A 144,179-nucleotide genomic window follows, 5' to 3' on the forward strand; every position below is an offset into this window, starting at 1 on the left:
CACCTTGTGCAGTGGAAGAGATACCGAATTTAGCCCCACAGCGACAATCCCGAGAGGAGAAAACCCCAATTTTGTCCGTTCCTTCTACGTCGACCCACATGGAGGATCAGAATGAAATGGACGTATGCCGAGATTTCAGGCGTCAGAAGCGCACTGGATCTCCATTAAAATCTCCTTGCCCAAACACAAAACCCAAAAAGGGCAGCGAAAATGCCAGTGCACTTTTTAAGGAGAGTATTTTAGAAGCTGCCGTTGCTGAAGTGTTTCGCTCGTCAACAAAGATACCTTGAAAGTACTACAGTGGAATTGTAGGTCTTTGATTTCTGCTTCTACTGACTTACTTTGCCTAATAATTTAGTTATATCTGGATATGATCTTATTACAAGAAACCTGGCTTAACCCCGTTAACAATTATCATTAAAACAATTTTAGAGCATTTCGGTTTGACCGTCCATCACTAGGAGGTGGTCTAATTATACTAGTCTCGAAAAAATTTTGCCGCACAGCGAGCATAGCTTTTCAGCTTATGTCCACAGACTGTGAATTTTTGGCAATAGACCTCTGTCTGCCAGAGCACCACCCTTTTTCACTTATAAACGCATATTTTCCAACGGGTTTGCATAATACTCATCAATTAGATACTGCCTTAGCTAATTGCAAGAATGATTTCCTTCTGACTGGTGATTTCAACTCACATCATGTTTCATGGGGATTTCGAACAGATCCTTCTGGTACTCTTCTGTGGGATTGGATGATTAATAAAAATCTTACCTGCCTAAATGATAGACAGCCTACATTTATTCGCGGACGGACACGATCGGTATTATATCTCACGTTTTGCAGCTCAAGTGTTTCAATAAAGTCTTGGAAAACAATTGATTTCTCTTCAAACAGTAACCATCTTCCTGTATACTTTGAAATTTCATGTGGTGTGAAATCTATGGAAAGGGCAGAGAAAACATTGATCAATTACAAAAAATTTAAAGACTGCTTGCGTTCCAACATTAGGGCAGTGTCCAGTGGTCAAAATGAAGACCTCAGCGGAAATCTCTGTTCTGCTTTAAAAATCTCCAAGAACACTTCAGAGTTTGTAATTGCTTCGTCGTCATCGAAAAGTGCCCAACCTTGTAGATGGTGGAATGATGAGTGCACACGAGATTATAGAAGAAGAAAAGCTGCATGGAAAACACATATATGTAAACAGAGTCCAAAAAATTGGAAGGATTATCAGTTCAATGCGGCAACATTTAAACGCACTGTATCGCGAGCGAAAGAGCAATATGACCAAGAACATTTTGAATACCTGTCTAAATCAAATAACAAACGTGCTTTATTCAACTTCCTTCGTGGTAGGAAGAAGAACCCTATACCAGGAAACGTTGACTCAGTAGTTTACACCTCACAGGAACTACAGGAATCATTGAATCAATTGGCTAAAGAATTAGAAAACAGGTTCTCAACGCATCTTCCTAATTCGGCTTACACAACAACTATCTATGACTACACAGAAATATCGACTTCCGAATAAAATCAGGCCATGGAAAGATTGCCCAATGCAGCACCAGGCCCCGATGAAATAACAAATACAATGCTAAAAATACTTCGCAGGGAATATCCGAATGATCTGTTAAGTCTCGTCAATTATTCTCTTAGAAGAGCATGGATCCCTTCTGAATGGAAGATTGCGAAAATTATACCATTGCTTAAGAAATAATGGGCAGGCTATAATTTAGACAACATACGACCGATAGCCTTAACATCTAATGTAGTAAAACTTATTGAAAGGGTACTTCACGGTCGTATAATTAGGTTTATTAACGAGAAACAACTGTTGAGTTCTTCGCAAATTGGCTTTAGATCTTGATATTCCATATGGCATGCACATGTAGATCTGGAAAGTCGTATTCATATTGCCCGTCACAAAAAGCACTTTGCGGCTTTAGTAACGCTAGACATATGTAAAGCATATGATAGTGTAGAGTATTCTATCTTGACTAATCAGTTATGGAGTCATGGACTTCCACCTTATATAGTAGCATGGGTGACGGAATTTTTAAGTAGAAGAGAATTATATTGTTATCAAGGTGGTTTCTCTTCCTGTAAGCACAAGCAAACCCGAGGTGTACCTCAGGGGTCAGTACTTTCCCCGGTTTTATTCAACATATTGCTTAGTACCATCCCCGTTCATCCAGATGTGAAAACCTATGTTTATGCCGATGACATTGCTTTTTTTGCTATGGCACATGACTTCCACTGTCTCTACACTATCTTGCAAGCATATCTTAATAAAATAGAACATTGGCTGGATGGATTGATGTTGAACCTGAATGCCGGTAAATGTGCTATTCTCGTTTTTCCAATCAAAGATCCCGTGCACATATCTAATAATTACAAGCTTCAAGATATCCCACAAGTACAATCATTGAAATATCTTGGAGTTATGTATAATGAACATCTAAATTGGCGCCCTCACATTGAATACATCGCGACAAAAGCAGTATGCGCGATGGGCGTATTGTGGAGGTTGAGCAATTGTAGATCAGGTATGAGAAGAAAGGCACTTTTGATTATATATAAAATGTATGTTCGACCAGTGTTGGAGTTTGGCTGCATTTTTTTTTCTGGTGCGCCAGCCTACAAACTTCGGCCGCTCGTTCTGTTGAAAAGAGAGGCTTTACGGCTCTGCTTAGGACTTCCAAAGTATACTGCAAATCAGTGTTATACCTTGAAGCACGAATACCAACCTTATTATGTCGCTTTAACATTCTTACTGTGCAGACCTTTTTACGACTATATGAAGCACCGTTTAACCCTGAACAAATTATTTTTATTTCCAATCCTGATCTATTCTTCTCCGTGCATTGGCCCAGATTTACCAAACCACGAATAGTATTTGTTCAATCGTTACTTGAGCCCCTAAATGTACACGTTCGTGATCTGATTCCTTTAACTGAGCAACGAAATTTTCCAGAAATTGTTTACCATGATATCTTCCCAACTCACGCTAAGCTATTACCTACAGGCATTTTAAATGGTTTATTGCAGAACCATTTAAGTACTCTGCCAACAAATGTCATTATAGACACGGACGCATCTCAATCACATGAAAAATCAGGCGTTGGAATATATTGCCCCGTACTTGATTGGTCATTTTCACTTCGCTTACCGGACTTTCTTCCTGTCTTTCTGGCTGAATTCATGGCAATAATGTTAGCTTTGCGAAAGGTAAATATTTCCATTCCAGTCGTAGCAGTCATAACTGATTCATTATCAGTCTGCTCTTCTCTGTCCGCATCTGGTCACTCACCTATAGTGAAACTTTTTAAATCGTTGATCCCCTGTCATCTCCGAAGTATTCATTTAATCTGGACACCAGGGCACAAAGGTTTGTTGTTAAACAAAATAGCTGATTCTCTTGCGAAGGCATCCCTTTCGACACCAATTATTCCTATTTTCCCTCATACAGTATACATTACGGTGGCGCGATTTCGCACACTTAAAATCAGGCAAAATTTATCTGACCCTGCACTGACGGCTTCTCCAGAGTACAAACACTTGTTATTTCCCTGGCGCAGTGAACTGACTAATTCAAGGATGATGGAAGTTGTCATCACAAAATTTCGTTGCCGCGTTACCTCCCTCAATTTTTACTTGCGTAGATCAGGCATATTGAATTCCCCTATGTGCATTTACTGTAATCAAGAGGAAACGATCAGTCATTTTTTATTACATTGTCGCCGTTTCGATTTATTCAGGCAAAGCATACTAACACCACCTCTTCAAAGACTGGGCTTGCAACTATCACAACCTGATCTTCTTTCATTTGGAGCCTCTACACTGGGTTTCAGCCACAGGGATGTTTTATTCGCCGTTCAAGAATACGTCACTGCGACTAAACGATTTTCTTGCTAAATTGCTGTCTCACTATTTTCCTTCTTTTTTTTTTCTGCAAACTTGATACCGGTATTTCAAATCAAAATTAAGTTACAAAAAAAATTGGTAGGAATGACGCAATGCTGAAAGTTTAGGGCAAATTCACCTTATAATCGGCCAATCCCCTTCTTTGGGTACGAGCCATTTGCACAGGGAAACAACAACAACAACAAAGAAGGCTGGTCATAATGGTAACAGCCTTCTTGGGACTTCTCATGGTCTGAAATAACCGTAGCAGCACTCTGCTGCTAAAAAAAAAGACAAGCGACAATAGGTTGTCACAAGACAATGATGTAAGTGGAGAGACAGTGAATTGCATTAACATAATCGAGCTTTTTTTTTTGCGAATAGGATCATATTTCGCCGTTTAGGTACGTTTAAAAGGTAAAAAGCCCTGAACGTCCGGTCGCCTATAGCGATGGCTTACTACTACCAAGACATGTGTACAACATGTGTACAAATATGTCATGCGGATCAGTCTTCGTAGATTTCTACCATATAGCCATACCCAAAATGAAGTTTGTAACCCTCTAATGCCTGAATTATGATACTTGCAATGAAAATAAAAATTGTTTTTTAGCTTTAGAGCGCACGCTATAAATGATTCCAAAATAAATTATCTGAATTGCACCTTTATTGCACACGTGTTTGCATGCCGCCAATTCTTCGCATGCCACAGAATCGAGGGCCTTTCAGTGAAAACGTACTGCAAAACTACGCAGCATGTTTTGTGCAACGTTTTGAGCGTGTATATAATAAATAAACAAAAGTATTGAAGATATAGCTTACATCAGCCAGTCGAGAAAGAAGTCAACGCTTTTCCACGTGCTTCGAACTCTCTGCCATTAGCTACAAAACGATTGGCTCTGACATAAAATATATTTTACAAAATAGCACTAAATTTTTCACACCGAAAACTACGTTCTCCGTGAGTACTTGACAGTCAGCAATCAAATTTTTATGTCTTGTAATCTTTTAATTATTTTGATGTTACTATGTTTGCTCTTGGTTATAGTTTTTGTTTTTTTGTGTGTAGCCCACTCCCTTATGCAAGAGCATGTGCGATTGAGAGTAAAATAAGTACAAATACAAAATACAAAATAAAGGCGCAACGCATTCCGTGACTTACTTGCTCAAAGTTTTTCAGCCGACCTCAGACAATAAAGGGTTAATGCTAGTTTGTAAAGTATATGGCTCCTCCATGTTGTTCATGCTTTTCAAGAAGTAAAACAAGTTGACGTTGGGAAACGACGCTGTTTCTGCGGAACATGGAGACATTCAGTCCATGCCCTTATCATATATACGAAGGCCCTGCCAACCACCCCTCCCAAACACGAACCTCTATCGCTTTAACTTGGCAGTTTTAGCAGCATGTTTTTCAGGTGCGACTTTGCCTGAGAGGCAACAAAAATAGATAAAAATCTGCCGTGCCGTTTCTCGCTTCACAACTTCATGAATAGATAAAAACCTTATGTACAGGGTGTGTCACTAGAGAGAAGGTTTTGATAAGGGGTCTTGTATCCATAAAAACTGCAGCTGATATACCTAGTGTGTGTATATATCTTTACACTTCGCTCACTCTCTCTCAACCATAAAAGCCCCGCCGTGGTGGGTATAGTGCATAGGGTACACGCTTGCTGATCCGAAGGTCGCGGGATCGAATCCCGGCTGCGGCGCCTGCATTTTCGATGGAGGTGGCAATGCTATAGGTCCGTGTGCTTGGATTTGGGTGTACGTTAAAGAGCAGGTGGTCGAAATTTCCGAAGTGCTCTACAATATGGCGTCCCTCATAATCAAATGGTGGTTTTGGTACGTTAATCCCCCCGTACCAACCAAATCAAATCCTATCCATAAAAATGTAGAAGGAAAAAGAGGTAAAAAAGATGAAAAATAAATAATAAAGGTAGTTCAGTAGCCCTTCCCTACCAATAAAAAGAGAGCAAGCTGAGCTTGGCATGTGTGTGCCTGGCCAACAGCTTTATTTTTCCTCACTTTCTTTCTATACAATTGCGCGAAGCTCTCTCCTAACGTTTTGCTCTCCTCTCTGGCGGAAATTTCGCATTCGACCAACTGCTTAGGGGCACCAAACTTCAGTAGCTACAGGCAACAATGATTTTCGTATCCAGGCAGCAATGGCATTAACGAACGTGAAATCACCACTGACTTCGATAAAAAGTTAGACGGACATGAATATCAGAAATGGCAGGTCGCCGACAAGCTAACGTTTCAGAGAGTATCTGTTACTCGAAATAGGCGCATAGAAATATACGATGCACGGTTCGTTCAAAGCACACTGTAATTGAGCGAACATCCGCTCCAATTTAGACCTAATAAAAAAAGTTGTCGCGTATCAGTGCGCCTCACTACAAATGTCGTCGAAATACGGTAGTCTTCTGTCGGCATTCTTCCGTGCATAGCATAGCATTTTGAGCGCAGCCTAAGAAACACTGGTTTCTTTAGAACTGCGTATCTATGTTCTGGGTAGAAGGCTTTCCTACCGCAGCACTGATTGATTACATGCACATCAAATTGAAATGAGGCAACACAAACAAACTATTTGAAGCTACATCAACACGCATGCTGAATTTCAAGGTTGTTTTCACTCATCACCAGAAACTTTTTAAAACAAAATTATTGCCAACTGCGCATGCGTAGCCCGTACACTAGACAAATGACAGTGAGCTACGTTACCTTCAAGGGAAGATACTTCTGCGCGATGTACATAATGTCATAGGCGCAAATCTCTTTTGGAGATGCGCGCCTTTCTAAGTATGTAGACATTCGACATTTCCTGCTCGCTGACATGACCACTCTGCGGAATTTAATACATGCTGACCCTGAAGCACGCTCAGCCCTGGCGACAAGCACGTAGCCAATAATTTTTTTTTGGTAGGGAGGGGGGCACCACTTTGATTTCGGGAGGGGCACCCCCTTATAATGGCCATTTTTTGTTCTCTATGCCATGACAAAAAACAATTTTTTTTGGGTGGGGGGGAATGGCAGGTTCATTTTGTGCCACCTCCTGGCTGCGGCCCTCTCGGGTGACATGCTGTAATAAATGTAAATGGGTGTAGAAGAGGTCGACCGACTCTTGGGAAGCTGTGTCGTGTAGTTGCTCATGGTCTTTTAATTTCTTTACCCCTGTTACACCTTATCCATAAGAGCGACCTAGATTCGCTATTTTGTTTCCATAAAGGTCACAATATCATTATTGAGTCCAAAGAACCATTCCATATACTTAGCGTTCATTGTTGCTGCGGGACCAATTTATAGTCTGTAACCGTACGAGAGAATATTATAACAATGCCACGCAGATTTTTTTTACATTTAGATGCGAGGTGTCTTAATTTCAAGCTCAATTAGTTGTGTGGTGTGAGCAGCCTTACAGCTCATGCACGCCCCTGCCCCTCTCTCCTCTCCTAATCTCACCACTCTCTAGCCTCGCAATGCCGATGCAGCTAGCGTATGCCATCCAACCCTCACTCCATCCACTGTCTCCTAAGGCATCCTTCCCAGCGGCGTTTACACCTTCACTGCGCATGCGAGTCCCCTTCCCCTCTCTCTTTGTGCTCCTCCTCGCCTCGCAACGCCTCCCCAGGCTGCGTAGTGAATTCTTGGCCTCCCCTCTCTCTCCTCAAATCGTTCCTCCTTGCGTCGTATACACCCTCATTGCGCATACGCGCCCCATCCCCTTACTCTCTCCTCACCTATGCTCCTCCCCTCTCTCACCTCGCAACGCCGACGCAGGCAGATTCTGCTAGCAAATTTCTTGATTTAAAAACTGCGGCTTATCTCTCTTTCGGTAAAATGCGAAACGGAAACGTGTCTTCAGAGAGGTTGTTGAGCGTTTATTGTGCGTTGTTTAGCCACAAGGTCGACGGAATGAATGCTGCAGCAACCAACTGTAGTCATGCGAAGAACGGCGAGCAGCAGCAGCTCAAAACTTTCAGCCTGCACCGTAAGCAGAAAGCCCACACAAAATGAGCATACAAAGAACAAGCGCGGACTAAAAAATGACAGCATATCCACGGGGTGAATGAAAGTTGTGGCAGCTTGGGTAGTGGGGCGAAGCTGGGTCCGCACGCCGCTCCCGCGTCGCTTCTGCCTCCCGTTCTCCTACGCCGAGATATTGTCGGCACCACCGCGCAGCTTCACGGCACGCTTCTGCCTCGCCCGCTCGCACATAAGGGTTCTGTCTTCGAGCACAAGCCACCGCCGCCTTGCATGCCGCCGCTCTAAAGCCTTGTCTATACGTTGACTTTCTGAACGTGCGCGCGTGCAAGAATGGCTTTGAGTTTACTCCAACCCGCGCTGTAGCGTACGGCGCCATCAACGAACACGCGATCGCCAACGTCTTGGTGTGACGTCATTCCTATATTTTCGCGCGCTCACACATCGGGGTTCTGTTTTCGAGTGCGAGCCGCCACGACCTTGCGTGTATCATACTTTTTATCGGCAAACCGTGAATCATCCGTTGGCCGCGTCCGTTCGTCGTCTGCCTGTCTCTCTGTCTGTTTGACGCACAGACGGACGTACGGACGGACCAACGTATGAATGAACGCACGGACGGACGCAAGAACAAATGGACAGATGCATGAGAGGACGCATGGACAGATGAATGTACGGCTGCAGTGATGAACGGTGAATGGACGGACGGATGCATGATGCATGAACGCACGGACAGATGCGTAGACGAACGCATGGACAGACTAATGAACGTACAGAATAACGCACGAGAAGACGGATGAACGGACGCACGGACACATGCAGGGACGGATGGACGCATGGACAGATGTAGGGACGGATGGACGGATGGATGGAAGCAAGAACGAACGAATGGATGGAAGCGTGGATGGACTGATGGACGCTTCGCAACACTAATCATCATTCGCTCCAGGGATATTCGTGATTCTTATAATTTATCATACTACAAGTAACGTTTTCTAGTATCGTACCATTTGCATTTTCTAGCGTATATGCATTTCGTTATATGTACAAGTACCGCTCTCTACAACCGGTTAAAGAACTAACGAGAGGTGGCTACGTACGAATATGACGGGACGCTCAGCCCACAACTTCATTGCTCGACCCTTACAGCGCGTTGCATAGGAAGTAAAAGCAACGCATGGGAGTGCTGCGACTCTGGACAGGCAGCGCCATTTTTGGTAGAAAAGTAGAAATCAGGGATGTACATCGCGCGTTTTCTCTTCCCGACAATGCACTGCCGCTCACCTACGTGCTCGTGCAGAGAGCGCTCGCTGCGTTTGAGTCACCTCACAATGAACCGCCGGCATTGCGGCTTCATAAAGATCTCTCATCTGGACAGGAACTTCCAAAAGCGAATCTAACAAAAGGACTAAAGCTCGTCAGTCAAGTTTATGATACGGAGCAGACGACGGAAGATGAGGACGCCCGAATCACTGCGAAATTCATTTCTCAAGTCCTCCGTGATAATACCGTGTACGACGTATGCCTCGAAGTAAGTCTCATTCTGCTGACATGAAACCGTGCACTCTATCGATGTGCTGTGTGGACGCTTGCGGAAACCATATAATTGTTGTTTTGATGTAACATCTAGCAGTAGCAGACGTGTAGTGTCATGTGCAAACGTTTGCGGCGTTCTACAAAATAAATAGAAAATAAAGTTGTACGGTCATGGCATAAAAATGTCCGAGAAGTTTCAGAGTCATGGCCTCCACGCCGATCATGACCAGCTGACGTCACTGCGAATCAGCAAGCTGAACTTGACAGCCAATTAAGTTGAAATGCTTGCCTCGTTTTTTTTTTAATTTTTTCCCGGCTCTTGTGTCATCCTTGCTTTATCTTTCGCCAACGTAGCTGTGTTCACCGGCTGTGACTTTCTGAAAAACTGATACAGCTTTACACGTGGAGAGCGTCTCTTGGTGTTGTCTGAATTGTTGTGGCAGCCCTGAACACAACATACTTCAGATCTCATGGACGCGTCCATGGGGCCGCTTCTTCTATCACGGAAAGACAGCTTCCCACAGCAAGCGTCTCGTTTGAGGGTGCCGAGCTGACGGCACGGCGCCTTAAAGTTCTCTGCACCGACTGCAGAACGCGTTGCGCGCGTGTCGCACGCACTCCCCTTTTGGCGAAACAGACTCACACGCCTGCGACATCTCCCCGCGTCTCTCAAGTTTTCTGGAGCTCGCAGCCAGGGTCAGGCGCGGCGTCGTCATCACTCCGAAAACTTGAGCTTCGGTTCCCTAGTATACACAAAAAAGGCACTCGAAACGATCGCACAAGTACACACAGGACAAGCACTGGCAACTGTCACAACTTTCACTTCTTTGTGCGTAAGTAGTACGCTTATTTTGTAATTGCAGCTGCGGTAGCTAGAGAAGTGACCTTGCTCTCTGGGATCGCGCAGGAAAGATCACGCCCCGTGGAGACAGCGCTCCACGAAACGCCAGAAGCGATAACCTCAAGAGCAGACCCAACGCCAGGGAGTCTTTATGTGCTCGCCGCGAGGCGGTGAGTATATGAAGGCAACCTATACAATCATCATCATCAACATCGTCATCATTATCACAATCATCGTCCTCGTTTATTTTCTCTTACAGGCCCCCTTTGGGGTAATACATAAGGGGGGGCCATAGAAAGTTAGCCAGGAGACTTGTCAGATCACAAATTTGAAACACATCTCAGTGAAATTGATTACCAGTTTATATGCAAAATAAAAAATTACGGCATATTCACGGGGTGAATGATGATGAATGGGCGAAGCTCCGGAGGGATTCATCGGTAAACTGTGAATCTTCCGTTTAATTCGCCCAGTCGATCATCATGTAAAGACGTGAGAAACGCTGTGTGTGTATATACACAAATCAACTTTTATTTGTTCTTAGACGATGGATGGCTTGCGATGTCCCTTCCCTCGCGCGCTCGCACATCGGGATTCTGTCTGCGAGCGCACGCTGCTGCCGCCTTGCGCTCTCTCCGCTGTGCAGCCTTATCCATCCGGCGACTCCGAGCGCGCGCCAACAGCGAACGGATTTTATTACAACGCTCCCCCTAGCGTACGTCGCCGCACTAAATCGAACGATTGCCTTCAACCAATGACACGCGCCATATGTGACATCATTCCTATTTTATAAGATCTCGCGTCTTTCATCAACTACAAGTACCGCTTTCTAGTTTATAACATCTTGCATCTTTTCATCATCAGCTACAAGTACCACCATCTAGTAAACACTACAAGAACTAAACGAGAGGTGGCTACATACAGGAGACGGTACCGCTATCTAGTGAACACTGCAAGAACTAAACAGGAGGTGGCTACATACAGGGGACGGTACCGCCATCTAGTGAACACTGCAAGAACTAAACTAGAGGTGGCTACATACAGGCTACAGGGGACGCACAGCCCACGCCCTAAGGAGCTTCGCCCCTAAAACATTTTAATTTAACGAGACATGCAGAATAGTGTAAGGTCGTATTGAATATTGCAGCGTGAGGTGATCAGTGGTCAACTGCTTAAATATGATGGGGTTATGCTCGGTGACAACACTATCTGGCAATGTATTCCACTCTGCAATGACGATCGGCGAAAAAGATTGATTGAAAGAAGATGTTGAACCATGCAACCACTGCATGCTGCAGGAGTTAAAAAGACGACGAGATGTGTGGTGTGGGGGGCTTAGGAGTTTACCACGAAGTTGAGGAAAGTGGTAATAGAGCCTATATGGAACAAGCGCATCCTTAAAATCTTACGTCGGAATGACAAGACTCGAGTCCCAGGGATGACTTTATGGCAGTGATGCTTTCATCACGGCTGTACCTAGAAGAGATGAATCTGGCCGCACGTTTCTGTATGGACCGCACGTTTCTGTATCTACGCCCCGCCGCGGTGGTCTAGTGGCTGAGGTACTCGGCTGCTGATCCGCATGGCGCGGGTTCGAATCCCAGATGCGGCGGCTGCATTTTCGATGGAGGCGGAGATGTTGTAGGCCCGTGTGCTCAGATTTGGGTGCATGTTAAACAACCCCAGGTGGCCTAAATTTCTGGAGCCCTCCACTAGTGCGTCTCTCATAATCATATGGTGGTTTTGGGACGTTACACCCCACATATCCATCAAATCAATTATCTATCTCTCTATCTGTCTATCTGTCTGTCTGTCTGTCTGTCTGTCTGTCTATCTATCTATCTATCTATCTATCTATCTATCTATCTATCTATCTATCTATCTATCTATCTATCTATCTATCTATCTATCTATCTATCTATCTATCTATCTATCTATCTATCTATCTATCTATCTATCTATCTACCTATCTATCTATCTATCTATCTATCTATCTATCTATCTATCTATCTATCTATCTATCTATCTATCTATCTATCTATCTATCTATCTATCTTGCCACCTACGACATTTAGCACAGAATGCGAAATGTGAAAGAATACGCTCAGAATGCGAAAAGCCATGTTTGGAATAGAGCCCGTGCGAGCTGCATCATAGCGCTCATCAGTTTTCTCAACAGCCGACGTTGTGTTCGTCGTTGCCATTGTGCAGTGTGTATTGCCAGCGGCCGGGGTATTGCTGTTGTCTAACTTACCGTTTCCCGGCCGCACGTTCAAACAAATAAACAATTTCATCTAGGACACGGCGACTGCTGCTTTAGTTAGTGTCACGACCGTGCGATAATATGAGTTAATAGTTCACAACTAATCGCTGCACGAACACAAGTCTTATTTGACGCGTTCATTTTTTATACAAAAAACACCTTTATTCCGAACAGGGAGTGGCAATCTGCTTGGCTAAAGGCTACAGGGGGTGGCAATCTGCTTGGTGAAGTGCAAACTGCACGTTTGTTCTTTCAGAAACGTCCACTATTTTACTAGGGCTTGACACAGACCATGTTGTGGCATATCTGTAAAAGAAAAGATGGATGAGAAAATTGATCTACTCGTTTCCTGCTTAAAACGATATCACGCGATTTACAGTACTGTGAATATTAGAATAAAGTAAAACCTGTGCATGTCTGATTAATATGACCGTTCTGAGAGATGCATGCTCTACCCATGCGATTGAAAGTTGAATTTCACGAAACTGTCAATAAAAGGTTCCGAAGGATCTACTTTTTTTTCTCTATGTACGCATTTATTCCGCATGTGTGAAGCAAACGCAGGGACATCTTTTCCTACGAAGTTTTTATGAGTGTAACGAAACGTTAGCTTACGCCTTTGAAGATATGTTGCTGTACTGCTGTGGCGTATATTTGTTCTACAGAAACTGTTGATTGCATGTAAGATAATGACACATGCACAGCCTCCCAAATCTTTAACCATCTTGCGTCCATGAAGCACGCTCAGCTGCGCCTGTCGTTTGCTGGGCTCTTTCTACTTGAGAACTCCACCTTCTTTTGTCTCGCTTCAGATGAACAGACAGCGTGAGCTGGCTAATAACTTCAGTCATGTTTCTTTTTTTTTAAAGACGTTGCAGTGAAAAACAGAGAAAATAATTTGAAGGGGCCCTGAAACACTTTTTTGAGTAATTATTGAAATAATTCACTGGAAAAGCGTATTGCCTCACAAATTCGAGACCGCAAATTTTTTTAGAATCCGTCCAGTACGAGCGGAGTTACAAAGATTTCTCACACGCTGCAAACGCATTCTCTCTTTTGCTGTTCCGACGAAAGCGCTGGAAGCTAAGCAGGGAGGGGTGGGCGAGGGCCAAACAAAAAATGTCACGCACGCCTTGTGACCTTAAATATTTTTTTTTCTTCGAAAACGCGACTTTTTTCTCAGTGTGATCGTGCGCGCACTCAAGGATAAGTGCCGGCCTCCCTCGGCGATCTCTGTTACGACCGAGCGCGCCATGTTCAAATCAGTCAATGGCTGAAAGATGGGCTCACTAAGAGTGGTAGACGAAGAAGGGGCTTAACAGCGCAAACCACAGGAGGGGATAGAAGAGACGAGTTCAGAGCGCTCAACCATCTCTTCTATCCCCTCCTGTCGTTTCCGCTGTTAAGCACTTTCTTCGTCTACCATGCAGCACCAACCAGCCCACTCAAGCACCTCGTTAAAGTTCACTAAGAGTGATTTTTAGGCTTAATAGTGATTTGTCGAGATATTAAAAAGCAGTTTTTAGCTGACTTTGATCATTTATTGTGAATTTCAGGCCAGGTGCTGCGTTATATTGTTCGGCTCGCTTGTTCTCGGGAGCCTCTACTACCGATCGGCAGCATTTTCTGACTATGCTCAAAAAGTGTTGCAGGGCCCCTTTAAAAATACGCACTCGTACACACTCACGATAAAAGCAGTAAATCTAACCATTAGTTGCAAAACCTTTTACATAGATGTGAAAGGTTTCGCTAAACATGGAAATATTTTTTGTATATATGTCTTTTCGAAAGCTTGCCACATGAATGGGTAATCAGGGGTGCACTCGGAGTTTTCACTTGCCCTAGAAGAGTAAAAACATTTCTCACCTTTTGTGGTTCAGTTTCAGAGCAGGGTGTCCCATCTATTGCAAAAGACGTGCGGTTCTGCATCTTCACATGGCTGTAAGTATCGTGTACCAAGCAGCGAAATACGCACTGCTCTAGGTCGGATTGAAGCTGTAACGAAAACAAAAATATCAATACGGAACTTTCCCCTCGTAGTATAGCCTTGAGTGCTTACGTTCTATCAAATAATACATCTCGAGCTCCAAATAATAAAATTCACTTATACCAAGTTCTCGATTACGGAAATAACTTCCATTTCCGTGCAGGCACACCCGTATGGTTCAATGTGGCCGTCACATCGAGTAACGAAACTATACCTTTTCCTTCAAATTAGTTTTTATTGAAAATGACTGAGCGAAATAGTGACCATTTACTTTTACCTTTGGCAAAATAATTTTGGTACGTGGGATTCAACGCTATCGCTTCAAAACATACGGGTTCCCTTAGGAAGGGTCTACCTTTATCTTGACGAGGATGTGCGCCCCGCCCTTTCACTTCCAATGAACGTGGTAGTCGTGTGCGTTCTGACGTACTGGATGGTGCTACAGCCCTAGGTCGGCACTTTGAGAGACCACTCACTCATACTCACTCACCACAATTTTTTCAGCCTTCACCCTCACTCACGTTCATACTCACGTCTACTCCCACTCATAGGCCCTCACTCACGTGCATACTCACGCGTACTCGCACTCATGAGTCGTCTCTCATAATCATATAGTTGTTTTGGGACGTTAAACCCTGCATATCAATCAATCGCACTCATGAGTACTCACTAACGTTCATACTCCCTGCTTGTCACACTCAGAGTACTTACTCACATTCATACTCACTCCTTCTCACACTCAAAGTACTCCCTCACGTTCATACTCACGCCTAATCACACTCATTCTTACTCACTCATGTTCATACTCATTCCTTCTCACACTTAAAGTACTCACTCACGTTCATACTCACTCCTTGTCTCACTCAGAGTACTCACTCACGTTCATACTCACTCCTACTCACACTCATGAGTACTCACTCACGTTCAAACTCACTTCTATTCGCACTGAAAGTACTCATTCACGTTCATACTCACTCTTACTCATACTCATGAGTACTCACTCACGTTCAAACTTACGCCAACTCACACTCTAGGCCCTCACTCACGTTCATACTCACGACGACTCACACTGATGAGTACTCACTAATTTCATACTCATGACTACTCACGCTTATGAGTACTCACTCACATTCACAGTCATGCCAGCTAGCACTCATAGGCCCTCACTCACGTTCATACTCATGACTACTCACACTAATGAGTACTCACTCATGTTCATACTCACGCCTACTCACAGTCACTCACGTTCATACTCACGCCTACTCGCAGTCACTCACGTTCATACTCACGCATACTCACACTCATTGTTCATGGCTCACGTTCATACTCACGACTACTCGCACTCTTAGAGAAACACAGACTGCTGGGCGAGTTGGTAATTCATATTAACTGAGGTGCGCGAAAAATTGAAGTACAAAAGGAAGACACCTCGAGACAGCGCGCCATGTCCAGGTGTCTCCGTTTTGTACTTCATTTCGTGCACCTCAATTAAGACTCAGAATCACTCACTCAATTTCATACTCACACCTTCTCAAGATCATAAGCCCTCACTCACCTCCGCACTCGCATAAGAATTAACCTTCATACTTACGCCTACCCATACTCAGGCGCACTCACCCACGTACTTTTACATTCACATACTCATCATCATCACAGCAGGGCAAAGGCCTCTCCCCTGTTCCGCCAGTCAACTTGGTCCTTTGCTGGCTGTTGCCACTTCATTTCCGCAAACTTCCTAATCTCATCTGCTCACCAAACTTTGTCTCCCCTTTTTCCGCTTTCCTTCTCTTGGAATCTACAAAATAACCGGCAGAAAACTAAAGTAATGAACAACAACCTCGAAAGAAAACAGCGCTTCGAGATAGGTGGCAGTGCACTTGAAGTTGGAAAAGGTATATATGTCTACTTAGGACAGGTAGTAGCTGCGGAGCCGAGCCACGAGACTGAAGTAACTAGAAGAATAAGAGTGTGGTGGAGAAGATTCGGCAAGCATTCTCAGCTCATGGCTGGTAGATTGTCACTATCTCCTCAAGACGAAGGTAAATAACAGCTGCATCTTGCTGGTACCTACCTACTGAGCAGAAACCTGGAGGCTTATAAAGAGGGGTCAGCTTAAATTGAGGACGACGCAGAGAGCGATAGAAAAGACAATAGTACTTGTAACCTTAAGAGTCAAGAAGAGAGCAGAGTGGATCAGTGAACAAACCGGGTTTAAGGATATTATAGTTGAAATCAAGAAGAAGAAATGGACATGGGCCGGGCATGTAGTGCGTAGGTAGGATAAAAGCTGGTCATTGAGCATAACTGACCGGATTTCCAGAGAAAGCACACGGGTTAGGGGGAGACAATAAGTTGGGTGGGCAGATGAGATTAGGAAGTTCGCGAGTACATAATGGCAGCAGCAAGGACAGGACCGAGTCGAGTGGTGAATCATGGGAGAGGCCATTGTCCTGCAGTGGACATTGTCAGGCCGATGATCAATAATAACATTGAGGTTGCGTTACGTGTACTCAGCTTACTCAAGAAACAATCGAGCTGAACAATTGTCGCTTTCTGTTAGGGTCGGTAGGCTCCACAAACAGGCAATTACTCAGCGCAATTACGACGCACCTGCACATTCATTTGTGTGCCATGACGCGTAGGAGACGCTGAGACATCGTTTAGAATGTCAGTAATGTGTTACAAGCACTCAAAACGCGCTTTCTTAGGCTACGACGCACGCGCGCGAAATACAGACGCTCTCGACAGTTTCAGTATACTACACGGCCGCCGCTATGATTACCCCACGCCAGAACCCAAGACGTTGCCATGCCATCCGGCTTGGCCGCTTCGTTCGCTCCACTGCCCCTAGCCCCTTCTGACTGCACTAGCCGGACAGGCGGGCGCCGGGGTCTCGCCGCCACGTCGGCGCCACGGCCACCCCGGCCGCCCGGCCACTGATAGGTGTTCTGTGGCCCGGCGCGACCGTCGAGACGGCGCTTCACCTCTCTGCCTCGCCTTCAGATGGAATGGGTTGCGTACGGCAGTTTTGCATTCGAGAAGTTGTGCGCATCTTCGTAGATGTTTTTCTTCCTCTGTAGGTTGCCCTCACGCGGAGACTTCGTTGACTCCGTGCCCACACTGACGATTGGTGGGGGCCTTATTTATGAATCTGCGGACGTGGTTAAGGTTCATTGGAAGTGTGAGTACGCAGGGTTATCGCGGACAGCCGAATGAAAAGGTAAATAACGAGTTGTGTTATGTGTGTTTTTGTACTAGCCCGCGTTATGTGAATGATAGAATAAATTATCAAGGGTGATTGGGCGCTTATTGCACATTGTATCTGCACTGTTGAAGGCATAATAAGCCGCCGAAAAGTGAAGCGAGGGTAGAGATTGAAACGGCGATGCGAACAGGGTCCGATTACGCTATCGCATACTATACTATTGACGGCGAAGCTCAACCGTCCTCTAAGCTTTCCTTTTTTTTCTTAATGGGGCACTGGGAAGGCGAAGTTTGCACACAGCTTCGCGCTTGAGAGGTCATGAGATCACTTAAGGTTTTCGTTCAAGGCAACCTTCACTTGAGGGACAACGCAGAGGTAGGAACTGCAAAATCGCTGCGCACAATGTGCGCAGCGCACACAATGTGCTTTCTCTCGTGGGCCATTTCAGCGTGTTTTTTTTTCTGTCACTTGCGCAGTGCATTTCTTTTTTTTGAACTGGCTCGCGCGGCGATTTTCGTAAAGGGCTTCTCAAGACCTTGTTGTTTTACATGTATTATCAGCGCGTTGCGTAGACTGAAGGCGCAAGAGGTAAGTGCAGCAAGAACGGTAGCTATAGAGACAGGCAGCTCAAAGGTATTCGCCTAGAAAATTCAAATTACAATAAAATAGACGGCTACTCTCAACTCGAGTTTTCCGCGGTCATCTCGCCTCCCCCCCCCCCCCCCCCCCATCTGAAGTGGGATGGCTCCCCCAGTTTCCAAACTAACTGTGAACACTTTTACGCACACGAAGCTTGCGTGCCATAGTGCCCGTTATTTCCAACGTATTGAGGACGCCGTTGCGATGGTTACAAATATTTATCACACTCATAGTAACTCACTCATGTTCCTACTCGTTGCTACTCACACTCACAGCAACTCACTCACCTTCGCAGTCAAGTCTACTCACACTCATGAGTACTCAGCCATGTTCGTACTTAGTCCTACTCACATTCATGAGCTCTCACTCACTCCTAATCACACTCATGAATACTCACTCACGTTCATACTAACGAATACTCACACTCACCAGTACTCACTCATGTTCAAACTCCTACTCTCATGAGTACTCACTCACGTTCATACTCTCTCCTTATCACACTCTGAGTACTCACTAACGTTCATAATCACTTTTACTCACACTCACAAGCTCTCACTCATTCCTGCTCACACTGATGAATACTCACTCACGTTCATACTCACGGATACTCACACTCATGAGTACTCACTCACGTTCATACTCACTCATACTCACACTCAAAGTACTCACTCACGTTCATACTCATTTTTACTCACACTCACAATACTCACTCACGTTCATACTCAATTCTACTCATGCTCAGAGTACTCACTCACATTCATACTCACTTATACTCACACTCAGGGTAGTCACTCACGTTCATACTCACACCTGTTCACACTCAGAATACTCATTCACGTACATACTCACTCCTACTCGCACTCATCAGCACCCACTCACGTTCATACACACTTCTACTCACACTGAAAGTACTCATTCACGTCCATACTCACTCTTACTAATACTCATGAGTACTCACTCACGTTCTACTCCCTCCTACTTATACTCATAAGTACTCACTCATACTCACACTCACCATGTTCAAATGAGTATGAATGAGTGTGAGTGAGTGTACTCATGAGTGAATATGCCGAGCTAAGGCCAGCCTACGGGCGGCAGCATTTCTTTTGTATATCAGGCTTTATTTGACAGGAAGCACTGATTGTGTTTTCAAAACATTGCCGCTCCGCCAGCACAATTTATCTATTTATCATCCGGGTTCCGTCTACCTGTCCTGCATTGCCGTGACATGGAGCCCTTCATATTCGAACATCTTTAGAAGGACGGAAAAATTCTGATCTCGGTTTCACAAAGTTCGCGATGTAACGGAACACGAACGTAGCCATCACTTCTTGAAATCAAATTTTACCTAGAAAACCATGAAGAATGCACAAGAGTTTCTTGTTCTTTTTTATTGTTGCTTGTAGCCAGCTAACACTAATGTGTTACCGGAAAATAAAACAAGCTACGCCAAATGGGCTCAGAAGACGGGGAGTACATCGCATAAAGGTCTGGCACAACCTACGTGGAGTGTCATTGTACGCATGCACTTTATATCAGGGTCTCTTCTCCCCATGCCATTAGGAGCATTTTTTTGGGCCTAAAAGTGGACTTTGTGGGGCTAAAAGCAATGGTGATTGCCCACAATGTAGTCGGTCGTTATTTATTTTTATTCGGTGGGTCATGAAGAAGAACAAGTCATCGCTTTCTTGGAAACACGATAAAGATTCTGCACTCGCACCTCGCGCACATGCCTGCACAGTCTACTAGCTCATGAAGCCTGTGGAACGCATTCGTAAGTGCGCACCCTTCTTTGACCACATATACAATACCAGAAGGATTTGAAGAAGGTACCGCCTACTAGGACGGAGTGGGTAGCCACCCCCCAAAAGACCCAGTCAAGTTCACTGTGTATCAACGCGGGTCCAAATGGTAGGTATACCTTCGTAGCTAGCCTCCTTCTCTCGTGCTATTTTTAAACCGTATAGGTAGCCCAGCTTTCTACGCCATTCACGAACTGTCACTCTCTACATTAAACCTTCCTGGTTTGTATGAGATTCAACATTCTGCCAATAAACTCTGTTAATGGGACGCCATCACCGGGCTAAAACCTAAGGTGGTGTTTTCGACAGCCAAGCAGCACGTAGTTCACATCCTCGTTGTCGTAGCCACAAAAGCATAGGTTGAAGATTGTGCATGGTGAACCCCAAATAAAAAAGGATTTATCTTAGCAGTTTCGACTCTCAGGCGACACAATTGTCAATATGTCTTGGTAGCTGAAAGTCTAATCGGCGCTGAAGATATGGGTCGACAACCTAAAATATCCAGTCCTTTACGCTCCCTGAAAACGAGGTGTATATGAGTACAATTTACGTTTCGCTGATGTAGAATTTGGTGTATGTCACATAGCTATTGTATATCTAATAGAGGCGGGTTTCAGTACAATGATCACCTGCATTTGCCAACACATCTGCCATTTGATTTCTCTTGATTCCACAGTCATTCAGAATCCAAAATGCAAAGTGATGGTCTTACTTTGGAGCTTCTGAAAAATCTTTTGAGAAAGCCTTCCATACATGCGGACATATTTTATCTCAATTGGAATTATTTACACGTGCAAGAGGAAATCCGAGATTACGATTTACCCGCTTGGTGTGGTTTACACCTCTCTCTTTTTTTGCATGTCTGTTTTCTCAAACCTGTGCCAGGTAGCCTGCCGGATATTACCATCGTCTTTATAATCTTAATAATATTATCTGGAGCTTTACGTCGCAAAACCACGAGATGATTTTGAGAGACGTCGTTAAGGAAGGCTCCAAAATTTCTGCCATCTGGTGTTCTTTATCATGCACTGACATTGCAAAGCTTCGCAAAGTATGCTGTACGATGGTATAAGCGTCGATGTTCTCATCGTGTATGCTTTTTCATGCATTTTACACTGGCTCCCCAAGCTACAACGCGGTAGCCTAAATGTACAATGCCCTAACTAAGCATGGTCTAACGGCTAGAATGAAATTAGCGATTTAGAGTCCTCGACGTAACTTTTCGGCCATGAAAAGCAAATTGCTACATTGTGAAAGAATAAAATTGACTGAGTAAAGACACTCTCAGTGGCCAATGTTACAACTCTCGCAGTGTCTTCGCCCATTGTGTACTTCAGTTGTGTAGGCCGAGACACTTTATTTTACGTTCTTTTTTGAAAGCCCCCCCATAACGTTTGTCTTCTCATTCACGCATGTAGTGCTAGCAGTGAGTGGTAATCATTTGCCAGTGTGGTGTAAAAACTCAAATTGTTGTCACACTTAAAAATAGCGATTGTATAAAGCAGCCATTTCTGTAATGTGTGATTGAACCGGTTAGCATTGAGGCCATTCACGTCTCTTCTTTTTTGTTATAACACTTCTCGTTCAGTTTGTATATTATAGCGTGCCAAGAATACATTCATTCGAACTATAGTTCATTTCAAACAATGGTATTTTTTGCAACTTTTTATCAAAAGTTTGGTACCACACACCGATAAAAAAGTCATTGATTCACCTTTAAATCATTTGAGAAGAATATAGAAGACGCACGTCTCACCTTTATATAAGTGGAGTTGGAGTATCTGGGTTCCCTGTAGTATTCCTTACAGAATGTTTGCCCATCTATAACATCCCCTGGAAGGTCTGCCGCCTTGTTTGGTAAAGAAATGACGTGGCATACGTCTTTTCGAAATAGACATTTTGAATATCGCCACCTGCAGAGTGATAGATATATAATGTGCAAATCTTTCCAAAAAAGGCAAAGAGAATAGCTGCTGACTGTGAAATTTTTTTTGCTGTTTCATTCATGGCGAAAATTCCATCGTGTTTAGCGGATAGTTTTGGCCCGACAATACTTCGGACTCAAGATGTGACAAGTATTGATGCGTATAGGTTTTGTCCTAACGACGCAAGGATATGTTGCAGTACGGTTGTATACTATGATTGATGTTTCACGTCAAATATAGATATTTTTCAAGAAATATTTGTATTTGCTTACAGTATGTGTGTCGAAGTCGATTGGTTCAAGCATCTAGCAATAAAACGAGTGAATCGATGTTCACTCCCCTGATTTCAATCACTTACTCATAATTATATTCTAACCCCAGAAGTAATTCTCATTTTCCAGTGTATAGCAGTGCTTGCAATGTTACGAACGCAGCTGGAAATGCTACCTGTGGCTCCAGGACAAACACAATCGTTCGGAAGCGTGGGCAGCTCTGTACGCGGTAGCCGCGTTTCAGAGGAGTCGAAATGCCACTAGCCTGTGTACCTAAACTTAGGTGCACGTCAGCGCACACCAGATGTTACGAGTGGACATAGTTCCATCCTCCACTATGAGCACCAGATGATTAAAGTTTTTTTGAGCTTTCCAGTTCGGCGTCCCTTATGATCACATAGTGGTTCGGAAAGTAAAATCTCAACAAATAACAACAACAACATTATTATTATTATTATTATTATTATTATTATTATTATTATTATTATTATTATTATTATTTGTACTCGTACGAATATTCACAATATGGTCAAGAGAGCCGCCCATCATGTGTTGTAGAATGATCTCCAATAATAAGAACTAGATTTGTGTGTGTTTCCGCAAAATATTTAAATAACGAATATTTTCCGATTAGCTTGAGTAATTCGTACGGGGGGAGAACACCAAAACAAACAAAGCTTTGGAGCAGCTAAAGAGTATTTTTCTTCTTTTAATTCCTGTAGTGATCCGCACACGGCCCAACCTTTTACGAGACTACTGATGCTATTTATGATGTTGATTGCCGCATGCTTCCTCTGAAAAGTGGAGATGTAGTGTGGCCGAAATTTAGAATCCGAGCTCGGCCGGGCCCGTTGACTGAGTCGAAGGCGCACCGAGACCGACGCTGGAAAACTGCGAGTCCGCCCCCCGCCCCCCCCCCCCCCGTCCTCCACCCACTTCTATTCAAAAATAAAGTCATGGGCCTGGTTCAGCTCCATGTTATGATGTTCGCTGCGGAGACAAGATGACGTTTTTAATAATGTGACATTCCACATTCACCATATCAAAGTTAAGCGTAAGAAAACTACAAATAACAGTCACTCTATGCAACGATTACATTTGAACGGGGCAGGAGCAGAGCCAAGCTTTGAAGCAGACCTGACTCGAGACAATATGTATCGATCATGAGTGCGGCCGAGGAAGTTGTGTAAAATTAAGCAGTCAAATGGTTCAAGTTTTGATGAAGTGTGGTGCTTCTACGTCAGATATCCCGATCGACTGAAGGTCCGTCGGGTGCACGAAGCTGGCAGCCGGAATCGCCAACATATCTTCCGTGAACAAAGCAAGCATACAATATGTAAACTGTTATTTCTTCTAGAACTTTAGTACCACATATTCAATGTACATATAATCACAAAGTTCACCTTGTCTGACTTCACTCTCTTCCTTGCGTTTAAGGAAGCGATGTCAAAAGAGAACACAAAAAAAAAAAACGGGTTGCGGTGGCTGCGGTGAAGGCGCTACGGAGTGGAAAACACTTCCAGCACGGCGTCTACATTTTAGACTTGACTCGGATTTGCATCTAGTATGACCCACCCGACTGAAAAACAATGTAACCCGAGCCCGCCCCGCGTCAGAGATGAGAGGACGTCAGCCCGCCTGAGCAGGACCCGCGGGCTGGGCCGGGCTCGATCTTTCGGGCAACCCGATGCCCGTTTCCACCTCTACTAAACTCTCCCCTTTTGCTCACGTTTTACTATGTCGAAGCTGTATTGTGTTGATCAGCTCTTGTCTTCACCTAGCAATAACTGAAGCTTCATGCCTAACAACAGATGCAAGTGTTGTATTTGCGTAAACTGTTCTTGCATGTATTGATTTAAACGCGGATTGTTGCACGGTATCGGTGCGCAGGCCATGTTGGGATAGTAGCTTGACTTGCTTCATTATATATTTAGCTGTATTTCTAGAGTTTGGTTGAAAATTGTTTGGTTTTTATGTCCCAATTTAAAAGAAGTGACAAACTCTGACGTTAATAGCGCTAGTGAACGCAGTATTTGAACCTAGAGTCATAAAATATTACCATAGCTCTATTCCCGGCAGTATAGCTTATATCAGTTTACCTTATTGTGGTATATTGTGACGACGAGGTTCTGGAAAACAAATATCCTCCAACGACGTACAATGAACTTTGCAAGAACTTTTATCTGAGGAGGGGAAAGTATCCGCAACCGCACAGTAAACTGAACCAGCCTCAGGCATTACCGCTCAGACTCCTGCAGGTCGGGGCATACCCAAGTCTTACACTCTTGCACAAAATTTACCCTGAAATTCAGACGTCAAACACTTGCGCGCCTTGCTCAGACTTTGCCAGCTTAGATCATATTCTCTGGCGGTGCCCTGCGTTACGGATTGAAAACGTTGCATCATCAAAGTGGTATGCTGCGCTACGCAGTATGAATTTAATGACGCAGCTATGGGCAGTCCAACGGGCCCACGACGTGGCGGACACGTTAGGCCTATCTGTCCCGACGTGGGAGTGGCCCGCTATGCGCTAGTTCGCCCCGATGGACCTAAATAGAGTTTTTCTATACCATACGATACCATTGTGGTATATTCATTTGGTCATACCTAACTGAATATTCTTTGGTGACACTTTGTGAATATCTGTTTCAAATAAAATGTTGCTTTCAAGAATTGTTTTGAAAATGATCTACTTTCTGTTCAAAAATTATTTTTACATTATTCATTTACTATTCATGTTTGATTCACTGTCATCACTATTGATTTATACTTCCTTTCGTTTCCGAACTTTACTATTCCCACATCCCTACTAAGGACTAACTCTTTTTCGTGTTCGTCGAAGTACTCATCGTGTCAATGTAAATCTCTTGCTCCTTATTTAGGTTCAGAAAATAGCCGTCAGATTTGGTATAAGCAACACGACACCTGAAGTTTTTCGGCAAAATTGACATATACAGTAGAATGCAGTAAGCACACCAATGGATCCCTTTGTTAAAAAAACAATTTTGCACATGGGCATGGGCATATGTCTAACAAGGAGGCGGAAGACGGCATGTTTTGTTTTGTCATTAAAAACATTTCTAATTGATGGTTGCTCGCCTAGCCTGGAACAACTGGTTTATTGTCAGGTCGATGAACATTACTGTTTTGTTTCGACTCTGTCACCTAAACAGAAAGCGCAAATGCTCCTTGTTTATGGGCTAACAACTGTGGTTCAGGTCATGTACATTATCTTGATTCGCAATAAAAAGCAACAGATTGCAATCAGTTTTCTTCTTTATGTGCAGTTTTTAACTATAAAAAAACAAAACATGTACTGTGAGTATTGCCGGGAAGCTTACGTCAAAAAGTCGGCGATGTCATTCTTGCTACAGTTGGAAAATGCACAGCTGTTATTCCCGTTCCTTCGGGGGCTGCTCATTATGTAACCCTCATCACTTGAGCAATTCTTTGCTGCGCCGTGACCGTCATGGTCAGCGTTCAACCTGTAAAAAAGCAATGTTAATATTTACCCAGCCAATCTTCAAGAAATAAGTGAGATGAGAATAACAGGTAAGCTTTATTCTATGAGCTCCGCACTTTATTAACTTCCCTCATCTCTGTTTCAAGAACATCACATGAAACTAATCGCTACTTACTTTACAACGTAGTGCTCGCTATTCAAGGTTTCGATGTTATCGGCGGGAATCGAGCATTGCGGTCCCTTCTGACTGCGCAATAAACAAGATAATTCATCAGCCGCCTCATGCCAAATACAGTTGTCCTCCTGTGTTCATTGAACGTATGTAGCATGAGGCTATACTGCAGCAGTTGGAACGGGGCAAACTCGAAAACAGTGAGCACCGAAGTCTGAAGGTTGCATTTTCTAGGCGAAGCAGTTCTCTTTCGTGCATGTGAGCAAGATAGTTACTCTCTGCCAGCATGTTTTATTCGCCTTGGAAGGAGAGGAGCCCGCCACTACTGCGTCTCTTATAATCATATGATGGCCTTGGGATGTTAAGCCCCACATATCAATCAATTGAAATACCCTTGCAAGGGCAACTTGAAAATATTTTATTTCAATGTAAAGAGTGCTACCAAAAAAGAAACATGAGGATGATGTATTCACTGCAAATAAGCTTGCAATAAAGGTGAAACTTCTCGCTCACCTAGCTCGGTGCTTCGCAATTCGCAACTCTATTACTAAAATGAGGAACATTTTTTTATAGTTTTCTAGCTGAAAACCACAATGGCATTATGAGGTATTTAATAGTGGAGGGCTCGGTAAACTTAGACCACCTCGAGTTTTTCACATGCACTTAGACCAAACAAGCTTGTGCACTAACACGCGCCTCTAGTATTTCGCTTCCATCAAGGTGCAATCGCTGCTATCGGGATCGAATCAATGGTGTTCGCGTACAATTGAGCACATTAACAACTATGCCAACACAGTCGCAGGAACTTTGCGTATTTACCTCGTTTAACATTTCTTGTAGTGTTTTATTTAAGCGAGCAGACGCAATTTAGCAAAGATCTATATAGTGTATTCCATATAACCGCAGCTGTCTCTGTCAGGTATATGTACAGCCTCAGCCACGTCTCTGTAGAGTACGTGAGCAGCCGGTTTCACCTCTGCGGAGCGAAACCTTGAGGCAGTATCGGGCTCTGACATGGTGCGCTTGACAACTAGGCCGCGCATGCTTCTGACACACCACTTCAGAGCCCGAAACTGCCTCAAGGTGTCGCCCCGCATAGCGAAAACTCGCAGACGTGTCCGTGGTTTTTTCCCGTGACTAGATAGTGTAATGATATGGGAGAGTGGTGCTTAGGCCTAATGTTTTGTGTAAACATTCACTGACAATTGCGATATTGATTACTGGCAATTTTGAATAGGTTGAGACGAACAATTTAGGAGATACGTGCATGCATGTACACTGCCAATATTTATGAATGGGAAGACGGGAGCGTGAGGTCTATTCTATATACGCCCTCCAGCGGCCGCGGGCAGCGCGCCGAAGTTGGAGCGAAAGCAACCACAGTCTCTTTTCGCATCATCTCGCGGTGAGCAAAACAAGCCCCCATTGATGATATGGAACTGCTGGCAAGATAACGCCCTCCTCCTCAAAGCAATTAGCAAGAGGCCGGTAGTCACCTTGAAAGGTGAAGGCGCTGCAAACTTGCTGTTGATTTCATATCAGCAATGAATGGTGGTTTCGCTACAGAGGGAAAAACCAATTGAAAAAAAAACATAAAAAGGGGTGCTAGTTCATAGTGTTGTTCCACCATGCAGTTGTTCAACCATGCATTAACAGACTGTGCATTATTAGTGTCATCCCGAAGCTATGACAACAATTGGATTTTTTAACAAGCAACAGAATTTATAATATATACACATTGTGACGGGGTGATGTCGGGGTAGATGTCTGAGTTGCCTCTCGCGCAAGCGCCTAATGAACAGGCGTCTTCTTCATCTTGGCCAAGTGCCACGCTTGCTCCTGTCGATGATGCACCGTAACATCACTCCCCTGCGGCGGAAGCGTGGTCACGGCGTTTAGTATGGCGGCGACGAACAAGGAGGGTGATACGGTTTCAGTCTGGAAACGTGTACAACGTCTGTCTGAAGTGAGGTTGTTGAAGAGGCATTGTTTAGGGGTGCGATCTCGTAGCTCACGTCACTAAGTTGTCGTAACACTTTGTAGAGGCCGTGGTAGTGTGATAATAGGTTCTCTGATAAGCCGACTTGGCGGTTTGGTGTTCAGAGAAGTACCAGAGACCCCGGCGAGAAGTGCACGCTTTGGTGGCGACTGTCATAGCGGTCTTTTTGGTGCGCTTGCGACAAGTGCAGCCGATCACGGGCAAGCTGACGGGCTGCATGGGCTCGAGAAACGACATCGCTGGCGTACTCAGTAGACAAGGGGGCAGGCGAAGGAAGGAGCGTGTCAAATGGTAATGCTGGATGTCAGCCAAATAGCAAATAAAACGGCGAATAACTAGCTGTGTCATGCCGTGAAGAATTATACGCGAATGTGACAAAGGGGAGTGCTTTGTCCCAGTCACGGTGATCTGGCGAAATGTACATTGACAGCATCTACGTCAGCGTTCGGTTCAGACGCTCGGTCAATCCATTTGTCTGTGGATGATAAGCGGTGGTAAGCTTGTGCTCAGTGGATCAGGCGCGGAGAATGTCATCCACAACACGTGAAAGAATGTACCTTCCTCGATCAGTAAGCAGCTGCCGCGGAGCGCCGTGATGAATAATGACTTCATACAAGAGAAAGTCAGCCACGTCAGTGGAACAGCTTGTTGGCAGTGCCTTAGTGATGGCAAAGCGTGTGGCGTAGTCTGTGGCGATTGCGACTCATTTATTTCTGCAGCTCATTTAGGTGGACGTAGGATTCCTAAATGGATACCTTTAGGTGGACGTAGGATTCCTGCAACTCATTTAGGCGACTGCAACTCATTTAGGTGGACGTAGGATACGGGCCCAACAGGTCAAGGCCAACACAGAAGAATGGTTCCGTCGGTATGTCGATGGGCTGTAGGAGGCCAGACGGTAGCACAGAGGGGTGCTTGCGGCGTTGGCAGTGGTCACAAGCAGTGACGTAGCGAATCACAGAACGATACAGTCCGGGCCAGAAAAAGCGACGTCGCACACGATCGTAGGTACGAGAGACGCTTAGGTGACCGGCTGTAGGTACGTCATGTAGTTGTTCGTGAACGCTGGTACGCAGGTGATGGGGAAGCACGAGTAGTAATTCCGGGCCATCAGCATTGAAGCTGCGACGGTACAGAATGTTGTCGTGCAGTTCGAACAGGCGAACGGAAGGCTCTGTCGGAGCAGAGGTCAGACGCTCGATGATGGAGAGTAACGACGGGTCACGTCGTTGTTCGGTGGAGATATCACCCAAAGCGTGGATGGAGAGAACGCAGGCGTCTGAATCAAGGCCTGTCAAGTCGGGCGTTTCAACCGGATAACGTGACAAACAGTCTGCGTCTGTGTGGAGGCGTCCCGACTTGTAGTGGACCACGAATGAGTATTCTTGCCAACGGAGCGCCCAGCGTGCAAGACGTCCAGATGGGTCCTTTAGCGATGACAGCCACCAAAGAGCGTGATGGTCCGTAACAACGGAAAAAGTTCGGCTATAAAAGTAAGGCCTGAATTTCGCCACGGCCCACACTAAAGCTAGACATTCACACTCAGTGATGGAGAACTTCCGTTCGGCAGGTGAAAGACGACGACTGGCATAAGCAATCACGCGGTCCTTCCCGTGCTGTCGTTGGCCAAGGACCGCTGTTTTTCCATGGCCACCTGCATCGGTCCGAAGCTCTGTAGGTGATGCTGGGTTGAAATGGGCCAGTATTGGTGGCGTAGTCAGCAGATGGATAAGAGCCGAAAAGGCGTCCGCTTGCTCTATACCCCATGCGAAGGGAACGTCCTTCTTTAAGAGATCAGTAAGCGGTTGAGCGATGTCGGCGAAGTTGCGGACAAATCGACGAAAATAGGAACATAGCCCTACAAAACTTCGGACGTCCTTGGTTGAGCGTAGTTCAGTAAATTGTTGTACTGCTCGCACCTTTTCGGGATCTGGTTGAACACCATCGGCACTGACAAGGTGGCCGAGTATGGTGATCTGGCGACGTCCGAAATGGCATTTTGCAGAATTGAGCTGGAGAGCAGCTCTTCTAAAAACATCCAGAACGGCTGACAGACGTGTTATATGGCTGTAAAAGGTAGGAGAAAAGACGATGACTTCGCCTAAGTAACATAAGCATATGGACCACTTATATCCTCGGAAAAGGGAGTCCATCATGCGCTCGAAAGTTGCCGGCGCATTACACAGTCTAAATGGCATGACTTTGAACTGGTAGAGGCCGTCGGGCGTAACGAAAGCGGTTTTTTCACGATTCATGGGGTCAACGGAAATTTGCCAATAGCTCGCCCGAAGGTCGATAGACGAAAAGTATTGGGCACCATGGAGGCAATCGAGGGCGTCATCAATCCGAGGCAAAGGGTAGACATCTTTGTGGGTCACTTTGCTTAAATGGAGATAGTCCACGCAAAAGCGCCAGCTGCCATCCTTCTTCTCAACGAGCACGACTGGGGAGGCCCAGGGGCTGGATGAGGGTTCCATTACGTCTTTAGTAATCATTTTATCCACTTCATTTTGAATTACTTGGCGTTCCTTGTGAGATACGCGATATGGACGCCGCCGTATAGGACTGGCATCACCAGTGTTGATCCGGTGAGTCACTGCAGTTGTCTGGCTGAGAGGGCGGTGGTCAAAGTCGAAAACGTCTCTATATGATGTTAGCAGACTACGGAGGCTGGCAGCTTGCACTGCAGTTAGGTCGGAAGCAATCATCTTGTTAATGTCATCTGCAGGCAGAGTACAATTGCGGCCAAGACAGGGGGATGTAGTATCGGTGTCCAAACCAGTAGCGTTGCAGCTGTCAAGTGGAGACAGGGTGGCCAAAGACATGTCTTGCGGAATAACTTGAGTCAAGAAACTCACGTTGAGTAGTCGTATAACCACTGTATTATTAGCGACGGCGACAACAGTGTGAGCAAGGGCGACGTCTCGGGCCATCAGTACGTCGACTATAAGAGTTACGAGGTAGTCACCATCGGGCGCATGACGTGAGAACGACAAAGTGACATATGTAGCAGCTTGCAGAGGCAAGCGAACGTGGTGACGAGAGCATAAACGGGGAAAATAGTCAGCTGGAAAATCGGCAAACTGCGGTAGTTCAAGCTGAAGAGCACTAGTGGCACAATCAATGAGCGCAGAATGACGTGACAGGAAGTCTAAACCAAGTATTAGGTCAAGAGGACACATTTCAATGACGGCAAACTGAACAAATGTAGGATGACCGGCAATGGACACACGGGCCGTGCACATCCCTTGAACATCAGGGGTCCTCCCATCAGCAACACGAAGTTTGTGGGAAGCGGCAGGCGTGAGCACTTTATGTAGGCGTCGGCGAAGGTTCGCGCTCATTACAGAAATGTGCGCTCCAGTATCTATAAGGGCAGAAACAGCCACACCGTCAATGGCAACGTCTAACAAATTTTGTCTCGTCGGAAGCGTCAAGAGAGGATTTGTGGAGGGAGTCGAAAATGCAGCGTCACCTCCGGGCGCTGCACCGTTTAGTTTTCCGGGTAGGCAGGAGCGGGGTTGAATGGATACGACGGCCTGCGAGTCTGCGATGAGCGAGACGACTGGCGACGTCCTGGAGGCGAACACGACTGATGACCATGCAATGACAGAGATCGGCTGTTGAACCTTCTGTAGTTGTTTTGCGGAGAAGGCTGCGTGGCAGACGCGAAGCGGGTATTGTCCTGTCCGTAGTGAGGTTGAGATTGTAGGCTTATGCCACAGGAGCGAAAGAGAGACACGCCTGAACGATAACCGATGCCAGCCCGAAACGTGAGCCGTGGATTCACGTGCCACGGCCTAGCACCTTCTTTATTTTCTTCTGTCGCCATCGCGCGCTCTCCGGTTTGCGCGCAGCCCGAACGAGGGTGGTACAGGGCCCCCAGTGTAGACTGTAAGTCGGAATGTGACATGCCGTTTGTGGTATTCCAACGGAAGATCAGTCGTAGATGAGAGGCTTTCTAGGGCGGTCTCCAGGTACGCCGGCTTGAGTCGGTCCAAGCTGACTGTCTCTTCACGGCCATTCTGAAGTAGAGTGGCAGTTTTGGGGGTGCGGCGAAGGACGCGGAATGGTCCGTCGTAGGCTGGTGTCAAAGGTGGTTTGACCGCGTCGTGGCGCACGAAAACACGTGTTGCAGTGGCCAGATCAGGGTGGGTGAATATGGTCTTGTGTTCGGAAGGTCTGGGCGGAGTGGGCTGGAGGTCTTGAACGCAGTCGAGGAGGCGTTGTAGGAATTGCTGTGGCTGGTCTGGTAGCTTTGTTGACGTGAAGAAGTCTCCCGGAAGCCGTAGAGAAGTGCCATACACCAGCTCTGCTGTTGAGCACTGCAGGTCTGCCCGGATGACAGCTCGTAAACCTAAGAGCACCAGTGGCAAGGCATCAACCCAGGTGGCTCTATTGAGGCGGGTAGTCAAGGCGGTCTTCAGTTGTCGGTGAAGGCGTTCCACCATGCCGTTGGCGCAGGGATGATAAGCCGTGGTACGGCAATGTCTGGCTCCGAGGATGCGATTAAGGCAAGTAAACAGCGAGGACTCAAACTGACGTCCACGGTCTGTGGTCACGGTGCCAGGACAGCCAAAACGGGATACCCACGTAGAAATGAAAACGCGGGCAACTGTCTCGGCTGTGATATCTTGAATTGGAACAGCCTCTGGCCAGCGTGTGAAGCGATTGACCATGGTCAATATATAACGGTACCCCTGAGACACTGGTAGAGGGCCCACAATGTCTAGATGAACATGGTCGAAACGACGGCCGGGTGGAAGGAAAGGTTGGGGCGGCGTCTTAGTATGACGGGAGACCTTGGTCATCTGGCAGGGCAGGCACATGCGCGTTCAAGCGCGCACATCACCGTTGATTCCGGGCCAGACATAGCGCTGGGTGAGAAGACGTTGAGTAGCCCGAATGCCAGGGTGACAGATGTCGTGTAAGGAGTGGAAAACGGTGCGTCGTAATGAAGCGGGAACGAAAGGGCGGGAAAGGTCAGCTGAGACATCGCACCACAAGCGCTCAGATGATAATGAATGAGGCACCAGGCGTAGTCGGAGAGAACGGGGGTTCTCCCGAAAAGCGGCAAGCTCTCTATCATTCTGCTGTGCCGAAAAGAATGAGGCCCAGTCGATGATTGGCGGTGGAGAGTCAACCGCGGCTATACGAGAAAGGGCATCTGCGGCGGTGTTGTCAGCTCCTTTCACGTGGCGGATGTCAGGCGTGAACTCCGATATATAAGCCAGATGGCGGAGTTCACGGGGCACGTACTTGGATGAGTTAGTGCGGAAAACATACGCCAGTGGCTTATGGTCAGTCAGCACGTAAAACGAGCATCCTTCCAGGAAATGCCGAAAGTGCTGTATTGCAGCGCAGATGGCTAGTAATTCCCAGCCAAAGACGCTGTAGCGGGTCTCAGCAGGAAGTAGCTTCCGAGAGTAAAACGACAAGGGTCTCCACTCGGATTTAATGCACTGCGGTAAGACGGCTCCGACGGCCACGCTGGATGCGTCCACCATCAACCGAGTAGGGGCGTTGCTGCGTGGATGAATGAGAAGCACGGCGTTAGCGACCGCTTGCTTAGCAGCAGCAAAGGCGGCCTGGGCCTCTGACGACCAAGGAATGGCGGAGGACGGGCCGGCGGTCGACCGAAGGAGGTCGGTGAGCAGTCGTAGCAGTTCGGCACAGTGTGGTATGAAGCGCCTGGAAAAATTCACAAGCCCCAGGAATTGGCGTAATCGGCACAGTGTTGTAGGCTGAGGATAATCCTGAATTGCTTTAACGTGGGACCGGAGAGGGCGTATTCCTTTGGATGATAAGTGATGGCCCAAGAACTCGAGCTCAGATGCGCCGAAAGTACACTTAGAGGCGTTCACAACGAGGCTGTACTGCTGAAGACGTTGGAACAGAGCGCGTAGATGGTGCTCATGATCTTCAGGTGTGCGGCTGGCGATGAGGACATCGTCAAGGTACGCAAACACAGTAGGAAGACCCCGTGTGACCTCAGAAATGAACCGCTGGAAAGTTTGAGCCGAATTGCGGAGTCCAAAAGGCATCCGCACGTATTCAAACAACCCAAAGGGCGTCGTGATGGCGGTCTTAGGTATGTCGGCGGGCTCGACAGGAGTCTGGTGGTACGCCTTAACAAGGTCCACTTTGCTGAAAATTGTGCAGCCGTCGAGGCGCGATGTAAAATCCTGGATGTGAGGTAGAGGATAGCTGTCGTGGACAGTCTTGGCGTTCAACGCTCGATAGTCCCCACAGGCACGCCAGTCACCAGGATCACGCTTTGGCGCCAAATGCAGCGGGGAAGCCCAAGCGCTTGACGACGGGCGGATAATGCCGAGCTGCAGCATGTGGTCAAACTCCCGTTTAGCAATAGCTAGGCGGTCTCCGAACAGGCGGCGTGGTCGAGCGGCTGCCGGTGGACCCCGGGTGACGACGTGGTGTGTCACCGTATGTTTAGGCGGCTGAGTGAGGTTGCACGGTTTAGTTAACTCCGGGAAACTCGCCAAGATTTTTTCGAACGGTGAGGAAGGTATCAGCATGCGGATGGCCATTGGAGCGATGTCGGACAGGACTCCCGAGATGGAGAGACGAGTCTTACCATCTATGAGGCGGCGCCGCCGCACGCTGACGTCCAAATCGAAGTATGAGAGGAAGTCCGAGCCGATGATCGGTTGAACCACGTCTGCGATGACGAAAACCCACCGGAAAATGCAGCGAAGGCCGAATTCGAGGGTGAGAGATCGGAGCCCATACGTTGCTATAGACGAGGCGTTGGCAGCACGAAGCACTTGCCCCTGTGACTTTGAACGATCAGCCTTAGTCGGGGGCACAACGCTAATTTCCGCGCCCGTATCTATAAGGAACCTGGCGCCCGATAGCTGGTCCGTGACCATAAAAAGGCGGCTGGGACGAGAAGGGAGATCACACGCCGCCGTCAGTGATCCCGGCAGGCGTTTCCCTGCCACGAACATGGGGGTGTACACTTCGTGGCTCGGTGTCGGAAACACTGGTGGTACCAGCAGAGGGGTGGAGGGCTGGGACTCCGAGCATCTCGTGTGCGTGGAAGAGCTCGACGACCAGAACGATAACCGATGCCAGCCCGGGACGTGAGCCGTGGCTTCACGTGCCACGGCCTAGCGCCTTCTTTATTTTCTTCTGTCGCCATCGCGCGCTCTCTGGTTTGCGCGCCGCCCGAACGAGGGCGCTACAAGATGAAGTCCGAGGTGGCGAGGACCAGCGGTAATTGCAGTAACGGATGACATGACCGATACGGTGGCAATGAAAACAAATTGGTCGATTGTCGACAGTTTTCCACGCAGCAGGATCGCGAGATCGGGCCGTAAACTGCTGCTCGTGATAGGACGCGGGTGGACGCCATGAAGCTCGCTACGGGTTGGGCAAAGCGCACACCGAGGGAATACCTATGCTGGCGAGTTCTTGGTGGACGATGGCTTGCACCTTGTTAGCAGTGAGAGGGGTCGTGTCACTTTCAGCGGTGTGAGCCGGAGCAGAGGCAATGGCTTCAAGTTCGCGCCGTACAATTCAGGTCACCTGATCCGATGAATCTAGAGGTGGTGACTGTGTTTTTGCACGGTCTTCGCAAGATGTAGTTGCAGCCATATTCGGAAGGCGGGTAAACACGCTGTTAATCCGCCGGCTCTTCGCTTGCTCAAAGCGCCGACATTCTTTTATAATGGCATCTACTGTAGAAAAATTTTTGCAGATGAGGAGGTTGAATGCGTCATCCGCAATCCCCTTAAGAATATGCCCGACCTTGTCAGCCTCCGGCATCTCGGCATTGGCTTTGCGACACAACGACAACACATCTTCTATATAGGAGACGTAAGACTCGGTCGAGGTCTGCGCCCGAAACGCGAGCATTTTGTTCGTGGCCATTTTTCTTCCAATCGGCTTTCCGAACAGGTCCAACATTTTCTCCCTGCACACTGCCCAACTCCCAAGTTCTGTTTCATGGTTCTCATACCATGATTTGGCGGTTCCCCTAGGATAGAATAACAGGTTTGCCAGCATAAGAGTCGGGCCCCATCAGTATCGAGTACTCACACGTTCGTACTCTGCCAGCGAATCTTCAACGTCAACTTCATCTGGATCGCCGGAACCGCTGAACGTGCCAGGATCCCGCGGGGGTTCGAGCACGAAGGTTGTGGTCGCAGAAGGAGATGTAGTTACCGCATCACCTCCGGCCGCAGGAACGCCAGGAGCAGATGCAGACGCCGTACTCTCCGTCATCGTTGTGAAATGACCCTTCAAACGTCGGCTGCTGCGAAGTTCCGTTGCGAGACGGTTACCCAGCACTTCCACCCAATGTGGTGCTGCCAATTCTCGGTGGACGCTATCCTGTAAGCCAAGACCTCGCCCCGTCACAATATTAACAATAACAGTTATATATCTCTCATTTTATTACACTATTTTACTAGTTAACTTCCCAGATACACTCGCTTTTCTCCAATTCCCGAATTCATCAAAAAATTATTTACCAAGTGTGGGATGCTAACATGCTCCCTGCGGGTGCTCCAGATCTAATATCCCTACTTTAACACTGACTTTATTCTCTCCCTTTTACATTCGTCAACATTTCGAAGATTGTGCGAAATATTTTGTAAACCTTCAATCAAGATTCTTGCTTTCCTTATGCGTAGATACGTAGCCCAGAAACCTCAGCATTTCCTACATATCATATATGCTTCTTCTTCACTACCCCCATAATACTGGAAAAATGTATAGTACAGTGTATACCGGTACACATCCGCATTCTGTTTAATCCGCGATAAAAACACGAGTATGGAATAAAAGGAAGACACATTAATATTCAATTACTGAGCAAATTCTAAAGGCTACTATGTTGCCAATTATTTCTTCCGTTCGTAAACACCATCTCAACACACAATACGTATCCTGTGTCGCAAGCGTTTTGAGCTCCTCAAGGTACTTACAAATGAGCGATTTCATGAGCCGATGTCTGGACACCAGAAAAAGTAACAGGCCGGTCCAAACCTAAGGCAGCATTGCCATTCCTGCATGCCTTGCCCTTATTTGCCATTCCTGTGAATTAAAACACAGCGTGATCATTAAAACTGAAAATGACCAGACGGATAATTTGTAGCTAGAAAAGATGTTTTTTTAATGATTAGCTTTAGCGATTTGTCTGCTAAGAAGATGAAGGAACCAGTTTTTTTAAAGAAGTAATCCCATGACGATAGGGAAAAGGGGGGAGGCTGAGGATGAGGTGCGATATGTGTTAATAAACAGGGAAACCGAGGCACATCCTACTCGGTGAGAATGGCACAAAGTGAACCAGTGCACGCGAGTGCGTCGCAGATTTATGCTACATGCACACATCAGCTAGCGGCGTGATCCTTGATGTACCTGTCCTTATCAAACTGCTCAGCGCAAAAAAATGTTACACAACGAACACAAGAGATGAGCACAGGTGCACACTTCTAAAACTGATTATATATATATATATATATATATATATATATATATATATATATATATATATATATATATATATATATATATATATATATATATATATATATATATATATATATATATATATATATATAATCAGTGCTAAGCACGAGACGCTCGGCCCGGACTGTCGCTGATTTCGCTAGCTAGGCCTACGCTCCTACCTGGTCTCGAATAACAGTTTTGACTGTCTCAGTTCTTTATTATATTTCGTGGAGTTTGCGGGGTCTCCTTGCAATCTTGGAGTTGCGAAGTCGGACTCTACCTGCTGTCATGACCACTGCATCTGCCACAAGCCCTCCTTCTATGGCTTCCCAGGCCATCGTGTGCTCCGGCGCTGTCCGTCAGCGGGATCCTCCCATATTCAGCGGCGCTGACGATCATTACGTCGACGACTGGCTGGCTACTTACGAACTTGTGAGTGTCTTGAACAAATGGGACGAAGCCACGTGACTGGCCACTGTCGGCATTTACCTCAGTGGCATTGCACACTTATGGCTTCGGAACCATATTACCGACGTTCTCACCTGGACAGCATTCAAGGCAAATTTCAGCGAAGTCTTCGGTCGTCCTTCTGTCCGCAAAATTCGTGAGGAGCAGCGTCTTCAGTCGAGATCTCAACTGCCTGGTGAGAACTTTACAAGTTACATAGAAGACGTCATTGACTTGTGCAAACGCGTCGATGTGAACATGACAAAGGTGGACCGCATCAAGCATATTTTAAAGGTATTGACGAGGACGCCGTCCAGATGCTCAGTTCAAAAAGCCCTGCTACTGTCACCCAAGTAACCGAGCTCTGCCAAAGCTATGATGAGCTCCGCCGGCAACGTCTGGTCACCCGCCGTGCTGTCCCACATCAGGAATCGATGTTCGGCTTAACTCCCTCGTATGACCCCGTCCTCCTCTCGAGGATCAAAGATTTTATATTCGAAGAAGTTGCCCGCCAACTCTCGCTCATCTCTGGCCTACCGGAGCGCAGTGCGCCGCTTAGCCCTACACTACGGACTATTATACGAGATCAAGTGTCTGAGGTCCTTCCTCCGCAGCTAGTGCCACCAGTCATACACCATTGACGTACGCCGAAGCAGCAGCACGACCACGACCACAAACGTTCCAAGCGTTGCCTCCACTGCCTGCTCCTGTTATGCCGCACAGCCGCCACAACCTCCAGTTCGCCGAGTCCCTAATCCAGGGCGCACTGCCGACAACCGACCGATCTGCTTTTCGTGTGGTCTATTAGGGCACGTCGCAGGTTTGTGCCACCACCACCCACTCAATTCACGTGAAAACCCACGTCCATATAAGAACGATTACACGTACACTCAGTACACTCCAGACCCCGAATTGTACGCTCCTCGATCAAGCCACCGACCAGCTCCTGATCGCCGATCTCTTTCTCCACGTCGACGCTCGTGCTCCCCATGTGCCGACACCCCCCTACAATCGACGCGGAAAACTAAATGACGCAGTTCCTGAGGCAAGAACTGCATCCTCGTCGCAAAGCACAAGCCCTCTTCGTTCGCCGCCGAATGTAATTAATGTCGTTCTTGAAGGCGTACCCGTACTTGCCCTTATTGATACTGGTGCCACAATTTTTGTCATCGCCGAAAAAGTTTGCCGTTCAATTCGAAAAGTGACAACGCCTCACTTGGGTTCATGTCTTCATACTGCCACTGCACAGCCTGTGCAGCCTCTGGCCGCGTGTACTGCCAGACTTGTAATTCAAAGAGTGCCCTACACAGTGCTGTTCGTAGTACTCCCACACTGTTCTCATGACATCATTTTAGGTTGGCATTTTCTCTCCCATCACCAAGCCGTCATTGATTGCGCCTGTGCTGAAGTCGCCTTTTGTCCCCTTGGTGAGGCGCTACCAGTGCACGATCGCCCTTCCTACGCGAAGTTGGTCATTAGTAACGACACCCAGATCCCTCCACGCGCTACTGTCTTCGCACCTGTGTCGTGTTCCGCCGTCATCGACGCTACCGCATTCTTCACGCCTTCCGCTGCTTTCGTTCATCGCCACTTATCACCACTCCCAACCGCTCTCCTTACTTTTCAAGCTGGTGCGACCAACGTGCCTGTAGAGAATCCGTTCCCATTCACGATTACGCTGCTTCGAGGGGAATGTGTCGGTTCGATAGAATCATTCGAAACCATCGCTACACTTGACGTTCCTGATGAATCATCGGAAGTCAGCGCCCTCTCCGGTAGTTCCGTGAATGACCCTTCCACTATTGACATTTTCAACCGTGTCATCGACGAAGGCCTAAACCCACAACAGGGGGGTGAGCTTTTGATCCTCCTTGACAATTTTCGGCCATCTTTTGACAGTCACAGCGCTACTTTAGGTTGAACATCAACCGTATGCCACCAGATCAACACAGGTAATCACCCAATACTACGGCAGTGACCATACCATGTTTCGCCGCCTGAACGCCGTGTCATCGATGAACAAGTAGATGACATGCTAAAGCGAGGCGTCGTTCAACTATCAAACAGTCCTTGGGCGTCGCCGGTTGTTTTAGTTAAAAAGAAGGATGGCAAGATACGCTTTTGCGTAGATTATCGTCGCCTAAACAAAATAACACGAAATGATGTTTATCCTTTGCCTCGAATTGAGGACGCCCTCGACTCTTTACAAGGCGCAGAGTTCTTTTTCTCTCTTGATCTACGCTCTGGGTACTGGCAAGTGCCCACGAATCTGGATGATAGGCCAACAACCGCCTTTGTTACACCGGATGGCTTATACGAATTTAACGTGATGCCATTCGGCCCATGCAATGCGCTGGCAACATTTGAGCGCATGATGGACACTATCCTACGAGGCCTCAAATGGAAGACGTGTTGGTGCTACTTAGACGATGTAGTGGTATTCTTGCCGATTTTCCCACGCACCTTCGTCGCTTGGTACAGGTTCTACGCTGCCTCTCTGTAGCAGGCCTCCAACTCAACTTGAAGAAGTGTCACTTTGGTGCGCGCAAGCTGACCATTCTCGGACACGTCGTGCTGAAGGATGGCGTTCTTTCAGACCCCGCTAAGCTACGTGCTGTTCGCGAGTTCCCGAGGCCCGCGTCTCTCAAGCAGCTGCGTAGTTTCATTGGACTTTGCTCATACTTACGCCGCTAAATCCGGGATTTCGCCTCGATCATGGTGCCTCTGACAGACCTACTTCAGGGAGACCGCAATCTATCTGCGTGGTCTCCAGCCTGCGACAGTGCCTTTGCGAAGCTCCGTGAACTGCTTACAACGCCACTCATACTGCGTCATTTCAATTCAAGCGCTCCCACAGAAATCCACACAGATGCTAGTGGTGTTGGTCTTGGCGCTGCACTCGCCCAACGAAAGCGTGGTTACCAAGAATATGTTGTTGCGTACGCGAGCCGCACTCTTACAAGAACAGAAGCAAATTATTCGGTAACTGAGAAAGAATGTCTAGAGATTATCTGGGCCATTACAAAATTTCGGCCTTATCTGTACGGCCGCCATTTCGATGTTGTTATCGACCACCACGCGCTCTGCTGGTTATCCTCCCTCAAAGATCCCTCAGGACGCTTGGCACGATGGGCTTTGCGGCTCCAAGAGTACGACATCCGTGTCATTTATCGCTCAGGCCAGAAGCACGCCGATGCCGACGCTCTTTCGCGTTGTCTCCATTGCGAGTGTCTCCATCCAAGACAATTTCCTTCCACTATCAGGACCCATCAACATAGCTGCGGAGCAGTGCAAAGATTCGTGGATTGCGTCTCTGATGGATTATCTATCTGAAACACTCGCCCACCCGCCATCTCAAGCGCTACACCGACAAGCCTCTCACTTCGCCGTCCGTGATGGCATACTTTATCGCCGCAACTACCACCCAGACGGTCGCAAATGGCTACTCGCCATACCCAGGCATCTCCATGCCAGCATATGTGCTGCTTTCCATGCCGATCCGGAGTGTTCGCACGCCGGTTTTTTTAAAACCTACGCCAGGGTACGTTTTCAGTTTTATTGGCGCGGCATGTACACATTCGTTCAAAAGTACATTCGATCTTGCACAAAGTGCCAATGCCGCAAGCATGATCTTAGCCGTCCTACTGCAGCAATGCAGCCGTTACCGTGCCTAGTGCGACCATTCGACCGGGTTGGAATAGACCTTTATGGTCCTCTACCATATACATTAGCTGGGAATCGCTGGATTATTGTAGCGATCGACCATCTCACGATATATGCAGAAACGGCCGCTCTACCAGCCGCGACGGCACGTGACGTTGCGCCTTTCCTGCTGCAACGTTTTTTTTGCGTCACGGCGCTCCACGTGAACTTTTGAGCGACCGAGGCCACGTCTTTCTCGCGCATGTTATTCAAAAACTTCTTGCAGAATGCCATGGGATTCACCGCTGTACTACCACATATCGCCCACAAACAAATGGCTTGACCGAGCGTTTCAACCGTACTCTTGGTGATATGCTTTCTATGTATGTAGCCTCCGACCACACCAACTGGTATCTTATCCTTCCCTACGTAACGTACGCTTAGAACACGGCACCTCAAGCGACGACAGGCTTTTCTCCCTTCTTTTTACTTTATGGTCGAGAACCACATCTCCAATCGACACCATTCTCCCCTACCAACCCGACTCATCCGAAGGCACACCAGTTTCCGAAGCTGCGCGGTATGCGGAAGAATGTCAGCAATTAGCTCCCACCCTTACAACACAAGAACAAGGGCTACAGAAATTTCGTCACGACGATGGGCGGTCCAACTACTATTTTTCGCCCAACTCTCTTGTTTGGCTGTAGGTTCCCTCGAGTGGTGCTCCTCGCATCTCTACAAAGTTTGTCAGCAGGTTCCATGGACCTTATCGCGTCATAGAACAAACTTCCGCTGTCAACTACCTCATCGAACCCCTCACGGCCACTGTGGACCTGCGTCGCCGAGGCCGCGTAATCGTACATGTGGATCGCCTCAAACCATATCACGAAGCACTTGTCCTCACGACACCTTTAAACACTTACTTGGCACCATCTTCAGCGAGGGTGAATGACGTAATGATGAATGTAGTGGGTCATGCAAATCTCGGCAAACACATTGTCAGTGCTAAGCACGAGACGCTCGTTCGGACTGTCGCTGATTTCGCTACCTAGGCCTACGCTCCTACCAGGTCTCGAATAACAGTTTTGACTGTCTCAGTTCTTTATTAATTATATATATATATATATATATATATATATTGTCATGTCGCTCCAGGGGGTGTCGACAAGGTTTATTGATGTCCGAGCAATAGGGCTTTAACCAAGCGCGTCGGTTGGGCTTGTTTGCCAGAGCGGGGGTCCACGCGCACTTCTTTCTTCTCTATGGTGTGAGCCTTCACCTTGGCATACGACCCACTACTAGATGTAAGTGGCAATATTCCTCCTCAACAAAAAAAAAGAAAGAGCATCGTCCCGATGCTGTAAAGTTATTGAAAAAAAACCAAAACAAAGTAGGTTAAACAATGAAAAAGGGCCCCAATAATCAAATGTTAGACGCGATAAGTTCACCAATGATGAGGCAATTGTCAGAGCACAAATAAAAAAAACACAGGAAAAGTGGTCTTTTAGGAACGCGCAAAATAGGGCTTCATGCGCACCACGTGAACTATGTCACAGGTCGGCTGTTTTCGTTGTGCCCATCGTGACGACGTAGCGTCCGGAATCACTTCATAGTTTACGTCACTCACGCGGCGTATTACTTTATACGGACCGAAGTATCTACTGAGCAACTTTTCGGAGAGGCCACGGCGTCGAACAGGGGTCCAAATCCAAACTTGGTCCCCCGGACTGTAAGATACGTCATTGTGACGCATATTGTAACGTCGTGCATCGGCCTGTTGCTGCTGACTAATGTGTAGCCGGGCGAGCTGGCGAGTTTCCTCGGCACGCTCTGCAAATTCTTCTGCGTCAGTTGTTAATCGATCAGCGCCTTCATAAATAAGCATCGCATCCAGCATCGTCTGAACTTCGCGGCCGTAGAGAAGGCGAAACGGTGTAAATCGGGTTGTTTCTTGAACGGCGGTGTTATAAGCGAACGTCACATAAGGCAAAATGCGATCCCAAGTTTTGTGTTGGACGTCGATGTACATGGAGATCATGTTTGTGAATGTCTTATTTAGTCGCTCGGTTAAGCCGTTGCTCTGCGGATGGTAAGCAGTCGTTGTTCGATGCCTAGTGTTACTTAGCCGAAAAACTTCATCAATAAGCTGTGCAGTGAACGCTGTTCCTCTGTCGGTTATTACTGTAGATGGAGCACCGTGGCGCAGAACAATTTGGCACATGAAGAACCGTGCTACCTCAGAAGCCGTGGCTCGTGGTATCGCCTGTGTCTCAGCATAGCGGGTCAAATAGTCACTTGCAACAATGACCCATTTGTTGCCGTCGGACGATAAAGGAAATGGGCCGAGAATGTCCATGCCGACTTGGTCAAATAGCTTGTGGGGTGGATCAATTGGCTGAAGTAATCCAGCCGGCTTGCTTGGTGGCGACTTTTGACGCTGGCATTCACGACAGCTTTTAACGTACTGCTTCACATTTGCCGAAAGTCCGGGCCAGTAGTACGCCTCACTTACTCTGGCGAGCGTTCGCGAGTAACCTAGATGACCAGATGTGGGCTCGTCATGGCACGCGGAGAGGACTTCGTCCCGCATGTCCTTCGGAACGACGAGGAGGTAAGCGTGGCTCGTAGAACGGGCGTTTTTTGTACAGGACATTACCTTGGAGGCAGAAAGACGTCATGACACGAAATAGATGGCGAGGTATAACGGCGCTATGACCCTCCAGATAGTCGATGAGCGGTCGAATCTCTTCATCCTCTCGCTGGCGTCTGCTCAAGTCAGATGAGCTAAGGGCGCCCAGGAAACCGTCATCGTCGTCTTCTTCTTGATTGACTTAGGGTATGGGTGCACGCGACAGCGTATCAGCGTCTTCATGCTTCCGTACAGACTTATATACGATGGTAACATCAAATTCCTGTAGACGCAAGCTCCATCGGCCCAGTCGTTCAGAGGAATCACGAATGTTTACCAACCAGCAGAAGGCATGGTGGTCCGTCACCACTTTAAATGGACGACCATAGAGGTACAGGCGAAACTTGGTGATCGCCCACACTACTGCGAGACACTCTTTCTCTGTGGTCGTGTAATTCACCTCGGTACGGGACAGTGAGCGGCTGGCATAGGCAAAGACTCGTTCTTTGCCGTGTTGATGATGGACGAGCACTGCGCCGAGGCCGATGTTACTGGCGTCAGTGTGCATCTCTGTGTCAGCATCATCGTCAAAATGCGCAAGAACAGGGGCTGACTGCATCCGCTGTCGTAGCTCGGCAAAAGCAGCTTGTTGTTCGGTAGCCCATACAAACGGTGTGTCGTCGCGTGTAAGGCGAGTCAAGGGTTCCACTATCTTCGAAAACCCTCTAATAAATAGTCTATAGTAGGCGCACAAGCTCAGAAAGCGCCGAACAGTCTTTTTGTATGTAGGATGCGGAAACGCGGCTACAGCGGCAAGTTTGTCGGGGTCGGGTCGGACTCCTTTCGCGTTGACTACATGGCCAAAGAATTTGAGTTCTTCATAACCAAAGTGACACTTCTGCGGTTTGAGTGTAAGATCTGCTGATTGAATAGCCTGTAGCACACTCCTGAGGCGGTCAAGAAGTTGCTGGAAGGTTTCAGAAAAAACGGCAACATCATCAAGGTATACGAGACAAGTTTGCCACTTCAGACCAGTAAGCACAGTGTCCATCATTCGCTGGAAGGTTGCGGGCGCTGAGCACAAACCAAAAGAAAGGACTCGAAATTCATTCAGGCCATCAGGGGTAACAAAGGCCGTTTTCTCGCGATCTAGCTCGTCAACCTCGATCTGCCAGTACCCGCTTTTTAAATCCAAAGAGGAAAAATAGTGGGCGCGGCGTAATCTGTTTAACGAGTCATCGATGCGTGGCAGCGGGTACAGGTCCTTTTTAGTCACGCTGTCCAGCTTCCGGTAATCGACGCAAAAACGTAGAGTTCCGTCTTTCTTCTTGACTAGGACGACCGGAGAGGACCACGCACTGTTGGAAGGCTCGATGATGCCGTCGTCAAGCATTTCTCGAACTTGCGTACGAATGGCTTCTCGTTCCTTCGCTGACACATGGTAAGGCTGTTGGTGTACTGGGTGGGCGTCGTCGTAAGTGTTGATTCTGTGCCTAGTGATCGAAGTCTGGCGCACTTTAAAGGAATCAGCTAAGCATGACTTGAATTCAAGCAAGAGTTTTCGCAGTGCTGTCTGGTTTTCTGTTGTGAGGTTAGAATTAATATCGATATTGTTTACAGACGTATCGGTGGCTTCCACTGCGTCCGACGAGAAGCAGATGGGAACGGTACCTAATTCATCTGCAAACGCTAACGAAGTGCCACGGAAAAGGTGTCGGTGTTCGTTGCTGAAATTTGTAACGTGCCGTTGAGATCTGCCATCACGTAGCTGTATAATACTTCTAGCCACAAAATTACCTTGAGTCAGCAGGTGTTCAAAATTACTTTCTGCAATCGCTTCACTATTTCGCAATCCACAGCATGTGACGTCGACAATAACACTGGCTCTTGGAGGAAGCGTTATACTTTCAGCAGAAACACGAAGAATGTCGGCACGTTGTTGGTCGTCCTGCTTGTCGATTGCTCGGTCGGCTGAGAAGGTGATGCGATTCTCTTGAAGGTTAATGACAGCTCCATACTCCTGCAGGAAGTCAACACCATGAATAACGTCGCGTGAACATTCACGGAGCACAAGGAAACTTGCTACAAAAGTATAACCGCAGACCCGAACTCTACTCGTGCAGGTTCCAAGCGGAGAGACGGTGTGGCCACCAGCCGTTCGAATCACAGAGCCATGCCAGGGCGTGATTACCTTCTTTAGTAGTCTGGTCATTTTCCCGCTTGGTATAGAATAGTCAGCCCCGGTATCAACTAAAGCACCTACTGCATAGCCGTCTATCAGCACCGGTATATCCAGAGAAAGCCGCACATATCGCTCAGTCGAATCCACACCCTTTACTGTTAGCGCTGATCGGAGGTCTTCAGCACGTCGACTGCCTGCGACCTCGTCTCCAAGGGTCGCTTGCGTTAGTTTTCCCGGCGGGGACTGGGGGACCGTGCGCCAGCATGGCGCTGTGGCGAAGATGAAAAGCGCCTCGGCGACGGTGAGCGTGGCTGCCGTCCAGAAGGCGGTGGCATGCGCTGTTGAGCCAGGTAATCCTCAATGTCCCGGGGTCGCTGGCCATACCGAGGAGGCGCTGAATATACTGAAAAGGCGCGCAGCCCGAGGCGCCGGTATGGACACTGGCGGTACAAATGGTCCGCTTCACTGCAGTGGAAGCACAAAGGTCGGCGATCAGGAGTGCGCCAAACATCAGATTTCCGAGGCGAAGCACGTCTGTCGTCAAGGTAGTGTGCTGGTTGTTCCGCAAGATGCACAGGGTTGGCGTAAACGAGGGGTGGGGGCGTGCGTGTGTTCTCGTAGTACCGTAGAGGCTGCGCCGACTGAAGTGAAACTGCAGGAGGTGCCTGAACAAACAGCGGGGAAGAGGAAGCTGGGCGCCTCAAGGCTTCCGCATAAGTCGCACGCTGGTAGTCAGCCGGGGCGGGTGTGGCGTCATCCAGACTCACAGGGTCATGCGGGGCATGATGCAGCTCGTCCTTGACGATACTTGCAATAGAACTCACCGTAGGTAGTGGTGGTGTGGCAGCCTTTTGCAGCTCCTCGTTTACTATAGAGCGGATAAGGTCGCACAGACACTCGGTGTTGTTCCCAAAAGTGGTGAGAACTTGAGCAGTGCTCACTTGCCGCTCATACAGGGTGGATCGATGCTGAAGCATCTTTTCCATCGTGACGGCTTCAGACAAAAACTCGGCGACCGTGCTTGGAGGGCTCCATACAAGGCCAGCGAAAAGCTGCTCCTTAACTCCCCGCATCAGGTGGCGCAACTTCTTTTCTTCTCATAAAAAACAGCGCCAATAACGAGAGACTAGAAAAAGAAGGAGACAGACAGCGGCACTGACCAACTCGCCCAAGCAACCACGTTAGCTACTTTCTTTTCTTCTGTCATACTTGGATCGGCCCGTCGGAACAGGCGCGTCATATCTTCCACATAAGTCGTGATAGTTTCGTTGGGCATCTGTATGCGGTCCTGGATCGCTCGCTCCGCTCGTTCGTGGCGATCAGCACTTCTGTAAGTGTCCAACAGCCGGCGGCGGAATTCGGGCCACGATGTCATCTGTTCCTCGTGGTTCATGTACCAGGTACGTGCTACATCCTCCAAATAGAAGTACACACGCCGTAGTTTGGCCGCGTCGTTCCAGTCATTCAAAGCAGCCACGCGTTCGAAGTCGACCAACCAGTCCTCGACGTCTTCGAGCTCGGTGCCATGAAACAGTGTCGGAACCTGTGGACTTTCGAGGGTGTACCGAGTCACCGGGGGGTTCCCCGTTCCTGTTAAAGTGGTTTGAACGGACGTGCTCATCATACTGGTGTGGTGAACTGTAGGGTCAGCTTCGGGTGGCAATCCCCTGATCCTGCGGCTTGTTCGATGAACGGGAGTGTGGACTCGAACTGGGCTTGTGGTGCCGCTTCCAGAAGGGGTCTGAAACATCCGTGAGGGGCTACCCCGCACCTCCACCAATTGTCACGTCGCTCCAGGGGGTGTCGACAAGGTTTTTTGATGTCCGAGCAACAGGGCTCTAACCAAGCGCGTCGGTTGGGCTTGTTTGCCAGAGCGGGGGTCCAGGCGCACTTCTTTCTTCTCTGTGGTGTGAGCCTTCACCTTGGCATACGACCCACTACTAGAAGTAGGTGGCAATATATATATATATATATATATATATATATATATATATATATATATATATAACAAAAAGTCTGGCTTTGCTTGCCGTATAGTTAGAGAAAAACAGATATATGCTTTTGAAAACCTGTTTATTGGTGGCATTTCGATCGAAGACCGATCTTCATCAGACAAAATTTACTTTGCTCCGATGCGCTTTTACGTCATCGCCCAGCCAAGCGAGAGAAAGAGAAAACGAGAGCGAGAGAAAAAAAATGAACACATAAACGAGTGGTCAAACAACTTACGATATACTGAAAATTGGTCCATACTGATAAGTGGTCTAACAACCACGTGTGCGTGCGCGTACTTCCACATACGCAAAGCAGGTGTATTTTGTGCAAAAAAAGAGAGAAAAAAATGCACACATAAAAGAGTGGTAAAAAAACCATGATATGGGGGACCAGCGCTGGATAGGTGGCGCGCCGAAATAGAGCACCAAGCGGAGTGTCGCGACACAACTCAGCTGCTCAAGCCCAGACGACCAGCCGCAGTATACCGTGAAAATGTGGCGGTTAGGACTAGTTGGTATGACATGATGGTAGATATAGAGCGAGAACAGAACGACGACAGCGAGACGAGCGCTCGTCTTCTTCTTGTCCCTTTGTCATTGTTCTGTTCTCGCGCTATATCTGCCGCAGTACACCACTCGGAGAGAACGCGCGTGCGCCGCTGCCGTGCTTCATTTTGGAACGAAGAACTCTAAAAGCCACTGTGAATTGATAATGCACTGTGGTTTAGAAAAATAATTTGATTCGAAGGCTACTCTCACATAAAAAGCACAAAAAAAACGGAGAGAAGCGCTGCATAGCGAACGGTGGCTATGCATATGATATCGAAGGGACAATGCTGTGACGTGATGGCGACTCCCTCGACCTGATTTTCTGCGTACGTGCTGGGTTACGTGCTAATGCTGGTGCAGGCTGGTATGCTCCCATTGATAGGTCCTTGCTACGACAATACCACGCTGCCAACGACTCCAGTAAAACAAAAAAAACAAAAGAAGAGTAGATGGTAGCTGCGTCAATTTCTTTTTTTTAGGCATCGTTTGTACACCCTGTCCGCGGTATCTATGCAGGGGGACGTTGATAAGGCAAACCATGAATTGTGGCAGAAATAACACGTGTGGTGTCGCACTGCTATTCTTGAGGGCGTGGCATAAATGAACGACGACAGCAGCCGCACATTGAGGGGGGTGAAATATAGAAAGAACACCCTTAAACCAAGATATATGATTGGAGAACCCCAAGCGGTCACAATTGTTGTTATGCTTTTTATGTTAGGGTCTGTTGCTTGTGTTCGCCATGCACTCATGTCATACCATACTAGTTTTGCAACATGCCATGTGAACGAAACCACCGCAAGAGCTGAAGGACCATGAAATGTAAATCATGGCAATCATGGCATCTATGTCATGATTTTCATGTTATGACTGGTCAAATGTGTTCTTACTACAGTCATGTTATTTATGCCATACCAAGTTTGGTATCGATACCATTATCGAAACGGCCAGGAGAGCTAAAATTCATCGGCGGCTAGATAGATAGATAGATAGATAGATAGATAGATAGATAGATAGATAGATAGATAGATAGATAGATAGATAGATAGATAGATAGATAGATACGCTCAAAGTCACCGAAGTTCGCTAAGAAATGCTTCGCATTTAAAAAAAGACTACCTGCCTATCATATCATTCACTTTGGCATCAGATGGTGTTTGGTGGTGGTGGTCAAATGAATAGACGCATGAAAATTTATTAGTCCTGAAGTGCACGACTTAACGCTCAGCGGGCCAGATTAAAAAAAGAAGTTTACATAGGCCGCATGTGCATACACGCTCGTTCTATTTCCGGCAGAACGCCGTTCAAACTCAAATTTTGGCTCTGCTTTTCACTGGTGGCCGTCTTCACTGTCGAATAAATATAGCAGACACGTGGCATTCAGCTTAGAAACGAGCCCAACAGCACTAGACAGGAGAGTCGTTTTTCCGCTTGGATGCAACGCCGCTTCCTCTTTCTACGTCCTTCGTTTGCTGTATACGTCCCCCCTTTATTTATATATTGTTTAGCTTGAATACGCAGCAGTAGCGCCAGCGCCTTTTGGTTTTGTTACAGCGATGCGCGCCAGCACCGCCTCTGCCAGCTGCCACTCTCGTCTGCGGGAGAAGCTGGGAAGTGCGCGCTCTCACCGCCAGGCTGAGTCGTGGAAGCTCCAGCGCTGGTTCTCTATACATAGAATTGAGCCATGTTTTTGGGTCCAGGTAGGGAAATGGTCCCGGTGGGTAAATTAAGCACATTACAGTGATCAGTCTTGAAGTTTCACTCCTCAGGCTCACCCCTTCCGTTCATAGAGATGTTTGCTTGGTTAGATGCCATACGAGTCCCCATAGCCGTGCCATTATTTGTATGTAGTATTGGTTAGAAAACTTGAAGCTGTTGAGTTGAAACACCAACTTAGCAAGGGTTTTAGTGACTATTGTGTTTGGTGAGTCATCAGATTTACTATAGGACTCTACTGATGCTTTGATGCGGCCACTGTGTGGAATATTGGTGTAAAGGAAGGTTACATCAAGAGTTACAAGGAGGGCACTCTCAGGGCTTGTTAGATCTTTGATCGTCCTAATGAAATGGTGGTTATCACGAAAGTAAGAGGGGTGTGTAGGAGGTATGTTTTAGGGGCGAAGCTCCTTAGGGCGTGGGCTGTGCGTCCCCTGTAGCCTGTATGTAGCCACCTCTAGTTTAGTTCTTGCAGTGTTCACTAGATGGCGGTACCGTCCCCTGTATGTAGCCACCTCTAGTTTAGTTCTTGCAGTGTTCACTAGATGGCGGTACCGTCTCCTGTATGTAGCCACCTCTCGTTTAGTTCTTGTAGTGTTTACTAGATGGTGGTACTTGTAGCTGATGATGAAAAGATGCAAGATGTTATAAACTAGAAAGCGGTACTTGTAGTTGATGAAAGACGCGAGATCTTATAAAATAGGAATGATGTCACATATGGCGCGTGTCATTGGTTGAAGGCATCCTTCGATTTAGTGCGGCGACGTACGCTAGGGGGAGCGTTGTAATAAAATCCGTTCGCTGTAGGCGCGCGCTCGGAGTCACCGGATGGATAAGGCTGCACAGCGGAGAGAGCGCAAGGCGGCAGCAGCGCGCGCTCGCAGACAGAATCCCGATGTGCGAGCGCGCGAGGCGAGGGACATCGCAAGCCATCCATCGTCTAAGAACAAATAAAAGTTGATTTGTGTATATACACACACAGTGTTTCTCACGTCTTTACATGATGATCGACTGGGGAATTACACGGAAGATTCACAGTTTACCGATGAATCCCTCCGGAGCTTCGCCCATTCATCATCATTCACCCCGTGAATATGCCGTAATTTTTTAAATATGGAGTCTATGTAACTTAACATTGGTTCAGTGAGGGTACCTCTTCCTAAAATTATTGGTCGGCTGGGGTTTCCTTTTTTGTGTATTCTTAGAAGAATATGAAACCGTCCAGGTTTGACAAGGGCTACAGTAAGCGCCTTGAAGAGTTTAGTATCTAACTCTCCGAGTTCTACCAGATCATGGAGAGCGGTGGTTATTATCGCTTGGTGTTCTGGGGTTGGATCTTCATCCCGTGGTTTGTAGAAAGATGTGTTGGTTATTTGGCGGGTGCCTTCTTGGATAGAGCCGGATCTATTTATTATTACAATTCTTTCCTTTTATTTTCTGGTTTTATGATGACATCTATTCGATCACTGAGTGCCCTAAGTGCTTCATACTTCGTTCTTGAGAGATTTCGGGCTGCTGCCGGTTTGTGTGTGTTATATTACCGAAGTATGTCTTTTTGAATGACTTCGATGTAGGTATCTAGATGCCTCTCAGGCTGAGAGCTTGGTGTTCACTGTTGCCTTGAACTAAAAGGTATTGTGGTACTGGTTCCTTCCTGGGGTTTGTCGAAACAGTATTTTTCCAGGCGAAGATTCCGTGTGAAGTTATCGAGGTCTTGTAACAAGGAGAACTAATTGTATCGGCTATATAGTAGTGGGGCAAATTGTGATTCCGCGGGAGATCCCTGTTCGTTTATGACTGCTAAGTTGAACGTTGGAGAGTTTAATTAGGATTTCTTTTATGTTGTGATGCGTGTCAGTAGTGCCTCTCGGCCGGTCGTTTAAGAATTTTATGCATGCTACCGAATTGTGGAACAACCACTAGTTGAGGGCTCTCTGAATTGTCTGTGTATAGCTCGGAGAAGTTTGGAAGTTTATCCCCTGCCAGTTTTTCTCCTTATTTTTAAATTTCCGCTGTCCTCTTTTTTCTCAAAATGTTTTAGTTCAGTAACTTTTTTAGGGGATAGAAAAGTAGTAGATCTTGCTTTAAGTATATATATATATATATATATATATATATATATATATATATATATATATATATATATATATATATATATATATATATATATATATATATATTGGCGCGGTACAACACGAACAAAACACAGATACACCTTGGGACGACGAAATCAGCGTGTCTTCAACAGCTGAGCCACAAGGTCGTCTTCTTCGGCCTCGAGAGAAGCTAGAGGCCCACTACCTCGTGCCCACTAAATGCCCCATCATCGTTATCGTCTACATGTAGACACGCGTCATTTGCCTCTCTCTCAAAGAGTATCGCCCCGATGTGCAGTCTGTAATGCGGTTTTTTTTTCTAAAGTAAAGTATCACGCAATCACTCGCTGACGTAAAGTTTCATGCGGACTACGTGAACGAGTTCAGGATGGTGCCGGCGACGCCTTGTACTATACGAATAGTCGGGAACAACTTCGTAAGTGACTTCGCTCAGTCGTCGCACAACTAGGTACGGTCCAAAGTATCTTCTTAAGAGTTTTTCGAAAAGTCTTCGTTTTCGTACGTGCGTCCAAACCCATACTTTGTCGCCAGTTTGGTAGACGACTGTTCTGCTGTGAGCATTGTAGCGGCCTGCATCGTAGTGTTGCTGCTGGCTGATCCGTAAACGTGCAAGTTGCCTAGCTTCTTCTGCGCGTTCCGTAAACGTGTCGGCGTCCGGGACGATATTTTCGCCTTCGTGCAGTAACAATGCATCTAACATAGTTCGTACTTCCCGTCGATGAACGAGGCTGAAAGGTGTCATGCGGGTCGTTTCTTGCTTGGCCGTGTTGTATGCAAACGTTATGTAAGGCAAGATTGTATCCCAGTTTTTGTGTTCGACGTCTACGTACATTGAAAGCATGTCTTCAATGGTTTTGTTTAGACGCCCTGTCAGCCCGTTCGTTTGCGGGTGGTATGCGGTGGTCTTACGATGCGTTGTTCCACTCAGCATCAAAACATGGTCAAAAAGATCTGCTGTAAATGCGGTTCCTCTGTCTGTGATTACGACGGTTGGTGCACCAAGCCTCCGTACAATATTCTCAATAAAAAATCTTGCCACCTCTGTTGCTGTACCTCTCTGGATAGCCTTTGTCTCGGCATAACGGGTCAAATAATCCGTCGCGACGATAACCCATCGGTTGCCTGCAGTAGAAGTAGGGAGTGGGCCCAAAATGTCCATGCTTATCTGGTGGAATGGAGTCATTGGGACCTGTGCGGGTTGCAGGAGGCCAGCTGGTTTAGTTGGCGGTGACTTGCGTCGCTGGCAGTCGAGACAGGTACGAACGCGGTGCTTCACGGCTGTGGTTAGTCTTGGCCAGTAATACCTTTGCTGTACCCTGGCCAACGTTCTTGTGTAACACAAGTGGCCAGAGGTAACCTCGTTGTGGCAAGCTTTCAGTACTTCGGTGCGAAGGGCTGCTGGGATGACAAGTAGATAGGCCGATCCCGTCGACGCAAAATTTTTTTATAGAGTACTCCACCACGTAAACAAGATGATGACAATGCTCTTGCGAAAACTTTTGGCGCCTTCCGAGATCTGCCATCCAAGTAGGTAATTAAGCCAAGCAATTCAGCGTCGTCTCGTTGTTGCTACGCAATAATGGTCGTGTCCAGGACACCGAGAAATGATGTTTCCTCCATCTCGGGTAGGATTACCGACTCAATGGGTGAACGGGACAAACCGTCGGCGTCCATATGTCGCTTCCCTGACTTATGTACGACTGCCATATCGAATTCCTGCAGCCTGAAACTCCAACGCGCTAATCGGCCGGTAGGGTCTTTAAGATTAGTTAACCAACACAGTGAGTGGTGGTCGGTAATTACCTTTAAGGGGTGGCCATATAAATACGGATGAAGTTTTGTAACCGCCCATACCACGGCGAGACATTCCTTCTTAGTCGTGGAGTAATTAGCCTCAGCGCGTGTTAACATTCTGCTTGCGTAGGCGATTACCCTTTCTGTGCCCTCTTGCTGTTGCACAAGCACAGCTCCATGACCAACATTGCTAGCATCGGTGTGAAGCATCGTAAGGGCTCTCTCGTCGAAGTGGGCAAAGACTTTGGGTGTTTGTAGTCGCTGGCGAAGATCGTTAAAGCAGCTTCCTCTTCGTTATTCCACTCAAAGGGGACGTCTTCTCTCTTGAGGCGAGTTAGCGGTGATGCTATGCGTGCGAAGTCCGCGATAAATTGTCAATAATATGCGCAGAGGCCGAGAAAGCGTCTGACTGCGTTTTTATTGGTCGGCATAGGGAACTGTTCTACGGCTGCGATTTTTTCAGGATCGGGACAAACACCAGCATGATTGACAACATGACGAAGAAATCGCAGCTCTTCGTAGAAAAAGTGGCACTTCTCAGGCTTCAACGTCACGCCCGCGGACTGTATGGCTCGTAAGACCACCTCAAGTATTTCAAGGTGCTCGTCAAACGTCGTGGAAAACACTATGACGTTGTCCAGATATACTAGACAATTTTTCCACTTCAACCCAGAAAGCATGGTATCCATGAGTCTTTGAAAGGTAGAAGGGGCTGAGCACAAACCGAATGGCAAGACCTTAAATTCATATAACCCATCTGGTGTCACAAAACCGGTCTTCTCGCGGTCTCTCGGGTCCACCTCGATTTGTCAATATCCGCTCCGCAAGTCCATTGAAGAGAAGTATCGACTATGTTGAAGTCTGTCGAGAGAATCGTCTATACGCGGTAGTGGATATACGTCTTTCTTGGTCACCTGATTTAGCTTCCGGTAATCCACACAGAAGCGCAGGCTGCCGTCCTTTTTCTTAACAAGGAATACAGCCGACGCCCAGGGGCTCTGTGAAGGCTGAACGACGTCATCTTCAAGCATTCTGTCTACCTGCTGTTGTATCGCTTCACGTTCTTTTGGAGCCACGCGATAAGGGTTGTGGTGAATAGGTCTCGCCGTTTCCTCGGTAATTATTCGATGCCCGGTTAGAGGCGTGCGGCCAACTCTTGATGTTGTCGAAAAGCAGTCTTGAAATTTGGCCAGTAGCTCAAGGAGTCTGTGTCGGTCGTCTTTCGGTAAAGTAATGCTAACGTCCAGAACAGGCGCTGAATCAAGATTCAGCGACTCGTCGACTACCGCCAAGCAGCCTTCGGAATCTACGACATCGTCGAAGTAAGCGGCAGCCGTGCCTTTAGGAAGGTGCCGGCACTCAGCACTAAAATTGGTGATCAGCAAGTCCGTGCGTCCAGCACCAACTCTGACGATACCTCGTGCGACAGAAATACCGTGAGTGAAGAGCAGCGAGCTTATTCGGTGTGCAACTCCTTCGGTGTCAAACTGAGCAGCGGCGGCCACAGAAACAAGCGTGCATGACCTCGGAGGGAGAACCACATCGTCATCAGTAAGACGCAGTTAGTTTGGTCACGCCTCTGGAGAATTGGGTAAGCCCGAACTGTTGCAAAACGTAATCAAGCTCTCTGGTATGTTGATGACGGCACCATATTCTCGTAAAAAGTCCATGCAGTGAATTAAGTCTCTGCAACATGCGGCGATAACGGCAAACGACGCAGTGAAAGGAGAACCTCCGATGTCAATTCTTGAGGTACATCTTCCCGAGGACATCAATAACTGGCCTCCTGCTGTTCTTATATGAGGGACCGTCCACGGCGTCTTCACTTTTTTGAGGCTGTCGGCGAGGTCCTGACTGATAATGGAGAAGTCGGCCCCAGTGTCGACTAAAGCTGTTACTTTCTGGCCGTCAAAAAGAACACTAAGGTCAGCAGTCACAATTACATCGTTTTCACGGCTTATCGAAGGTATCACGTCATGCTGTGGGGGCTTGTCGTCATCTTTATGGCCTGCAATCATGCCCCCGGAGGTCGCCGCTCTCAGTTTCCCCGGCGTGGGCTAGGTGACCTTCTTGTATTAAGGTCCGCGTAGGTGCGGCGGTGCGACAAAGGCGAACGCGCGGAGGACGGAAAGCGGGATCGACGTCTCGAACCAGGAGGGTGAGCAGGCATTGCCTTTTCTGCAGTGGTAGAGCCATCATCAATGTGAGAACGGGCTCCATAGAAACAGGTGTGGTCACGGCGCGGAGTGTATTCGTCGTGGACACGTTGACCGTCAAACCAAGGTCGATGAGGACGGAATGAATCACCTCGATGCCAGCAATGACGGGCAATATGTCCTGCACCTCCGCAATGAAAGCATATTGGACGTCTGCCCCCTGTGCGCCATGCATCTGTTTTCCGGGTCGGTGGACGCGTCGATGCCCATGGGGTGGCTGTGGACGGCTCGTTGTATGGCTGTAGCGTGGGTAAATGCTGCAGTGTCTGCTCTTGCGGCGGATACGAAGGAGCCATCGGCACCTGGTCGTACAGCGTCGGCATAGCGGGCGGTGGACGTCAGAGAGCGGCAGCGTAGCTCATAGGACGCTGCCTAGCATCAGGACAAGCCATAGACAACGCTTGGTGGATTTCGTCGCTTACGACTTCAGCGATCGACGCGATGAGATTTTCAGCAACCGGATTCCGCAACTTCTGCAGTTCCTCGCGAACTATCTCCCTAATCAAGTCTCGCAAGCAGCTCTGACTCTCAGACGTCATGGCGATAGCATTGATTGGGACATTGCAGGACATGCGGTCATATTGCCTGCAGCGTTGATGAAGGGCCCGCTCGATAGTCATAGCCTCCCTAATAAAATCAACCACGGTACTTGGAGGGTTGTGCAGTAGCCCGGCAAAAAGATGTTCTTTGACACCGCGCATGAGGTAACTCGACTTTTTATCTTCCGTCATGTCCGGGTTAGCTCGTTTAAAGAGATGAGTCATCTCCTCGGCAAACATTGCAACGGTTTCGTTTGGTTTTGGAACCCGAAGCTCCAATAACTGCTGCGCATGGTCCCTTCTATCGATATTGGCGAAAGTATCGACGAACTTCTATCGAAAGTCAGGCCAAGCTGACAGACTGCCTTCTCTATTCTCATACCAAGTACGAGCACCATCGTCAAGGTAGAAATAGGCGATTGAAAGCTATTCCTGTTCCGACCACTAATTTACCTTGGCAACACGCTCGTAGTGGTCAAGCCAGTCGTGAACGTCTTCGTGGGCACCGCCACTAAAGCGATCGGGAACGCGGGGTTGAAAGATGGTCACCTGAGATGGGTGCGTCAGAAAGCTGCCTTGGGGCACCTGTTGCGGACTTGCGTTGGCCATTGGTTGAGGTATGTGGTGCCTAGCAGGTTCCGGTGACTGAGTCAGCTCTGGCGTGAGGCCTTGCAACCGTCGACTGGAGCGATGCACCGGTGTTTCTACAGGTGACAATGCGTCTGGACTTGATGAGCGGCTCCCAGCGGGCGTGTGGAGCATCAGACAGGGTTGCGGCCCAGCACTTCCACTAGTGTCACGGTACAATGCGAATAAAACACAGTTACACCTTAGGACGACGAAATCAGTGGGTCCTCAACAGCTGAGCCACAAGGCCGTCTTCTTGGGCCTCGAGAGAAGCTAGAGGCCCACTACCTCGTGCCCACTAAATGCCCCATCATCGTTATCGTCCACATGTAGACACGCGTATATATATATATATATATATATATATATATATATATATATATATATATATATATATATATATATATATATATATATATATATTCATTCATTTATATATATATATATATATATATATATATATATATATATATATATATATATATATATATATATATATATATATATATATATATATATATACATACATATATATATATATATATACATATATATGACGCTATGATGACTGGGCGACGGGGCCCGGCTCATACTTCATGTTTATTCTATTCTGGCTTCTTCCTCCTCTACTTCTAACCATCCCTGCCTTCTTACGTCACAGGATTCCCCCTCTCTCCGAAAGAAGTTGCGTCAGACAAACAGAAATTAAAAACTGAACATGCACGACTAAAAAGTGAACGCAGTCAAAAAAGGGAAGATCGTTCCATGTCCCAGGATTTTCCGTAAACCCACTTTAGCTTCACAGGAGAGTGCATCAGTCCGGTAAGCGCTGGAGTTCTGGTGGGGGAGGCTGACTGTTGCGTTGAAAAACACAAGTACACCATGAACGTTGAAACTGCAGATGATAAAACTGATTGTATACTTGCAAAGAATGAACGTGGTGTGAAGGCTTTGGAGCACCAGCAGCATGATTTTCGTAGGCGTCGTGCTCTTTGCCTATATTGGTATACATGCAGTGCCATCCGTCTGAGTGTTTGTTGACCAAGACTGATGCGGTGATTTCTGCGTTCTTCCGTACTACAGGGTGTGATTTTACGCCTTCTTCGTCACTTTGTGTCCTGTTGTCTGAACAGCTTTGATTGTAGACTGAATCTTGATATTTTCTGGAGAAAACTTGTGCAATGTTTCTTTTTGCGAAAATGTCTTGAATTAGAAGACTTGTTTGTCTTAAGCAAGACATATTGAATTTGTCGTCACTTCACTTGACCCGCTTGTAGACGCCTTTGTTTAACCCTCGCATGTTCTTCCAAAGATTTTTCCGTTCGTAGTCGTCCTTGTTGGTGTAGCCCATGGAGACTCTGTTGTTCTTGGGCTTGCTTCAGCTGGCATTGATAGTGCTCTTGTGGTAGGAGCTGAGGTGGCAGCCGTTTTTGACCATGGCACTGATTTTCTAGGCAGCTTGATGTCGTGTACAGTGGCGGATGGTAGTCAGTGGACTGTTATGCTGCACTCCGGGTAATGAAGGTTGTGCGCTCGAATTTACTGGAGACTCTTCGGTGGCTCTTGTGACGCCGTTCCTAATGGACGCTTCTGGCTCTCGGCAACGTGTGCGATTTGATGGTCGAGCCTCCTGTGTTGTTAAGACCCCCAGGTGTCTGTGCACTGGATGGTGACACCGCAGCAGGCGTAGTTTGGTCAGATTTCAGTCGGAAATGTTTGTCTTTCTGTGTAACTAACGAGTTAAGCTGTTCTGATGCATGAATATGGATGGTAGACCTTGGGCTCGGCTGAGTACGCTTGGAGCTTTTCCGCTCTATTCCGACCATAGTGAACGCGTGAGACGCGAGGTGGGCGTTGTGAGCGACCAAAGGGCCAAGTGACGGAAAAGTAGGAGGCGGTCGAAGTGCGCGAGATGAAAAGTACTGTGCACAGGGTGGCTCCCTAATCTGATTGTTACGGTACAGTGATGACGTAAAGGTTGGTTTTCGATCGGGCAGCTGCAAAACGCGGTGCGGTGAAGGGTACACTCTTCCTGCAAACAGATATGGCTGCCTTTCATTGAGAGGGTGCTTAATTGCTCTTGTTTCAACGGCCGATTCATTTTTGGTGTCCCAATACGTGAGCAGGGCTTTTGACTGCGGCGACCGAGCGCGGTTGTCTGTGGATGGTCGGTTATATGCGAATCTTCGTCGTAGTCGTCATTGTCTTCTTTAAACCAAATGATCATTTCTTGTTTTATCTTTTCTAATGACACATCGTTTTGAAATATGTGGGTGAGGTAAAATTTGAAGGCCTCACCGGAGACGTAGTCGGTAAAGTTGATGATCATCTCTCGTTCAGACCATGATGCAGCGGTTGCGTGGAGCTCGAATAGGTCAAACCAGTCCTGCACAGGTCCATCGTCCGCTGCTCCGGTGTACTTGGGGATGGGAAGGGCAGTCGATGTTTCCGGCATGGTGCTGGTCGCTGTAAGCGGCCAGGAGTAGATTCCGTAGTCGATGTATGGTCAGAGCGTCTTGTGGAGATCTGCCTCAATGATGAAACACTGATGAAGTGGCCAGGACGTCTTTATCCTGTCGGCTCGTGTGACGCTATGATGACTGGGCGACGTGGCCCGGCTCATACTTCATGTTTGCTCTGATCTGACTTCTTTCTCCTCTACTTCTCCTAACCATCCCTGCCTTCTTACGCGACACACACACACACACACACACACACACACATATATATATATATATATATATATATATATATATATATATATATATATATATATGAATAAAAAGATAAGATAAAATAACATGCTTATTCAAGAACACAGGCAAAAAAGCGACGAAAACAAAGAGACTTCAAGAAACCAAAATACGCAAATTCTTTTTCTGATGAAGCTATCAGCGGTTTACTGATGCAGCTGCCGCGAGCGACCATTGCTGCTTCAATTATGAATCTAGTGCATTCGTTAGGCTGGGACACGAGAACCGTTGCCTTTTCAAACACTGGCTGACTCCAACATCCAGAACAAACCAAAAAACTGTCCTGTTCTACACTTCCTCCCTTCTGGCAATGTTCTTGACGTCTTACATTGGGGAACCTGCCTGTCTGACCTGCGGGCTCTCTTCTACAAGACACAGGTATACTGTAAACAATTCTTGTCCCACACTCAACTTTTTACGGTGCTCAATCTTGCGATCGCTCCCAATATTTTTTACGGGACTAGTTCGGACACACATCATGCTATGCGAAATTTCAATGCGAGCCATAAACTTTTCATCGGGTGAACTTGTAACGTGGTGGACGTGTTGTTCACAAAGAAAGACGCGAACATGGTCCTGTAAACCATAAAGTTTGCTTTGTTTGACACGGAGTCTCAATTTATAATAGTAACAGAAGCACTAATTACATTTTTAGATGAATTCGTATTAATACAGCGCTTCTACACTGCAAACTTTTGCCTTAAAAATTATAAGCACGGCAGCTTGAAAGCTTCCCGTCATGGCACTGATGCTACATTACAGGCTATACTGAAAATAGAGAGTTGTTAATCGAGCGAAGGCAGGTCGACGATAGAACTGAGTACAAGCACTGAAAACTTTACCGCTCGTGATCACCTTGTCTAAGCCTTAAGCCTGTTTTAAATCGTTCTTGTTGATTTTCTCATACCTTCTTTTTTGGTATTTTTTTCACACACGCACAGTCAGTGCTTTTTTTCTGAGAAACCCTTTTTCATTCAAAATTGACATATTTTCTTATAACGTTAGTAGACGTGTATTGAACTTCAATAAGCAAAATCGTGCAAGAATATTTACAATGGGGGCCTGTAATACGAAGGTACCCCCATATTGTTAGTGCATATTTTGATGTATTTATTTACCATGTTTTGAATATTTATCTGTTCTTATTTGCTTTAGTTCATTGCACAGGCCTAAATGTGTTTTCATGTCACTAGGAAAATAAATATTTTTTTCGCGTGCAGCACTTGAGCTGGGAGTGTCGGCATAAGGCCCGCTTTCAGTGACTTATAAGTTAAATAATAATAAAAATGAGACTTCCTTCAAAGACTCACATGTGCCAAAAATGTGTTTTATATTGTAGGAGAATAAACTTCTGTTATCATCGCTTCTTAAAAAATTCTGACTCATGGCTTCATTCCTTGACCACTGGAGAATACCGTAAAATGAAATTGCAACATTGGGATGTGTTACATGCTTTTACATTTATCCTATTCTTGTTGTAGGGCAGTTTGCGGTCTGCGTTTAGCTTTGCGGTATATATATTGCAGAACGTAAAAAAAAGATTAAGTTTCTGAAAAAATGTGTAAGAAAACATGAACAGAGAAACAACGTTCTTCAAATCAGCCAAAAGAGAACTTTGTTGCAGGCCCCGTACAATGGTCAAAAGCCATGTCTATAGAACGACTATGCGTCGTACTCTGAACCGTACGAGTCACATCTGCAGTTCGGAACAAGCCATATCAGAGCATACGCGGCACCGACAATGTTCCTTACTTGCAGATGCCCTCTTTGTTTAACACCGCGGCCATGATAACTTCTTCGGCTGTCAGAAGCGCGGTGAAAAGAGTATGATCTACTGGATTGGTGAATTTTATACTGCGAATTTATTCTCGGTTCATGGTACCATACCATGCCAAGAATGGTCCACTTTTTTTGCGCTAAACCGATCAGAAAGCCTCCGATGGCCAAATTGGGTGTTGCATGCGTGGTGACACTCAAGGATAAAATATGCAAAATAAGCTCGTCATTGGCGCCGCGCTTGCTAAGGTGGGGCTTGTTTATCACTGCAGATGTCGCTTGTACAGTTCCGAGTTCATGCTGCGTAGTTCGAGATATGAAGGTCAACCACTGCACATTCTATCGAGATAACCCGCTCCAGCAAATACATGATAGGGCAGACGTTAAGCTGTCAATTTAAGTCACTTACCTAAAGTACCGCCAAGGTTTTTCCCACGTCTAATTTTAACCAGACCTGCACTAAGAAAAAAAGAAACATTTTACACGTGACATATCACACCGATTGATTTCACTCATGTTGGTATACACAATAAAATGTATCTTTCACAGACATCAGACGTTTTTTTATAGATGACAGCTGTGACTACAAAACGAAAAATAAAATAAACATGGAATTATTTATTGCGTGTTGGTTGTTTCGCTAATTTCAATTACTTCTAGTTATAGCCTAGATAAGTATGGTATGGTATAGAAAAACTTTATTTAGCTTCATCGTGCCGTGCACTGGCGCATAGCCGGTGCCACCTAATCTTTCTACCTTGTCGTGGGCCCGTTGCTTTGCCCATAGTTGTGTCATTAAATCCAGACTGCATAGCACAGCATCCCACTAGGACGATGTTATATCTTCAACCCGTAAGACAGGGCACTTCCTGAGCATGTGATGATAGCTGCACCCGACACGGTGGTGTAGTGGCTAAGGTACTCGGCTGCTGACCTTCAGGTCACGGGTTCAAATCCCGGCTGCGGCGGCTGCGTTTACGATGGAGGCGGAAATGTTGTAGGCTCGTGTTCTCAGATTTGGGTGCACGTTAAAGAACCCCAAGTGGTCGAAATTTCCGGAGCCCTCCGCTACGGCGTCTCTCATAATCATATGGTGGTTTTGGGATGTTCAGACAGAAAGATAGATAGATAGATAGATAGATAGATAGATAGATAGATAGATTAGGATGCAGAAGGGAAGAAATGAAGGGCAGAGAGGGCAACCCTACGCTTGTCCAAGTTGTTACCCAGCACGGGGGGAAAAGTTGAGGGGATTAAAGAGAGAAGTGAAGGGCAACATGTGGGTACATGTGAGCCTGTCCATCGCACGCTTATAAGCAGTGAAGTTCCAATCGTCTATGTGACCTTGTCCATTGCACGCCTAGAAACGGTCACGTTCCGGTTGTCTTTAAAAAACCTAGCAATGTGCGCGTGGATTTGCTGGCCTGCAACGCGTAGAGCCATGAACCGACGATCTTAGCTTCGGAAAAAAATAGAGACTCAAATAAATGTGCACCTGGTTCACAAAGAAATACTTCCTTCGCCTCTAATGCGTGAAAACTCAGATGAGTCTGCACGTCTGGGCCTGTATTGGCAGAACATTGCCATATACTGAACGGCGCTAACCGACGGCGCACATATTGTCATTCTTGTTTATGTGAAAACAGTCGACACGCCTTAAAACAGTCTCTTGCTGTAATCATTGTTGAAAGCCATTCTCTTGAAAAAATACGAGACAATGAATTAAGCGGGGTTGTTTCTTTTAGCTGGCTGGGTAAGAGTGAGTTTACATTCCAATGTGTTATTTAGCACAGGTGTACCGACTGATAGTTCTGAAACCAAAGGCATAGGAGGCAAAAAGGTCACCATTTATAGAATATGAATTAGAACATCAAGCTTATTCATCCTTTCAACGTGTACAACTACAAAATTGCACTTATTTGTCTGTGTCCTTGCACTGTATTCAGGAATCCCACACTCTCCTATTAGTAATTTTTACTACAGAATCTGCACCTCTAAATACTTTAGCCTTTGCAGCATGCACACAATTCCAGCAATGAAGCGGTAGCAGCAATAATTTGTTGTTCCACGGTGAAGGCCACTGAGCCAGCACAACCTGCTCTTGGTGTTTTATATGCAGTTTCCACGGTGCAATATGGACTCTGGTAGCATTTTCCATGCAATACTGAAGCAGTAGTTTAGGTTATGTAATAAACTTTGTGTACAATTACCTGACTGCCATATATAGGATGTCGGACTTCTTGTGTACTTCGCTGGTACGTGCCAGACTCCCCAATGCAGACAATGTTTGATCTACCATGATTCGTCCGTCGTCATGTATATGTAGATAGTCTGTTTTGGCCTGAAAGGTAATGCTCTGATCAGCATGGACGCAAAATATCCTAATGTGTCTTCGTTACCTGCAGCCCTTCTATTGCTGTTAACGCTATCCTGGCGGGGGGCACGAGTTGCTGCAAGCGGAGGCTCACCTGCAAAGGTAGACCAAAACAAAACTGTGCATCTATGGTTGTGAACAAATAGTGTACCCCAAGCAAAAATAGCAAAAAATGTAAGACAGCTTTGCACTGTGGTCTCAAATTTAAAAAAATGCAAAACTTGGCAGCCTTGTTTTTTTATTTCTTTTTTCATTCTCCATCGTTCTCATTCTCTTTTTTGTGTTTCTGTATTTTTCTGTCGTTATTTTCTTCCTACTTCCTCTCTGCTTATTCCTTTCTCTTTCTTGCACTCCTGGTTTTCCTCACATTTTTCCTATTTTCTGTCATTCAATGTTGACCTTGTATCGTCTTTTTTTTAATGTTATACGTGTCTTTGGCTAAGGTAATTACGGCTAGCGATGGCAACATATCCTAGCCCGGTCTCCCAAAAGGGTTCCGCACTTTATAATGGTATTGTGACAATGTATCAAGTTGAGGGTAGGCTTCTGAATAAATCACAACTGATCATTTCCGATGTGGATGTATTTATATTCGCCGACTGTAGGCACCTAGGCAATGTAACCATGAAGGCTAACTTAGGTATTCATGTAGTTCGAAAAAGAGGAAAGTAACAGAACATTCTCCTGGATATATATACTTGAGGATAACCATATGGCATAATTTCCGTATGTATCTCGTCATGATAAGCACTGGCCCCACCGCGGTGGTCTAGTGGCTAAGGTACTAGACTGCTGACCCGCAGGTCATGGGTTCAAATCACGGCTGCGACGGCTGCATTTCTGACGGAGGCGGAAATTTCCTAGGCCCATATGTTCAGATTTGAGTACACGTTAAAGAACCTCAGGTGGCCAAATTTTCGGAGCCCAACATTACGGCGCCTCTCATAATCATATGGTGGTTTCGGGACGTTAAACCCCACAAATCAATCAATCATGATAAGCACTGCGCAGTAAGACGGGCCGCAGTCATTCCACATCGCCTCTGAATCCTTCGCAAAAGGTTTGAAACAGTCAAAGGCAAGATCAGTTCGTGATAAAAAGAGGAATCAGTATTTACCAAGCGTTTTTTTAAACTAAAGCCGACTTGGAGAAAGCAGCGTTTGTCACTTCTAAAATCTGCATACCACACAAGCACAGGAAAGAGAAATAAAAGGCGTCTGTTGTACAAACGCTTGCGATAAAATGTGGGAGAGGCATTGAATGCAGGAACCATCTCCCCCGGACAGCTCGCCGGGCTCTGGCGACGAGTTGACTCTACTGGACCTGGTCCTGCCTCAAGATCGCGGCCTCCCAGTATTTTCTGGGGTGGTTTGCGTCGACATTTGTGGCTGCCCTTTTTAGCGCTGGGTCGCTTGCTTTGCAGTGCACTTGGTGTGACGAAGTATCTACCATATAGGAGCGTGGGCAGATATAGCTGCATCTCGCATGATGCAATAAAATGCCATGCGCGAATGTATTGGACTGAAGTCCGCTGGTTCGTGTCTTCGTTTCTCGTGAAATTTGGATGTGCAGGATTCTCAGAGCTGTGACGGTATCTTGCCTTTATGTTCTTCGTCCGCTTATAGGGTGGTTCTATATCATGCCGTAGCACTACTCGTCCTGTGCATGAGAGCTCAAGTCTGTCGACCTCGTTGTAGAGGGGAGTGCTTCGTTTATTCCACCATATGTGAGCTCCCTTGCCAAGTAAATGGTCAGTGGAGGCCGTTCGTGGCAGTCCTAGGGTGACCGCTGGGGCCTTTCGTATATATATATCAGTCAAACTGATTTTACAACAAACGCTGTTATGAAAAGTGTAAAGCAGTAAGGCTGCTGTAGTTGTCCGCCACCACCACTACCGATGTCTGTAACCACAGTCACACAAAATATTAAGAAAAAACAAAGTAAGAAAAACACCAGGTCTGCGCAGAAAGCCACAGCAAAGCCGCAGTGAAAGCTATAAGAGTGCTGTTTCTAGAAAACGTTGCAAACTCTCTTGGCGCTACTAATACAAGTACGCTTGCAAAGTACGCAATGCTCTATTAATTGATTCAATGGCTGAAGACGATCAAGAAGTATCGCTGAGCCCCTTTTAATGGGTTGGAAGCATCCATCAACCCACTCGTGATCGAATTTATATTTTGTGATGCTTGGTTACAAAGGTTGTACTGCGTGATGCTTGGTTATTTTACTATGCGATTACGTTATATTGCGTATGTTAAAGCTGTTCTTTCCCGGCATGCTACTCGTATAAGATGTTTGCGCGTAAGGTTTTCGAGGACCAACATTGCTAAGTTGTAGAACACTGGGCTGACACGGAACGGACCTAGGTTCGGGTCCGTTTGCCCTAGTGTGCACGCTGGTTTGTTTGACATGGTTTGTCTTTTGCAAGCGGGTATGTTTGACATTTCACGCGTTGCGAGCGTAAGAAAGATGGTTATACGTGCAATGTGTCGTTGACGTTAAAATTAAAAAAGCGCTTGTGTATTTGCTCTTGTATGAAAAAGCATGGTCTCTATTCAGCAAAGGCACACAATGTTGAAGAAAGAAACGTATGTTAAAAAAGGTAGTGCAAGAATAAAGTTCTAAACTTCGCTAGCGCACAGGGAGAGAAGCTTGGGGTGCACATGGTGCCCTACCTTCATGCATGCCCAGTTTCACTCAGAGTACGGCTTCCTGGCGGGGACAACTTCTTAGTTAAGTGCACCGAGACATCGAAGTATCCTTTACTATTTAGACGGGACGCTTAGTGGTGCCATTGATCTATAAGTAGTAGGTGGCTTGTATGGCTGTATCTTATGATAGGCTACGTTAGGTGAGCCGTAATGGTCCCACTACTGCCAGTGACGAGAACCTCTGCAGCACAATGATGAAGAACGAGGTACTGAAGAAAGAATTTCGCTGCCTCGACGGCACTTCTGTTCGGCAGGGCCCTCTTTTCTGTGTAGCGGGAGATGTACACTGTGGCTACGGCGATTCGTTTATTTCGAGAAGTCAAAGTTGCTAACGTTATTTTCTTTAAAGATCGGCGAAGGGCTTTGATGAACAGGAGAACTTCGGCGTGCCTGGTAGGTGGTGCATTCCGTCTCTATGGTCTCGGTAAGCCGTTATGTAGTAAGTGACACCGTAAGTGACACGGGAGGCGAGGCAAATAATACTTCTCATACATTCTAGCGAGCACACGGAAAAATTCATTTAGAATTGCCAGTACGGCATGTTGGTATGAATTCATAATGAAAAAAGCACCAAAAGTACAAAAATAGGGGTCACTTAAGCTTCACCTTTAAGAGTTGAACGTGATAGCGAAATTCGGCCTCTAGTGCGCTCTTCAACCACTAAGTGCTTACTTATTCATATGTTGTGTTACATACACACACACGCACACAGCAGATCATATCAGCGCACGCACGCGAATGGTATATACAGTTTTTTTTATCTAAAGCAAGAGCTGCAAGGCATCCAAGATACACCCCGTGCGCACGCCATCTTGGAGGCAATAAAGAGCCTCACAATGCCTCAGAGATAACGGCACATTATCTAGCATTTGCTGTTTGCTTGATCAGCGCCTCTAGAAAGGCATGACATGTTTTTTGCTGGATGGACATAGTTGACTGTTTGTAGAGCTGTTTGAAAGTTCTTGTGTGTGTTTTTAGCGGCGGTGGCTGCACTATCCCGGTCTTTTTCGACGTAGTTTAAGGCTTCCCACAAGCGCCTACTAATCATCGGGTGGGCTCGTTTTCGTTGTGGCACCTGTCGAACAAATGCGTTAAAGGGGCCCTGAAACACTTTTTCAAGTAACCATAGAATTAATTCACTAGAAGATCTTATTGCCTGGCAAAATATTGCTTTTGTAACTCCACAGTGCGGGTAGAGTTACAGCGGTTTGTCACACGCTGCCATTGCATTATCTCTTCTCTAGTCCCGACGAAAGCGCTGAAAGTTAAGCAGGGAGGCGTGGCAAGGGCAGAGAAACTATCGCGCCTCGTGACCTTGAGCATTTATTTTTTTTCTTCGAATGTTTGGCTTTCTCAGTGGGATCGTTCGCACACATGGACAAGTAGTGGCCTCCCGCGGTGATCTTGGTGACTTGAGTTTTTGGTCACAGACGAACAGACTATATTTCGCTCACAAACAACGGGGCTGACACCGATGGCGGGATTTCTGCGACACGAGCTCTCTAACGCTATCGCGTTAAAAAGTACAAGGGAGTGCTCGTCATGTGTCCTTTCTAAGTGTTTGTACTTTTGGGCGCTTGTTGCAATATGGAAATATCCAAGGTGTCCAGTCATGGGATTGTTGCGCAAAGCTTCGAGAACATCTGGAAAATCTTGAACGTTCTACTAAAATGCTGTTGGCCCGAAGTGACGAGAATTTTGTTAATGAAAAGCTGCTTTGCAAGAAATACAATGCGAGTCCTCATTTGAATGCATTTGAAAATCCTGGAGAAAGCACATTGGCGTCGACTGCCTGCGTTTGTGCTCTTGTCACTTCACCGCCGCATCACGACTAGAACGATTACTGCTTCTTGGGAACCATAAATGCCGACGACTTTTCATAACAACAGATAGACCATGCCAGAACTCAAGAAAATCGAGGAATATATCGAGGAGAGCACCGCAGGTGTGTTTAATGTGGTAGTTCTGCCGACAAAAACGAAAAGTGTTGTTCCAAAGTTTAATAATAATATGTGATGTTCAACGTCCTAGCACATAGATAACAATATGAGAGGCGTGGTAGTGAAAGACTCTCAAAACTTTGACCACCCTTGCCTTATTTTCGCAGTTCCGACAGCCCTTCTGCACTTTGAAGCGCATGGTCATGTGGTGTCTCTTCTTACGGTACAACAATCATCTCACCACGGAAGCAGAGTGTGGAGAAAGCGCTCTACAGCTCCAACCTCGCTGCGCAGTTACGGGACCCCCAGAACGCCAGCGACACGGTAATCAGGGATGGCCTGACCGTCTCGACGTGGGAGTCACTCGTGGTGGCGCCTCTCCCGTAAAGGGACTTTCCGAATCACCCCTCAATAAAGCTAATTGTATGCTGTTGTGCTATTCTTCAGTGTGCATCTCAATCTAGGGTACATGGGCCTTAAAGGGGTAGTGACGCAAAAGCCTTGGCCTCGCGTTTTTCTGCTGCAAGGCGTTGCTGGGAGCCTGTTAGTCATGACACGACGCATTGTTTGCTGCAGCACGCGACAGATAATTGATTACAGGCCCCTCACTATCAATCAGTTTCAGTTTCGGTTTGAGAGATTTTCAAAAAAACAGAGTGCAAAAGTAGCCATAGAGTGTGCAGCTCTTGACCACGTCCGCACACCAAACTGTGACGCACTTCCGCACGGTCTGCATAAAGAATACCTTTCGGGTAGGAAACGGGACTGGAATGTCGCCAAACACTTCACTTTCTCAGCGTGCGCCACGGCCACACACTCACAACCAGCCGCTGAGAAATATAGACTGCGAAAACTAACGCGGCAAAAAAAAGGTGGTTATGAAGTCAACATAACTTGTTTTGTTGACAATAGCGTGGTGACATGAGGGAAGTAGGGGGTCACCTCGGGGTCCCCTCCGATGGTGTCTACAGCGCTAAGGAGTTGGTCGCTCGAACAAACTTCAAAATGAATTTAAAATACCTTTCAAGACTATATTCGCTGTTGATATCTTCTAGATGACATACGAATGTTCACGAGAATCAACCCCGCAGGCTCTCTCAGCCCCAAAATTTTGTGACACTACCCCTTTAAGCATTTTCGCCTCTACCGAAAACGAGGCTGCCGCTGCTCTTGATCTTGATCTTGATTTGATCTTGCGACCTCCGCTTCAGCAGTTGAGCACCGTAACGACTACACCAGCGTGGCAGGTGATAAAAAATTGAAGGTCCTATAACCACAGAGTGTCGTTTCTGGCGCCCGCGTTGCTCGGATGATGACACCGCCACTTTTCCTTGATGCCAAACATACGACAGTGTAGTTTACTAAAGAAACTGCCACTCAGAGAAGTCGTACGTGGCTGCAATACGCCAATATAACTGCTTTATGACTGAGCCAGGCGACTAAACTTTTAGGTCGGCATGAATGGTGGATTCATTCTGTCTGCACTAACTTTCGATGTTGGTTCATTTTGGGTCCATTTACCTAATTGTTTGCTGTTAAACTTCCGAGCAAGCCTAAGGACTACCTTCTGTTTTCAAGCTCTTCTGACGTGCCAGTCGATGCATGCGCGTGCACAGCGCCCGCAAGCAGCCTGGTACTCAGACAGATAGTTCTACGCAACGTGCGGCACACCTGCTAAGATATAGTGACAAAGGTCTCGTTCTTGTTCACCTAGTTAGTTTTACAAAGTAATGGAGCAATCTGGCTTTACTTTCACCCACTGTGGGGGACTCGCGAAGGCGTCTTTGGTTTCATCATTCAGATAAAAAATTTACATGGTGTTAATTACTCACATAACTTTCCAATCAGAGATGAAATTGAGCTGCGCTTTCTGGCAAAGATAAAATTGGCAACGTTGCGTGCAGGTTGGCAAACGTGTGGCTAGCACGCTGTTCACGTAGCCTGCCAACAAACTTGACGCTATGGGCCAACTTCTAATGCAGATGCACTTCACATGAGCACGTGTGCTCAATTGAAATTGATAAAAACAGCAACCCGTGAAAAAATGAAGATGCGCTTTTCATCTTCGACCCCAAGGCACAACCTAAAGGTGTTCTGGAATTATGATAATTTCCTAATTGTTTTTGGCCTATGACTTCGAGCAAAATTTTATTATATGGTTTACGTTTCTACTGAGTGGTTGCGTGGAATGTTCCAATCTTACTCTGCCCCTGACAGTGAAGATGTTCTACATAGACTATACGATGGCGCACAGAACAAACAATTCGTTCACTTATTTGCAACTAGCGTTGGACTTGAAGACGTAGCAAGAGGAGAGAAAAAACTGTGCACATATTTCCATTTTATCACTGATTCAAAATAACATTAGTTCTTTGTCAAAACTAAAACTTGTTACATAATACCACTTCTCTGAAATTTGGGTACAAATATTGCAATAGGAGTGGATGGCTTGACTACTTTAGCTACTTTTAGCTTCTGTACTGACTCCCGTTTAAATCTCATCAACAGCGACACTGAAGTTGCTGGGCGTTCCTGTCCTCACTTACCGAATGCATAAAGAGCATAGCATAGGCTATGCGCTCTTCCGTTTCATTGCCGAAGTACGCGGTGTGATTTAGAGCGGTGATGAAGTGTGTCTCCACAGTATAGGATTCTGGGAGGTCACGACTTTCTGTAAACAAAAATGTAGCGTAAAGAAGAGATTGACAAGGATCATTCTCCAACCACATCTCGTATACTTCCACAGACATCAAAGCCTTCTTTTCTGAATAAATTTGTTAAATAAAAAAACAAATACAAGCCCTTGATTTTTTTTCTTTTTCTCCTTCAGTCACAGTCAGGGTCTTGTTCTAGCAGACTTGATGCATCATCAACATCATCATCATCTACATCATCCAGACTACGCCCACTGCAATGCAAAGGCCTCTCCCATGATCTGCCAATCCACCCGGTCTAGCGCTTTCAATTACCACGTTATAACCGCAAACTATTTAATATGAACGGCCCACCTGATTTTTTGTCTCCCCTTCGTGCGTTTGCCTTCTATAGGAATCCTGCCAGTTACCCTTAATGACCACCGGTTATCCTGCCTACGTGCTACGTGTCCGACTCATGTACATTTCTTTTTCTTCATTTCAACTATGATATCCTTAACCCCGATTTGTTCCTTGACCCAATCTGCTCTCCTCTTGTCTCATAAGGAACACCTATCATTTTTCTTTCTATCGCTCGCTGCGTCGTCCTCAATTTAAGCTGATTCCTCTTTGTAAGCCTCCAGGTTTCTGCTCCGTAAGTAGTAAAGACTAGCAACATGCAGCTGTTATATACCTTCCTCTTGAGTATTAATGACACATGACCATTCATGGCTTGAGAATGCTTGCCGAATGTAATCTACCCCATCCTTATTTTCCTGGTTATTTACCTATTATGCTTCGGCTCTACTGTTACTACCTGTCCTTAGTAGACATATTCCTTCAACTTACAATGTCTCTCCACGCATCGCAAAGTGGTGTTTCTGCCGAGACTATTGCACATTACTTTAGTTTTGCGCATATTAATTTTCAGCATGACGGCTGATATTTCTACTGAATCAAACGCCTTCTCGTAACCTACATAGCCTTCATAGATTACGAGAAGGCGTTTGATTGAGTAGAAATATCAGCCGTCCTGCAGACTCTGCGGAATCAGAGCGTCGATGAAGTATATATAAACACAATGCGAGAAATCTACATGGGATCAACTGCTACCTTGATGCTTCATAAAGAAAGCAACAGAATGCAAATCAAGAACGGTGTAAGGCAGGGGGGCACAATCTCCCCAATGCTGTTTACCGCGTGTTTACAAGAGGTTTTCAGAAGCCTAAAATGGGAGCAGGTAGGGATAAGAGTTAATGGAGAGTACCTTAGTAACCTACGCTTTGCCGATGATATTGCATTGCAGAGTAACTCAGGGGACGAATCGCAACTCATGATTACGGAGTTAGGCAAGGAGAGCAGAAAGGTGGGTCTTAAAATTAATCAGCAGAAAACGAAAGTAATGTGCAACCACCTCGGAAGAGAGCAGTGCTTCGAGATAGGTAATAGTGCACTTCGAGTTGTAAATGACTATGTTTACATATGGCAGGTAATAACCGAGCCGAACCACGAGATTGAAGTAACTAGAAGAATAGGAACGAGGTGGAGCACATTTGGCAAGCACTCTCAATTTATGACAGGTAGATTGCCACTATCCCTTAAGAGGAAGGTATATAACAGCTGTATCTTGACGGTACTTAGCTATGGAGCAGAAACTTGGAGACACACAAATAGGGTTCAGCCTAAATTGAGGATGACGCAGCGAGCAATAGAAAAAAACATGGTAGGTGTAACCTTAAGAGACACGAAGAGAGCAGAGTGGATTAGGGAACAAACGGGGTTTAAGGATATCATAGTTCAAATCTAGAAGAAGAAATCGACATGGGCCGGGCATGTAGTGCGTAGGCAGAATAACAGCTGGTCATTAAGCATAACTAACCGGATTTTCAGAGAAAGCAAACGGGTTAGGGGGAGACAGTAAGTCAGGTGGGCAGATGAGATTAGGAAGTTCGCGGTTACATAATGGCAGCAGCAAGCACAGGACCGAGTCGAGTGGTGATTCATGGCAGAGGCTTTTTTCCTGCAGTGGACGTAGTCAGGATGATTATGATTATGATGATGATGATGATGAATTTTCAGGCCTACTTTTCTGATTTCTGTGAGCAGTTTAACAATGATAAACTCTAGTTCGTCCTCTGAGTTACTCATCAAGGCAATGTCACCATTGAATCACCGGTTACTAAAATACTCTCCATTAACCCCTATCCCTAACTATTGCCAGTCTATAGGGTCCTGAATACCTCATGTGAACACGCCGTGAATAGCATCGAAAAGATCATGTCTCCCTGTCTTACACCATAATTTATTGGTATTCTGTCACCTTCTTAGAGGAGAACTACGGTGGCTGTGAATCATTTGTAGATTTCTTCCAGTACGTTTAGGTAGAGTTCTTCGATGCCCTGATTTTGTAGTGCCTACTTTACTGCTGATGTCTCGACTGAGTTAAACGCCTTCTCGTAATCTATGAAAGCTATGTATAAGTTGGTTGTATTCTGCACATTTCTTTATTACCTGATTGATTGTATGAATATGGTCCATTGCGAAATAGCCGGTACGAAATCCTGCTTGGTCCTTTGGTTGCTTTAACTCTAAAATCACCCTAGCTCTATTCGCTATTTTTTGTAAATGGTTTGTAGAGAATGGATAATAAGCTGATCTGCCTGTAATATTTGAAATCTTTGACGTCTGTTTTCTTATGGATTAAGATGATGGCATTCTTCCAAGATTCGGGCACCCTTTCTGTCAAGAGACACTGTTTATATAAGGTAGCTAGTTTTTCTAACACAATCTATCCTCCATCTTTCAGCCGATCTGATGTTACCTGATCCTCACCAGCAACTTGGCCTCTTAACATTCCCTTCAAAACTTTTCTCACTTCTACCATTGCTGGTGGGATGTCATCTGGGTTACTGCAAGTTCTTGTAATAAGGTCGTGGTTGTCCCGACTACTGTACAGATCTCTCTAAACCTCCTCCGCTATTTTAACTGCCCTATTCTTGTTGCTAGTTAATTTGCCTTCCTTGTCCCTCAGTGCATACATCCGATTTTTTCCTATCTCTAGTTTCACAACTTCTCCGCCATCTTTCAGAAGGTCCATTGTTACCTTATCCTCACCAGTAGATGTGCCTCTTTGCATTCCATCTAAGGTTGTCCTTACTTCCCCTGTCTTTACTGGTAGGATGTCGAACTCATCTGATCCATTATTGTTTCTCACATATTATCCTGGTTCTTTTGACTTCTGTACAGCTCTCTGTAGAAATTCTCCGCCATCTCCACTATCCTATCCAGATTGGTTATGACGCTGTCTTCCTTGTTCCTCAACGCATACATTCGATTTTTCCCCTATTCAGAAGTCTGCCTTCACAGCTTTTAGGCTTCTCACACTTTTTGAAACCTGCTCAGTTCTTTCCACGATTTGGTGCCTTCAGGTGAAATAGAAAAAAATTTATTTCTAAGCTGCCAGTTTGTGATAAGATCACGTGCTACGAGAAGACAACAGACAGGAAAAGAGTGCTCCATACTTGTCATAACTATTAGTAATGCTGACAAGTACTCTCAGGTTTCAAAGCACATCATAAACTAGACGGGAAGACGACCATTACTGAAGCTCATTTGGTAGAGCAGTGAACCCGTTTTTCGAAGGTCGCAGGTTCGGTCCCTGCCAGCCGCAGGGACCGAGACTTTTCGACTGCTTTTCGACCACTTTTCAGTCTTAAAATTTACTTTACTATTACTTCTTGTAACAACTCCTATACTTTCCTCGGATTGTTGTCTGTTACTTCTCAGCTATATTTATTCAAGGCAGGGTTATATTAGTCCGGAGACGTACCAATTTCTGGATTACGTGATTCATTTTCCAACTGGTTTTCTGAAAAGGACAAGAGTGAATATATTACTGGCATGCAGAATGGCCAAAAACGACCCTTATGTTTTTCAAGGGACCAGAAGTGCGCGACTACTTCATAAATTTCAAGTGGCTAGCAGTGCGCGATAGCGAATTTCAAAACACAATCGAAGCAAATTGTCCTTGAACTTGTTTACGAATAATAAGGCAGCTATTCTCAAAGCAGAGCTAAAATGACAATGTAACATTTTCCTAAATAGCCAAAGAATTGCAAAATGCTTGATTTGAAACAAATATTCATTCTATTCAACAAAAGAACATTGCTAGTATTTTAACCAGCAAAAATGTCACTGTTCGACATAAGGCCATAGCGATGAATGCGATAGCAACACATTGAACTGTTATACGAAGTAAGGCTAGGAGATTTACGAAACATACGAAATGTAGCGAACGTGGTCGATTATACTCAATTCTCGGAAAAGGACGTAATTTCATCCCCGTTCTATTCCATGCAAAATGCGCTTAATTACATTTCTCCAAGTATTGTCGCCCTTCAATTCCGGGGCCGCAAAAATGTGAAATGATTCCGAATTCATTCCGATTCTGGATTGGCAACTCCGCAGCAATGATATGAGCCATGGTTGTGCATTTGTCATCACCATCAACAAAACTGCATGCGTATTTGAGGGCTTTCAGAGCTGCTGCAACACGGCAACGCAGACAAGCGGAACCAAAGTTGCAGGCTCGGGAAGTTGCGGCATAAAGGCAGCGCCGGCAAACTGACCCGGAGTTGAAGACCCGCGAAGCTGCAGCGGCATGGCAGTGCCGGCTAGCGAACACGGAGGCGGCGAGAGTGCGGGAAGCAGCTGCCAAATGCCGAAGGCGTTACGCACTGCTACTGCTACCCACCCAAACGTTATCACTTACCCGTTTTAAACGCACAGGAAGGTTTGACACGTTTCCTCTAAGTGATTCAAAGAGGTTAAGTGATACCCGCGCTTCGAACATTCACCATCATTTACTTCCTGGATATGCGGTGGTGCACCTTGCAAAGTATTTTGCTATTTCTCCAGTTTTTCTAGTATCGGGCCCACGCAAGAAGCATCGAAGAAACACAACTCCAATAAATTGTCATGGGAAGAGATTTCCTGAGCTCTCCTTCAACAGCCCATGTGTCCATGTATTCAGGTACTTTGAAATGTTACAAATTGGTGTCCTTCTTCGTACAGAAAGTAAGACACATACCTAGTGGCTCACACACAGTTCTGTGATAAAGTCATTGATCTCGGCAGTGATACATACATACATACATACATACATACATACATACATACATACATACATACATACATACATACATACATACATACATAATCATCATCACTTATTTACCCTTAAAGGCCCCTGTTGGGGTATTACGCAAGGGGGGAGCTAGCATACACAAGAGAAAAAAATTCAAACAGTCATTAAGAAAGCAAAAAAAGAAATAAAATTTACAATGAAATAATCAAAATGCACGTAAAGGATATTGCGCTCAAGATGAAAACACAATTACACAAAGATCTCAATTAATTACGCATCAGCACTCAATAAACTTGTTTCAAAATTTGATGGGTTGATGTACAATCACAACACTGTCACGTAAACTATTCCATTCTGCAATGGCTATTGGCAAGAAGGAGTTGTTGTCCGAATTGGTAGAGCCTTGAATTTTTTAAAGACTGAGGGAGCGGGACAGGTGGCGTTAAGTGCGGTTTGGTGGGAGAAGAAACATGTCACGTAGGTGTGGAAAGTTACAATAGAGCTTATGAAAGAGGCATAAGCGAGAGGTTTTTTTGCGAAGTGCTAACAATTTAATGTCGACTGATGATTTTATATTTGTGACACTTAGCCGACGGTCGTACGGGGTTTTAATAAAACGGGCTGCGTGGTTTTGGACAGCTTCAAGTAGGTCAACAAGGTACGCTTGATGTGGGTTCCAAATGGCCGATGCGACTTCCAGTTTAGTGCGTGTAAATGTGTCGTATGCGAGTTTTTGGATCAAAGGCGGTGATGATGATAGGGACCGTCTAATAGATCCCAGAGATATGTTAATTGTGGCTACCAGATTATGAATATGTTCGAACCATTTGAGCTTGCTAATGATGGTAACCCCGAGGTACCCGTATGGATGAACCAGCTCAATAAAAAGAGAATGCAAAGAGTAGGTGTAGGGCATGAGAGTGTTTCAGCGACACGTGCATGAATTTACTTTTTTTTTGGCGTTTAGTTGCTTGAGCCACAGAGTGGACCTTTTTTCAATTGTTTTGGGGTCACGTTTTAAAAGCATGTGATCGTTATGTGAGGTAAGGTAGCATACATACATACATACATACATACATACATACATACATACATACATACATACATACATACATACATACATACATACATACATACATACATACATACATACATACATACAAGTGTACTCAGATTACGGTGCACGTTAAAGAACCCCAGGTGGTCAAAATTTCCGACGTCCTCCACTACGGCGTCTCTCATAATCAAATGGTGATTTTAGGACGTTAAACCCCACAAATCAATCAATCAGCATACATACATACATACATACATACATACATACATACATACATACACACATACATACACACATACATACATACATACATACATACATACATACATACATACATACATACATACATACATACATACATACATACATACATACATACATACATACATACATACATACATACATACATACATACATACATACATACATACTAAGCCGGGAGGAAGGGTGCAGTCAGCAGAAAGCTTGCAGCTTACCGACATCATTCACGACATCATAAATCCCAGTTTCGACGTGGATTAGTGATATTCGGTGCGCCAGTCTTTTCTGTGATGTGCGTTCCCAATTCTCACAAGGTTCAATTCTGTGAGTGTGATTCACCATGCCTGTCTGAAAAATAAAGAGCGGTTTTCCTGTCCCAGTTGTTGCATGGCATATTTTACAGCATTGAACTTGTTCCACTTGCTGACTTTTTGTTTATTTCTTGTTTTGTTGATCTATTTGTTGATTTCTGAAAAATGGCAATAACAAGAACTTTCCCCAGTGTAAATATTACATGAGCTCTTTGTCGATTCTGTCTTGTATAAACAAATTGTCATGTACGGATGTATAGCCAGCAGTTTGTTTCGGTAGGGTAGTAGGAGAAGGGAGGTCAAGTCCTCTGTGTGCGCTTGCATGCTTGTACAAGATACAGGCTAACAGTGAGGATTTCGAGGTATTTCGAACACATCTACTTAGCAGTGCCCAAAATGAGGGCTACTTGGGGAAACAGCGTGTAACTTAAAACTCTTTACTCACGACATGATAATTTCCTGGAACTACCGGCTTGAGCAGCAGTGATGCCAGCTTGTCCGGATCTTCGAACAAGTGTCTCTCATAGTGGGAGCCATGAACCTGCGTATAACTTGTGTGAACACTTCCACGTGACTGTGAACTTCCATGTGAACTTGCGCATAACGTCTGTGAACACTTATGCTTGAAATAAATAGTGAATAGTCATTAAATCAAAAAGCGCCATACCTGCTCGGTAGGAGCAGTCCGTCATAGCAAAAGCTATAACAGCGGCCTATCAGAGCCTTTTCAAAACACTCTTCGGGTAATTACTGCAAGCACGTTTTCTTGGTACCGACTAGGGCATTATTAATAAACTTTTAGGTAGTAGACAGGCCTCCGCTATGCTATTTTTTGTCATTCTTATGAAAAGCGTGGCATCTGCAAAACACTTCCTAGGAATTTCGTGCCAATTGTCCATGCAGTGGCTGACGACGATGAGGAACTATGGCTGAAGTGGGTATGCGCCACAGTTAAGAGGGGAACAAGACCAAGTTTTTGTGATAGTTTGGAGCATTGAACGGCCCGCTCGTTACGCTATTTGCATTGTGCGACGACTGGTTGTTCTTTCGCTGTTGTAAAACGCTTTATAAGTCGTATTAACGCGATTGCTTTCCCGAAATCAAGCCTGCTTAAGGCAAGCGTGACAACAAGTCAAAAGCACCGGTGTAGCCAGCTGTTGGAAACTGTTGGAAAAAAATACGATGAAAAAAATTGTGTAGCTCAGTGGTAGAATACTGGGCAGGATCCCAGCAGACCGCGGTTTGAGCCCCACTGTGCCATTGGTGCAAGGGTTGTTTTTCTTTTCTACCTTCGAGCGATGTTGTTACAGACGGCAGCGGTGGTGGTGGCTGACAACTGCGCGTGACCCGAAAAGTAATCTTATAACCGCGGTACGGCTCAGTGTAAACAGGTGAAATTTATATTACACTTTTATTTCACGTTTATATGTTCGTTGGTCTGACCCCCCTGCTCGCCTTCTAAAAGTATCTTGGGCAAAAAGGTTACACAAGCACACACAGAAGATTATTCGCAAGCCCCCTAGTTACTTGAGATCTCTGATCAGCGCTGAAGAGCTTGAAGGGTGTGCATTTTAAGAATATATACTTCACGAGGGGACGCGTTATGAATATAGGATACAATCGAACACAAACGTTTACGGACGGCGCGAGTGCTAGGCCAAACGCCTCTTCGCGACATTTCCACTACGTTAGCGGTAGTCGATAGCACGAGAAGCATCTCTCCCTAATCCAGGGCCGGTCTCTTTTCTGGCTGGGTACAAATAATTTTAACTCTTCGCTTTCCAATGCGATGCGCTTTTTGGCATCTCCATCTACGTGCTTCTGCTTCGAGAACAGACTATGAGCATACAGTTTATCGGTCGCACTCTTTATTACGAAGTGACACCTCGACAATGGTATGCCGTTTCAGGCACGCCAAGTTAGATTTTATCCTGCTATGAAAGGAGAACTCTGACGGTCATACTGCAGAAAAGCGCTTAGCGCGAAAACTTCAATCTAACAATGCTCTACGCGGCAGCAGAAAATTGAAAGGCCAGTGAATATCAAGAAGACGCATTTCCGACCTCGCCCTGCAGTCAACGGTAGATGGCGCGCCGCTAGATGGTGCGGACAAATGGTGCACCGCTAGATGGTGCGGACGTGGGACAAATGGCGCGCCGTTAGATGTCGCACCGCTAGATGGTGCGCAGGTGGGTGATATGTTTGTGGTGGTCACAAACCTATCAAGCTAAGTTTTGGAAGAGCAGTGAAAGTGGGAAGGAGACAAGATGAGCAACTACAAGAAAATTTTTATACAGAGAGGCTAATTGAAATAGCCACTAAACAAATTGAGAAAGTAATCACGGAGGATAATAAAACAGTGTGGACATACACGAACCTAATTAGACTGTTTGAGCTACAGCTTGCTAAGACGCGTGACAACTCACCCTGGCAAAGAAGACACAAACCCAAAAGTTGGTGGGATGAGGAAGTTAAGAAAGCCATAGCAGAACGTCAGGAAGCCTCTAGGAAACACAGACATGCTAAGCAGCGGGATGAACCGACAGATGATGTTCAAAGAAAATGGGAAAACTTTCTAAGCTGTAGAAGGGATGCATCCCTTCTGATCAATGAAAAGATTAGAAGAAAGGGAGCTCAGTGGCTGGCAGAAGTACATAAAAAAGATAGAAAGGCAGCTGCGAAATTTTGGAACCATCTAAGCTCCCTAAGAAATGAGACAAGCCTAGAGCAAAGGTTTATAACTACCACCCAAGGTGCTAGGCTAGAAGGGGACGAAGCTATTGAATATATAAGAACAATGGTGACAGAAAAATTTTAACAAAGTGCTTTATGCACCACAATAGACAAGGATGAATCAAGTAGTGCAAAGGCTCAATTTTCACAACGAGATTGGGAAAGGGCTGAGAAAAGGGTTCCTAGTAGTACATCAACAGGCCCATATGGCATTCCAATTATGCTGATAAAGACATTAGGTCCGAAGTCTAAGCATGCTTTGAGAGAGGCAGTGAGCAAACTAATAATTGATGGTGAAGTACCCTATGGATGAAAACGTAGCAGGATGAGCATGATCTCTAAAGGAAAGGGGGACAAAGCTGAGATAAACAACTGCCGTCCTATAACAGTGACATCAGTGGTCTACAGGCTGGCGATGCAGATTATAAAGAGAAGACTTCAGGCATGGATAGAGGATGATGGAGTGCTGGGGGAACTTCAGAATGGGTTTCAGAAACAAAGGAGGTTGGAAGACAATCTGTTCTGACTGACGCGACGCAGTGCATCAAAATAGCAGAAAAGAAACACATACCCCTGTGGCTAGCATTTTTGGATATCAAGGGAGCGTACGATAGCGTGGTTCAAGAGGAACTGTGGGGAATACTGGACACACTAGGCGTGGAACATGTAGTCACTAATATTTCAAAGAATATCTATAAAGGTAACATGGTAGTTATAAAGTGAGAAAAACAGGTATCCAAGCCTGCAGAGGTGAAACGGGGGCTTAGGCAGGGGTGTCCCCTGTCACCCTTATTATTCATGATGTACCTACAAGGATTAGAGGCCAAATTAGAGAGAAGTTGACTGGGATTCAACCTCTCTTTAGTCAAACAAGGAAAAGTCACTGATCAGGCACTACCAACAATAATGGACGCAGATGATATAGTGCTATTGGCTGACAACAAGGAGGATTTGCAGAGATTGATGGACATCTTCGGTAATGAGGGAGATAGGTTAGATTTTAGATTCAGTAAGGAAAAATCTGCAGTTATGATTTTCAATAATAATGAAGGTAGTGAGCTTAGAATTGAGGAGGTCACGCTAGAGATAACAGATAAATACAAATATCTGGGCGTATGGATAAGCAATGGGACCGAGTACCCAAGGGAACACGAAATATGCGTGACGACTAAAGGTAACAGGAATGCAGCACTGATGAAAAATAGGGCACTGTGGAATTACAATAGGTATGATGTTGTGAGAGCAATAGGGAAAGGCGTCATAGTTCCTGGGCTTACGTTCGGCAATGCGGTCTTGTGCATGAGATCAGAAGCTCAAGCAAGATTAGATATTAAGCAACGTGGAATAGGTATAAGGCTTGCTTTAGGAGCTCGCGGGAATACACCAAATCAGGGAGTACAAGGTGATATGGGATGGACATCATTTGAGGGCAGGGATGCTAGCAGCAAGATAAAATTTGAGAAGCGATTGAGAGAAATGGGGGAAGAGCGTTGGGCTAGGAAGGTTTTCAGCTACTTGTACATGAAGAATGTCGATACAAAATGGAGGAAGCGAACCAGGAAATTGAATGGCAAATACTCACAAAACAGCAGGTGGCCAAACCAAAAAGAACTATCGGTTAAGAAGAAAATGAAGGAAATGGAGACCGACATGTGGAGAATTGGCATGATTAAGAAGTCCACACTAGAGATCTATTGAACTTTTAAGCAGGAAATTGCCAGGGAAAGAATCTATGATAATACTCGTGGTAGATCTCTACTGTTTGAGGCCAGGACAGCAGTGTTGCGAACTAATACATATCGGGCCAAATACGAAGGGGTAGACACAGTATGCAGTGCGTGTGGAGAGGAAGAAGAAACTGCTGAACACTTGATAATGTTCTGTAAAGGGCTTCACCCTATAGTTCAGGATGACGGCACAGAGTTTTTCAAAGCACTGGGGTTTAGGGACAGGGAGGGCAAATTAGACTTTAAGCGGGTAGACTTATCTAGAAGGAGGTTATCTGATTGTTGGCTAAAGTGAAGGCACGAGTGAAAATAAACCCTTCACTGCAAAGTACGAATGCTCAACCTGACTATTTAGAGGGAAAAAAAGATAAATCTAATGATTAGTTCACTAAGTATTACGACTAGATGGCGTTAGCTGCCGCCCAATTTAAAGGGTACAGCCACATCCATCCATCCATCCATCCATCCATCCATCCATCCATCCATCCATCCATCCATCCATCCATCCATCCATCCATCCATCCATCCATCCATCCATCCATTCATCCATCCATCCATCCATCCATCCATCCGGACAGGTAGTTTGGCATTGGTGCACGAGGTCCGCAAGCGGTTTTGGTTGACTGTACATTCCCTTTAAAAAAAACCTGGAGCTTCGTGCTACTCCTGCGCACATAGCGTTCTTTAAAAGGGGGCGGGGAGGCTTGATGCTTTACATATATGTCGTACCAACTACGTCAGCTTCAGTCATTGCTGGATGTATATTATAACTTTTGTGGCAGCAACGTTTTAAACGCGACAACTTTTGTTATAAAGCAACGGAGGTTTCACCATTCTTCCAGTGTGAATGACACAGGGTATATGTCGCATGCTATTCCACCGGCGACACTTGTCTGGGTCACCGAGCACGTATCGAATCATCATAAGGTAGCTTAACAGCCGAAACTTTCTTAAATATTATTACCGAATAACGGAACAATATATCATTATAATAATCACGTTTATAGATACCAACTGTCTTCCTGTAACCCTTAACGCCATACCACAGAGCATCCTGACCAAGGCGTAAAGGCAAGTGTATTGAGGGATCGAAACGTCAGGTGCTGCTTTTCGTACAGTGGTAGTAGTAGTAGTAGTAGTAGTAATTTATTTTATTTCTTGAAAGGCAAGAAAAAGGATACAGAAGCAAAAGGCGTTTCATACGCCTGACAAAGGCCTCTGCACCTGTAGTTCGTCACAGATGCACTTTTTTTTTTTTTTTTTTGCAGATACAAACAAGCAACAAAAACTAACATGTCATGTACCACATGAGCGCTAACAAAAGAAATACAGGAATAAAAAAAAAAAAACAAGCAACATATAATACACTTAGCATAATACAGATGCAGGAACATAAAATGGATGCATCGTATACCATAATGAACTACTTACTTTCTTAACATTAACATTCTACCTACTCTTTTTACACAATATAGATTAGTGATGATAAGTTATTTCTTTTTTGATCAAAATTTCTTTAACTTGTTTTTTAAATGTCCCTAGGCTGACGTCAAACTGCAAGCCATTTTGGAATTCATTTACTATTCGCGTTGATTGGTAATGCAGTGTTTGCTTTCCGTAATTTGTCCTGGTTCTCGGTAAACGCTGTAAGTTTCTTCTTGCAGGATAACGTTGGTCATTTTCTTTTTGTTTATACCACTTATTTTTGTGTACCTCTTGAAGCAGTTTAAAATAATATATTTGGTTTGCCTTTAAGATTTCATGTTTATCAAAGAGCACTGAAGTGCGCAAACGGTCTATTCTACCCTGGTAATTTTCATAACAGCGAAGTATTTTCTTTTGTAGCAGGCCCGTAGCCCGACGGCTGTTGCTCGCCTGTTGAAACCAAAGTCCGCAGGTCCTAGGAAGGAGTTCAGGACCGGATGGCCACGGTCCTCTCGAGCGGGAACACGACGGCAGCCCGGCCGGTTGAAGTCCTGCAGGCTCGGGTCTGACGCCCGACGGCCCATCTTCAGCGCCCGGTCCGGTGACGACCTTCTGCTTGCCCCGTCTTCTTCAAACTCCCTTTCATCTCCTCTGCTCAGGCTTCTGCTGCCGCTCTGGCCCACTTGTCTCGTCCCGATTGGAGATACTACTGTTTCGTGGTGTCAAGCCATTGGGCCTTGAAATCTCCGTGTTCGCTGCCCATTGGATGTTTTACCTTTTGTTTACTTCACGTCCCGCCACGCATCCTCGTGCTTGACGCTCTTTAACGTCGTCATTCTTGTTTAAGCAGCACCGCACGTGCACTCTGGTATTTCTCCTTTTGTTTTTTTTTTCCGTGACGCGCACTTTTCGAAGGCGCGCACTTTGAACGCGCACCACACATCACATACGCCCCCCTTTTATTCAAGTTTTTTTTTAGAAAAAAAAAACTGCCGATGAGTGCGCGTTCTGCACTACGTCACAATTAAACCACATATTTGCACCACGCAGTTCAACACATCACCGGGCTACAGTTCGCTACATCGTCCAAATGTCCACACTGAAACTTTAGATTCACCCAATTGCATTTAAAAGTTCTGAAACCCGGAATAAACCTTTTTACTACAAAATCGACTATGGACAAAGCTACTTGTGTCCGCATCTAAAAGTCGAAGTCCAGAAAGAGCTACCGGTTTTCTAACCCTACACTCAGGTTATCGCGTCCCAAACCAGACGCACTGCCCTTCTCGCACGTTTCGAAAGTAACTGTGGCAAACATGCTTTTATGCACTTTCGCTGAAACGCGTGTCTGCGCCCCCGCCGGCCACATGAACGCTTACCGGTCACAGAGGAACAGGGCGCGGTCTCGAGCCGTCGGCGTCGACACGAAACGCACTGAGACACGAATGTCCAAATGCCACAATCTCTCACACAAATGCTTTCTTTTAATTCACCATCTAATGAACACAAGCTCGGGGTGCCCTCAGCAAGCCCAAACGCTCCGACAAGCGTGTGAGGTTCCTGGATTCTTGAGAAGGGATGCCGTTGTGCTCGGTCATTATACAGCTCATCTTGAGTGGACTTAATTATAGGTTCAAAACCAATCACGTTCTCAGGTTCAAGACCCTGTCTGGCATTCTCCATACCTACTATCGAGCCCACCTCCGATTCGATACTGTTTATTTTGAAGAGTGCTTCAGCACTCCCATCGTGTTTTCTCGGACAAATAGCAGTTACGCTATCCTGTGAACTAGAATCCCCTCTCTCTCTGAGTGAGATATATGTATGGTCTAGGACCATTGACGTGGTGCCTGCTGCTACCTCTGTCGGTACAAAACAATCAGTGGCCACTATATCAGAGCCTTCATGGCATTCGCTGCCATCTTCCCAGTGACGTTCTAGCGCTCCTTCCATGGAGCTATTGAGAGGTAGCCCTACCCCTTCCCGAAATGTGCTCGGCCTTTGAGACGTTCTGATACACACCTCATTCTGAATGGAACTTCTTTGTTCCCTGCTATCGAAGCTTTGCTCCACCACATTTTCCACAGCTTCTAGGTCGCCCATATCCAGGCGCTCTTCTTCATAGGTGCTTGGCCTCTCAGAGGTCCCCAAGCAGCTAACGGAAGTAATATGTTCCCAGCCAGAGAAGCTTTCCGTCGCTTCAACAAACTCCTCATGACTCCTGCCTTCTTGGCTGTCCACCTCTCTGCCTTCCTCTATCTGAGCTTCTCGCTCCGAAGTAAGGCTGTCGCGAGGTTCGAGGCCAACCTTGCAGGAATCGACTTCCCTCCAGCAAACGCTGCTATCGGAGCAAACATTCACCGCTTGCTCGACCTTCTGCATCGCCAGCTGCCCCCTTTTCGCCATCGCAAGCTCGAGTCGCCGCTCGAAGTCCACCCTCTCTAATTGGAGCTGCTGCTTCAGTATGCGTGTCTGACGCTCTAGCAACACTTTATTTTCACGCGTTACGCGCTCTAGCTCCTCCTTCTTAGCTCTAAGCACCAATTCAAGCTTTTCCTTCGCCGCCTTTCGTTCTGCAGCCCGTTGCTCACGCTCCCTCTCCATCCGCTCCTCGTACCATACTCTAAACTCCGCTCCCGTCAGTCCCATTTTATCCGCCAACTCAATTAACTCCCACGTGTTCGTCATCGTGTTAACCGCGTCAAAAAATCTACTGGAAAAACAAACGACTTTGTCCTGTCGCGGACGCCAATTTGTGATGCGGGTTCTTGTTGTTGATTTGTTTCTCCCGGGCTGAGCCTCAGAGAGTTTTGTTAATAAGGACAAAGCCGTTCGGTTTCCAAGAAACACACAAAAAGTTTAATTGAAAAGAAAAAAGGCAAAGATTCCTCACAAAACAAAACACTTAATAAACAGTTGACTGGACATGACGAAACACATCTGTAAACACCCAACAAAAACGTTCAAAGTCAGTAACTAAACCTAACGTTCGAAAGGGGCTGAGTGATGGGAGTAGCGCAAGAGTATCGGTGCAGTCTCACCCACAAGTTGGTTTTCGGCGGTGATGAGAAACCGGAACGCCGTGACTCCTGCGTCACTGCGTGGGCTGGACGAGGACGAGGGAACGCTGGCTGCTGGCGACACGTCGAAAAGCCCTACCAAATCGTGATGGTTTCGGCTTGAGGAGCGTGGACACGTCGGAGACGGGAGAACGCAGGCTGGTGGCGACGCGTCCGGGAACTAGGGTCGACCTAGTCAAGCAGCTGGGCGCACAGCTCAGGCCCGTAGCCCGACGGCTGTTGCTCGCCTGTTGAAACCAAAGTCCGCAGGTCCTAGGAAGGAGTTCAGGACCGGATGGCCACGGTCCTCTCGAGCGGGAACACGACGGCAGCCCGGCCGGTTGAAGTCCTGCAGGCTCGGGTCTGACGCCCGACGGCCCATCTTCAGCGCCCGGTCCGGTGACGACCTTCTGCTTGCCCCGTCTTCTTCAAACTCCCTTTCATCTCCTCTGCTCAGGCTTCTGCTGCCGCTCTGGCCCACTTGTCTCGTCCCGATTGGAGATACTACTGTTTCGTGGTGTCAAGCCATTGGGCCTTGAAATCTCCGTGTTCGCTGCCCATTGGATGTTTTACCTTTTGTTTACTTCACGTCCCGCCACGCATCCTCGTGCTTGACGCTCTTTAACGTCGTCATTCTTGTTTAAGCAGCACCGCACGTGCACTCTGGTATTTCTCCTTTTGTTTTTTTTTTCCGTGACGCGCACTTTTCGAAGGCGCGCACTTTGAACGCGCACCACACATCACATATGGTATGTGCGCAGTATCTTTAGAATCCGCTAGGATGTCGGGACACCTGTGCTTCTGTGCATCAATATATTTTTCTCTCTTTTGGCTTGAATAGGTGGATGAGTTAGAATGCATGGACGAAGCCGCGGATGATGAACCCGTGCCGCAGAACAGGAAAAAAACTGTATGAAGGGGAGAGCAGCTGAGTAATCTTCATAAAGCCAGGTTCTCGAACACTGATATTCTAATCATTTTAAAAGTGATCACTTTGCAACAGTGGCTTAGAATGCGATTAAACGTAGCTGCACAACAGAAGCTCACCTGCAGTTTTTGGTCTGGGTTCGAGTTTGGTTCAACACCTTTTTAGGCACGCTTCAAGGTAAACAATTGTGCGCAAATGAATACAAGGACACAGAAAGACCGGAAAGGAACAGCTGCAAACTTTAAACTTAGTTTATTTGTGTCCTACTTTTGATCAAACAGGTTACAAGAGGCCACGAAAAAAAAATTACGCTACATCCCCGAAATTATTGATATGTAGGTGAAGCTCGAGTAGGGGGATCATTAACAAACCGAAACTCTTCCATAAAGAGTTAGCGCATTACACCACAAGAAAGACGTAGGACTTTGTGTATATTACACAAATCTACTTTTATTTTGTTCTTTTGTTGTTTCGTATCTTTCTTTGTTCTTTTCATTTGTTTGCTTTCATGGCGGCTGGATTGCGAAGTCCCTTTATTATTATGCTAGTATTATGGCGAAACCCTTTCAACAATTCACGAGGGCTCTCACTGTGGCTTCGTGACTCTCGTCTCAATACGTAATCAAACAGATTTTAAAATATTTCAAAAGATAGCTTGCACTTACGTATTGTTCGGCAATACCATTTTCCGTTACTTCTAGCAGAAGGACTGTGTCGGCAAGAACGGAAGCTTTCTTTAGATTAAGAGAGTACCCGTCAATAACCAGCATTTTTTCCAAGTTTTCCTGTCTGCTTTCGTACACTTGAGGGTAAACCGTAACACCCTCTGTGCTAGAGTCGGCTTGCTTGCTTGTGAATGGGTATGCGCCGGACAGGTCCACGAAGAAGGTCATTCTTTGAATACCTGGTACGAAGTATTTCTTTCGATCAATGATCAATACAATCGCTATGCATTAGTGATACTAAATACTTCACTTCTAGACCACAGTAGCTGAGTGCATCATTGTACCACATATACTTTATAAGACGAAAGCGCACATATTTTCTCAATAATGTCACATAGCACACTGGTTCGGTGTGTCAACTCATAGCAGTACTGTACTACTCGTGTTATAAATGGCAATCACCATTTGGCACAATCAGAAAACTGTATGTCGTGATTCAAGTGCAGCTTTTCGCATTCTTATTAAGCAGAGAAAACACACAAGAAAAAGTGTGCGAAATTTTTGGTCTAGCTAAAGATACTGGAAAATTCCAAGAAAACAAATTAACATTTTCTAGATTGTAATTGCCACAAATAAATAATACTGAAGCAGAGTGCTGTGAGACAGCTTGGTGTGGCAGTGGATATTAAAATAGTCCAATTAATGACTTGATTATAATGTTTGGGTGATAGTACGTGATGTATCCTAGATACAAGCTCTACCTATTGTCTTTGCGCTTTCTAATCGCACACTCGGTGAAGTGAAATAAACTCGTCCTGGAGCACGTTCGCTTCACGGCATGGCACCTTAAGAAAATCAACTTCCATTGATGTATCCAGGCCTGCGTTTACTGCCGACCTCTTTTCAAGTTTGTGCGTTATGACAGAACAAAAAAACCAACGAACTAAGAACAATCGACAATCGCTCTATAGAGTCGAGGGAGTCACAGTTTAGCGGTTAATTGGACCACGTCATCCATCACAAACACCTTGATAAGCTTATTGTCTGTGTGTGCCTTGAATTAATGTGGAATCCGCAGTTTGCCGACGAGAGTTACTTCACGCTCATTAGTATGTTTTCATGGGGACTTTCCCGGCTGCACAACAACTGGGCATTAGCGTTTGTTTGTTATTGACTTTTTTGTAATTTCCTCTCGCTGGCTTAACGCGGGGCATAAAGTTGCGATAAGATGAAAATTGTAGCGCCGTTCTGAGGCTTCCATTTTTGAACATTACGTTGTTTAGGCGATAAGAAAAATATTTTCATTATATCATTCTTTCGGACTATTGCGCATAAAATGTCAATTAACGTCTATCAAAGAATATTATTTGTGCAAGTACTTACCAATTACCACGATAGTGACATAAGCGCGGAGCAGCAGCACGGGCATTTCACTGATTCCTCGACACTATTTTAGAACTAGTTCGGAGGTTTAAAAATTAGAATTTCTTCACTATCACCTATTTTTTATAAAGTCACTATGACTGGTTCTGCGAGTCTAAGACTATGTCTGTATTGTTCACACTGCTTTAGAACAATCACAAGGGCCTCGCGTCAGTGTACAAGCTGTGCCTTTTCGTTTTTGCGTACGCTGTAAGCATTTATTAGTTAGAGTAGTGCACCAAAGTAAATGTTCTCTTCGAATGATTCTGCATTTAAAGTGGCGACCTCTGCTACGGCTAATATGAATGACACCTACACCAGAACATTACGTTGGTTTAGATATTTTATTTCTGCGCAGGTGCATAGTTAGAATAGGTTGTCCGGAAGCAATCTTTACTATTCACTCAACTCGAACCTTAACGGATATGTAAACGTACTGCCCTTATATTATACGATCTCAATGAAACTACAGTTGTATATGGTGGCCCTCGCACTCCTTGAAAAGACGCCAATAATAAGTCCCCAAACCACGATATGAATATGAGGAACAATGCAGTGTAGAGCTCAGAATTTTTTTATCTGGTGTACATTAGGCAGTACATGGGCCTTTTCATTTCACCTCCATGAAGACGTGACGGCCGCGGCCGGGGTCGAAACCAAGACTTTCGGGTCAGCAGCCTTGCATCGGTACTGATACAAGAGTTCGGTGGACGTCAGCTTCAACATATCTTTGTTTAAATGAAATAGAACAATAACGTCAATTGCATCCATATTTATACAGATATAAAAATATCACGTTTCTTTCTGCTGTCTTAGCCAAGCCTACTTATTTAGCGAACAAAAGATTGAGAATTCAAATAGGTTAGATATTTAGGAAAAATTAACCTGCATGCGTAGATGAAAAACAATCTCCGCATATCCACAAAGTGAATGATGATGACTCGGTAAAGCACCAGCGGATCATATTGCCACTAGTACAAGTTCTGAAACTATTATTTCCACAGATGCTGACATGCTTGCATGTGCCGCTGTTCAGAAGAGGACAAAGATGCACGTGCAGAGAAAAACAATAGTCATACTGCCGTTGTTCGAATCAGTTTGACGTCCTTGTGTGCCATTATCAGCAGGTTACAGTTACCTTGTAGCGTGACACTGGTGGAGGTGCTGGGTAATAGTCTATGCACTGTTACCACGACGAAGATCTCGATCCTAAAATCGACGCCTTAGTAGAAACAGCCAACCTTCGACGCAGTCGGCGGCATCTAGGCCTACCACCCCAGTTCAGCCCCCTTCCGGAACGCTCCAGAACCATGGCATATGCGACAACTGCAAGCCAGACTGAACAGACCGCGACTCCGCCAGCACCATGGCTACCAGCCTCTCGAACGCCAAAGCCCTTCTGTGGGGAGCCCTACGAAGACGTTGAAGACTGGCTGGACCAACACGATCGAGTCGCCGTCGCCAACGAGTGGGACGAGAACCGGAAACGTATGTCTCTTTCTACCTGGAGGATTCGGCGCGTATTTGGTTCGAGAATCACGAGGCCGCCTTGACAACCTGGCCGGTGTTTAGCACTAAGCTGCGGAACACGTATGATAGCGCTGACCGGAAAGAACAAGCCGAACGTCTCCTCAATTCTCGCAATCAAAGACCCAATGAAAGCGTGGCCATGTTCGTTGAGGAGATGTCGCGTCTGTTCCGTCGAGCGGATTTTGCAATGACGGAAGACAAAAAGGTTCGCATTCTGATGCGGGGTGTCAAGGAGCAGCTGTTTGCAGGACTTGTATGAAACCCACCAGCTACCATGGCAGAATTCCTCCGTGAAGCGACGATAATGGAGCGAATGCTAAGACAGCGGTCTTCGCAGTATGAGCGGTCCGACAACCTTGCATGTCTGTCAGCACCCTTGGTAACACCCGATGTCACGAGCGTGAGAGACCTTGCTGAGCTAGTCCGTAGCATTGTACGCAACGAGCTGCAAAAGCTTCACGCAGTGCCTTCACAGCCTCAAGTGGCTGCTCTGACAGACGTCGTCCATGAAGAGGTGCGGCAGCTGGTACGACCATTAGCGCCACCTCCAATCGAAGCTCCTCTGCTAACGTATCCGGAAGCTGTACGTACTCCTGCACCGGCAGCCAGCTATTTCTCCCGACCGACTAGCCTGCAGACTCCACAGCACTTCTCGGGCGGGCCACGCTATGAAAACCAATGACCGACTTGCCTGCAGAAGCCGCAGTACTTCTCGGGCCCACCACACTATGAGAATCCACGACCCAATTTGCGTAAATCTAGCGTGTGGCGCACTTCCGACAATCGGCCACTATGCTACCACTGTTGTGAGCCAGGTCACTTGTACCGAAAGTGCACGTACCGACAGATGGGCCTACCTGAATTTCGGCCAGATGCTCGTCGGCCCAGGGACGGCGAACGACCCCGCGCCATCGCAGAATACTTGGCAAGTCTACCGTCTCCGAATATTCAGCGACGCCAATCACGCTCTCCGTCTCCTCGACGCTCTACGTGCGCGAATCAGTGCTCCACTTTCGCCGATGTTGTTGCGGGACGATCCGCTAGGTCCCCAAGTCCACGCCGGGGAAACTAGAATCAGCGGCCTCCGGGGGTGGAACCGCTGTTAAGCTATTGTCAAAACAGCCTCCTCCGACCCTTCCACCGACCTTCGACGATTTTCTTCAGCCGACACCTCACATCGCTGACAAACCCGTTTTTGCTGACATTGCCATTCGTGTCGACAACCATCAGTGACTGCTCTGGTCGACACTGGCGCCGACTACTCAGTTATCAGCGCTGAACTTGTGGCTGAACTCAGGAAAGTCACGACTCCTTGGGGGCATGGACCAAACCTTCGGACAGTCGGTGGCCATCTCTTGACACCAATCGGGAGATGCACCGCAAGGCTGCAAATATGTGAGTCGACGTTCGTTGCTTCTTTCGTTGTGCTTCCCGAACGCTGCCAGAAAGTTATCCTTGGCATGGATTTCCTTGGTGAGCACGGCGCTGTTATAAATCTTCGAGACTGCCTCGTAACGTTTGCTGACGACTATGGCCCGAAGCATAGGAATACCAATGCGCAGAAGACTGCGCTTCGCATTGTCGACGACACCGTCACACTTCCACCACTCACCAGTATGTTCGTTACAGTGCAGGGCGACATAGACCATGACAGTAGTGTTATCGCTGAAGCCAACCTTTCGGCGCTGTTGTCTCAGCAAATCTGTGTTGCCCGCGGCATAATTAAATTTAAACGTGGGATGACTGAGCTGTTGGTCACCAATTTTAGTGGAGCATACCAACATTTGGCCAAGCGAACAACTATCGCTCATTTCGAATCCATTGACAATGAAGCGTGTACGACAATAGCCCCAATTTCTGCAGCCGTTGAAAGTGACACCACGGTAGCCGATGCAGTCGATGTCAATCCGAAGCTGTCATGTGCACAGAAAGAGCAAATCCGCTGTATCCTCCGCATGTTTAGCAACTGTTTCGCGTCTACATCCAAGATAAAACAAACGCCAACCGTAAAGCACCGCATTGTCACTGACCATGCTGGGCGACCCATACGTCAGCACGCCTACCGAGTATCACAAAAGGAACAAGAGGCTATACGTTCTCAAGTGAAGCAGATGCTCGAAGATGGTGTAATCCAACCCTCGAACAGCCCATGGTCATCCCCCGTCGTACTAGTAAAAAAGAAGGATGGCGCTCTCCGATTTTGGGTCAATTACCGCAAACTCAACAAAGTCACAAAGAAAGATGTTTATCCGCTTCCGCGCATCGACGACTCACTAGACCGCCTCCGACACGCCCGATACTTCTTCTCTATGAATTTACGCAGTGGCTACTGGCAGATCGAAGTTGATGAACGCGACCGAGAGAAAACAGCATTCATAACGCCTGATGGTCTGTACGAATTCAAGGTGCAGCCCTTCGGTCTGTGTTCTGTCCCTGCGACATTCCAGAGGATGATGGATAGAGTGCTCTCCGGTCTCAAGTGGGAAGCATGCCTTGTTTACTTAGACGACGTCGTTGTCTTCTCCCAAACGTTTGAGCCGCATTTGCAGCGACTTAGATCTGTGTTTGCTGCAATTCGCACGGCTGGCCTATCACTGAAACCAGAAAAATGTCATTTTAGTTACAACGAAATAAAGTTCCTCGGTTAGCCCTGATGGTATTCGGCCGGACCCAGACAAAACATTGGCTGCCGCAGATTTTTCACCACCTACCAACAAACGTGATGTGCGTCGATTTTTAGGCCTCTGCGCACACTACAGACGCTTTGTGCAAAATTTCGCAAACATTGCCGAACCCCTCACTCGTCTGACAAAAGACGACGTTCCCTTCGCATGGGGCCTTGAGCAAACACGCGCTTTCTCCGAGCTCCAGCAGCGTCTCCAGTCTGAGCCCTTACTCGGACACTACGACGAATATGCCGACACTGAACTACACACAGACGCCAGTAACATCGGCCTTGGTGCAGTCCTCGTCCAGGGGCAATGGCAAGGCGGCGTCGAACGCCCTATTGCTTATGCGAGACGGATTTTATCATCTGCGGAGGCGAATTGCACAACAACTGAAAAGGAGTGCCTAGCTGTTGTCTGGGCAATAGCTAAATTCAGACCGTACCTGTATGGTCGCCCGTTCAGTGTTGTTACCGATCATCATGCGCTCTGCTGGCTGGCGAACCTTAAAGACCCTTCCAGACGTCTGGCCAGGTGGAACTTACGCCTTCAGGAGTTCGATTTGACAGTCGTGTACAAGTCTGGCCGGAAGCATACTAACGCGGACTGCCTTTCCCGAGCTCCTCTTAAGACAGCGTCAGGTGATCACGATCTTGACGGCCGTTTTCTCTGCGCTGTTAGTGTATCCGACTTGGCTGAACAGCAGAAGAACGATTCCGAGTTTCGACAATTCACCGAATATCTAGAAGGCCATACGCCGCATCCACCACCAGCATTCGCCCGTTCGTCACCATTGTTCTGCGTCCGCAGAAATATCCTCTATAAAAAAAACTTCGACCCTTACGCGACTGAGTACCTGCTCGTTGTCCCGCCAGCGTTACGAGCCCATGCCTTGTCCGCCTGTCACGATGAGCCTTCCTCAAGCCACTTGGGATACACACGTACCTTGGCCCGGATTCGCCAACACTACTACTGGCCTAAGCTCAGTCGAGACGTGAAGCATTACGTGAAGACGTGTCACGAGTGCCAGCGCCGTAAAGCACCACATCAGCGCCCAGCCGGCTTTTTGAAGCCCATCGCTCCTCCGACACAACCGTTTCAAAAATTGGCATGGATCTACTCAGACCTTTCTTCAAGGCTCGTGACGGCAACCGCTGGATTGTAGTCGCTACTGATTACTTGACGAGCTACTGCGAAACGAAGGCATTACAACGTGGCACTGCCATTGAGACGGCCCACTTTTTTTATGAAAAACATCGTCCTCCGACATGGAGCATCAGCAGTTGTCATAACTGATCGTGGCACAGCTTTTACCACCCGGATAATACAAGACGTCATGCAGCTTAGCGGCACAGTACATCGAAAAACTACTGCATACCACCAACAAAGCAACGGCCTTACAGAGCGACTAAACAAGACGATCGCCGACATGCTATCCATGTACGTTGACCAAGACCACAAAAACTGGGATGACATCCTCCCTTACGTCACGTTCGCTTACAACACCGCTGTGCAAGAAACAACCGGATTCGCACCATTCCGGTCGCTTCATGGCAGGGATGTCACTACAATGCTGGATGCCATGCTTCTACCAGACAGACACCAGATTAGTGTCAAGACGAACGAATTTATCAGACTGGCCGACGCGGCTCGTAAGCTTGCAGTCGAACGAATTCATAAGCAACAATGCATCGACTCGCTGCGGTACAACGCTCGTCGTCGCGATGTCTCTTACCAACCCGGAAAACGAGTATAATTGTGGACTCCCATTCGACAACGGGGCCGGTCGGAAAAGTTGTTACGCCGCTATTTTGGTCCCTATAGAGTTATCCGTCGTCTCAGCGAAGTGAACTACGAGGTTCTTGACAATGAAATGGCTCGTCAATCCCGCCGTTCACAACAGCCACACGTCGTCCATGTTTCGAGGATCAAACCACTTTACCAACGCTGACTATTCGTCACACTCCTTTGAGTAGACTTACGGTGATTGTGAACACCCACTTGTGTACTGCTTATCGTGCGTGTTTTCATCTGGCAATAATATTATGACATCGGGACGATGTCTTTTGGGAAGGAGGGTAATGCCACTAGTACAAGTTCTTAAACTATTATTTCCACAGATGCTGGCATGCTTGTATGTGCCGCTGTTCAGAAGAGGACAAAGGTGCACGCGCAGAGAAAAACAATAGTCATACTGCCGTTGTTCGAATCAGTTTGACGTCCTTGTGTGCCATTATCAGCAGGTTACAGTTACGTTGTAACGTAACAATATGCATGACTAACCGTGAATCACCCGTACGATTCTCACTCGAGCATGCAAATTAGGGACTATGCGTGCGTAGAGCATATACAATGTTGTTTTATTAGTCGTATATGGTATTGGAGTGCGGACTTCGTTTCGCACGTAGAGCGTGAACCAAGAATTCGCTGTGAGCATCAACACCGGGGAAATTTCACCGCAGCGCAGCAATGGCGTTCGTCTGAGACGGTTTGATTTGAATGTTGGCGATTTTCCTCAAATTACCTCGCAGCTGTGCGAAGTATTTGCAAAGCGGCAAACACCTTGCAGCTCTGCACGAAACTCCGGTCAAGGAAATCCCGCTTGAACAGAGCATCGGTGCAACCAACCTCAGGTAGCGAACATTTTCGATGTTTTGCCGTCGTTTCCAACGCTCTCGCCATTTCAGGGTCCGCTTTCCAGCGTTGCCGTGCTGGGGCAGCTTCACGCGCCTTGGACTCCACGTCCGCTTGTTTTTCTGCGTCGCCGCTTCTGTAGTAGCTTGTCGTTGGGCGCCAATTGTGGGGATATGGGCTACAGCTAGCCCACAATGAGTGCCCCAGGGAAGAGGCGGGCCCCACCGCGGTGGTCTAGTGGTTAAGGTACTCGGCTGGTGACCCGCAGGTCATGGGATCAAATCCCGGTTTCGGCTGCTGCAATTCCGATGCAGGCGGGAATGTTGTAGGCCCGTGTGCTCAGATTTGGATGCACGTTAAAGAACCCCAGGTGGTCGAAATTTCCGGAACGCCCATTATGGCGTCTCTCATAATCATATGGTGGTTTTGAGACGTTAAACCCCACATATCATTCAGGGAAGAGAAGGAGATTGTCTAGGAACCGTCTTTACTGCGTCGAACCGCGGTCACAACACAAAAGGAGCCAGCGGCTCCTTTTGCGTAGCTGATGCAGCTGCTCCTTTTGGTGTTCCCATACTCACCTATAGAAGGGCTATTACAACTTGCTCTATAGAGTAAGAATACGCCACTTGAGTAACTTCAGATATTGCAAAACGCTAATCACAGCGTGAATCTTACGAACCACTAAATCATCCTAGAATAATTAATTGACCAAGCTGGAGTACACAGCAAGAAAATTCAAGGACGAATTCAAGGAGTGCCATTGTCTCACGTTTTATTCTCCAGTCCTCGTATGTTCGCGCTGTTTGTTTGTTCAATACTTAATTTTATTCAGAACGTAGGAATGACACCACACTTTGTCAAATAGGACTGTGCTTTCTTAAATGGCACAAATTCGTACTGCTCGCAAAGTAGTTTGTCTTAGTCAAATAAATAACGCTTTAAGTGTCCTCCAAAGTTGAGGATTATCGCCATAACTGCGTAGTGTTTTACTATATTTACTAGCATGTAATATATACATAGGAATGTCAGATGTATGTATATGTCAACGACACCGGATATCATGCTACATCAGTGTGTGCTGCAGGCTCATAAGCATAGACCGGAAACACGAGGACGTTAACTTGCCCTTGAATATCAATGAAATAACAGCGATAATATTCTTTTGAATTGTTCCGCAGCAAATGTCGTTGCTCTAGCAACACGACGCTATGCTGCAGGTGGACTCAAGCATTTAGGAGTCACTTACACCGGAAAACCTAGCTGAAGTTCCGGAATATAATATGGGAGTATGGTAGCACCAGCAGCAGGCACACTCAGATATTTGCCTAATAAAAACTAGTTGCTGTATTAGGTCGTGCATATTTTATTTATTTATTTTCGTGCGAGAAATTACTAACAAATAAAAGACCGGTCCTGTGGTATTTCATGTATTTGTTTCTTTATTGCGAAAGCAAATACGTCGTCATGCTACGGAGACGTACGAATGGACGCTTCAGTATGCACCCAGATGTGCTCATCACAATTTATTACATGTCATGTATGTTCAACTCAATACGGCATTCGATAGCACCTGATTATCTGGCTAAACTGCTTGCTTATCTCACGCCCGGTTTTTTTAAAACATGAATTATGAATTTATATCTTGACCTCCGTCAACTTTTCGTAAACAATATTCAATGCAAATGATCACGCCTGCCTTTTCTTCTTCAAATATTTTTTATGGCAACAGTACCAACTTTTCTAGCAATGTAATGATCAGAACAGAACCATTCAACACAGGTTTTAATTAGTCAAGCGACGTCATTTTGTAACCACGTACAATGAACTCGATATCGATGCCCCAGCGCATTACTCGGCCCATTATTTAAAACTCACTACCAGTGCTTCTCGGAAAAGCATTGATATCAAGTGGCTATTTAGATCCAATTAGTGTAAAATCTTAAGATATATTTCCGAACAGTGCTAGCCATTTGTCACATCGATTTGTATTCCGTATCTTTTATAACCATAACTGAGCATTCTGATAGTGACTCATACTCCCTTTTGTGCATAGATACACGACGTGTGAAAATCGCATCATTGTCTTTTAGTTGGCCCTTTTCAATTCGAGTATATGAGTTTAGGCTATTTTCGTAAGCAGAAATTTCCGGCAGTCAACGCAGTTTTACGCAAACGACCACATTTTCCAGCAGCAGTCGTTATACTGAACAGCCTATTTGACTCTTCATTAGTGAGTCCGATTTGTCTAAATCTGCTGGCTTGTATTCGAGTTTTATTCACGGATTTCATTTAATTTAAGGTGTATATGTCACTTCAAGGTTCCAGTTGCGTATGCGGATCCGGTTGCATTTTTATCACACGAGGTCCCATTAACTCTTTATTGGGGACGTCTGCGTACGTCTCTGCAACGAGACTCACAAAGTTTGCTATGCCTAGTAACTTCAAGAAACGTCCTTCGTTTTGTATGTGATTTTTCATACCTGAAATATCCATAGAAGATATTATTGGTATCTTCAGCCATGCTATATATATGCCGAAATATATATGGTTGAGTACCCCCTGTACTCTTCCTCTCACAGATCTTGCTTCAATCATGTACTCTGTTGAACCACAGTTACCCAGACCGAAAAAAAGAAAGTGAAATAAAGATAGAAAAAGAGGTAAATTCTTGGGGAAAATTCTTTTGCTTGAAGAGATACGAACCCACGTACCTACATTGTGAACGCGAGAGTCTGGAACACTCGTCTATGCAGGCCTTTTAGTTAAGCACAAGTGCTCAGCATAGCGTTTTCTAGTATAGTACAGCAAGTGTGTGGAAAAGCGTAATCATAGTGATGACAGATTTTAAGGTGAGAAAGAGGGAAAGGAGGAGGGCACAACAGTTACAGAGAGACACAAAAAACTAGACTGAAATACAGAGAAAGAAAACGGACACAAATGAAAGAAAGAGAGAAAAGCTACGGTGTGCGAGTGTCACAGAACGAGCGCTCAAAAAGGGCGCGCCGCCAAATTCCCGCGATGATACGCCGGAGTGACGCCGCGAGGTCAAAAGAAAAAGAGAAAAAAGAAAACAAGGTCCCCGGGCACGCTCCCTCTCCTCTCGGAAGCGTGGCTTTGCCGACAAACCTCCTCACCCCACATCGGCGGCCGAGCAAGCACTCGAGCAAGAGAGAGAGAGTGAGAAAGGAAGGGCAGGGAGGTTAACCAGATAATGGCATCTGGTTTGCTACCCAGCGCTGTGGGTGGGGAAGTAGGGGCAAGAAAGAGGGGTTAGATAGAGAAAAAAAACGCACGCGCACTCATAAAAAAACGAAAACACACACAGGAAGGGCGTCCCAGCTATAACCGTTCAGCAAGGCCGGTCAATCGCAAAAAGTGCAGCAGCGCTTTCAGGGCCCTCTTCTGTGAAGTCGCATCCTGACGATACTGCAGAATTTCCTGCTCCGACAGAGGCTGATCATCTAATTTGTTGAGTTCTCTGCGAAGGCATAGTCGCCGCCTACTATACGCTAGGCACTCACAAAGAACATGTTGAATGGTTTTCTCCTTGCCACAGTGGCCACAGGCTGCGGTGTCGGCCATCCCAATGCGCAAAGCGTAGGCGTTGGTAAACGCAACGCCCAACCACAGCCTACATAACAGGGTCTGGTCTTCTCGGCGAAGCCTCGACGGGACTTGAGGACTTAGCGTAGGGTCAAGCGAGTACAGTCGGGCATGCTTGAAGTGCGGCTGATTCCATTGCGATGTGGTTTGCTGGCGAGCAAGTCTGTGGAGCTCTCGTGCAGCATCCGTCCTAGAAAGTGGTAGTCGCAGTTTATGATCTTCTGTGTGGGCTGAGCGGGCAGCTTGATCGGCCCGTTCATTGCCGATGATTCCGCAGTGACTGGGAAACCACTGAAATGTAATTTGGTGCCCTTTCTCAGTCGAGTGGTGTATAACCTTTTATCTCTAGTACCAGCTGCTCGTGTGGTCCACGGCGTAAGGCTGATTGTAGAGACTGCAGCGCCGCCTTCGAGTCGCAGAAAATAGTCCACTTGCGTGTAGGTTCATCAATTACAAATTGCAACGCGGCACGAAGTGCTGCCAATTCTGCTGCCGTTGGTGTTGTTGCGTGACATGTCTTGAATTTAATTGTCGTCGCCAACCTTGGAATCACTACTGCTCCTGTAGAGCTGTCCGGCTGAACCGATCCGTCAGTGTAGATATTTATATTTATTTATTTATTTACAGTACCTCAAAGGCCCCAATGAAGGGGTTTTACATGAGGGGTGGGCTATTACAATCGGTTAAAGGAGTAGATGCTCGATCGCAGCTTTGAAGTTGATGATACTGGAGTGGTGCGCAACGTGAGGAGGAAGGCCATTCCAATCTTGTGCGGTCTTGACAAAGAAGGATGAAAGGTGCGCAATGGTGTGAGCTCTTGGCGGGTAATCAGCTTTCCTGTGATTGATGCGGTCTGAATGACGATGGGCTGGCTTGATGGTGGGAGTACGAGGCGATCCATGATAAAACTTGAAAAACAGACACAGACGAGCTATACAGCGGCGTGACGAAAGGGTTGCGAGGTTAGCACGAGATTTAAGTTCGGTTACGCTTGACTGATATCAATAATCTGAAAAGATGAATCTTGCTGCCCAGCTTTGCACTGTTTCAAGTGTTTTAGTATTGTTACAAGGATGAGGGTCCCAAACAGCGCATTCGTATTCAAGTTTTTGTCTGATTAGTGTCTGATAAGCGAGTAGTTTGACAGAAGTAGGCGCTAGATGAAGGTTTCGGCGCAAACAGCCGAGAGCACGGTTTGCTTCATTAGTAATGTGCGTTATGTGAAGGGACCATGTTAAATCAGAAGAAAAATGGACACCTAGATACTTGTATGTAGTTACGCATGAAATTTGAGTGTTGTTAATGAAGTATGCTGGAGATGGGTAGCACTGTCGGCGATGGAAAGAGACTAGTGACGTTTTGTTTGCGTTAAGGGACATTAACCACGTTGTACACCAGATTTCTATTTTATGAAGGTCAGATTGAAGTTCATGAACATCTGATGTGTTGTTGATTGGGCGATAAATGACACAATCATCGGCGAAAAGTCTGATGTTAGAAGAAATATTATTCGACAAGTCGTTAATATTTATGAGAAAAAGCAAAGGTCCTAGAACCGTGCCTTGAGGCACGCCTGAAATGACAGGGCGTAAAGACGAAGAAAGATTGTTTGCGTAAACGAACTGCTAGCGGTTAGTTAAGAAGTCGCAAATCCAATTGAAAACTAAGGGGTCAAGGTTGAGACAAGAAAGTTTTAAGAACAAGCGTTTATGAGGAACTTTGTCAAAAGCTTTTTCGAAGTCTAAAAAGAGCGCGTCTACTGGTATATATACATCAATGCTAGAGCTAATGTCATTAGTAAACAGAGCTAGTTGAGTGTCACACGAAACACCTTTCTGAAAGCCATGTTGATTTTTATGAAAGAAATGAAAAGGTGCGAGAAAGTTGACTATGTGGGAATAGATTTCGTGTTTCATTATTTTAGAGCATACACTTGTGAGCGAAATGGGACGATAGTTTTGGGTAAATATGAGTTACCTTTCTTTGGGATTGGAATGACCTTGCCTACCTTCCAGTCTTGGGGCACCACTCCAGATGAGAGTGATTGCTGAAAAATGTTAGATAAAATCACACTTGTTACAATTTTAGTGTTCTTCAATATTTTTGTGTTAATGCCATCTATACCCATTGATGAAGTAAGCTTTAACGAGTCGATAATCTTGGAAATACCATTGGCATGAAATACGATTTTCGACATGATCGGGTGGCATACAGGAAGGGCATGGGGAAGGTCACCGTCAGGTTCTATGATGAATACAGAGCGGAAGGTTTCATTTAATACATGCGAAGTGTAGTGTTCAGGAATTGAAACATTTTGTTCGTCGCGTAGTGTAATGTTCGATGAAGGGGTAATAGATTATGGGTTAATCGTTTTCCAAAATTGCTTAGGATTTTTTCGGAGCATATCAGGTAAGGTAGAAGAATAGAAAAAAACGCTTGGCTTTAGCTGCGAGAGAATCAAAAAGCTTTTCGGTTGCCTTGTATTTGTCCCACGCGTACTGGGTGTCTGAATGCTTAGCGGAGCGGAACTGGCACTTCTTTTTATTTTTAAGACGTTTTAGTGAGGCGTTGAACCATGGGGATGTTGACCTTATGGTTGAGGTGACGGTGGGAACGTGAACTTTTATCAGGTGCTGTAGTTTGGTTTTAAATAGGTGCCAGTTTGTTTCGACAGTGCGCATAAAAAAATCGGTTAGAAAGGATTCAGAGAAAGCTGTTAGTTCATCGTTTATAGCTCTTTAGTTGCCCTTATCGTATAATGTGATTGTTCTCTTAATTTTTGGGGGATTAGGTAAGTAGCACTGAAAGGTTGTCTGAAGAACAGACTGATCGCTAATGGCAGATAAATATGACACTGTACTAAAATTATCAGGGTGAGACGTAAGCAATAGGTCCAGAATGTTGGAGGAGTGTTCTGTTTGTCGAGTAGGTTTAGAGATAAGTTGTGATAAGCCGAATGTTAAACAAAAGTTTAAGATGTCACTTTCAGCGCTGTGTTTTGATGCAGTTAGTGCTACATTTGACCATGTTATTCCGGGGAAATTGAAGTCACCAAATAAAATAAGTGGGGCGTTTGGAAATGCAGTTGTGACAGAATAAATGGCATCATGGAAATGTTTTGTGAAAGACGTGTGTGGAGTCTTGATATGTGTGTGGAGTCTGATATGTGTGGAGTCTTGATATTTATCATACAAGAGAAGTAGTGTGAGCTGTTTAAGAGCCGGTGATGACAAATTGGCCGTTTTCTCGACGCCAGGTATGCTAATATTATTCTTTGGTTGAGCGAGGCACCATGGCGGAGTCACAGGTCTAGCGGCAGGAGAGAACGAAGTTGGGATCGACTCACCATGTGCGGTCACTGTTTTGCTGTGCATGGTTGGACCACTGGTAGAGAGGCTAGGTGATGTCGAGGGGTTCGAGCAAGGTGTCGTATATGTGTTCTCAGCACTTCCACATTATTGTGGGTCTTGATGAGGTTGTCCCTTGTGATGGCGATAGTTGCCGCTGTTGACGCACTTTGGGGCAAGCCTAAACATATCCGGAGTGCTTGAGCCTGGACACTTTGAAGCATTCGTATGCTTGTTTTACTTGCGTTGGTTAACACAGGTAGGCTGTGCCGAAGGAATCCAAGGAAAATAATCCTGTATAGTCGCAATATAGCAGTTGTGGACATTCCCCAGTTCTTTCCAGCGAAGAACTTGAACAAATGACAGATGCCTGTCAATCGCCTTTTCATGTGTGATACATGTGAGCTCCATGAAAGATCTCTGTCAATTATAACACCTAGGAACTTGTATGATCGGAGGTGGCGTATTCTTTCGCTGTTTATCAGAACGCTGTAGTTATGCATTGGTTTGCGCGTAAATGCCACTAGTGCACATTTCTCAGAGGAAATTTTCAGACCTCGTTCACGGAGGTAAATAGCAACTTGAGTGGCAGCTCTCTGAATTCGCGCTCGCAGCTGTAGACGCGTTACTGCAGACGTCCAAACGCAGATGTCGTCCGCGTACATTGACAATCTGACAGTACTTGGCAGATGCTCATTGAGAACTATTAGCGTCAGGTTGAATAGTACAGGGCTAAGTATGCCACCCTGGGGAACACCACGTTGGCTGTAATGTAGCGAAGTGTCACCATCCTCGGTTCTCACGAAAAAGGATCGCTCAGAGAGATAGCTGCGTAGCCACTGAAACATCCGACCACCCACTCCTACCTCCTTGAGAGCGGTGAGGACAGCTTCATGTGTGACGTTATCGTACGCCCTTTTAACATCAAGAAATAAAGAAGCGCAGAGAGGCTTACGGCCTTTTTCGTGTTGCACGTAGCTGACCAGGTCTATGATGCTATCAATTGATGACCGGCCACGGCGAAATCCCGTCATAGAGTCCGGGTAGATGTTGTGATGCTCCAGGAACCATTCTAGCCGTCCAAGTACCATCCTCTCCATCACTTTGCCCAAGCAACTAGCCAGTGCAATCGGGCGGTATGATGTGAACACTAATGGTGACTTGCCAGGCTTCAATGGAACCAAACGGCTGGTCTTGCAGTTAACTGGGAAGGTGCCCTTTCGCCACGAGTCGTTGTGTGTGTGTATATCTCGCCTCCTCGAGATATACAAGCACTCGAAATTTCTAGAAGGAAAGGGGCGTGGTCATGCCGGGTTGAGTCATCCATCGCGGAGGGCATTCAAACCGTCTCGCCCTCTCCCAAGCCTTCGCTGCGCATCGCGCCGACGAAAGGATAACTTTCTGGAATCTCGCGTGGAAGGTATTAGTTTGAGCAGCGGAGACGAGAGATAAGGGGAAGACGGAAGTTAGCGCCAGAGCGCGTAGGGTATCCCGCCGTGTAGACGGCGAAGGTTTCGTTCGTAGGGACAAATCAGGAGAAGACGTGAGGTTTCCTGGAAGAGAAACTTCGAAGGAGAAGACGGAAGTTAGCGCGAGAGCGCGTAGGGTATCCCGCCGTGTAGTCGGCGAAGGTTTCCTCTGTAGGGACAAAGCAGGAGAAGACGTGAGGTTTCCTGGAAGAGAAACTTCGAAGGAGAAGACGGAAGTTAGCGCGAGAGCGCGTAGGGTATCCCGCCGTGTAGTCGGCGAAGGTTTTGTCCGTAGGGACAAAGCAGGAGAAGACGTGAGGTTTCCTGGAAGAGAAACTTCGAAGGAGAAGACGGAAGATAGCGCCATAGCGCGAAGGGATTCCGCCGTGTAGTCGGTGAAGGTTTTGTCCGTAGAGACAAAGCAGGAGAAGAAGATGATTTCCACCTGAGGGGTGACGACTAGAGCTACAGGCAAGAGTGTGTGTTATCGCTATCGAGCGAAGACGCGTGGCAACAGCTGCGTGTGTGAAGCCGACGTGTTTCCGGCGAAGAAGTTTGAAGCTTGGAGAGTGGCCTATTGAAGACGTGAGGTTTCCTGGAAGAGAAACTTCGGGGGCAACGGAACGACAACAACGCTGCACTTTGAGTGAGTGATTCTCGGAAGAGTATCATTCAGACTTTTGTTCCAAGAACTTCGGACTGAATAGGTTTTCTATCTCTTTAGTCTTTAAGGGTCTTGGTTGTTCAATGCATGCAACTGCATTGTAGTGCGTATTGTTGTCTGTGTCCGTTGCTTCGAGTGTTGCTGATTGTACTGTGTAGTACGTTGTTTGGTGGGAGACATATTGTATTCAGCCCCGCCGCGGTGGTCTAGTGGCTAAGGTACTCGGCTGCTGACCCGCAGGTCGCGGGTTCGATTCCCGGCTGCGGCGGCTGCATTTCCGATGGAGGCGGAAATGTTGTAGGCCCGTGTACTCAGATTTGGGTGCACGTTAAAGAACCCCAGGTGGTCAAAATTTCCGGAGTCCTCCACTACGGCGTCTCTCATAATCAAATAGTGGTTTTGGGACGTTAAACCCCACAAATCAATCAATCATATTGTATTCAACTATTGTAGAGTGTGCATACTTGTGTATTGTTTAGATCTGCCGTTACTGAGAATATAGTTCTGTTTTGTTTATCAACTCTCGGCTCTGACTTGTTCTTTGGGCCACAGCCAGCATCCGCTGGCACGCCGAAAATGACCACTTCTAAATTGCCCACGCTTTCGTGGTGCGGTTCGGGGGGCCGATACTTCAGCCCTTGGAATTAGCCCGGCGATCGCCTGCCTAATTAACGGGACCTGTGTGACAGAGAGAAGGACTACAAAAATAAGGAGGAAAAAACAGGAAGAAAGGAACAAATACAGAAAAAAAGGGGTATACAGAGGGAAACGTTGAAATACTGACGATGAGAGAGTGAAATAGAAAAGAACGCGCAAGACAAGGATAAAGTCGAAGGGTCGACTGTACACGTTCGGAAAGAGAAAAAAAAATAGAGATTCAAAGAAAAAGGCGAAACCAGAAAGACTTCGAAGATGGAAAAAAAGATTGATCGGGAGGGAAAGGTAGGCACAAAGACAAACAGAAAAGATACAAAAAGAGCATGCATAACCATATATAGTAAACAATAGTAATGAATGGTAGACGGATAGGTCAAAGGATAAAAGACCAAGCACGCCAGGGTCAGCCAGAAACCCACTGTTGTGAACCATCCTTGAGTGGCTTTGTGAAAACAGCGTCTTTTGTTTAGGTTTTCCTAAAAAATCTCCCCGTACTGGGGTCATGTATGACGAGGAATCACGTTGACGTGCGCAACATTGCTTAGCGGCAGATTGAATTAGAGCGGTGGTTAAAGCGCATCAAGCACGAAACTATAAAAATTGTGTAATGAACATTACGAGGTGGAAGAGGCATAAAGTATCATACCTGTTATGATAGGCTCAGTTGTAATTCTTCACTTTCGGCCTCATCCGCCTCAGCAACATTAAGATTTGCAGCTTCGCTGGTGCGCATGTTGGCTTAGAAATGCATAGTGGTTGTTCCACCACATAGCAAAGTGTGATTAACCGCCCAGTGGGTACCTCGCAACTTCATTTGCAGCCGCCTTAGCAGAGTTTGCAAAGGCATCTATGAAATTCTCTCTTCCCACCCACACACTGTGTTGCGTGTTTCGCGCAGGCATAGCATTTTATCGATAATTCATTTTACAACGAACGCTGTTACGAGATCACAACAATGTTCACGTGCGTCGTAGTTGTCCACCACCACCATGCACCACCTCCAGTGCCCGTAACCATTGTTGTGCGAAACAAGACAAAAATCTCGTAAATGAAAACCTCCAAGGACACAATGGGATTCAGACAAGTATTCTATGACAGAGTCATGCCGGTGCTTGAAACTCCGTTGCAAACTGGGTTTAGACAGCCTTGATGTAGGGAAAGTAATCGCGTTAATATCGGTAATAAATCTTTTTTTTAAACCAAGGTAACAACCAGGCGGCATGCAATTCGAATCGCGTAACGAGTGGGTCATCGACTGAGCCAACACGTTACAAAACCTTCAGGCATAATTTTTCTGCTTCGTCAGCCACAACATAAAGTATGGCACATAATTCCTTGCAAGTATGTAGCCGGTACCATGCTTATCCAGCGAATGATGATGGTTGGAATAGTGAATGCTTCCTCACCAGAGAAAAATTAGGATGATTTATGGCGTAGTGATTACCCTGCAAGTTTACCTTGTAGCGATTGCCCACAAAGTGTTTAACAGTCTCTGAAAGGCCGCTTTTCTAGCTTTGATGATGATGATAATGATGACGATGATGATGATGATGGTTCCCGGAAGAATGGCACTACCCACTACGGGGGATCGCCCATAAAGCGTGAAGCAGCAGAATTTGCGAAACAATGTAACCTAATGATAAAAAAGGAATAATAAAAAGGAGAAAAACAAAAAAAAGACAGTGGGAAAATATGCAAGAAAGATCATCTAAATAAGACAATAATATTCGTGATAAGTTTGGTGTTTTTCAATGCAATGCTACTTGAAGGTAAAGATATCAACTAATTAATTGATATCATTAAGGTGAAAGGATAGATGGTACATTGTTTTAGATGTCCTGATAGATATAGCATGCAATTCTTTGATTATTTAAATAATTAAATATAGCCTCGTAAATGACCCTGTCACAATGGCCTAGTGCCGACGCTGAGACTGCAATGCGCAGGCCTGGCGGTTTTTTTTTTTGCTAGAGTGGTTTCTTAAGACTACTTTACGTTGTGCTTTGTTTGTATCAGAGGATATATTACAAGCTATTCATTTCTAGAAACATTTATTTTTTAAAGCTATTTATATTGAAAAAGAAGGTACTGCCTGATTCAGGGCCAATTTCTCTGGCTGCGCTACACCTGGTTACTGAATGACAAACAGGCAAACATGTTTCTCCCAATTCCCGATGTCGTTTGTGAAACAAGCAAGCAAGTAATGCTAAATTTACTTGTTTCATTTTGTATCCTAATGAGAAGTGGCTCATACCCGCGAGGGCAATCGACCACACTTTCTATTATAAAGTACAATGTAAGCAGTGTGCAATATATCAGAAAAACGCGGAGGTAGTGGGTATGCAACACGGTCCGTCGTCTTCCTCTTCGCGCGCTCAGCTTCCACGCGCTTAAGAAGAGCTAGAAGCCACCGACATGCGACGTGCTGGGTGAAGGTCACCCAGAACAAGAACGCTGACGAATCAAGTCAGCCATAAACTGACGCATACAGAACGTTTATTGCACCGGATCGTGGATCACGGCTTGCCTCTATGCCGAGAGAGGACACGCTGCGGTCGGCCAAGGACGACGCGGCGGCCCAGGAGACGGGCGCAGCCACGCACCTGGTGAGCTCGGCTCCGACGTTCGTCCTCGTAAGCGATACCCGCATGTTCATCCAAGAGAACGTCTACGCCATCCTGGGTCACGGCAACTTCCAGCGGCGCCTGCTCTTCACCGGCATGTTGTCCGTGACGGTGCTACTGCTGCACGCGTTCGCCAACTTCCTGATCGGTCGCGACGTGGACCACTGGTGCCGACAGCCGGACGATCTGAGCCACGTGTCCAGAGAGACCTGGAGGAACACGGCCATACCACTCGAAGCCGACGGCAGCCACAGCCGATGCACCGTCTACCACCCAGCCCTGCCGACGGTGAGGATTATCGCTTCGCTGCAGGGAGTCTAACTGGAACTACTTCCAGATTTAGATAAAAAAGGCTGCAAATACCGGTGATCTAATACATCACCGACCGTTGGTAACTGCATAGTCTTAACTCGTACACTGAACCCAGTTGAAGATTATAGACGTGTTATAGTACTTATTTTTCATAATGCCAGCATTTCTAGACACTACCCTAAGCATTGCTGTCGCAGTTGGGCTTCTCGACTTGCTTGACATTAAGTGAAGTCTTGGTGGCATCCTTGCGCGGCCCCTTAGCGATAAGCGGCAAGTGAAGGAAGTGGCACGAATGCCGGCGTTTCCTATACCCTTAACGACCTTATGTTGTGACGTTACCATGTGCCGTCGTCATGATGGCATGTATTATTGTCTATATGACGCAATCATCACGTCACTTTTTCATATTGCATTGTGGCTTGGTCAAAAAAGGGATGATTGCCTAAGTAGTGCACGTTGACGCAAGATACAGAAAGCTTCATTCGGGACAAACAGTGCAGTTGGTAGACGTTAGGGTAACTTGATGTGTTTCTCTCATACTATGCCTCATTATGGCTTGCACGATATTTGGCCACGGATTGTATAACATAATGAGTTGGCAATTGTAGACTTTCTCCTTAAAGAGTTAAAACGATGGCACAGTGGGGTTTTTTAGAACAAACCTTTTTTTTTGGGCGCCTGACTTGTTAGAAGTTACACGATTTTCATGCAGCCTGAGGCTACTGATTCACGAAGAGCGGAAATTTAACAGCAAGCCCTGTTATTTCACGAGCAAATGAAAAGAATTGACAGAGAACTTTCCTACAGAAGGATCTGCGTACTGTTGAAGTCGGAACAATAACATAATTATTCTCGTTTGTTTGCTCTGCACCCGCAACTAGCAGGACAGTCTATTAAATCTGTATTTTTTCTGACTTATCTGCCGCGATAAGCCTGAAAATCAGATACTCTGTAACAATGCTACTGCCCAATGAAAGAGACGCGTCTTACATATCACCAAGTAGCGTGCTCCCGAATTTATGGTTCTCGTCACCTACTACTAGCATTTCGTTCTTCATGATAAGCTCGGGAATGCCCATGAGCTTAATGCGTTGTTTACCTCTCAGTACACCTTCACCCTGCAGATAATTTCGCCATATTTTATTACCATAATACATATATAATAGAGAACGTTTTGCATCTTGTCAGTTAATATTGTGTACACGGTGGAGACAAGTTAACTGTTAAATAACCACTAAAAACAATGCATCCTCTTGAAGCCTTCCTCATACCCCCTCAGTTAATGAAAACCTTATGAGTGTGCATGTGGCTGACTACTCTTCTAAAGGATTGAAAGAGCACCACTTTGCAGCAACTGCACACGGTCAGAGTTTTATATAGACGCATGTCATGTGCATATATTATTGTAGGTAAGCAATGCCTCTTGTGCTTATTGCACTGGGTTACCTGTGAGTTTCATTATAAGGTAATGCACGTGTTATCCACCATGCTTCTGCCAGATCCACTACAATAGGTCTCTTAAATCGCTGAATTATTTTATCTTGGTATTTTGTACAATTACAAACTAGAGAAGATACGTTAAACTACACAGACAGAATGTTAATGAGTGCAGACAAGGATTACAAGGATAGTATAGAGGACGGTATTACTAGTATTTTTAATGCATGATTGTGAAGACATAAATGTGGACGAAAAAAAGTTTTTTGCTGGCAAGGACCGAACCTGCGACCTTGCAGTAATGCATCGGATGCTCCATCATCAATGTTCTACCAACTCGCTGACGTAGATCAGTTTGCCAAGAATAGTGCTTCTCTGTTTGTTTATTCTGAAGAACCATTGCTTCAGAAGCGGGGTTGCCTTTATAAGTGTGAAAAGGGTGGCTACTTTCCCTTTTTGTCGGCCAGGCTTTAGCTAGATAAAGTACCTGCTTTGAAAGGCCCTAATTAAAATACCCTAACTTGCAGTCTTACAAGCCGAGATATATTTTTAATACGCAAGATATATTCCTTATTCTCCCAGCCGGACGATGCCGTGGAGATACGCTCCGTGATTCCATGCTACCGTTGGGATTACGACACCCAAGACGTCAGCGACAGCATCGTGAGCCGCTGGGACCTTGTATGCAACAAACGCTGGCTCTACAAGTTCACCATGATTGCCAACATGTTGGGAGCCGCATTGCTCGTGCCAGCCGCCGGGTTCGTGTCCGACCAGATCGGCCGCCAGCTGGCCATCCTGGGCAGTGTGATTTGCCTGCTGGCATGCAGCGTGGCGTGCAGCGTTGCGCAAACGTTCGTCATGTTCCTGGTGACCCGGTTCTTTGTCTCTGCAGCTAGCTGCTCGGTTCAAGTGCTCATGTTCATCCTCATCTACGAGGTGACCGGCAACCAGAACCGGGCGACCTACGGCGTCCTGGACACAGCACTCGGCACGACCCTAGTGCCGCCAGCCTTGTACGTGCTCTCCATTCAGGAGCCCCACTGGGTTATGGCGCACTTAGTGCTGCTGTTGCCCACGTTCATGCTCGTTTTCTGGTGCTTCCTTCTGGACGAGTCACCCACCTGGCTTCTCTCGACGGGAAATCCTCGCGCCGCGGAGGCAGCCGCCGTGGCCGCTGCCACCAATAACGGCCTGAGTGCGCACAAGGCGCGGGAAGCCTTCCGGGCGCTCGTCGCTCACATCCAAAGGCGCGACGCCTCCAACCAATTTGTCATGACCGTCGGTGGCAGCGACATGCTCATGCACGAGCCTCTGTTCCGTTGGGGCGTCATGTCTGTCCTGCTGTCCTGGTTCAGCGTGAACCTCGCCTACTACGGTCTCGTCCTTCAGAACGCCGATACCGGACACGTGTGGCGCACAATACACATGGTCGTCCAGGCGTTGCTCTACGCGAGCGTCTGTTGGTATATCAGCGACCACGGACAGCGGGAGACGCTCTCAATACTGCTCGCTTTCCTGTGCGCCTCCGCCGTCACTCACGCTGCCGTGTCCGTCACGATGGCGGGCCCGCTATCCTCAGCGGTCGCTCTCGTCGTCGAGAGCCTGGCGTCCGCAGCGCTAAGCGTCAACTACGGCTACACGGCGGAGGTCTTCCCCACTACCGTGCGGAGCATAGGCCTCACGATCTCCTACGCGTTCGGTCGCGTAGGGGTCATCGTGGCCTCCGTTATTGTGGTTCTCTGGGGTGGTGCCAATGAAGCCGATATGCCGCTCGATGTAGCGGTGGCTGCGTTGGCTCTGTTGAGCGCCGTTTCAATCCAGTGGCTGCCCGAGATATTTGCCAGAAAAAAGGAGAAGTCTTGCTGCAGCAGCGAAAAGGAAAGGAAGGAAGCGATCCTGGCGTCACTGTCTTCCACCATCAAGACGACCAAACACCCATTCAACACCCACCGAAGGTCATCGGGATCCATCTCTGCGTCGTCTTCCAACACACGCACACTAACGGCCCGTCCACCAAGCAGCCTATAGCTGGATATACTGTCGAAGCAGCCTCCTTGTATGATCAAGCGAACACATATTGTTCTCTTTTTAATTATTTATTTTATTATTTTTAATACCACTTACGTTGATAAAGAATGATTTTTCTTGCGTCATACATTTGTTCGGCCTGCCTTTTATTGCTTTTTATTAAGGCTTGGATATAGATACTTTTGTGGAACTTCCAGACAGTCGTTTATGAAATATTTTGCGTGCTTTTGTGGGCTATAAAACCTCCTGCGAACCATTTTGCAGCACACAAATTATTGTTAACACACGCACTCAGTATTATCATTTTTATTGCATTTATAGAAGAGTATAGGCCCCGTGGAGTAAAAACGCCTTCACTTCCAGAGCCCCTCTTTGGAGGCTCAGCATACGAGTGCACATAACATGGCAGCAGCCTGCAAAGCATTGATGTGTATTAAATGAGCTGCCCTTAGCAAGTGTTCAGTTATAGTCCGTATAAAATACTGTAGCGATGCTGAAGTACATGGACGAGGCAAACAAACGTATCATGTGCGAACCTGTGCCCACAACTTGAAGTGAATGTGGTAGCTGAACTGCGCGTTAGTAGAACACAAAAAAAGTCGGCTGTCTCCTTTTTTCTCTCTGCGTGAAGTCTGAGCGCGTGGCGCATACGAGCTGAATCCTGTCAGCAGCTCGTGCTACGATGCTTTCTGCGCATACATACCCTGTGCTCACCAGTGAAGGCGCGTTATTTACTCGGGCAAGATGCCACGGCAATACTATGTCTTCGATTTGTGTAAGCCATCGAGCGAATGAAGCGCAATCTCTTAGTTACAATGAGCACATCCTAATTAGCAGTGGACAATACTTGGCAACTTGCGGGATAATAGCGCCCTTCATAACAAAGAAAGGAGGTCTACGCGTATCATCGCGTATACATGTTCTGTTAGAGCAATCGATTATCATGGCATATGGCAGGATAAATTGCAGAAACCACCTCACCGATTCTCTATTCACACACCGAAGTCGACAAGGCAGTACGTAAACGCATTGGCGTCCAAATAAAGCATTGAACATGAAGTTTTATTAAAAGTGCGAAAAAAAGATAAATGCGTATATTAAGTAACGATAAAAACTCTTGAACAGCAGACGTTGGTGTCCGGTGTCTCCAAGACGTTTCAACAAAAGTAAGTTTTCGACATTGACCAAATTTTGGTGACGGGGTTAGGGAAGGAAACTTTTGTGCGTGTCTTTTGAAACTGATTGTACATATATAAGCACAGTTGTAAGGCTATTGCCTGGTTGTCCGAGTATTGTGCTCCCCACTCTGTTTCTCTCTGCATAATTTTCATTGTTCCACGCTCGTGCCCACAAGGTGAATGCCCCTATTCGTTACACATTAACATGTCGTTATGAGTTCTTGTAGGGCCATACACTATCCACAAACGTAGCCTTGCGCAACCAGTAGAGTATTGCGTTCATCTTCTTTGCATCGTATAACAAAATACTGAGACACTTAATGGCGAACGCCTGGAACTAAAGTTACCTAATTATCAGGAACACGGCAAGCAAAAGCCAGCAAAGTGTGCACTCATCAAAAGTGGCGATGTGGGCTTGTTGGTGAAACATTTGACAGAAATTTATGTAGCGCGAGGCGAAAAAACGAACACAGGAAAAAACAGACTGAGAAGACAGAGCGCTACTAACATGGAAGACAGAGAAGACAAAGCGTAGTACCGCTCTGTCTCTTCAGTCTGTTCTTTCCTGTGTTCATTTTTTCGCCTCGCGCTACATAAATTTCTTTCAAATGTGCACTCATAGTGTACTATTGCTATCTCTACAGTTGATGCAGCTGCATGTTAAGCTAGCGTGCTTGTAGTAAATGTTAAGCTAATGGTGCTTGCTTATCATTTTGCTTCGCTCTGGCCCTGCCGCGGCGCTCTACTGGCTAAGGTAGTCGGCTGCTGACCTGCAGGTCGTGGGATTGAATCATGGCTTCATCATCGAGCCCTTGGGCATCTACCGTAGTATTAGTAAAGAAGGAAGACGGCTCACGGCGTTTTGCGTTGATTATCGCCACTTCAACAAAATAACGAAAAAAAGACGCCTACCCTCTACCACGCATTGATGATGCCCTTGATTGCCTCCATGGCGTCACCTTCTTTTCATCACTCAACCTCTGATCTGGCTACTGGCAAATTGCTGTAGATAACATGGACCGAGAAAAGACCGCCTTCGTTACCCCTGACGGTCTTTCCGAGTTCAAGGTCATGCCGTTCGGTCTCTACAACCTTCCAGTGATCTTCTAGGGAATGATGGACACGCTCCTGCAAGGATTTAAATGGTCGACATGTTTGCGTTACCTGGACGACCTGATCAATTTCTCAATTACCTTCGCAACTCACCTTCAACGCCTTTCGACCATTTTATCCATATTTCGACGGGCAAGCCCGCAGCTCAATTCCTCCAAGTGCCACTTCGGTCTTCGTCAGATTATCGTGTTGGGTCACCTTGTTGACGCTGCCGGCGTACGACCACACCCGGTGAACGTACGTGCTGTAACGAATTTCCCAGTCCCACGCGCTGTCCATGATGTCCGCAGTTTTGTGGGCCTCTGCTCCTACTTTCGCCGGTTCGTGAAAAACTTTGCGGCACTCGCACGGCCACTCACCGACCTTCACAATTAAGACGTCCCATCTTGTTGGGGCCCTATTCAAGCTGGCGCATTCTATCAAGTAATCACCGCTCTAACAACACCTCCTATTCTTGCACATTTCGACCCCGATGCTCGTATACAGAAGTGCGAACAGACGCGAGTGGGCACGGAATCGGTGCAGTTATGGCGCAAATTCAGTGCGGCAATGACCGTGTAATCGTGTATGCAAGCCGTTAGCTTTCAAAGTCTGAACGCAATTACTCTATAACAAAACAGGAATGTCTAGTTCTTGTCTGGAACGTCCTCACTTATAGGGCCGTTCTTTCCGTGTCATAATAGATCACCAAGCGCTGTGTTGGCGTTCTTCTCTGAAGGACCCCACTGGACGACTTGATCGTTCGGCATTACGCCTAGTGGAGCATTCCTACTCGGTTGCTTACAAGTCTGGACGTCTCCATTTGGACGCCGATTGCTTATCCCTCTACCCTGTTGATCAGACTGACAAATCAGACATCGAGCCTGGTCTCAGCGTCATGTCAATGTCCTAGTTTCTTCAGACTGGTAATGAACATCGTCGCGATGCTTCCCTGCGACAACCTATTTACCGTCTAGACTCTGCTCCGAACGACGCGTCGCTTCGCATGTACGTCCTCTGGAATGCCATGCTGTACCGTGGTATCCTTCAGCTAGATGGCCCTGAGCTCCTTTTTGTTGAGCCTAAACATTTGCGTTCAGCCATGCTGCACTAGCATCACGACGAGCCAACTGCTGGTCATCTGGGTGTATCTCAGAGGTACGACCATGTGCGCCACCGCTTCTTTTGGCATGGTATCGCCAGTTCCGTTCGCCGTTACGTGTATTCCTGGGATAAATGTCAATGTAGGAAGCGACCTACTGCGCCCTCGGCTGGAGTCTTCAACCAATCTCCATCCCAACCGAACCTTTCTTCCGTGTTGGTATAGATCTTCTTAATCCTTTTCCCGAGTCAAAATCGGGCACCAAGTGGGTCGCCGTGGCCCTAGACTACGCGACTAAGTATGCCATCACTCGAGCGCTCCCCACGAGCACCGCTACTGACTTTGTGGACTTTTTGCTCCACGAATACATCCTACACCATGGCGCTCCTCGTCAATTACTCATGGATTGCGGCCACGCATTTTTGTCCTGAGTAATCCACGATCTTCTGCGCTCTTCCTCAACGCGGCACAAGTTGACCACTTCCTACCAACTTCAAACAAATGGCCTTACTGAACGCCTAAATCACAGCCTCACGAAAATGCTCGCGCTGTATGTGTCCTTCCATCATCATGACTGGGACCTGGCCCTACCTCACGTGGCCTTCGCGTACAATCATTCGCACCACGACACCACTGGTTTTTCACCCTTTTATTTGCACTATGGCCGTGATCCGACGTTACCACTCGACACCCTACTTACAACCACAACGCCGTAAACCGAATATGCAAGCGACGCTATTGCTCGTGCCTACCACGCAGGTCAGGTCGCAAGCTGTAGACTTTCGGCTTCGCAAGCCAGTCAGAAAGCCATCTACGACAGCCGGCATGTTGACGTACACTTCTCACCTGGTTCTCTCGTTCTCCTGTGGCGCCCATTTCGTCGAGTTGGCTTATCAAAGAAGTTGTCTCGCTACATGGGTATTTACCGTATCATCCGCCAGGTAACCGACGCCACCTATGAGATCATTCCTGCATCTGAGACCACAAGCGTGGCTGCAACCACACCCAGTGAAGTTGTGCACGTCAGCAGGCTAAAACCTTATCACCTGCCTTCTGAGGACCGTAATTAATGTGCACCGAGACAGCGCTTTTACCACCGGGGGGTAATGCTACGTAGCTGATATATCAGCGGTCAGAAGACGACATCGAGAAAGTCGTCTGTCGGTTGTGCGCGCTGTCCTCAATATTAGTCAATGCTATACGCATCAGTGTCAACATAGATTCTAAATAGACACGCCTCGTGTCATTTTTACTTAACAATATTATACACAACAACACGAAAATAAAATACGGAGATGTATTCGTAATTGTATACACTTTCAGTGCCTGTTTCAATGTCTGCTTTGTCTTTTTTTAACTTTTCGTAATAATGCCGCGCAGTATGTATGGTTATTACCAAGTAGGTCGAATCAAAACGGATATATATGGCGTTTGTTAAGTGCCACTTAGGGGCAGAAAACAAGCCCAGGCAAGTCACAAAACGAGTCTAAAACATGTCATGAAGAATTTCTATATACGACGCGCACTCTTGGTAACAATCGACACGTATACGCATGTCTAAACTTTAGCAAAACGTAAAGGTGTATATCCTCGAGCTCTTTTGGGGACACGATCATTTTCGCGTAATTTCTCGTTGTATTGTGCAGTGATGTTTACACGTACTGTAAATACGTGAGCTTGTTAAAACGTCAACATCACGGCAGCTCACCTTGCATCGTTCTCGAGGCGGCGTGGGTCAGCTGGCTGTTTCGGTCACGGACGCGGCGAGTGATCGTGCGAGCGTACGAAGTCGTATCCCGAATGCGTACGCTCGAGGATATTATTGCAGCTTTTTGGCTAGCTTAGCTACGTATTTCCAAGTGGACAATGCAGACATAAACCAACACGCCCGTGGCGCATTGTTTCGTTTTCTGCCACGACGGCAGAGTTTGTTTGTTTACGCTCGCTCTCCGAGCGTTCGATTTTGCAATCTTCGGGCAGCTTCGGGTTGTCTCGGGCTCCCCACACACGTGACCACTACGCTGTTTCCTACCCCGATCAGAACTAGCTGGCTGACTTTTGACTAGCTCTGGCTGCCAGAGAGCTGCCAGGTGCCTGAAAATGTAAGAGACCCACTGGCTCCTGCGCCCAGCTGCTCGTGTACGCAGTTTTCGTCCGCGAACATGGCCCACTGGAAACAGTTTTTGTAGCGTTAGCTACACTGGCCTCGCTGAGCCAACTTTGCGTGGCACTGGTCTGCGCATGCGCAATGATACTCTGCCGCCGCCGCGCGCGGCTATTCGCCGGTGTGCGCGCAGTTCGATGCGCTGCGCAGACGATCAGTGGTGCCACGCACCGGAGCCGGCCCCCCCCTCGCACTCGGCCGCGGCCGCGCACGACTCGTCGCCGCCGGTGTGCGCTTTCCAGAGAAGTGCCGTCATAGCCTTGGTAGACATATAGACGCCGACGCGCGCGCCTTCCCTGTGCAGTCGCTATCTGACACTAGTGTACTGGAGCCGCTTGATAGCGCCTCTGACTGGCGTTTGCCACTGTGGTATAGCTATGGAGAAGGAGAGTGCAAATGCTGCTCAACGATGCAGAAGAGCGGAGAAGCTTAACTCATCGGATCCCGAAGTAGTTGCCCGGCAAAATAAATATACATGTGCCACATAGTATACGTATACCATGTGTGTGTCATTGGAACAGCTGTGAGCATAATATCTGGAAAGCTAAGTTTAATCAACTGAACCTTTGCTAAAGCTATGTATATCCTGGCAAAGCTGAGCTAAGCCATTGCCTTTATTTAATTACACGCATAGAAAACAAAGAAGCTGCACGCTGCAAACTTTGCCCCGAAATCGTACATGCTGCAGTCGGAGTATCATCGAATTTGATTCGGCACCTAAGAAGAAAGCACGAGCACGAGTATACGCCACGATAGAAAGGGCTGGGAAACCAGCCGAAGATAACGTCTGCCTTCACCGCTGGCTGCAGCTCCGTGCCTGCCCATCGAAAAGCTGCTCTTGACGACGCCATGCTGAACATGATTCGCACAGACATAGACCCTCAAACCACGGGGTAGAATTCTGGCGGCAACGGCCGCATTTTCGATGCAGGTGAAGATGCTGGAGGGTCATGTGCTTGGATTTAGGTGCATGTTAAAGAACCCCAGGTGCTCGAAATTTCCAGAGTCTTTTACTAAGCCGTCACGCACAGTCATATGGTGGTTTTCGGACGTCAAAGCTCAATAATATTTATTGAAGTGCGAGATCACTACGCATTCTCTGGCTGCACTTTTAGTGGACCAGAGCCAAGCCAGGGCCAAGAGTAGGCGTGATGTAAAAGTATGAACGATCTGCCTATTTGTGAAAGAGAAACCGAGGGATACGTTAGTGTACAAACAAGTGCATTATAGCGGCACATACTGAAGAGAAAAACAAGTTATCCGTGCACTTTGGTTCCTAATGATACTCTAAGTACTGCCCGAACTTTATACCATCAGCAGTTTAGTACCCGACATAATTAAATAACCTTTGCGACAAGAGAAAAGATTACATACCTGCGCACTTGCAAACACATGTTCTCACCCCATTCATACTTGCGAGGTACGCTTGACAAGCGAGACAGCTGCGTTCCAGTGTTGCGTATTCAACGCAAAGGCACAAGGTGTCCAAGCGGTGTACTGTTCCCACTAATACATGGAGATATTGAGGTTTTTGCGCTCCTTTAGGCATATTTTCGTTTCCTTCATATTCACGACTACGCCACACATGGCAAAACTGCTCAGTCTTCTGGAACACAAATATGGTCGGCAGAAAATTATGCTATGCCTTCACTTTGGAATTAATACATTTAAGCTTACACGATGTTAAGGCATCACCATTCGTTTGAACATGCTGATCATGCAAATACTATAGGTAGCGATAGAGCTGCCCTACAGGAATTAGCAAGAAGAGTATTGCACGAGATATGTCACCAAGCTTCTAGCCCTAGAATTTGGTAACGTATCTTGCATTCCTATGCAAACTCGAAAACATCTACTATACTTCATAGACTCCCGGCGCGGATTCGCAATATTCTTTCCTTCCAAGGCCTACATATCTGTTCAGCCGAAATAAACGCTGGAAAACATATAGAGCGTTAACAAAGAGGGATGTAGGGGAGATGACAAAACAATGCGCTTAATATGTTAGCTCTCAATATGTTTTCGAGCTCCATTTACCAAAAGGCCCAAAAAATGGCACAGATAAAAGTTTTTTTTGCAGTTTTTGTTAATTCGAATGACGTCAGCTTTATGGCGCATTTATTCTTAAATGAATAAAACTGTAAAGATGTCTTTCCGCAGTTGAGGAATCACGAGAATGAAATTAAACAGCCCAGCCACAGGCATTTGGAACGTGAGACGGAATGGGCAAAATTTTTTTAATCCGAAGAATATAAAGGAATGAAATTGCGGCAACTTCTCATTCCCCGAAATGAAATTGGAATGGAATGGAGGCGCCCTTTCCACAACAATGTGTAACTGCTATGGCAGAGCCTAAACCCGTCCCGTTTGCCTTGCACTTGATGAGCCCGTGTTGACAAAAAAATTACGGCATATTCACGGCGTGAATGATGATGAATGCGCGAAGCTCCGGAGGGATTCATCGGTAAACTGTGAATCTTCCGTGTAATTGGCCCAGTCGATCATCATGTAAAGACGTGAGAAACGCTGTGTGTGTATATACACAAATCAACTTTTATTTGTTCTTAGACGATGGATGGCTTGCGATGTCCCTTCATTATGACGGCTTTATGGTCTGTGAAATGAAGGGAGAGCGGTTCCTGTATAAGATCTCGCGTCTTTCATCAACTACAAGTACCGCTTTCTAGTTTATAACATCTTGCATCTTTTCATCATCAGCTACAAGTACCACCATCTAGTAAACTCTACAAGAACTAAACGAGAGGTGGCTACATACAGGAGACGGTACCGCCATCTAGTGAACACTGCAAGAACTAAACTAGAGGTGGCTACATGGATGGATGGATGGATGGATGTGGCGGTACCCTTTAGATCGGGCGGCGGCTAACGCCACCTAGCCATAATACTTAGTGAACTAACCATTACATTTATCTTTTTTTTCCCTTTAAGTAATGAAGTTGAGGATTCGTACTTCACAGTGAAGGGTTTAATTTTCACTCGTGCCTTGACTTTAGCCACCAATCAGATAACCTCCTTCTAGTTAAGTCTACCCGCTTAAAGTCTATTTTGCCCTCGCTGTCCCTAAATCCCAGTGCTTTGAAAAACTCTGCGCCATCATACTGAACTATAGGGTGAAGCCCTTTACAGAACATTATCAAGTGTTTGGCAGTTTCTTCTTCCTCTCCACACACACTGCATACTGTGTCGACCCCTTCGTATTTGGCCCGATATGTCTTGGTTCGCAGTACTCCCGTCCTGGCCTCAAACAGTAGAGAACTACCCCGAGTATTATCATAGATCCTTTCCTTGGCAATTTCCGGCTTAAAAGTTCGATAGATCTCTAGTGCGGACTTCTTAATCATGCCCGTTCTCCACATGTCAGTCTCCGTTTCCTTCACTTTTTTCTTAACCGATAGTTCTTTTTGGTTTGGCCACCTGCTGTTTTCTAAGTATTTACCAGTCAACTTCCTGGTTCGCTTCCTCCATTTTGTATCGACATTCTTCATGTACAAGTAGCTGAAAACCTTCCTAGCCCAAGGCTCTTCCCCCATTTCTCTCAATCGCTTCTCAAATTTTATCTTGCTGCTAGCTTCCCTGCCCTCAAATGATGTCCATCCCATATCACCTTGTACTCCCTGATTTGGTGTATTCCCGTGAGCTCCTAAAGCAAGCCTACCTATTCCACGTTGCTTAATTTCTAATCTTGCTTGAACTTCTGATCTCATGCACAAGACCGCATTGCTGAACGTCAGCCCAGGAACCATGACCCCTTTCCATATTCCTCTCACAACATCATACCTATTGTAATTCCACAGTGCCCTATTTTTCATGACTGCTGCATTCCTGTTACCTTTAGTCATCACGTATATTTCGTGTTCCCTCAGATACTCGGTCCCATTGCTTATCCATACGCCCAGATATTTGTATTTATCTGTTATCTCTAGCGTCACCTCCTGTATTCTAAGCTCACTACCTTCTTTGTCATTGAAAATCATGAGTGCTGATTTTTCCCTACTGAATCTAAAATCTAACCTATCTCCCTCATTACCGCAGATGTCCATCAATCTCTGCAAATCTTCCTTGTTGTTGGCCATTAGCACTATATCATCTGCGTACATTAATGCTGGTAGTGCCTGATTAATAAGTTTTCCTTGTTTGACTAAAGAGAGGTTGAAGCCCAGTCCACTTCCCTCTAATTTTGCCTCTAATCCTTGTAGGTACATCATGAATAATAAGGGTGACAGGGGGCACCCCTGCCTAAGCCCCCGTTTTACCTCTGCAGGCTTGGATACCTGTTTTTCCCACTTTATAACTACCTTGTTACCTTTATAGACACCCTTTAAAAGATTAGTGACTACATGTTCCACGCCTAGTGTGTCCAGTATTCCCCACAATTCCTCTTGAACCACGCTATCGTACGCTCCCTTGATATCCAAAAATGCTAGCCACAGGGGCCTGTGTTCTTTTTCTGCTATTTCGATGCACTGCGTCAGTGAGAACAGATTGTCTTCCAACCTCCTGTGTTTCCGAAACCCATTCTGCAGTTCCCCCAGCACCCCCTCATCCTCTATCCACGCCTGCAGTCTTTCCTTTATAATCTGCATCGCCAGCCTGTAGACCACTGATGTCACTGTTATAGGACGGTAGTTGTTTATGTCAGCTTTGTCCCCCTTTCCTTTATAGATCATGCTCATCCTGCTAAGTTTCCATCCATCGGGAACTTCACCATCGATTATTATTGTACTCACTGCCTCTCTCAAAGCCTGCTTAGACTTCGGACCTAATTTTTTTTATCGGCCTAATTGGAATGCCATCTGGGCCTGTTGATGTACTACTAGGAACCCTTTTTTCAGCCCTTTCCCATACATACAGGGGACGGTACCGCCGTCTAGTGAACACTGCAAGAACTAAACTAGAGGTGGCTACATACAGGCTACAGGGGACGCACAGCCCACGCCCTAAGGAGCTTCGCCCCTAAAATTGCGGCGTGAGCCCTATCAAGCAAAGCACAGCATTCAGATCACATGCTGTACAAGTTAGCTCGTAGCCATCCCCTGTGTGTTGAGAAAACCTGGTTAACGATTTAGAGTACTTGGTGCTCTACTATGGGAGAGCTGAAAGCCGTGTGTTTAGAATACGTGGTTAACGATTTAGAGTACTCGGTATAGTCTACTAAGGTAGAGCTGAAAGCCATCCCGTGGGCCTCACGCCTAATGCGGCCATAACGAAGTACTCCTGACTGTACACGAGAGAACTTGCTGAAATGTACCCGTACGACTGAAGAAAACATTCGCGCTTGTTTAAAACAGCCACTCCAACTGTTCTCAGAAAGTATGGAATCCTTTTTCAGGATTTATTATTTATCAGTTACTTTAAGAACTTAATCATAGCTTTTAGTGGATTTCCACAGTAGCGCATATGATTCATGCAAACTCTGCTAACGCAAAATTCGTAAAGAAACATTACCGCAACCAGAAAGCCACGAACTGGGCCATTCGGCAGTTTATGAGACAAGCTACTTTTTTTTACTGAACGCATACTTCTCCTAAATGAGTGAATGGTATTGTTCTTACACCTATGTTGTCACACTTTCAGCGACAATCTTCGCTTCTGACGAGAGGCACACACGTTGTCACATTGGCTTCAGATGACTTGCTCTAGTCAAGAGAATAGTACAATTCCTTTCTTCTATTGCACATGGCTATGTCAGCGAGGATAATGACTGAAGCATGATGCCGCTAATGCCGCAATAAAAATCTGGCTATTTTCTGTGAGACAAGGTAGAGTGCAAATGTAAAACATAAACAGCGTGACATGTCCCGCCCCACACGAAGAAAACGCGTTTGTTGTACAATCTAAGTTGGTTGTACGCATTGTGTATATTTGTGCCGAAGATAGCGTCGAAACCCCAAGCGTTCGTCGCACGTGGTGCGATAAAAATATGAATATTACGTGAAGTCACATCTCAATTATTTGATTGTTCCTACTGTCTTCCGGAAGCTTATATTTTTATGCAATCCGATTTGGTGTAACATATTCAATTTTTGAAAAGTAATTCGAAACACAAAGTCCTGCCACTTATGTGGCTTGCTTCGATTCATCAGTGTTCAGTAATAAGGCGCCTGATTGCGCGAGGCTGGGCTGGTGCTGTTGAGTGCCCTGACAGCTGGCGATATGTAGAAGATGTACTGGGCGGTTGTGTTCATTGAGATGATCAGCGTGGAGAGCAGAGCCGTCTTCATGACCAAGCCAGCTAGCACCTGCGCCACGATTTTTCGTCGTCAAAATCTGGCCTTTTGTAAGTATACGATAAGAAGCAGTATAGACACACGTCTCTGTATTGAAGAATGCAACACGCTTAAATGATGAAAACAGAAGACAAGACCACACACGTTTGCATAAGAAAGCGTGTTGTCTGGAAAATTTGTGCTCAGTTTTGATTTTTTTTAGTCTGAGGCGTTAACCACTCAGCCACCGAGGAGCACGTCTCACTTCTGTATTTTTTTGGCAATGATCTTGAGTGAACGCATTCTAAGGTAAACTAATTGGTGATGCGCTGATTAAAAAAATTACAATAAAGTTGCTCAGGCAGACGGAGGTTAACAAAACGAAATTGCAAAAAGCGCTCTGTTTGTTTCACCAAACAATGTCTGAATGTCTGCTTCATCGCGATTTTTGCAATTTGCGTATAATCTAAGCTTTTATAAGAACCGATTTGCCTCGGTCACCGCTTTACTGACAGTTCCTAGGGGTAAAAAATCTAACATTCACGAAGTTCTCTTCACATTATATTCGTCCGGCTCGCAAATGACCTTGACTGCACAGTGATCATGTTGATACCCACCAGGTGTCGCAAAGGCACTTCGGCGACCTCGTGAAGGATCACCAGGGGAAGCGTGATGGGCATGATCAGGTTGGACGACGCTGCCATGGCCACAGGTATCGCGTAGTAGATGGGATGCATGCGCGTACTCACAGCCTGCGCCGACAAGTTCGCTACGTCTCTGAAGTGGTCGCAGTGAGAGAATCACTTCATGATTTAAGAGGGTCGTTTCATAACACGAAAGTCGCTTGATGATGTTGGTGATGACACTGTACTAAATACGTCCGTAGACAAAGGCACGTGAAGCGTTTACTTTCAGAAGGCGAGGGCTCATCGCAGACTCCCCCCCCCAAATATGACAATGTATGGGGCTGCTTTTGCACCCCCTTTTAAGTAATTAGGCACCACCCTGCCCCCCCCCTCTTTGTGCACGACTACGTAAGTAGCGGACCTCGATATACCTCTTCTAAACAAGATGTACGCACACTATCGTTCACTGTTAAAGGGAACATTTGAATGAGCCCTTTTCATGTTGCTGAATGCTTAACTGCCAGTTAACTTAAAAATATACTTCGCACATAGCACTAACCTGTCTAAAATAGTTGTGACTGTCAACCACCGGTAGTATTATACAAACATAGGCCACTATGTTTTTGCGAGAGAGCGAATTCTGCACATGTTCTGTACGCAAGTGTTTCGTTTAGCAGTGGACGAGCCTGTACAAGTGCTGTCGAAGGTCTAGTGCAGACTCAGCTTTGTGTTCTGGTCAGTACGTGTCCCATACCACGGAGTAACCTTATATTGTATAGACTCTGTAGTGAAACACATCATTTCTATTTTATTTCCCTCTGAAACAATTTGATGTCACAAAACATGCACAGTGCCAGGAAGCGCCAGAAATAGGGTCATGAAAAATGGCGGTTACTAAACAGTTCATTGGACGACTATTTTTCAGTCAGCTGGCTAATCAACACGGCAATCAACAGTTGAGAATCTAAGGTAGCAAGGTCACGACTGTTATGGTAGAATATATCACATTCGGCCCATAATATATGGAAAGAGACACAGTAAAGAGCACAACACGACAAATGTATAACTTTGACCGGACTGAGGGACAGTATAATGCATAAGTGGCAGCTGTTGCGCTGACGCAGACGCATCGGCTTTGATCCGTCAAGTATTGCTTGTCCCTAAAAACGAGAGTGAGCTTTTGTAGTTTAAAGAGACACTAAAGAGGAACAATCACTTGGTTCAGATTAAGACTCCACTCTGAAAATTCTAATGCCATATATTTTTCTATCTTAAGTTCACTATTAGCGGAGAAGTTTAAGGTTGAAGATTAATGTTTTAATTCTGTCCGAACATATCCGGGCGTGACGTTAGAATTGAAAAAAGTATATCCGATATTTTCGTGGCATTGGCTCTACGAAATATTGTGAACTCAGTATGCTCACTCTATGGCACCCAGATATTACAATTATATAGAATGAAAAACGTCTTTTCTTTTTATCGATTAGAAGCTGTGTAAGACCCAGTAGACATCTTCAAACTTTCTTACGTCATGGTGTTTGGTGCACCTTGGACGGTTGACAACTTTATTGTTCCGCCAGATAAGAAGGCTTCGTACTCTTCATCCCCGGCACACGTGCGTGTACAGGTCACTGGGGCCGGCATTTTCGCGATTAGAAGCATGCGATGAGCTTCCGACTCCTCGCTGCTTTTTCCGCCAGGCCGATGGCTCTTTGCTGTGAAGCAGGGTCCTCGCTCAGCAGCAGGGCTTCCCAGGGTTCTCTACAATTTATATTGTAGAGGGTCCCTCTCACCCCACAGTGTTCGCATCTATCTCATTTTGCCCACAGTCCTTCTAAACATGACATGCCCATACCAGGTTTACAAAATTGCCATCTTGCAGGCGCCGCCATCCTATTGCCTTCCTATTGTTCAGGTTTTTATCCGTTGCCAGATTCACTCTCTGAAGTAGCCGATAATTTTCAAAGATATCAGTCTAACTTTGTAGGCGCTTGTGCATGTTGTTGCAGTCAGGTAACTCCACAGTCATCCGGAAGTAGAGGGCTCAGGCTAACTCGGGGTCGCCTCTTTGCCAGGCACGCACGTGTGTTCTGGGGTCGACATTAGGCTAACGTTTCTGTTTATCTGTCTATACCAAACAAAACCGTTGCCCCTTTGGGCGAGATCCAACATTTATTGAATTCCAGACGGCCGTTTAGGTATCGCTGATTATAAAATGAGCTGCTGTTCCAACGCTAGCGAGCGCTAGCGCAGGTTCTTCAGCCGTTAACGTATTGCGTCTTCTATAATGGTGGCGGCCTATCCGGGGGCACCTTGGCCGCTTACTAATGAGGCGATTGCCACGCTCTTTTTGCCACTTGCCGCGTCCAACTTGGTCCAAAGCGTCTCATTAGAGTTTTTGCTTACTTTTCGCCTCCTCTCTTTGTCATATATGGAAGGAATGTTTTGAGAAAATGAGGAAAACAATTAGATGTTCTCGGTGTTTGGTGTAGGAATTTGAAGGTAATGTCCGCATCCGCATTTTCTTTTCGCACGTTTTCTCGCTTACCAAGTTTCGTGTCGCGTGAAGGCCGCGTTCACACGTGAGAGTTGAAGAAAAACGAAAACGCCAGAGCGGCCGGAACACCCCGAACGCGCGTGTCGAAGATTTTCACATTAGTTCTGCCCCATCCCACCGCCGCTGCCGTCGATACCTTGACAATTAATTCGGTTTCGCCTGCTTTCTGAGCACTAAAGTTCGTACCTAATTCAAGTTATTCACGCAAAGAAGTGAAAAAAAAAACAGCTCGCACCTTTTCAAACGTTGTTTTGGGAGGTAAGTAAGCAGAAATGACACGAGCGAACGGCAGCGGCGGCGGCGCATTCAGCTGGCTGTACACAAACGCGAGAAACGTTGGGCCATGCCGACTCGCTACCGCTGCACCGTCTACTTTCAGAGTTGTCGGCGATCGTAATCCAAGTCAGGCTCTCGATGAGTGCGCCCTCGTTGAGGCCTTCAAGCTTCGTCGTGCTGCACGGGCAATTTTCCATTTGAGTCGATGCAAGCCACCACCGACGCCTGTTCTGCCTTGTTGAATCTGCGGCCGGCAGGTTATGTCACGTGGTTTGATCTAACGCAGCCAAGGCTGTGATGCGGAAATCGCATCTGGTTTTGCGTGGGGGAAAAATCGCGCTCGGACCGATTTTCGCGCGCCGGCCGTGCGGCGTGGTTTTCCGGCTGCTTGGGTGGCGAAACGAGCCAGTTTCCGGAGAGTATCGCCGGTTTCGCTCTCTTCGAGGTCAAGCGTGAACGCGTCTTAAGAGTGGTGTCTTCGGGACTGTGAAATTGTACTTTACTAACGTGCAAAACATTGTTTTTTTTCTTCCGTGTACGTTTACCTATAACTTAGCATCATTCAACTGCTATGTATGTCGACCACATTATACTACTTCAGAAGAAATTTTCTTTTTTTTTGTGTGTGAAGCTGCGGCAATAGGAAAAAGTCAAAGTACTTGCTAACTGTCAGTTCTTTAACCGTTTGTCAATTATGTTAAGCTGTATTTTTGACTGAGTTAATGACAATTTGTTCTTCGCAAGCAAAAAAGGCAGTAAATGTTACTAATGGTGATCATGCAAAAACAACAATACCCGCATGGTTTAGTGTCTTTATTTCTTTTCACAATGAGGGGGGGGGGGTATTACAGTCTTGTTTCCGGAGTATATTCCATGTATCATCAGTGGATTGAATTCTATATACATAGCATGTTATAACGTGGCCTTTTTTTCATATATAATAAGTCGTATAGTACAACGCAATTAGTAAAGATGTCCTCTATATATAACTGTTCAAGAAGAGTAAGCAATATCATTCGTATACGAGCAGGAAGCTACACCTCGAGAGAGCAGGAAGCTACACCGGGCCAGTGGCAAATGCTTCAAGCCGACCTCCTCGCATCATGCTTTTGCGACTCGTAATACACCAAATAGAAAAATTCTTGCGCCACAAAGCGGTGGCTCGGCAGAATTTCCAGTGTCTAACAGAAATGTCTCATGTGACTTGGTTAAACTCCTTTAAGAAATAAATGACAAACAAAAACACGTGGATTATTTTTTTCTTAATTTAAACGCTACTTTAACCTGACGACTCACCACGATTTTGCATTAGTTATTCATTGTCATGTGGCTGCACAGAAGCACCTCCTGTTCCCTACGCATGCCAGCAGATGCCGGGGAGGTGCTGAGCAGACGACGCGGCACGGATGAATACATGTGTAGAGGCTAATAGGGCTGGGTATTGGCTAAGATGCCTTGTAGCCTTGCCAGCACTGAAAGAAACTTATCAGATGGAGTATTGCTTGCACCCCATAGAGTTCCAAAAGCTCAATTTCGCCCGGTGACCTGAATAGCGGTCTTCAATTGTACTTGAAAGCGATATTTGAGGCTAAAAAACGTTCACATAGGCACCGATTATGAAAATGTTCATTGATAGGTATGTTGAAATTGTGGCACAAACATCGAAAATAGGCAAATATAGGCTTTAAAAACACCATAAAAGCTCCTATTAACCTCTCAATCATGCTCGTACATCATGGTGATTGATAAGAATGCAGGAAACAAAATAGGCATTTTCTTATAATCTGGTCTGTAGTAACTATATTCTTAGTCATGTTAACTTGAAAGTAGCTAACACTCACTATGACTAGCCGGCATTATTATCCAATTGCCCAGCATTATTCAAGAATTCTACTAAGCCTGAACACACAGTAAAAATTTTTGCACCCAAAAGGGTGTAAAAAGGGTGCTTTTACGAGAAAGCACCCTTTGCAACACCCTTTCACACCCATAAATGGTCGATTGAAAAAAAAAGAACCCCTTTGTGTGGGTGCTTGCCTCAATAGCACCCTAAAATAGGCTCTAAGGGTGCTTTTGTGCCTGAGAAGGGGGTAGGGGCCGATTCATCAGATGGAATATGCAGCATAAGAAGAACACATAATTATAATATTTGGGATTTTACGTCTCAAAAACCTCGATATTATTATGAGGGTCGTCGTAGTGGAAAGCTGCAGAGATTTTCACCATTTGGTGTTCTTTAATGAGCGCTCATATCGCACAGTGCAAAGGGTTCTACCTTTCCGCCTCCGCCTTAATTCGACTGCCACGGCCGGCATCGAACCCGCGACCTTCGAATTGGTGGCCGAGCAGCGCAGCTACTGCACGAATATGTGGACCTTGCGTTAATGACGGCCTAATTGACTTGCAATGTGTGAAGGTGCTCTCCGAATACAGCAGAATGTCAGCAGAAGCAAATTGCGTTTCATCTATAATGGCAATTAGCTGCAATCCATGTTACGAAAGCTTTCCTTAGCGTTGGTTATAAGCTGCATGTTTGCTATAGATTATATACACACAAATGATGTTCGCCCGAGTATGGGTGTGTGTGCGTGTAAGCGCGATTGTGTGTACACCCGTGCATGTGTGCGTGCGCGTGTATGTGTGAGTCCGTGCTTGTGTTAAGCGTGCCTGTGCACATGTGTACGCCCATGCATGCGTGCGTTTACGGTCGCGTGTGTGTGTGGCCGTATGTGTGTATACGTGTATGTGTGTGCGCCTGTGAATAAGTATGCGTGTGTATCAGCCCGTGCGCCCTCGAATTTCGTGTGTGTGGTGGGGGAGGCACTGCTTCTTATTGTTTAAGGTCCCACACCTGTTCAGACTGGGAGTCTATATGGGAGGTGGCTTAAAGAATTGCGGTTGTCAACGCACTGTACATGGACTATTCAGTACATGGAAAACAGCTGCACGTTTTCGTACCTGATCGTTGCTTACGAACTTGCTGTGGTAGCTGATTAGGTCCGCTGAGGTGCTTCTACGCTCGAAAACGTGGGTTATGACCAATTCCCATGGAAAGCTGTCAGTGCACTTGTGCACAACCATCGTTTATATTAACAACGTTTAACAAGAACGTGCCCTGCCTTTGCTGCAGGTGCTTAGCTAGCTCATTGGGTAACCATATGGAATTAAGTGCTGATCATGTGGTCAGCAAAAAGTTTGTTATAACAACCTCGGCACGTTTTGTGGTGCGTGACAAGCCTTCTAAACATCCGCGACTGTGGATTAATTTGTTCCAGCTTCGACTACGCATTCAGTGTTTGCGGCACCATACGCGGAAGTGCCAGACACAGACAATGCAAAAAGAAATTCCTCTGGAAAAAGGTGTAGCGATACTCTCCCGCTAATGCCACCGAGGACAAAATAATTATTGTTTCTGGCCATTCCATGGTGCACTTTGTTTTCCGCAAGTTTTGCTTCACTATTTCTCGCCCACTGCAATCGCATTCCGTCAAAATACTCCGAGAACCCGAGGCTGGTAAATAACCTGCGTCGCTGTGCGACTGGCTGGAAGGAGAGTTGCCATTTACAAGGAGTCATTCCGCGACGAACGGCCGTCCGCCGTATGCGCCATAGCGTTTACTCTTCGGCGCCGTCCTGGCGGGTTTCCCGCTCCTCCCCTTCCTCCCCCCCCGCTCACCCCGGCCAGCGTTGCTCCCACAACGGCGGCATAGATAAGCGAATAGTTGCGTCACCGAACACCTGCGTCGACAGCTGCAACGCCGCCGCCAGTGCCTCCTCCTTCTCTCTCTCTCAACGCCGCTCTCTCTGTCTCATCGTCTTTCAAATGCGTTGCATTGGTGTGGGGTCTTGGTCTCTGTGTGTGTTCTAGCGAACAGGCGCATATTCAATGGTGGTCACGCATGACACCGTGTTCGAAGTGACGCTCGGATAAAGGAATATTCATGAAGTGGCGGACACGGACAACCTGGGCCTGTTAAGGGTGAGTGTACTGTTTTCGTAAATAGTAATCATACAGCGCTAGCTGGGCGCCTGCAGCAGCTCTGCCGAAGTAGGCTGCCAGCCATTTACAACAGCATGCGTTCGCGGGCCTGTTGCAGATGCCCGATTAAACGTGTGACTTCACGAGTTCACACTGCTATGCGCGATGTTGTGTAAGTGCCTGCATCACACATACAGTGAGTGGTGTGATCACTTAACAAGGGCGGGATTAGTTGCTGATCGCACATTGTCTCTACACTGAACAAAGTGATTGATATTGTTTTAAGATGTGCTTTGGGCTACACCGTAATAACATTTCTATTAATACTCAAATGTGCAACGTGCTTCTGTAGGTGTAACCGCAAAAAAAGAAAGAAAAAGCAAAAATTATGTACTGTGGCGCACTGTACGAAATGGCTTTTTTTTTGCTTAAAGACGGTATAGTTGGAGGTGCTGATATGCCGCGATGCTCCCAGCACTTGCGCCTCGGTCTTTTAAGCTATTTAAGACAAGTGCCACCAGCAACAGGGAAAGATCTAGCAGACTTCCAAAGGCGCGTTGTTGTGGCCATCGCCATGCGTTGTTTTCCCTCGTTTTTGTTTGCTGTTTTCGTGCTTCGCTTTCATCTGCGATAATGTTCGGCGTTATAACAGAATCGAGAGAGTATACGTGACTGTTGGAGCTATGTGCGGTAGCTCCAGCATAAGCCATGGCTGCTGCAACGTAGTCGGCGTCCGCGCGCGTTGGTGTCGTTCGAGCGCTCTTACTTGCGTGATTGTGTTTAACTGAGTATTTAGGCACGGGTTACGTTTGTAAATCCCGTAGTCAATAATTGCTAATAGCGTGCCCCTGATTGCCATCAGAGGATGGGCTTGGTGTCGAAATATGCCAGACGCTTTTTCTGAAAGCAAGCTTTGAATTTAAAAAAAAAAGAAGTACTTTCATACGTGCAAGGCAGTGCCTATTGCAGGCCCACAACTCTTTAAAAACTGGACGAGCTATTACATATTTTATCATATTACAATGAATTAAGATGATTGAATTATAGATGACGAATTTCTGTGCTAGATTAGGTGCACAAAACACATGTTCGCAGCCCTACGTCTAGAAAGCAGGCAAATAGGAAGCACAGCGTCAAATTTGGGTTAGATGCCATGAACGGAGAATCTTGTGAGGGTTGAAAGAACGAGAAAATTGTTCATTTTTGATGCCCCTTTAGAGGCAAGCAGAATTGCACTGATTGTTGACTTGTAACAATTCCTCAGATTGTTAGAGGCGTGATTAAAGTCAGTAAATCTTTTACTTTTTTTTGCAGACCTCTTCGCTTGTGCCACGCCCAAGATCATTTGTTCTCATGTAAAAGAGAAAGCAGAGATGTCTTCACTGTTTGTACATGAAAAGGTAAGTTTCTTGTGCATTTTGATTAATGTTACATGTTCTGAACGTTGTACTTTAGGAATTGTTTTTCACACTGGCTCACTACCCTAGAAGGAATTTGATTCTTAGGTGAGTTCAGGCTTTCGTAAGTGCCATTTTTGAGCTGTAGTCTTACACTTCACTTCATTTCGGGAATTTGCTGTATGCTGGAAAACGCTTATTTTTATCATACGAAATTATTGGAATGTATGGGTTGTATGCTTCGAGTTCAGTGTAATGTCAATTACACGCCATTTCGAAGCATACACACTACACATTCTTTATATATGGTGCTGCCAGAACAGCACGAACGTCCTTTTATGAGAAGTCATATTTGCTCTTAATACAGGATGAGAGGGTGCCGCTGACGTCCTGCGTAGTCTACCCCCCGGCCCCAGCCTAGAGCAAGCCTACTTCCTGAACCTCCACATGGATAACCGAAAAATCTTCCGTGTCAGTAATGACGAAGAAGGAGTGACAACACTGATGAGTTGATTTTTTTATTTTCAACATTGTCTACGGCCGCAAGACCTTTACCATCCACCGTGTTGAGCGGCTTTTTCTCGGCGTGAGTTTGGAGTTTATCAATGAAGTTGTTCAGGCAGTATGACGCTAAAAATTTTAGTGCCACAATGCCTGAACAACTTTTTTTAGTGTGGTCATGGTAGATGAACAAACATTGTTATTTGTGTAAGTTATTTTGCTTAAATATAGCTGGACCATCCCATGCCAAACGTTCCAGCCACTTTGGCGACCATCAGAATTGTATTTGAAAAAAAAAAGTGCTGACTTACTGCGTTGAAAACAGTGAACTGCTAGAATATTTCAGCGAGAAAAAAATTTTTGTTCATGTAGCTGGCTTATAACTTCCTGGCATAATGCCGTCTGTGTGCTGTTTGTGGAAAATTTCGTTTTAAAACTACCGCTTATTTTTTCTAAAGCAAATTTGGTCTACCTGTTAAGTAAATGTGCTTCTGTAAGGTATTTGAAGCTCAATGATAATAGTGCAATTTTTTTGCCACATTCGCTTTCAAGAATAAAGCCAAAATGTGTTATGTTTGCATTTTTTATTGCAATATTGCACTTTGTTTGAATATCTGAGCAGTGAATACTTACTCCACAGAAGGTTTATTTTGAGAAAAAAATATCTTTACACCTCTCAAGCTGCTGAAATATATGAGAAAATATCACGAATTTCACAAAATTGTGATTTTTGTCCTTATAGAGATGCAATTTGCTCCATGTTGTGATACAATGAAAACTCATCATTATACCTAAATTGTAAGAAAATGAAATTTTTTCTGCAATAAAAATCTTATCGCAAAAAGGACAGGAAAGAGCGCTGTCAACTGAATTTTATTGAAGGTGCTACGAGCGTTTTTATACTGAGCACAAGACCAGGGCTCATCTGCAACAGCACATGTGTAACCATGACGAAATAATTTTAACCGAAAAAAGAATACTCTTTTTCGGAAAAGATAAGTGAAGGTGTACTGATGCATTGATCCTTGGCCTTCCTGATAAAGAGTTCTAAAATCTCATTTTTCTGCTTGCTTATTTTCAAAAACCGTGTTTCATGAAACCTAGGACTACACTTATATTCTTTACGGTGCCCGGCCATGAGACTACTATAGCCCTTCTTAACATTTAAAGCATGCTGTCTTGCTTGATCATTGAAGCATTGCCCAGTTTGTCCTATGTTTACTTTTCCACTTGTTAGCGGCATCTTATACACATTAGATTGACATTCAGTAAACCTATTCTAGTGACGAATTGTGCAAGATTGACTATTCCTGTTGCTGTAAGTACGTGCACTTTTGAAAGCTTGCAAGGAGTGGAAAACAACAATGTCATATCTGCTGGCTCTTTTCCTAAAATTGTGAGACACCTTATGTACGTAGTACCGTGTGACATGCAAAGGTGATTGGTCATTCTCTTTTTCTTTTGGTCCTGTTTCCTTTAACTTTACTTTCTGCAGGAGGGTTTCGCAAACAAGTGTGATGATGCTGTTGGGGTATTGGCTGGTGCTATCAGCCCAGAAGTGCTAAGAATGTTCTGTCTTTTCATAGTGGCCATTCAAAATTAGTAGAAAGAGGAATTGATACCACATGTACTCAGGCCACCCTTCAGAAGTCATGTTAGCACAAGGGTGAGGTCAGGTTTAAAAACCAGATTAAAAGACTAAAAGATGCTGGGTATCCCAACAGAATCATCACACCCGTTTGCGAAACTCTCCTGCAGAAAGTAAAGTTAAAGAAGACAGGACCAACAAAAAACAATGACCGAAACCTTTGCATGTTATACCACATCACGTGTCTCACTATTAAAAAAAAGTCAGCAGATATGATATTAGCGTGTTGTTTTTCACCCCTTGCAAGCTTTCAAAAGTATGTGTACTAAACAGCATTAAGAATAGTCAATCTTGCCCCATTCGTCACGAGAATAGGTTTACTTATTGCAAATTTAACGTTTGTAGAAGTATTTTTTATCAGGTAAACCAATGATCAGTGCATCACTACACGCTCACTTATCCTTTCCGAGAGGGAGTATTCTTTTCACAGTTAAGATTATTTTGTAGTGCTCACACGTGTCCTCGCGCATGAACACGGTTCTTGTACTCCGTATAAAAGCGCTCGTAGCACATTCATTAAATTCACTTGACAGTCGGTGCTCTTTCCTGTCCTTTCTGTCTCTTCCTAAAGTTGTCGCGCTGTCACTAGCACACAACCACGATGAACCAACTCTCCCAAATTAAGCTCTTGTTGCGTAACACGTAGACCGAATTTCGTATGGAAAGAAGGAGTGGTGCTTTTAAAATAAAATTTTTCACATACAACACCTAGACGGCATCCAGGAAGTTCAGAGGGCAGCCACGTGACCAAATATTTTTCCTCTCCTAAATATTCCAGAAGTTCACTATTTTCAATGCAGTACGAGTTTTTCGAATACATTTGAGGTGGCTGCCAAAATGGCTGGGACATTGGGCATAAAGTGACCCAGCTATGTCATTAGCCATAATTATGCATTACCTCTTTTGTTTTTTGTTTGTTTTGACTCAGTTTTGTGTTCGTTTTTGTGATCATTGTATTGGTTTTTTAAGTATTCGCTAAAGTTATATGTGCGAAAACCCGTATATGTTTGCATGCACATCATTTCTCATAACCAATTGTTATACATCCAGGAATACAAAGCTTAAACCACTGTGATTGTATACAACTGAAAACACTATAGGTATACATTTTTGTGTGCATAACTTCTCGGGATAGGTTGTGTACATGAGGGCGTATATAGTGAAATCATGGTGATTGTATATATTTGAAAGAATCATAAGTATATATTTGCCTGTATTTCATTCCTATTAACCGATTGTGTACATGAAGGAGTAATAAACTGGAAACCACTGGGATTATAGATACTTGAAAGAATTATAGGGATATATTAGCGTATACTTTATTTGTAGTCTCTATGTACTTGAAGCAGTATACTAAACTAAAACCAGTGTAACTGTATGTTGCAAAGAATTGTCAATGAAGTGAAACTGAATAAATATAATAAACATTTGAGGTGTTGCATGTGTAGTGTACGTATACGTGAACGTATATCTGGTGAAAAAGTTGTGTGGCAGAAGAAAACTTTATGTTTTATTTGCCTAATAAATAAACACAATATGCAAGGGCAGCAAGGCTTCATTTTCTGTAACGCGCGTTATGCATATACTGTGAAGTATATATATAGATCCAGCACAAGCTCATACACGATAGTACGCGTTTATATTTTTGCCCAGACGCAATCAATGGAGCTCGACAGATGGCGCACCACTGATAATCAGGACCACTTTCTTCAAGTAGTGTGTAATCAGTGCATGCTGATATCTATTAGTGCAGTCTAAAAGAATACTGGCACCCCTGCCATGGGCACTCAACACCCTTGTGCACCCTTCTCGCAACCTCCTCAGAGGGTGCTAAAAAGTGATGGACATAGAAGGCACCCTTCCTTAAGGGTTTTTTTGTAACACCCTACAGTTTCTTTACATGTACACCCTATTCTAAGGGTGCATGAAAAAGCACCCTTTTTGGAAGGTGCTGAATTACCACCCTTAGGGTGTCGTTCACGGGACAAGCTCATTTACACCCTTCTGGGTGTAAAGATTTTTTCTGTGCACGTTATTCTTGTAATCGATCAAATACTGTAGCAAACGAGGGTTTCTAACTTGATAACAAAATTAAACTGAGTCATATGTCGCCGTTGACATGCCATCCCAATAGAGAGAGTTACCGCAACACCGAAAAGACATCGTCTTCAAGACTGCTTGAAATATATTTGCTTTAAGCTAGATGGCGTACCGCATGAATGGTGAGCGGTAGCAGCATGCGACTGAGTGATTCGTTGTTCATGGCCTCCGAGAGGAGCGCAGCCACCACGGTGAGAACAATTTGCACCGTGAGGGGAGAGTTTTGCATCCAGGAAGACGGGCGCAAGGTCTTCGTCAACGTGTTGTTGGCCTGCATCACGTTGGCACGGACAGCTTGAGAAACAACTAAAAAGTTGAGTGATGAACAAGCTCATAGCCGCGGTAGAACATCTAAAGACATTGCCTATCCTTAAAACCACTAGCAACTTCTGAGAAAGTCCCCCTTCCATGTTGCACAATACTACGAATCACGGGTAAACTGAAACTGATTGTCCCGCCAGACAGAACAGAGAAGACGAAACTCTGGGATCTATATGAATTGAGAAAACAGACGTAGTGAACTACGTGCAAAACGCGTCTTCTACTGGTGAAAATGAAACCAGGAAAAAATCGCTCCCTCATTCGTTAGGAAGAAGGTGAGTATAAAATGCCCAACTCAATCGACACTTGAGCCGGATACCGCCAAAGCTTGCCATGCGCAACACTCATACTTGCGGTCGCCACGGACCTCTCTTATTTGATGAAAAGTAGCCACCAGGCACAATCCGGGGAAGCGTGTTTTCTTTCCACTTCTTCTCTCTTTGCACTGTCCCTGAAAAGTGCGCAGGTAGCAGGCCAATCCACGTAACCAGCAGGCCCAAGGTGTGTTAGCCGATTACATGATAATGAATGGGGTGTGGAGTTCTAACAGATGTTTGGGAGTTCACTGCTACGTTACATTTATAGTTACCATAACCACTGTGGGATACCGCAGCGTATACGCACCACAATTATCTAAATCAGATTTACCAGCCAGGGCACACAAATAATTTGTAGGAAGAGTTCAAGGCTAAGCCGGGCGCTGACGTATATTTTGGACGGCGCATCCGTTCAATCATCGTCCTCTCTCTGCCTCTTCAAGCACGATCATGCAGACGAGAATAATATATGATAGCCAGTTGAGAATCTATAATGCAGGAACGTTCATTTAGAAGGACGCGTTGTTCAAGATGAAAGAGAACGGGTACTACATCCTATTTGGCAACCCATTGTGCGTCTTGAGGATGAATGCTCAGTTTAGAATGCACAAGCGTTCTGTGGAGCAGTAGAAAAGAAATAAGTCCTGCCTGATTTCAAGCATCTGCATGTGCTGTGTTTCTAGTCATATTTATCGGGCTTTGTGGCTGTGTTCTAGGACACATGGAACATCAGATGTGGGAGTGCATGCATATGCATATGCCCATCAATAAGCCTTTGGAGATTACTTGCAATAATCTGTGTCCATACGCTTTCAGGTGATGACTGATTTGCCTCCGCACTGTTATTAACCATAGAACCCTGGTTAGCTTAATTGGTAGAGCAAGCATCCCCGGAAATTGTTGCAGCCTCGTTCGATCCTCGAACCAGGATGAATTTCTCTTCAACTTCCTTGTGGCCTCGTAGTACTAACAGGTGGTTGTCAATTATCCCAATAATTAAAAGGGTGCTTCAGGGCGCGTTGAAGCAGCTGTCAGATAACATGAACATCTCATGTTGATGGTTCACTTAACCAACCGCATTTCTATGCGTAGAGGTATAGAAACGTTGGTGTCCCGTGTATTTTGGGTTAAAGCATCGTTGTTTTCTACCGGAGGATTCCACTTGCAAGTCAGGTCATCGGAACGCATTTTTTTAATGCGAAATCAACCGACGTACACCTCTTTCTAGAAGGCTCTCGTCATTCAGGTATTGTTCGAAGGTGTGCTGATAATTTTTTTCGCATTATCTGCTTCTCAGACTTTGAACTGCCATTCAGTGGTTTACGGTTCCACCCTGCCATATTAAAACTGTTAATGCGACCCCTTGGCCACTGTCATGAGTGTATGGGTTGTTTTTTCAATGCAGTATCAAGCCCTGGTGTGGCTCTGGCGTAGAATACTTGCCTGCCACGCAGGGCACTAGGGCTCTAGTCCATGTGAAAGCTTTATTTTTCTTTGCCTTCATGGCTATCTCGTCGCGGCACTGTGACGTTAGTGTGCAGACGGCTCTTCGAAGGGAGCTTCAACATAAGCACCTCAGGCTATCACCTGAATAATAGCTTTAAAGAGTTACGTTTGATTAATACATCCATCCCTGCAATGATTTTCTAGGCGTTTTGGCTTTTGTGATTAAATAAGATATCGATACTTACCTCAATGATTTTGCTCAAGACCTGCACGGCTCCAATCACCAGAACCACGTGCCACGGAAATCGGCTCCAGCAGTCGGTGGCATCTGTTTCCTTTTCCGTCCTGCGCTGCTCGAACGTCACAGCTGACGTCACGATCACCATGCTGCATAGCACGCACAGCTGCGCGTCCCTTCCCAGACAGTCGGTGAAATTAGCGATAGAATAGACATTCTTCTTTTTTTACATGAAGTGGAATGTAATCTTGATTTTTCTCGTTTAACAAAGAGCGTTAATAATGTACGAAGAAGTGTTTTACAAAGAGAGCGCAAGATTCGACATGAGTATCGTGAACTAATTAATTTTTTGTGGTAACATACAGTTGACATCTTCAGCTGTATCACAAGTCGGCAACATGTCTTTTGGAAATAGCAGCTGGATGACTTGCGTTACTAATGATCTACGTTTAAGCAGCAGAGCTTTTCTACGGCTGGGCCTCACGACAACTGAGTTTGCGCGTCACGTGTCACGCTTCGGTTACCAAATCTTTCCTCCCACGGCGTTTATTTGCCTCAGTCGTGAACGAAGCTGTAGCCACACAAACAAAAAACAAGGCTCGAACTTGAAGAGGGCTTAATGTCTTACTGCAGTGAATGGTTCTCAGCTACACACATTGATGACGTCTTGGTCGCGAATGAAGCGGCAATCACAACAGGAACAAAAGGTAACCGCAGTTCCGCTATTTCTGCAGATTATACTGTAGCGGAAGCTGCTCAGCACCACCGCATTCTTTTCTATCCCGTCTGCAGCCGGCCATCGACAGCGAGCCTACTCGCGGCGCCAGCGCCTCCTCCTCCGTGTTCGGGGAACAACGTGTTGTCGGAGCCGGCTCCGGGGATTAGCACCGGCGGCAGGCTACGTCTGCTCGCTCGGGGGCCCCCTTTTCCTCTTTCTTGTAGAAGAACGCGGGGGTGCCTCCTTCTCTCCCTCGTCGAGGGGAGCTCTCGTCACTCGCACGGAGTGGAAATAAACAGTCTTGCCCTGCAACTCCAAACCAGCTTCACGTCTCCTTTCTCGCTGCCTCCGGCTGCCGACATTCCCGGCCGCTACAAAATTGGTGACCCGAACGCTTCAACGAACACGCCGCGATGAGCTCCGACGACAAGGCTGCTGCCTCCACGCCTGCGGTCATCGCCACAGAACTGAAGCTACCAAATTTTTGGCCGAAAATCCAAGAGTTTGGTTCAGCCAAGTGGGGGCCCGTTTTCAGCTCCGGCACATCACCTCGCAGTCGACAAAATACCTTCACGTTGTCGCAGCCCTGCCCCCCGAAATCGCCGACGCTATCGACGACATTTTGGTTTCACCCCCCGCGCAAGTAGAATATGACACCCTCAAAAAGACGGTGCTGGACCGCCTCGAGGCGCCTGAAGAAAGCAGACTGCAGCAGCTCTTGTGTCGCGAAAAGCTGGGCGACCAACGACCCTCCCAACTGCTGCACCGTATGCGGCAACTACTCGGTGTGCACGCGCGTCAGGACGGCCAGCTCCCACTTCTTCGTGAACTTTTCCTGCAACGGCTCCCCCAGTCGGTGCGCGTGGTTCTCGCGGGTTCAAATGAGACGTCCCTTGATCAACTAGCGCAACTTGCCGATCGCATCACGGAATACTTAACTCCAACCTTTGCGCCCATAGCTGCTGCAAGAACACATGAGCAACCAGATCGACTGTCGCGCCTTGAGGAGAAACTGCAACACCTTACCGAGATCATGCAGAAACTTGTGCTATCTGGCGCTCCCCAACAGGACGAGCAACGACGCAACCGATCCCCTTCAAGACACCCAAGCTCCCCCTTTTCCTCTTTCTTGTTGAAGAACGCGGGGGTGCCTCCTTCTCTCCCTCGTCGAGGGGAGCTCTCGTCACTCGCACGGAGTGGAAATAAACAGTCTTGCCCTGCAGCTCCAAACCAGCTTCACGTCTCCTTTCTCGCTGCCTCCAGCAGCCGACATTCCCGGCCGCTACAATACATTTCGTCAAACTGGCACTATTCGTTACTTCGTTCTTTGCGTCGCAACCAAGCTAAGTTTTTAAAACTATCAGCTGCTCTTCTCAGTTCTTACCGCAATAGTCCCTATAATTCTTCTTGATAACCACGAGTAAATAATTACGCAGGGCTCAGCGGAGGTTATGGCTGTATATCACGTCACGGCGTGCTGGTTGTATAAACTCAAGTTGACGTTGCCTCCAGTTCTTTCATGATAAAAGCCTTCAAGTTTACCGAGCATTTTCTTATGTCAAAAATGGTTCTTTGTAATTCCACTAGCGTTAGCTATGTACGAAAAAAGAAAAGACAGATCCCACGTACAGTGGGAGTCGGTGATATTCGAAGCATGAATAAGAAATGTTGATTTGTCACTTTAAATTCAGCACAACGTTACGAGGTAGAGGTAAAGAATGCTGTACATTACTTCTGTGTCATGATTATCATGTTTGAATGTGTCGTTTACCTTCGTCATTTATTCACGTCACGTAATACTAAATTTAGTATATTTAGAGCTAGCAAAACGGCCGTGAGCACGATATGAGCGTGGTATGTTGTCACGTTCTCACATGACACGCGTGTCAGGATTATCATGTTTGCTCCAGTCATATACTTCGTCATCTATTGACGTCACTTAACACCAAATTTTGTATATGTGGAGCTAGCAAAACGGCCGCGAGCACTTCCTGAAGAACAAAATATACTCAAATTTAGCGTTGACGCGTGCGCACGCAGGGCACAGCGGCGCTACTTTAGCAAAACGCGAGCACTCTATAGTCTGACAGCTGGCGCGACTAGTGTCCATCGGCGTTGCCCGACGGCAACAGCACGAAATGCGAGGCTGCATTTCGCGCCAATGCCGTAGAGTAACATTACTCTACGCCGATGCGTTACCCAGACAACACTGCGTATCCCTCTTTTTGTGACGGAGGGACGCCGGACGCGCTGAAACGCGCATGCGTCAAAGCGACGCAGCGTGGCGCGCGCCTGCGCGTGTATGGCAGGACCGCCGCCTGGTATGGCAACGTCGCCGTGACGCGACCAAATGAACGCCGGTAAGCACGTGCACCGCGTCATGTCGAACTGTATTGGCACCTTGACTGTGGAATCTCATGATTATCATGTTTGCACCAGTATCATACCTTCGTCATCCATTCACGTCCCGTAGTACCAAA

The 144,179-nt window shown here is 46.1% G+C and overlaps 2 protein-coding genes across 5 annotated transcripts; one reads left to right on the top strand and one right to left on the bottom strand.

The window, feature by feature from the left end:
* Window positions 1-12,667: 12,667 nt before the first annotated feature.
* On the bottom strand, window positions 12,668-91,039 carry LOC119159987 (venom metalloproteinase antarease TserMP_A). 4 transcript variants are annotated; one of them, XM_075890015.1, is made up of 14 exons: window positions 90,797-91,039; window positions 89,414-89,652; window positions 79,322-79,417; window positions 78,781-78,913; window positions 75,931-75,969; window positions 72,015-72,139; window positions 64,843-64,911; window positions 64,654-64,784; window positions 62,853-62,902; window positions 36,937-37,045; window positions 25,693-25,836; window positions 21,911-22,067; window positions 14,388-14,516; window positions 12,668-12,827 (listed from the first exon to the last, which is right to left on the bottom strand). In XM_075890015.1, the coding sequence occupies exons 1-14, from the start codon at window positions 90,840-90,842 to the stop codon at window positions 12,795-12,797; spliced, it is 1,500 nt and encodes a 499-aa protein (XP_075746130.1). In that variant the 5' UTR covers window positions 90,843-91,039; the 3' UTR covers window positions 12,668-12,794. The 4 variants fall into 4 exon arrangements, with proteins under 4 accessions (XP_075746130.1, XP_075746132.1, XP_075746131.1 ...); XM_075890017.1 differs by lacking the exon at window positions 79,322-79,417; XM_075890016.1 differs by lacking the exon at window positions 75,931-75,969.
* An 18,900-nt stretch (window positions 91,040-109,939) lies between these two features.
* Window positions 109,940-113,812, top strand: LOC142802879 (solute carrier family 22 member 7-like). The gene is made up of 2 exons (XM_075887955.1): window positions 109,940-110,320; window positions 112,364-113,812. The coding sequence occupies exons 1-2, from the start codon at window positions 109,940-109,942 to the stop codon at window positions 113,810-113,812; spliced, it is 1,830 nt and encodes a 609-aa protein (XP_075744070.1).
* Window positions 113,813-144,179: the final 30,367 nt, after the last annotated feature.

This window comes from Rhipicephalus microplus, chromosome 3 (assembly GCF_043290135.1).
Source record: "Rhipicephalus microplus isolate Deutch F79 chromosome 3, USDA_Rmic, whole genome shotgun sequence".
In the NCBI taxonomy this organism is placed as follows: domain Eukaryota; kingdom Metazoa; phylum Arthropoda; class Arachnida; order Ixodida; family Ixodidae; genus Rhipicephalus; species Rhipicephalus microplus.

Bases quoted from the DNA above. Each gene is read 5' to 3' on its own strand.
- LOC119159987 (XM_075890015.1), bottom strand. From the start codon at position 90,842: ATGCCCGTGCTGCTGCTCCGCGCTTATGTCACTATCGTGGTAATTG. The intron at 72,140-75,930 runs GTACGTCTCCGG...TTTTGTTTACAG, and splicing joins ATCACGTAATCCAGAAATTG to AAAGTCGTGACCTCCCAGAA. The intron at 12,828-14,387 runs GTGAGAAATGTT...TTTCTTTTACAG, and splicing joins CTGAAACTGAACCACAAAAG to ATATGCCACAACATGGTCTG.
- LOC142802879 (XM_075887955.1), top strand. From the start codon at position 109,940: ATGCCGAGAGAGGACACGCTGCGGTCGGCCAAGGACGACGCGGCGGCC. The intron at 110,321-112,363 runs GTGAGGATTATC...TTATTCTCCCAG, and splicing joins ACCACCCAGCCCTGCCGACG to CCGGACGATGCCGTGGAGAT.